This window comes from Astatotilapia calliptera, chromosome 1 (genome assembly GCF_964374335.1).
Source record: "Astatotilapia calliptera chromosome 1, fAstCal68.1, whole genome shotgun sequence".
Classification (NCBI taxonomy): Eukaryota; Metazoa; Chordata; class Actinopteri; order Cichliformes; family Cichlidae; genus Astatotilapia; species Astatotilapia calliptera.
In genome coordinates, this window is record NC_137422.1 from 33,060,241 (window position 1) to 33,172,583 (window position 112,343).

Genomic DNA, 112,343 nt, shown 5'->3' on the forward strand with positions numbered 1-112,343 from the left:
GTTCAGTAAATTTGTCCACCCAAGAGAAGTTAGACTAGCGCTATTACATATAAGAAGCTTGGATTTAATTTACACTTAGCTAAAAGGAAATGACTCTGACTTAAAGTAGAAAATTGGATTCCAGTGTTCGCTTATAAAGAAATATTCATATTGTTTTGTTTTTGTTGTTGTTTGTGGTTGTTTAGATTGTTTTTGCAAAAAATAAAAATGTTCAGTGTAGCAGTAAGAAGATTAGTGTTTAATTCTCACTTTGGCCCTCGGACTGCATTCACCTGTGGTACTGTAACTATCAAACAAAAGCATACATATGTCAGAAGTCTTCAGCCCAAGAATTAAATTACATTCCTTTTTTTGTAAAACACTTTTTTTTTTCTTACCGAATAGAAAAATGATAGAGATGAAACGTCCTTACTTAAGTGCTAACTGCACTTGATCAACATGGTCAAGTCAGCTTGTCTCCAAGAGGATTTACATCTCAAGACGAACAGTGACATGAAAGCTCTGGATCTTCAAGAGGGTGAAGCACTTCATTTAAAGTTAAGAAGATTTAGATCAAAAGGTTAGAGAGAGTGAAAAAAAACACTCAAAGGATGACCCTCACAAAAAAAAAACATCATGGCCCTCGAAAGTGCTAAGCTGTACAAGTTCACAGCCTTGGAAGGACACAGTCCGTTCCTTCACATCCTCAGAGAGATGAAAGGGAAGATTGTCTGCTCCCTTTGATTCAGACTTGGCCAGACAAAGTTTAAGAATGCTTGGCAAAGTTTGTGTTCTGAAACCTCAAAGTTCCTCAGGACATCCACTCCTCTTTCCTCCTTTCCCCCATCCTCCTATTAATATCAAACAAGCAGGGAGAGTTTGTACAATGTTAATTCTTAATTACTTGGCTTGTGCGATGCTTAGTTGTGCACAGTGACTGTTTGGTTCTGCACACATTATGACTTTGCTTTGTTGGAACAAATGGTTGGCAAATTTTAGGATATCTGTAAACATTTGTGTCTCGGAACAGCCAGACCCTGTTACATATCCAAATGAAGAAATGGAAATAGAAAGTCATAAAGGAACAAAGGTTTCTTTATCCAGTCTTTTGAGATGGACAATATAGATGGTGACTGGGTGCCTTAGAGGTTAGAGAGCCCTGGTATGTTAACCGAAGCCACAGAACTTTAATTGTTCCCTCCACTAAATAAGAGTTTAACGCTTCTGTCCTTTCAGCACTGACCTGACAGACACAGATTTATTTGCTACACTTTTTGTTTAAATATAACAGTATGAAACTATGCTCATGACTATAATTGTCGTGGTTCCTCTGTCCTTCATTTTCTGTTTCTGTCTTTCACTCTCCATCTCCTCTTCCTTGTACATGTGTCATTGTTGTGTGTCGGTGTGTGAGAGTTAACCCGCCTTGTTTTTCAGGACGGGATTTATCTCTGGTTCCCACCCTCTGCTCTACGCACTGCTTTTTTGCTCTTTGTTTGATCTGTTTTCCTGCAATTGTATTGACCTTGTCATCTTTTGCGCATATGATTAAATAAAATTGTATTCATATAGCGCCAAATGAAAACAACAGTTGCATCAAGGCTTTTTATATTCTAAGAGGAAGGCTGTACAATAATACAGAGAAAACCTCAACAATCAGATGACCACATATGAGCAAGTACTTGGTGAAAGTGGGAAAGAAAACTCCCATTTAACAGGAAGGGGATCATCTGTGGATTGCTGAACTGAACCTGTATCTGTTGAGGAATCTTTCTGGTGAAAATGAGGAACTGAACTTTCCAACTTTTGCTTTTTGGAACCCTGAACTAAACAAAGGCCCAAGCCTGTATGATTGCTTCCCTGTAATCCTGTTATTAAAATGTTGAGCTTTGAGCTTGGAGTCCTGTGTGGGAGCCCTATCTGCCTGAAAGGTTATGGCAAATACAACCCTAAATTATAAGAGTTAAAATCTAGAGATTTGAAGATTCAAAAAGTCATTCAAATATTTTTATGATAAAAGGTGGTCCACCCATGTTTCCGGAAGATTCTTTACATTTCGGGGCAAGTAAAGTGGCTGAAAAGGGAGATAAAAGGGAGCGAAAACTGCAGTTCCACTAATGGTCACTTAAGGATTTGATCCCCATGTTACAGCACAAATAATCAGTTATGGTCACCTCCTCATTTTTTAGTTTAACAACTGCATGAAAAGGTTGATTTATGCCTTAATTGTTATGAATACTTAAAATTATGGGATGGTTGCTAGGTGCCAAGTTTCATTTTCACTCCTGTGTTAAATGTATGTAAAGCCAAGCATTTATGACAACATTCATATAATACCTCTGCAATTTCACTACCAAAACACTTGGCAGTAGAGATATTATCTTCAAATTCATTCACTGCCTTCCAGTCAATTTCAAAAGTGGTCACAGAAGAAGAAGTGGCTGGAAGAAAGAGGACGAAAGGACAGTATTGAAAGGGATAATCACAGTTTTTGTGGGCTGCGTTGGTGCATATCTAAAGAGTGCTGCAGATATGATATTTGCTATGAGACTTGATGAATTATATAAAAGTGTAGAGAGGTCAAGAGGACTTGTACTGTGTCTTTGTAGAGAAACATATGATAGGGTGCCTGTGGCATGGAAGTGTCAGTGAAGTTTATGAGGGTGGTGCAAGATGTGTAAGAGGACAGCAAGACCGTGGTGAGGTGTGCGGTAGGAGTGACTGATGGGTTGAAGGTGGGGATGGGATTACATCAGGGATCAGCTTTGAGACCCTTCTTGTTTGCAGTGGTGATGGACAGGTTATATGCTACCAAAAGGTAATCTACTAATTATGAAAAGGTTATTTTGTCAGTAATTTTCCCCACCCCTAACAGTCAAACCTAAGTGTCAAACAGTTTCCTTGTGGTAACAAATGAAAATGGATGGGTATTTATTTTTCTATTCTTACTGAGCGTTCAAAGCACTTTAGACTGCAAGCCATACATTGCCCATACAGTCATGGAGTGTTTTATTCTGTGAACTTTAAGCACTTTAACTACCTTGCATGTATGGCCAATTGAGAATCACCAGTTCACCTAATATTTGTGTCTTTGGACCCCAGGAAGAAGCCAGCTTACCCAGAGGTGCTGGCACAAGAAAACCTTGCAGTGAATTCACAGTGCTAATCACTGCACCACTCTTCCACCCCATCAAAAACACAACTGTAAATGGAGTTGTGTAGTGTCTGATTTAATTTTGAGTAGTTCTCTAAATGGAGTGCAGATATATGGGACCTCCAGTAAATAACAATTCAGAGGTGTATTGTAATGTTTAATGAAAAATCAAAAAGTGCACAACAAAATAACATCAATGTTAGATGCACACTGTCCACTCCGGAGATGAATTCTGAGAACGCAACACACAACATGTGTTTGGCTGAACACATGTTGTGGAAAGTTTGAGTTCAGTCTGGTTTGATGGTGGCTCTGGAGAGAATCACACATTTCTGAAATTCCAAAGCTTTAGATCAGCCTGACAAGAGTAACTGTTTGAAATAAATCTCTCAAATAACTTTCCATGAGAAAGCCAAAAAAACCCAAAAGCATTTGATTTCAAGTTCTCCCTCTGATGTGCAGCTCAAAGTGATTCAATGTGAAAGACTTTCTGAATTAACTTCAGAGAAATCTCCAAGTAAACAATAATAGGAAACAATATTTAATCACATGCATTTGCTTGTATTCATGCCTGCACATCAGAGGAACTGTTCTCTCTGTAGTGGTGGATGATGCGGACTTCAAATGCGGATCACTTTAATTGACACAGCGCTTCATCTTCAAACTACTGTTGACAATCCGCAATTCATGAGCATAATAATTACATAAATAGTACATATGAAAGGCCTATGTGAGCTTGCAGAGGGTCTGAAGCAGCATTATCAGAGAGTACGCAGCTAGTTGTGATCAGAGTCTCTCCTGACTCCGGCCTTTTAACGGAGATGCAAGTAAGATTACAGCTCAGTGGCTTTATGCTGCCTCCAGCACTCAGCTACACACTTATATGTATATACAGTATTTCACAGCACTAATTAACTGAGCAATCACTTTTAACAAGTCAGCTTTGTAACAGAGTGGTATTATCACTCTGCCACTCCCAAAGGACTTCAGCAGCACCATCAAACCACTGAGAGAGCTCCAGCATTGTCTCTTTGGTGTTCTAAGCCGAGATACAGTATGCTTATTCTTCTGCAAAATAAAATAGAAACTCCAGAAAGAACCACCACTGAAAACATGAGTAACTGTAGATGGATCTGCCGCTCGTGTATGTGAGCAGGCGAGTGTGTGTGTGTGTGCTGGTGCATACTTAAAGCCTTGCTTTTCTGCCAAAAAAGGATGTCTTGAAAATATGGGAGTGTTCTTTCAATGCACGTAAGAGTTGGGTGTGCACTGTTAATATTTATAATAGCAGAAAACACCCCACCACTCTAGCTTTGGATCGAATTGTGCCAAATTCACATTGCTCTTATATCTCCCTGTAAGCAGACAGAAGGCTACCAAAAAAGGCAAGCAGATCAACAAGCTGCCTGGACGATGATGTTTTAAGATTACCAGCCAACTAATACACTTTACTCCCTTAATTCTCTGAAATATGAGTTCACAACCAACATACTCTATCTTACTGACATGTTTGGGTTGCTGAGCTGTAAACTACTGTGTCCAGTGGTTTGTGTTCAGCAGTGTGAACAGCACACTGACCTAAGAGCTGAAAGAGGCATGGGACTTTACCAACGTGATGGCATTTGGAGTCCTCTGAGCAGCCAAACAGCAGAGCAGATAAGGCAGCACTATCTCCCGCTTCACTCTTAATTGTCACACTAAAACTTTTTCATACTAATAAGACACAATAATATTGGGAGAAATTGTGTTACACATGCAATGCAGTTTGTCAAGATTCAGTTTGTCTCCAATTTTAAACTGCAGCTTTGGTTTTTAGTTTCTCTAAACTCACGATACAATAAAGAAGAAGTGTTTTTCATTCATTCACACAAATACTATATTTGCCAGCCAAACAGAAATAATTACTTTCTGTAGTCTCAATAAACTGTAATTAAATGTCCATAAGTGCTCTGAAATAAACCTCCACAGTTAAGCCTTGGTGGTGCAACATTACCCACAGGCCACAGTCCATAACCCTGTACCGTCATCAGACATGCTGCTGTAGGCAGGCTCTTGTCCTTTGTTTTGACAGGGCCGACAGTACCGCCCTGAGTATGTGCTGTCTGTTCAGGGTGACTGCCCAGTAGGTTCACAGTGGTTGACGCTGTCTTGGCCTCTTCCTCTCTCTGCTCTGCTTTCCTGTTCTGCTCTGTTGGCACTTCACTTTTTAATGCAGTACCTGCATTTAAACTAATGCAGCCTCAGTAATAAAAACCACACTTTTCACACTTACACTTTAAAAATGCATTTTATTAATTCAACCGTGAAGTTTTTCTTCTCTCACTGCTGGACATTTTACAGCCTATAAAACAGCCATTCCCAAGTTATGAATTCCACAGCCAACTTTGGAATCTGAAAATCTTCTGTGGCCCAACCAGATGTTTAATGACTTCTCCAATCAGCAAACAAGACTAATGTGTCTTCTGGTCCCACATTTTAAAGCCCAGCAATAGGAATTCCTTTGAGTATTTTCCATGAGTCCTTGTTTTAGCTTGTTTTGCTCTTCTGACAATTCAATTGCAGATGCTTGCCATTGCTCCACTTCTCAACGACTAATAAGATATTCTGTCATATAGAAATACAATATGTCTAAAGAAATGAAGAGCAGCTTAGAATTTAAACTACATGGTTATGTTAAATCATTTTATTATTTGAACACACATATATATATATATAATCATTTAAATGATCACAGCCTACCTACAGTACCTTCATTGCCTATCAGGAAACCACAGTGTATTTATTTCAGTCTATCCTGACTATAGAAGAATAGATATGAAATAATTTATCTATTAAACTGATACAAACAGACATAAACAAAAATCAAATCAAAATCAGTATTGTCCACCCTCTATTTCAAAAACAACACCAGCTCTTTTGGGTAGACTAGTGCACTTTTTTTACACTTCATGTAATTTCAGACTAACTCCATGAAGTTAAGAGTAGGGTCCGTTGTTTTTGTAGGACTATAGGTCTTTGTGTTTATGTTTGTTATCTTGCTTCCTAATGACTTTTGGACTCACCAGTTACCTCTTTTATAGTGCTGTCTTCATCAAGATGGATTAAAAAAAATTAAAGTTCTCAAAAATATCTGCACAGTACTCGAATAAAATAATTTTTAAGCAGGGAAGGTCCTCGTGGACTCTCTTGAGAGTATGTCACTGACTTTTGCCCATTGCAGGCTTCGCAGCTTGAATCTCCTATCTCACCAATGTACTGAAGCACAATGATTAGAGTTTCTATTGTTTTTGGACAAAGCCGCAATTTAATAAAGGTCTTTTCATCTTTTTTTGAGTGGCCTTGGCTTAAGTTTGTTGAAGTATTATAAATATTTGATCACCACACCAAACAGCACTCTCCCTGTCTCTGCTTTGATTACCTACTGCTGCAGTTAGAGTGCACCCATAGAAGGGTGCTGCATGTACTGTTCTAACATTAACAATCACTGCAATACAGTTTTTGACACAGTACATGAATGCAGACAAAGTCAGCACCACCATGTGATTACAGCTGCCTACACTGAAAGAGGACTGGTGGCATGTTTATCTTCATCAGCTGAGCAGTATATTGTGTTATGAAAGAGTACAAGGAGAACTGTATAAGGAGAAATATCACTGGGGGAGTACTGCAATCCCATATGGAAAACATATTTATAAATCTTATAAAGTTTGTATCTGTCTTGTGTGAAACTTGTATGAAAAGCATACAAGAGTGAAAACACATAAGATCCCTTGAAAAATTATATTATGAAACTTGTATGTTTTGGATACTTCCTAAAACAATATATGAAAGTAATGAGAAAGTGGCCACTTTCATGAGTAAATCATATAAGCCTTATATGATTCACTATATGAAGTAGGCCACATCTTATGCAAGTCTTTTATAAGTTTTTACTATTTCTTTTCCATATGGGATAGCTTTGTGGTGGAATGCAAGAGGGTTTAAGGGAAATATAGAGTGACTAAGCGACACAAGCATAAAGACTAACTTTTTTTTAAAAGAAGCTAATAATCAGCATAATGTTGATATTATTTTTATGTGAATTGTGTTTTTAGTTGTTAAAATTACTTTATGTTGCAGTATGCTACAGAAATATCCAAGTTACTTCTGGGTGTACAGTTGGAGAAAAAATAATGAGAAAACATTCATTTTCCCCATGTTTTCAAGGGTTTTCTAACAGGCTACAGTGTGTGCTGAATCGAGTATTCTGCTTATGTTACACACATAAAAATCTGCTATTACAATACTGCAATTCAGTACTCCAAATACAGTGACAAAAGGTTTGTTTGCACCTGCAGTTTAATCAGTGAATCTCCCAATATTTCTGTTTTTGGTCTTATTTAAAACATGTCTGTGAGTGATTCTGCATATTCCCAAGATATAACAAACTGGGATTTAAAATGTTAAAAACAGTAGACTAAATTATCTGTAGAAATGTGCACATGTCAGAAACCTATAATAAATACAATATTCTTCTTTAATGGTCAATTTGACGCAAATCCTGAAAAAATCTAATTAAAAGGATTTCACTGCATCTTTAAAGCAATCACAATGACACCTTGAAACATAGATATTTCAGTGCTTTATATGAATCCAGCAGCTACTCAGTTGTCCCTGTGGGAAGCGTCATGTATTTTCATTCCTGGTGCACATGTACTTGCTGTGACTGCTCCATACCAAACACATCTGTGGAGCAAAGAGCTGCCAAAACAGTGAAGGGCATTTAATCTTTGCATTCATATCATTGTTCGAAGTCACCAAAAAAGGTGAAAGAAAGAAATGAGCATTTATCAAAAGAGAGGCACTCAATTGATAAACACTAATTAATGATTCAACTATATCATTAATTGGACTGTAGTTCCAGTCACATTTCCCTCTTTGGCAAAAGGCTGATGTATCAATGACTTGCACACTGTGGTCATGCAGGTCGCTGACAGGATTGAAAATGGTCTTCCTCTGTAAAGCTGCTATGGTATTCCCAAGCAAAGCTACATCTCAGCCTGAGGCTATAAACAATATTCAGCAAGTGCTTTACAACATGCAATGTTTAACGGTAGACAATATTAATGGGCTTTCCTCTTTTGCATGGGTAAAGTGATTTAAGCCGTGGCAGGTGCCTGAGAGTGCAAAGAGCTTCTATGCAAAGCGTTACTGCACAAAGGGCACTGCTGTCTGGGCTTTGTAGACAGAATATCCACAGATGTGGAGCCAGACCAGATGGCGTGTACATCTGAGACAGAGGGAGAAGCTGGAGACAGAGGGATAAAGACACACAGAGTCGGAGAGGGACAAGGACAAGGGCCAGACACAGGGCTGCATTAAGCTATGCGAGCGTGGCCATGTGCGCCTGACATTTAGCCGGCCCCCGACTCTCCATTGACTCACTCTGCGTAGCTCCGAACATGCCTGTAGGCCACAGAGGACAATGCCTGCCTTCTCCCTTAACCATCATCAAACACAGAGATGAAAACGGCCACACGATAGAGCGCCCGTCAGAAGTGTAAAATCGCAAATGTAATGAATATAGCTTTGTGGTGTGCCTCATCCTGAAGACCAGCCTTTAAACAAATTGGCCTTGTTCAACCTCGTGCACACCCCCGGCCACTTCATATCTGGAATATAATTTGTCTGGTGAGAATGCAAGATATTTGAAGAGAAGTAATGCGAAAAAATCCTCTCTTTGTACCCTTAGTGTCTTTTACATCTGAGTCCATGTGGTTGCATAACAATGATACAAAGAGAATATGAGATGAAAGTATTAGAACAATTTAAATAACTTTGTCTGCTTATGAAACCCAGATACAGAGAGAAAGAGAGCGGGAGCATGCAGGAAACAGTGTCACCCAATTAAAGGTTCAGCGCAACCTGTGGGAGAGCCAAAGAGAAACTATTAGCCGGCTCGAGTTAAAAAGGGCACAAAGGGCTGTAATCTTTGAAAAAATGATAACATGGCCTGCAATGGCCTGCAGAGGCTAATTATCAACATTTACTTGGGAGTTATTTGTGTGTCAAAGATTAGAATTAGAATTTGGACTTCTTAAATTTTCTCAACCATATAAGAGATGTTTCTGCATTATAAATCCTGAAAATGTTCCCTGTAGATTAAAATTACCTTCATCAGGCTCAGCTTCATCTTGTGATTTACATCAGTGTGTTAGGTGTACGTTCAGCTTAAGGCAGCTATAAATTTACAATAACAATGTAAAAGCAAAATGGGGCACAAACCAAAATAAAATGCAGAAGTATCTATAATGTTTCTGCTGAGGTAGGAAAAAAGAAGTACAGATACAAAATATTCAAGTTAAAAATGAAGTTTTGAATCAACTTCTTTACAAAATTAAAAGTGAAAAAGTACAGGCTCTGAAATGTATTGCAAAGGTAGCTGGACATTGTGGTATATTAATATAATAATTAAATAATATTAGTACATGAGAATACAAATGTTATTTCAAATCTAAATTCTTATTCTAATGAATGTGCTCAGCTTGAACCTATTATGTAGGACACAAGCAATAAAATAAAATAACTGTTTTCTGTTTCCTACATTGCAGATAGACTTTGCCTCCAAACCTGAACAGGAAAATGAGTACAGTCTGGATCATAACTTACCAAAAATTCTCCAGTAGATCTTCTTAGCCTACAGGCTGTGCTCAGCTAACCTGCTGCTCTTTGTAGATTTACAAATATGAATTCAACAAGATGTCTGCAGTTTCACAAGTTATCTTACTTAATTTACATTGCCTACACTAACAGTATATACATTTGGTATAAAGGTGGATTTCAGTCATTTAATATCGCCTTCATCATCTAAATTGCAAATTAGTCTTCTACACTTGATGTAACCCAACATTGATCATGTGTATGGCTATGGAGGACAGAAGTAGGCACAAATAGTCTCCAGTCTGAAAAACTGAAACAAAGTTGAAGTGCCTTACACATGCATCCTTTCTAATGTTGCATCCTTTCTAATGTTGAATGATGCATTGAGTTTTTCCTTTCCAGTCACTTTTCTCACTCACTATGTATTAACAGACCTCTCTGCATTGAATCATATCTGTTATTAACCTCTGTCTCTCTTCCACAGCATGTCTTTTATCCTGTCTTCCTTCTCTCACCCCAACCGGTCGCAGCAGATGGCCGCCCCTCCCTGAGCCTGGTTCTGCCGGAGGTTTCTTCCTGTTAAAATGGAGTTTTTCCTTCCCACTGTTGCCAAAGTGCTTGCTCATAGGGGGTCATATGATTGTTGGGTTTTTCTCTGTATCTATGAAGCGCCTTGAGGCGACTTATGTTGTGATTTGGTGTTACGACCCCCTCTGCTAGGCGTCAGGGAGGGAGTAACATACACGAGCCCCCCAACACAAAACTGAGTAAAGCAAAAGGTTTTAATTCCAAACTTTAAACAGAAAACCGACAGGGCTGTGCAACAGACCACTGGGCAGACAATTATTACATAAAGAAAGAACAGTCACGAGTAAAAGTTAAAGGGTAACTAAGGCAGGCTGGCCGCACACAAAATAAAAGCTAGGGTTTTAACTAAGGCAAGCCAGCTTCACGCAATCCTACTCACAGCCAGCTAGCAGCTCAAAACTCTAATCAGGCTAGGTTTAAAGCATGCACCAAGGTTCGACAAAGGTCAGCAATATGAATAAGTTCAACAAAGATCGACGAGGGAGGCACGAAGGGCAAACTGCATGTTCAGTCCTAAGCAGCCGCCACTGAGTGAAGGACCTCCAGCCTTTTGTAGCCACAGGTGGGTACGATCAGCCACTGATTGCCTCTTGGAGCATCACGGGATCCCGGGGCAGCCAATCGTCCGTGTGGTCTGGCACACTTCATTCTGCATAAGTGAGGGTTGGCACGGGTCTCCCAGTAACCAATCACACACGAGTCCTGGAACACATTGATTTACCTAGAGGAAGGCGGGGCCACCTGAGGCCGGAGGCCGTAACATTTGGCGCTATATAAATAAAATTGAATTGAATTGAATTAATGTCGAATAAGGGGTAACTCATATAGCTGCATGAAGAAGTTGTGCAGAACTTAGCTACGGTTCAGCTCGATATTCACACCTGCTTCTGGACAAAAATCTCCATATTTCATTTTCACAAATACAGTATCTTTACTATATCCAGATTCAAATAAAACAACACCTATATCCTTTAGTTTGTCTCCAAACTAGCACCGAAGCACAGTTATAAACACGGTATTTAGCTTGTGAACACAGGGAAATACTTTGTAGCCCCCAAGAAGACCAATAACAGAGCTAAAAGAACATTTGACTTGTTTGCGGATGCTGGAACTTGATTTGCAACACATTATTTTGCACCATCACTCTGAAAATTCTTAGCATCGACAAAATACTTACTTTGATCTGAAACATTTTTCCAATGATTTCCACACTATCTGAATGCACAATTATTATGTGTTCTAATCTGACTCACTGAGGCCCTACAGCTGTAAATCCACAGTTTTATTGAAGTCATTTGCATATTTTGTTTTTATTGGGTTGCATTAAAATCCTGTGTAACTTAATATTTACGTGTGCCTAGCTCATTCCAAAACAGGCACAAGGATGCCAGCTGAGGACAGAGTGGTCAGCACGGCTGACATCGGCATACCGACGGGTGAGATTACAAGAAACACTGACAGTACTGCACCACACTTGAGTTGCTGTGTCGTATTTACGTAAACCCTGCAAGTCAGTCTAAATGACAGCGTTGGCTAAACAAAGCCATAAGAAGGACGATACCACAAAGACAACAAAGAGACAGTTCAGACAGACATCTGGAAGGCTGAAAGGAAAACAAGGCCAGGCATCCTAAGAGCTGAACAGCACTGTTAACGTGACTGACCATCTCTCTTTTTGACTTTAAACAGAATTCTATTGAAAGGAAGATCCATTAAACATGGAATTTCAGTCCAATTTGTCTTCAAAAGGAGTAAAAGAGCTCATTATGTGGGTTCTGCTTTTTCTTGACTATTAGAAGGAGACGTTAGTCATGCCTGCTTATCTCACAACCTTATGAGCACAGGATTAAAAGATCAAAGGCTGACTTAGGTTCAGTATTATAGAAAATGTAAGCTTCTTTTTCAGATGCGCTTTGGACTGTGCCTTTTATCCCCTCTCAATGCTTAGATCAAAATATTGGAAATTCATATTCATTTCATCCACTGTCCAATGCGAAATTTATGTCCACACCTCTCATATCCAGGGATGCAAGTGCGTACTGATCTATTTCAAAGTGGACCTTTTAAGACCTTCAAGTCAATTCCCTGTTGATTACACAGGCTTCAAGACTGACAGAAATAAAAACAGGGCTAAGTTTCAAGCAAACTTTGAAGTACACTGAGCTGCAGCAGAGACGTGCTGCTTGCCAGAGCTGGACAGCAACTTCTGACTTAATAAAAATATTCTGTAACCACTCAATTATACACTTGAAGGTTTAAGGGTTAGAGAGTGATGCAAACACAATAGCTCACAACAGCAAAAGCTAGGAGCTTTCTGCTCCCAGTAGTTGTGGACCAATCTAACAACAATGTGCGTTTCTGGCACAAACTTCAGACAGTGAAACCAGCTTTGCTGTCTGATCGCCTCATGCTCATTATTCCCAGAGGAGAGTGCTCTACAAAAGAGGATCTGACTTGTAGCAGACAGTTCACTGAAAATAGTGCCCATTGTAAACTGTGTTTTTTTTTCTGTAATATTTAGATGTAATATATTTTAAAGTGTTTAGCAATACATTATGTACCTATTTCTCTCTTTGCTTTAAACTTAGGTTGATAATGATATTGCCGCCAAACCACAACATCATGATATTTAATCGAGTAACTATGCATGAATAAATTGTAATTATCTTACCCTTGTTCACTGTTTTGTGCCATGCAGAGAACATTTTTTGAAGTGTCTGGCTTTGTTTAGTCAGACAGAGTTAGCCTCAAACAGACTGGAAGCAGAACTGCCCCTGAGACTAAAATCCAAAGTCATTTATAGTCTTGGACTTCAAGCAGCATCTTAACAATGTGCTGCAGATGCAGTCTTTTTCTTTTTTCTTAAGCAAGTATATCCAGCCTGGCTTGCATGCCAGCCTGCACATGTATCAAACATATAACTTTGTATGGGCCTGTTTATAGTTCAGAACAGTGCTGGAAATAAACTAATTTCTGTGAACTAATGTTGTATTAGAGGCTTTTTCTACATAGAGAAAAAAATTCTCTCCTCCCACAATTTTATCTGGAGCAAAAGGAAAACATTGCATGGTTTTTAAAGATTTGTTAATTTGGGTTTCATTTATTTAATAACAAAAGACATTTTTATCTATTAAATGGCCCAAAATCATTTAAAAAGTATAGTGTTTAGCCAAATAAGACAGTACACTTGCCTTTAATGTATACAGATTATTCATGCTTGAAAGCATAGTCCCCCAAAGGTGGACTGTGTGAATTAGCCATAATAAAGCCTGTTTTCAGTGTGTAACATCACCTAATTAATCCACACTGTTTGGCTTAGTTCTTTGGCTTGCTTTTTTATTTGCCAGTGTAACAGGGTACGTTAATCAACTACAGATCTGTGCAGACAAGCATCCTAAATCTAGCCGGCTTACCGGAGCTTGTTTGCTCGCTATTTCACGAAACAGAAAGTCTGGTCACTTTGTTTTTTGTGTGTATCTAGTGTTTAACAGTAAACATAATTCATCGTTATCATCTTAATATGAATTTTGATCACTGTGAGCAACAATGAGTCATTGAAAGTGGACGTATTATGGGTTAAAATATTGTGAAACAATGGTATGTGCTTCTGCAGAAACCGCTGTAAGTCACAGAAAAGTACTACTTTATCCACAATCCTGGATTCAAACAGCAGTGTCTCTGATTGGTTAAGGTCCCTGTTGCTTATTGAGCTCGAAACTGCTAAGCGGTGATTGCATTTAGAAAGGAATAATTGCACAACACCAATAACTAGGTTGTACTTTATTATAAACACATTTCAAACCACAAAATATATTCAACACTAAACGAAAAAGATTAGCTCACAAGGTTGGAAGTTGTTGTGTTTTAAACTAAAGTAAGATGGTGTTCACTGCACTGTAGGCAACTGGAAGACTGCCAAAAAATTGGATGATATCATTATGGCTTCCCTGGAGGTTCTCGCAGTGTCTTATAGGCTGAATAGAAATCAGCTCAAAGGTTGTTATGGCAACTAAGAAATCAGGACATTTTCATTTTTAAAGTTACAATTTAGCTCCGTTCACACATTAGCAACTAAAAAATAAAAAAATAAAAACATTGCATACATTTAATGAATTTAATTTATGTAGCAATTCCTTATGCACAAAACTTTTGATGATCTGCTTCCTAAATTAATATTTCAATACACATAATTTTCTTTCATTTTAGATACACTAAACCTAAAATGTATGTTCTTAGAAAATCATTCATAATATTTTAAATATATACATTTTTATCTACTAGCTAACCAAATAGTTATAGTGCAAAAAGAAAAATGCATCTTATATGCAGAAGATGAGAAGACAAATTCCCCATCCAACACCACATCATCCAAGATTTTCTGCCTGCATGTATATTAGATATGCTCTTCTTTATTTTCCCCCGATATATACAATGTTTTATACTTGAACATTCATGGTCCAGCACGGCTAAACAAAATTTTCACTTTCTCAGCAGCATCTAATTAACATTTTCTGGCTCTGTTATCTTTTTTATTTTCTGACATCAGTCTCCCACTTTTTAGTTCTTACCTTTTATTCCCATACTCCAAATCAGGTGCTAATATGTAGGGATAGATATAAAGATTTGTCATTCCCAGCCAAGAATCAGATTTTATGCTAACCTTCTGAACAAAAAGATGGGGCGGTGCACTTTGGCAAGCTTCTGAATGTTGGCCAACAGAAAGCCAGAGTTGAAAGAGACCTAAGATAATATCACCCATTTCCAAGGTTCACCTAAAGGCCTGGAAAAGGATTTTTTTTTTCTCGCTGAATAGTAAATTATACAAAGGTGACATCCTGGAGTGAAAATATAGATGTTAAAATGACTATATATATATATATCACCCACCCATTATACCTACTTTGAAGATACCCCCCCACACACACACACACACACACACACACACACACACACGCACACGCACACGCACACACACACACAAAGCTTAAGATGTGTAAATATCTGTGGTGTGGACCTATTCTTTTAGCATTAGTTAATGACCATAGATCTTAAGATTCACGCAGTTACAACCTGCCCTATTGGCTCCTAGCTGTTTTGTTAGGGAAGAGAAGCGTTTGCACTTCTTCTTTGGTGTTAGATATGCTTGAATCCATCAAGATAAGAAGCAGACAAAAACATGTTTGAAATTATTTTCAACCCTCCAGTGCCTCACATCTGGCCTTTCCTTGGAGAGTATACATGCCAGCAAAACTCAGTAAACCACAGCCAGAACTGAAAAAAAGAATGGCCTCATTGTCATGTTTTTTATCAAACCTTACAATAATTTACCCTTGTGGATGTACCTTTATCAGTGCACATTCTTGGGGACTGCTCCATCCAGTCCTAGCAGAGGCTGTTTGATTAAGATCATAAATTGAACATAGCTGGACAAGTAATGGTGCATGCATGAGGCATGTGCTGCAGGTTGTGTTGTGACTGAGTGGAGGAAGAGAAAAGAGACGGGCCTAGCTGGAGATCATTAGAGCTTGTTAGTGTCCCCACTGGCTGGGGAGAGAGGCCTCTGATTGGGATACCTCTCTTCTGATTCAACTGACAGTGGAGCAGCAATATATATGGGGTACAGGAGACAAGGACAGAGGAACTTGGAAAGGGTACCTGGGGTCTTTCTTTGCCACTTACAGTACAGCAAACCCCAGAGATGTCCCAGCAGATCTGCAGGTCTTACTTTCATCTGCTTCCCCAAAGCCATTAGTTTAGCTAGGAAAAGGCTGCTAAAATATACATCTGTTTTAGTGTCAGCAAATACCAGCTCTCCTCTGTCTGGGTGCTGCCGCTAGTCGATTCAATATTTAAATCATCAGTCTCCATAAGCGTTTGATGTCAGCTCTTAACGAGCTCTGTCTGTAACACTGGCAGGCCCGTGGACGAAGCGTCTGTTTACTGTCAAGAATGGAAAGTGCTGCCTTCCGCTGTTTCGTCATATGTCGATAAGATCCAATGAGACTACTTTGTTTGAATAACTGCATAAAAGGCTAGAAGCAATGTGCACGTCAGCAAGTCTATTTCATTCTTCCAGCAATTCTGATGACACTTTTGCCAATAGTGGATTTCTGTCAGAATCAAAGGCTTGGTGTCGCGCATATCAGTTGATGCAAATCAGCGGGAAGCACTCAGATTATATCACACTGCAAATATTACGTTTATTTGAGACGAGAGGTGATGGCAAGGAATATTCTAGCTTTGCAGAGTGACATTTAGATTAATGTAATTTCATGCATCGTGTGTTGCAGGTACCTGTAGGAGTGATCAAACAGTGTTTTTTTAATTAATTCTGGTGAGATCTTAATGCATTTGAATTTCCCTAAAGCTTAGACAAAATTTTATGTAATGTCTGATTTTATTCGTTCCACAGCGAAACATCAATGCGATTAACTTTTCATATATTCAAACATTTCTCACAAACATTTAATTCAAATTTCTCACAACTTGAAATAAATACAAATGTGTGCTTGTTTTTAACGGGTTTTCCAAAACCAGCTTTTAATATTTGTATTAATGTGGATGTGATTCATTAAACAGCTTTGTAATTGCAGTTAAAGCAGTACATACATAGGGAGGTGGTCAGAAGGGTATTGCTGTAATTACAGAGAAAATCTAAAGTGGAATTTTATGCATGCCTGTGAACTAACCATTAAAATGAATCAACTGGGCTGTGGGTGTACTAAATACATTAATATTATCCCCATAATTTGCCATTCCCTTTTGACCCAAAAGCCTCCCTAATCTTGAACCCACACTGACCCTTTCAAGCGGCCTCACCCTGCATCTGGATGCTGCGCCATTGCTTCCTTTTCAGGATGTCAAAGAAAAAGAAGAAGATGAAGAAACTGGCCCCCGGAGAACAGTTTTGTCCCACCCCCCAGCAGGATCTCTCCCTCTCTGTAGGCCTCCCCTGGGCAAAAGCGAAGATTAAAACAAACGGGACTTTAATCAGTGGGCCCTGCTTCCCTCTGCTCAGCTGCCGACAGAAGGAGCCCTCTCCAGGAAGGCTGCCTCAAATCAAAGCTTCCTGCTCGCCACTTGCTGCTTCGCCGATCCGTATCACAACAACAAAACCAGCAGAAACAATTATTTATTCCTTTTGATGTGGGTTTTGAAGTTACCCCACCTCTTCCACTATGCCACCCCACCACCACCCCCTTCCTTCACCCCTCCTTTTCCTCACCCAGCCCCTCCAGCTCTCTGTATCTTTTACTCCCAAGGAAACAAGGTCATGCCAGCTTCTCCGTAAAGGGGGCTGCTTTGAAGGAGCAGGAGTTCCAGAATCGACGCCTTTTTCTTATTTTACACCGAGGAAAGTGTGTCGCAGTTTGAGGAAAAAGTTCTCAAGTTCTCTCAGCGTCGTTCAACTTATCGCCACCCCGCTGAGTTTATCAGGCTGTAAATGTCACTTTCACAGTGTAATGTTCTACACTACAAAAGAATTTCATCGAATTACTGCAGTTTCATGGCACAATGTGATTATTCACGGTCACTTCTGCATCGTTTTACTTTTAAAAATTCTGCAGCTTATAAAAATGTGGATTGCTTCGCATGGTGCGCAAATCGGCACTTTAGTGACCAGATTTAGATTACCATCAGAATGGCAAAGTCATCGGTATTTGGCCAACAAAAAAAGTGTACTATAATCCTGCTATATACTGCTATTATCTCTTCTTCTGCTGCTTTACAAGCAGGGAAGAAGGGAAGGCTGTTGTAAAGAGGGCAAAGAACAACAGATCTGAACAGTACTGCTGTCACTGTCCCTGATACCACTCACCCTTTTCTTGGATTTGTGGACTGTTTGCAAATTATCCCTCAACAGCCCTGAAAAATGTCTGAGAGCTGCTTTTCAGCTCCAAATACCACAACATCTGCTAAATCTGTTGCATAAGGCTGAGGCTTCATCAAAAGGTTTGGCAGTGAAAGAGCTCCTCAAACGCGTGGATGGTAATCACGTTTTTTATCGTTTACTGAAAGTTTTGATCCTCTAAATTCATTTAATGGGTGGAGGGGCATATAATTCCACCTTAAATGTCTGCCAAGCTGATTTTTGACAAGTCATATGTCATATACTCTGAAACACACCAGGGGAATTGTGGTTTGGGTTTTTTTTAGCTCAATATTGTCGCATTGTGGATGCATATCCCTGTAGCCTATTTTCCATGGCTACATTGTTTCTGCCTCAAATTTTCATTACTTTTTAAAGAGCTGAGAGATTCCTGGTCTTGTACTGACTGAATTATTATTCAGCATTTACATAGTCTTCATTTAACCTGTCAATCACAGGAATTACTTTGTTTTTTTTTCTGGATTTTTGTTTTGTTTTGTTTTTCTCAAAAAATGATTTTTTAAATATTTTGCTCAAAAAATAGCAAATAGGTGCAGTGATTTAGTGAAACATGGCAACATAAAGAGAAATACCCAATTTACACAATACAAGGCAAAACGGAGTTTCGCCTCATATTTTTCAACACAACTCTCTTAGGCACACTTTTCTGTAATTTCTTTGAGGAATAGTTCTCTTGGCTTCTGCGAGGGCATTCAAAGCTCTTCTTTGGAAATGAGCTGCCTTTTGTTCCCTTCTGTGTCAAGACAATCCCACACTGCTTAGATAATGTTGAGGTCTGGGCTCTGGGGAGGCCAATCCATGACTTATAGTGGTCCACTGTGTGCCTTTCAGTCCAGGTATGGTTTTACTACACTGGCTGTGTTTTTTAAGTGATTTTTATGCTGAAAAAAGAAATGTTCTGAGTCAGATCTATTCCAGGCGGTAATGCACGGTGTTCATAATTACATCAGTTTTTACAAGATTCCCAGCACTACTGGATGGAATGCAGCACCTTACCACGACAGACCCACCCTTGTTTTACAGATGGCTGTAGGCAATCACTGTTGCACCTCTTTCCTGACACTCCTCCCTACATGTTCATGATAATTTATACCACCAAGTTCATGACTATATAAGCCCTGTTGCCACTGATTTTTTTAGGTTCAGATGAAAATGACTAAAAAAGCAGCCAATACAAAAAATTTGATCTTCAGAAAGCTCAGAGAATATTGTTCAGAAAGTCTGGCTCCTTGGAACAAAAATATAAAGAACTGAGGGATATACTGTGTATACAGTATAAGTGTAGCTGTGTGAGTTAAACTAAAAAAAGTAATCTTCGGACAATGCTTAACTCATGTGAACTGCATCATAATTTCCACTGACAAAATGCATTAATGAATATTAATTATTTTTGATTTGCTGCACATCATAAAGATCATGAGTATATGGTTAACTTTCATATTTAAATGTGGCGTGAAGAGCAAAGGGCTCCAGTCCTTAGTTTTCATTAGCCTAGAAAACCATTCTTCTATATTTAAAATGTTTAAGGTGGGACACACGCATTGTGAACTTAAAATTATTGCCATGCACTAAGATTTGAGCTGCTGCAAAATGTTTGCCATATTTTAATTACAGAATCTGAGCTTTATAGTAACAGTAACACCGAAGCCACAAAGCTCTAAACACACTCACTGAAAAGGTTTGGCATGTAAATTAGGTCAGTGAATAGCGATGCTGAGCTTGTTAAGCATTTCATTTTCTGTTTTACAAGTGTCTCTAATTTGCCTTTTTGTCTGCCTTTTTCCCCAAATTGGCCTTTAATTAAACTCCAGCCAATTACAGAACTCCTGAATGACTTTTGTATTCCCAGCTGGACGTGGGGAGGAGAGCAATCTGGCAGAGCTAAAAGTAAAACAGCAGCTGACACCCAGACATTTTACTGTAAGCTGCCCTAAAACAAAACCAGAACTTTATGGAAGTGCCTCTCATCTGCAGATGTTCAAAATGGTGCTGGTGGAGTGTTATATGTCGGTAATCTAGGAGCCTAACTTGTTGTGTCAGCTAGATGCTCTTTAAAGTGGTTTATGGGTCTTTTCTTTTATATTTTGTGTCATCTATATTTAAGAAACTAAGAATGAATGGAAATCATTTTACTGAAACCTTTTTAATGTTGAAATGTCCAGCTCAAATGAAGTGAACATGTTTATTTTAAAAAATGGCGTTTTTTTTGCCTAAGTAGCTAATTTCCCCTTTAATGGCAAGCGTATGGGATAATACAGGGTACAGTTAATATAACTCACTCATGTAAGTGTCAACTTAACAACTTTGTGACATCTGGTCTAACTGTGCTGCTTTAAGAGACACACAGAGTCTGTTCAGTTTGAAGTACATTTTGTTATAGATTTTTCTATATATTTTTTACTTTTGGCCTAAATTAGCAACTCAATATATAATAGCACTAGTCGAACAAGACAGCATCTATTAGTTAGCATTCCCGTTGTGAAGCCAGTAGCTTAGCTTTTTAACTCAGTGTTTTATAACTAGATGAGATCAGTGAGGGTAAAAGCTGACCGAAACAAAGAAACAGTACACTGTCCGAGTCAATATCAAAACATGTAATAGACACGCCGCTCCAAAGTGTCCATTTCACATTTTGCATTACCTGCTGGTAATGCAATTTCTGCTTGCAGTAATTGCACGTTTTGGAGAGGCAAAGCGTGAAATGGATGCGGTGGACCGGCGTGTCTATTACACGTTTCGCCGTGATACTTGCTTGCTTGTCATATATCATAGTGATTTGTTAGTCACAAGATAAATCCTGGTGTGGCTAAACCTTTTTCTTGACTATAACAGGAACCATGATTTACAAAATAGCGTTCATGTTGTATTTAGTATAACTAGCGGCTGAGACACTGACCTATCAGGAAAGAGTTTACTGAGGTTGTATACTAAAGGAGTTCGAGAGCCATTTTCCTGTAAACTGAGTGTTTCTTCTTTTCTCACCTCTTTTCACCCACCATGTGTTTATACACCATTCTGCATTTAATTATGATTTGTTATTAATCTCTGTCTTTTGTCTTGTCTCCCTCTCCTAACCTGCCCCTCCCTGAGTCTTGTGCTGCTGAAGGTCTCTTCCTGTTAAAAGGGAGCTTTTCTTTCCCACTGTTGCCAGAGCTTGTTGGAGTTACTCTGTATTTCCCTGTAGGGAAAGTCCCTGTAGTATTTACCTTACAGTTTAACGCATCTTGACATGACTGCGTATAAATAAAATTGAACTGAATTGAATTTCATACATACTATTTCCAGCCAGAGGAGTTGCCCACTACTGGCCAGGAGTCACAATAATCTACATCTCATCTGAAAAATAGTCTCATCCAGTTTAAATCTGGTTGAGTCACTGTAAAGACATTTGATATGAAGTCCATCAGGGCTTTGCTTATTTAGCAGTAAAAACAAACCACAGTTGAAGCTGTTGGAAATGCCATCTACTTTGTAGTGACTGGTTAAAAAAAATGAATTATTTCAATTTGAAGACTCAAAGAGAAGCAATAACTGTTCAAATGAACAAATAATTAGATACTGATAATTGCAGTCTGAACCACTGAAGGCTATTAATTTACAAATTCTCGTGAAAAATGGTAAGGAGCACATTTCAGATTAATTACTGGACACCAGCAGTGTTTTTTTTACAATCTATTCAGTCATCAAACTATTTTAGATGGATGGCTCCGTTTTCCTCACCTCGGGAAATAAAAATACTCTCACGCCAACTCTGGGTGTTGTTTGTAAAATTAAGCAGAGTGAAAGCAGTAATCCAGCACAGATGCACCAGAAAGCTCAAACCCACTCAAATATGCCATTCTAATACGTGAGGCAGCAGAATCCCAAGCAAGTTAAGAGGATTCAGCACTTATCTGCAAATATCAGAGTCGAAAGCCCGTTATTTGCAACAGATAGGTCACCAAGAGAGAGAAAAACAACAACTTAGCAGACCCTCACATACACATGCAGGTCTTTTTGTTCAGGGTTCATCTTATTAATATTTGAGTGATTGGAGTGGTAGCATCTTATCAGCCTATTACACTGCATTCCACACCATAATTATTAGCCAGATAGTTAAACTTTGTATCATTGTTTTTGTTGTTGTAGTTTTCTTTTATATGGTTTCACTCACTGCAAGGCATGGATAACATAAGCTGTGGGTAGTCCCTGAATATATGAGCCAGTTCCAGCTTTGACAGGGCCTTCACAGTTCAAGGGTTTGTCAGGAAAAAACATGCCAATGTGTTGAAATGAAGACTGGGCTGGTTAGCCTGAGACCAGCTAATAAACCCTCTGGCCAGGGGTCTGCACACTATGACTGATTCTAGCTCACTTCACTGAACCTGTCAGTGCTAACCGCAAAACTTATAAATTACTTCAGGGACCTTTTGGCTGTCCAGTTCCACATCACACAATCTGAGGGAGACTGGGAATCAGGCTTTTGTTTTTGTTGTAACTGCTGTAGCGTGGCCAATGCTGGTGACAGTAATTGGTTGACCTTTATACAATAACCCGAGCCTTTTATTAGGTAAATGCTATGTATACTTGGGAGACGACACCTTGATTTCAACCTACAAGTTCCTCTAAAGTAAAGTAAAGCACATATTGTGCTTTTGATATTGGTGCTGTGATGCATCAGTGCTGCATGAAAGGACATGCAAACTTTCTGTGAGCTGAGATGTTGCTAAAAAGAAGAATTGATTAGTCCAAATGAAGGGATGCAGCTGTTTCCTGGGCGATAAATGAATGTGGCACAGGTTGACAAAGAACCAAGTTTCTCTGATTAATGCCGCGTCTGACAGCAAGCGCCAGGCCTGACTGTCACATCAAAGCCACCAAACAAACAAGCCACTAGTGACATTTCCAATCTCCATCATCACTAACTTTACCCCATACTCAGCACTGACCATTTAGTCTGAATTGAGTCATACTCAACGGGGGAGGAGAGCTTTGAAAATATCTCTTTATCTGTGTGTTGCTGTTTTTCTGGGAACACAAAAGCACTGACGAGACCATTTATCTGTGGATTCTTTAAAAGAAAAGGAAAAGCAAAGAAAAAAGGCAAGCCTACCTGATGTTTTCTATCAATTTTTTCTTTTTTCACAAGGCGCTGTCTGTGCCTGCGATCCCTTTATCTGCCTTTCATTAGCGCCTCGCTCGCCCTCTTAGTAGGGCGGGAGTCTGGGAGACAGTCACTTTCTCCCAGCCTGTGATGTTTCTGCAGATTACAGAGGGCCTTTGAAGCCACTGCTCTCCTCATTGCCTGGGCCTCAGACGGGCCCATGCCATCTGTCAGATTGACGGCAAAGTAGCGGAATGGGGCTGAGACACCCTCTGTTGATCCACACTTTTGTCTTTTATGTGTCACATTTGGATGTTGCACGGCAGCCACACCTTTGTAATCTGCTGCTGGCACTCGCCTGAAAAACTGGCCTCCACAGTATACAAACACACACACACGCAGACAGGAGAGAATAATGGCCCTCCGTAATTACTCTTACCTGTGGGCATCAGTCTCTAAATGAGACAATTACCGTCATCCCCTCAGAGTGATCTCGGGTTTCCTCCCACTTTTGCAGGGCCCTGGAAATCACTGTCATGTGGGTCTTTTTATGCCTAACCAGTGGGAAGGATCTGATTGTTCATGAGTTTAGGAGACTGTAAGTTTGTGTGCTGCAACATGAGTAAGACTGCAGAACAACCAGCCCCAAGCAACTGCAGCAAGATTTTCTTTACAAGGAAGTTTCTGAAGTGAATTTTCTTCTAGATCAGCGGTCCCCAACCCCCGGGCCTCGGACCGGTACCGGTCCGTGAGTCGTTTGGTACCGGGCCGCAAGAGTTGAGGCTCAGGTGTGAAATGTATGGTTTTCAGGGTTTTTATCGGTTTTCAGCGTTATTTTGTTATCGTTTTTATCGTTAACTCGGTTTTCCTGGGTCTGTTATGAATAAATCTTCTTTTTTTCGCTACCGGTACTAGTTTTATTTTTGTTGTATTTATCCGCGACACCTTAAAGGCCGGTCCGTGAAAATATTGTCGGGCATAAACCGCACCGCGGCGCAAAAAAGGTTTGGGACCGCTGTTCTGGATATTGCTAAATGCTCAAACAATGACTCGGTGTTAAAGTCAGATTTTGAAGGAGTACCAAGGCAGAAAACTAAACCCAATGCTTCTTCCTTCCTTCTGGTGCACCTGTTCTAGCGTAATAAGTGGTTCACAACAAGCGATTTACCTCTTTTCTTTTTAAACAGCATATAGTTTTAATACAAAATAGCAAATGTGGCTAGCTTTGTCATTAAGCTAACATAAGTTCCATGAAAATGCTGATCATAGCTAACTTTTAAATCCTTCCAGCCAGGGTCAGATAAACCTCCCTTTGAACCATTCACTCTGAACATCAGATTTATTATTGAGCCAAAATAGGTTTGCTCTCCATGGTGTCTTTACATGTAAACGTTGAGTTTTTGCCTCAGTGTAAGTTCTGTCCTGTTTTATTTTGGTGGTCTTTGTCCCTTGTGCTTTGTGCTTCATTTGAGTCCCCTTGTCTCGTTAACCCTGATTTGTTCCCACAGTATTTCCCACCTGTTTTCCCCTAGCCTCATTACCTTGCATATATACTCTTTGAATCTCTATATCATTTCCTTCTAGAATAACCACGTTTGACTGCCTCACTTGTGTATCACAGACACATCAGTGGTAAAAGACTACACAGAAGAATTTCTAGTGATGCACAAGGATTTCTTCTTATTTTTCTTCCTCTCGATAGTATGAAGTCCTCATCTTTGAAGTTGTACCATATTTCTTGCTGCAGTCTCTAACTTCTTTTTCCAGTCTAATATTAGACAATTATTGTTTAGGGAAACAGTTTAATGACCTGTTCATGCAGACAACAACAATTAATGGACACAAATAACTCATTAGGAGTTTAATTAAATGCACAAATAATGAATAATGAGGTACTCGGATAACTGTGCTTTTAACGGGTCTTTTTCTTAAAGAGAAAACCATAAATTGTGTTACCGTCAGCAGGTCATAAACGGAGCTGTGTTGTTTAGTATGAATGACAGCTCTTGTTCTGAGATACCTTGTTTATAAGGACCCAGGTTTACTCACTTTTTGAGGAAGGAGCGGCCCCTGATAAACCTCTGAAGGAGAATAAGATTACAGGCAGCGCGCTTCCACCTCAAACAGTGCCTCTCCCTGTGTTGAGATGATAAACTCTCATTGAGTTTGCAAAGACCATTTCCCAGCGGCTGTCTTTCAGTTTATATGAACTTTTCAAACAGCTAAGGATCTGACGAGGATCGTCACCAAGCTCGCAGGCTTTGAACACGACTCCCCTGTGTGTTTTACCCACCCCAGGACCACTGTCTTCAGAGGCTTGGGGAGAATAAAGACTCAGATCGACAGAAATCATCCCCCCACTCCCACCCTATCCTTTACCCACCTTGTTTGTCCTATCACATGTGCTCACACTCACACACTTCCAAATTTATGATGCATGTAAGCATTTTTTTGATGCGTGTGCGCTATGCATTTACACACAGATAACTCCCAAGAATCCCCTGTAGAGTCACACATCAGATCAGCCTCCCTTAAGAGAATCTCGCATTATAATGGAGTTTTCAAAAGCAGAATAATACATTAAGTACCTTCAAGCAAAGAGTGATATTATACTAAAAAATAAATAAATAAATATTAAGCAAGGCCAGTGAAATATACATAGGAGTAACTAGATCAGAGAATACTGTGGCTAAAAACTGAAGATGTCAAACGTTAATAAGAACACATTCAGTAACTAAAGCAGCATCCGAGGTCATGATGTTAAATCCAGGAGGTAACCTTTGGGGCAGAAATAAAAAAGTGAATACATAGGTGCTAAAACTGCACTTGAGCTGCAAAATGCCTGACTTCTTCAGGTTTACCAAAAGGTAACTTCTGTAATCACCTTCTCCAAAATATACAACTTTTATCACCAGGGGCAGCATTTTATCAGTGGGTGTGTTGAAACATTTTCCCTGCTGTTCTTTCAGTTTTTGATATTTCTTTGTAGTTCTGCCCTCATTTCTTCAGGAGTTTTTGTATTTTGCCAGAGTTAGCGTTAAGATAGTCTTTGTTAACATTATGTTGATACATTTAGCTTACATTTTAAGGTTTTTGAAGCTATTTTAAAACACAGGCTTAAAGTCAGGGCACAGACGCGTGTTTGCCAATGTGCAGACCATCAAATCAGTGAAATTACTGCAGCGTTGGTGCCTCTTGCAGCATTTAAATTAAAAGATCTTGTAAATAATATTACCCTTTTTGTGACGCAGATTGTCCAGATGTTTGTGCTTTGGTTTTAAGGACTGGTTTTCTAGCATTTTATTTGATTACTTTTAAGTGATATTCACAAAATGATCTGTGCGCCTTCTATCCACGCACCATGCTGGTAAATCTCACTACCTTAGTCCATCTACACTACCTTGGTGTGACATCTTTGCGGCTATGTCCATCTTTTATAAACAATCTGAAATGTCTATCATATTTCATAACACTTTTCTGCCCTGGAAAAGGTTATATTGACCATTGTTTTGCACTTAACAAGCTTTTTGCAGTCTCTACATCACAAGAAGTGATTGTTAGAGCACAAAAAAGAGCGCATACTTTCATCTACAGACTTGGGTAGAATGTTAGAGGACTACAGGACAACAACACGGCGACAATGGCGAGCTGTAAAAACTGACAATCAAACCCACGTGCATGAAGTGTTCTGATTTCAGATAAAAATAGAGTCACCATACACATAGCGCTTTGACGGGGATGAGTGATTGATGCTCAAAGATGTTGCCATGACAGACTGGCATACGGGAGAAAAACACTGAGGCAGAATGATTGGCTTCTCCTCTTTGATGTTTCTGTCTGACTTATTTGTGATGGCTGGTTACATCTTCAAACCCGTTCTGCGTTGACAGTTGTAATGACCCCAAACATTTCATCTGTCATAACTGAGTAGCGCGCTCACAACTTCTAGTGAAAAGACTTCTATGACCGAACTTCATCAAATATTCTCACATCCAGCCAAAAGGGCAGACGTTATTCATTTCCATTTGCCATAGGCTTTAGGTTTGATGTAATTAGCAAGAAAAGAAGCTATAACTTTAATATCCAAGATTGAAAACAGAGGTAGGAACAAAAAGTTGCAAAATCAGAGAAAATACACGAAAACACCAAGAGTGAAAATAAAGGGGAAGTTGTTTTTTAAATTATTTTTAAGAGATGGTTTTTAACTACAGGACTGTCACCGGGATGACATTTTACAGCCCAACTCAAACCAGATTGTCCCAACACCATAAAAAGGGGGGGGGGGGGGGGAGACTGTGGTGCTCTGGCTCAGGCAGTCCAAACAGCACATTTTATCTCCAAAGCTGGTTCAGTCAAACCATGTGCAAAACAGATAAACCGTTCAAAGCCTGCATTTGTATCCCTGTTTGTATTTTTGTTGTGTATATGTGCAGACCAAAACATGCCAGTTCCATCCCGTCTGCAGGGCGGGAAGCGGTTTCCCATGGTTCTGTTGGGAAGCAGCTTTCATGTGGAAATGGTCTCCGGGTCCCTTTAGCCCCTCTGTTGTGACAGAGGATAATGAATTTCACAACATCTGCCATTTGTTAACCCTGTTTGGTGTAACTGATCTCCTTTTAATCCATGGACTTCCAATGTGTGCGCAGCTCTGCAGCTGGACTCAAGCAGATGGATCCCACGGCCTCTCTGGGGCTGCAGAGTAGTACTGGACTAGCAAATCTGTAGAGAACACAGACATCTATCTTTGACTGCTGTACTCATTACATTGCATGGACAGTAAATGAAGAACATTTTGAAAGGAGGTTTGTTCTCATGTTGTAGCTATCTAAAATGTTCATTAGAAAGGCTCAAAAAGGCCAAAATGTATTTGATATTAGGGATTTTATAATCACTTTGTTCAAAGATACTATCCAGGATTGTGATACACAATAACATACACCGTACAACACACGTAAATGACTCCAAACTTTTTTTTCTGGAAAGAAAATGTGTATGTTCATGAGTGACTATAAAGCTGTACCAATCATTCCTGGTCTGTAAACAATCCAAAATGAAACTAAGCTCCTCAACTTTGTGGAACATTTTGGTGTCTTTCAGCTTATTATTTTGGTTTTAGGGCCTGAAACAATTTCCTCAATTTCCTAACAGCATTTACTATGTAGACAAATCCAATCTCCAACTCATATTTGCTGGAAGTGTAAACAGGCTAAAAATTTGTTTCTGCTGCCTTCAGAGGTTTAAGGGAGGATGAAAATCCATTGTTTTTTGGGGCCCACAAATGATCCTTTATTTGTTTGTTTAATTTTAGTCAAGGAGGAAAGAAAACACAATTACCCCTCAGAGAATTGTGGGCATATTGCTAGGAAACACTTTCCCTGACCGTTCTATTTCATAAGGAACTCAGTGGCTTTTCATCACAGGGAGGGTCTAAATCAAGTTCCAAGTGAATTACAGCTGTATGTGCATTTTCATTTGCACAAGTGACACCTAAGAAAACCACCAGTCTCTGAATTACTACACTAAATTTTCTGGTTATTTTAATTTTAAATATGGCCATGGATAACATGCAACTGATTTTTTCCCCAACACAATAACAGCGAATATGTAAAGAATGTAATATAGTAATTTGCTGGGGATGAGTTTGCTAAGATAGGAGACTCAAACGATAACAGAGTATAAATATCACGTCTTCATCTATGACCAGGAATGGCTCAAATAGTGGATTCTGTCAATCTTCATTCCTTTCGAGTTTTCCACTTCATCTTTTGCCCTTTTCATAAAACCTGGAATGTGCATCAAAGAATGTAGACTATCTTTCCGCCATGAATAAAACATCTGTCATTCATCAGACAGTACAATATGTCCCAATTTAACCGAGTATAACAGCTCCAAAACGGACAGGGAAGCTCCTGCAGCTACAGAGTCCTGCGAAGTCAACATTCAACCAAATATCATCTCTCTTTTCTTTACAGAGGTGTCTGCTTTTTTAACAAATTTTAAATTTAAGTTTTAAGAAAGACCTCAATATTAACCGCTGTGTTTTAGAGACACTTTACTTCACCCGTGTTGAAGATGGCAATATATTCTGCCAACTCATTACACAAACCATTCAGGGTAATTTGTGGAGGGTTCTGCTCCAGTTTACTACATTGCTGTAGGATAAGAAAAAATAAAAGTCTACTAAAGTCTGCATCCAGAGGCTGGAGAGCTGACAAGTGGCATAATTGCACAATTTCCAAGTAAACTACCATATTTATACTATTCATTTATTTTGTCTTTGTTTTGTATTTGATACTTTTATTTCTCTGCCACAGTTTGTTTATAAGCAGGCAAAGAATACGGTGAGTAAAATTCCTGCAGGTGATAGCACAAATATACTTTTTAATGTTTGTGACTTCAGAAATATTGTTTTTCTTTTTGTGATGTCTTGCACAACCCAAATAACTTTTTACATTTAGAAAAATATTATAGTTTATGGCTAAAAATGTCTCTGCATAAAACATCTCCCGAATTTCCTTGGCTTATCATGGTTAGCTGCATATAGAAGACATGTAGAGGACATGTGTCTGGGTCTTAAGACACTGATTTCAATCACTGAAATAATGTTATGGAAAAAAGTGCAATAAAAGTATACCCAGTGCATTAAAATTAATATATATGGATCATTTAACCACACCAGTATGCAACACTCTAGGTGTATTAAAGGGTTGCTGATGAATACAGTCAACAGTTGTCTGATGTCAGCTCTAAAAACTAATCTTGATGTAATCCGAGTGTTACACCCCGGCCTAGGCAACCGGGGTGCAACGTAGAAAAACAAAGATAAGGAAAATAAAACCACGAAGGCCCTCCACCAAAATCCCAAAACGAAGGTGTCTCAAACGAAAATATTAACAAACCCATTCACAACTATTTACAACAGACTATTTATTTACAACAAACACACCAAACTATTTACAACACGGGGGAGATCGCGACCATGACATACTGAAACACAAGGCTTAAATACATAGAAGGAGCAATCAGGGAATGGACCACAGGAGGGAAACACAGCTGGGGCAAATTAGAACTGACGAGACAGGGAAAACGTAAACTGAACACACTAAAATAACACAGACCTTCAAAGTAAAGCAGGAAACACATGACAGTCACGCAAAAACAAAACACTGACAACACCGAAACGTAACATTTCCCCCCACCCAAAAATCAAACATGTAACCCCAAGTGAAATGTTTGATCAAAAGCGGATGAAGGCTGGTGGAGGCTGGAGCGGTCCCACGGACCCTCCAGCGAAGACGGATGAAGTCTGGAGCGGTCCCACGGACCCTCCAGCGAAGGCAGACGAAGGCTGGAGCGGTGCCTCGGACCCTCCAGCGAAGGCAAACGAAGACTGAAGCGGTGCCTCGGACCCTCCAGCAAAGGCAGACGAAGGCTGGAGCGGTGCCTCGGACCCCCCAGCGAAGGCGGACGAAGGCTGAAGCGGTCCCTCCAACGGACCCTCCAGCGAAGACGGACGAAGGCTGATGAAGGCTGGAGCGGTCCCACTGACCCTCCAGCAGACGACGAAGGCTGGAGCGGTCCCTCGGACCCTCCAGCGAAGACAAACGAAGGCTGACGAAGGCTGGAGCGGTCCCACTGACCCTCCAGCAGACGAAGGCCGGAGCGGTCCCTCGGACTCTCCAGCGAAGGCAGATGAAGGCTGGAGCGGTCCCACGGACCCTCCAGCGAAGGCGGATGAAGTGTGGAGCGGTCCCACGGACCCTCCAGCGAAGACGGATGAAGTCTGGAGCGGTCCCACGGACCCTCCAGCAAAGACAAACGAAGGCTGGAGCGGTCCCTCGGATCCTCCAGCGAAGACAAACGAAGGCTGGAGCGGTCCCTCGGACCCTCCAGCGAAGGCGGATGAAGGCTGGACCGGCCCTCGGACCCTCCAGCGAAGACAGACGGCTGAAGCGGTCCCTCCCTCGGACCCTCCAGCGACGGCGGACGGCTGAAGCGGTCCCCGGGCCCTCCAGCGATTGGACGAGCCCCCATATGTTACACCCCGGCCTAGGCAACCGGGGTGCAACGTAGAAAAACAAAGATAAGGAAAATAAAACCACGAAGGCCCTCCACCAAAATCCCAAAACGAAGGTGTCTCAAACGAAAATATTAACAAACCCATTCACAACTATTTACAACAGACTATTTATTTACAACAAACACACCAAACTATTTACAACACGGGGGAGATCGCGACCATGACATACTGAAACACAAGGCTTAAATACATAGAAGGAGCAATCAGGGAATGGACCACAGGAGGGAAACACAGCTGGGGCAAATTAGAACTGACGAGACAGGGAAAACGTAAACTGAACACACTAAAATAACACAGACTTTCAAAGTAAAGCAGGAAACACATGACAGTCACGCAAAAACAAAACACTGACAACACCGAAACGTAACACGAGTAAAACTGAAAACCTTTGTTTTAAATTTAGCATTGAGTTTGACCAACTTTGGTTGTAGGAAAGAAAAGCTCAGCATGTTTACTGTGTGACATTTATAGTGGACTAAAAAAAAAGGAAAAAACAAGCTGTTACTTCAGGTTTTTTCTAATATTGCACCACTTGCAAATTTCCTGGCTTCATAAAGGTGCAATACTACATTTTTTCTTTTCATCATGAACTTTCCCTTGTTGTATGTGTTTATACTCACAGTACTGGAGTTGGACATATCTTCTAAGCATCTCGATTTTTTATTTTATTTTATTTTTTACTTATCCATATATTAAAGGAAAATGAACATTCTGTATATGATTCAGGCGTGCTGAATTATCAATACATAACGAGTGTGGTTAACATGTGCTCCCTGTATTTGTATGTGGCTTAAGATTGATTGAATGATTTCTCCAGGTGAACGATTATTATCATATGTTATTTTAAAGGGGGGTCATGGCAAATGGCAGTTATGCAGGCCTGGGTCCGTGATTGAAGTTTATTTCAAAGGTTATGTCGCCTCCTTCCGGCTGGAAGGGCGGCCGTACCCATAGACATGGGTATTACCACCGCCGCACCGACAGGTGACGCTGCAAGTGTATCTACCTCTGGTGAAATTTTACTTCAGCTACCACAGTGCTCAGCCACAGCAGTTGGCCGCCGGTGCAGACCAAAATATAGACAATGGGCAAGAAGCACAAAAAGCATAAGTCCGAGAAGCATGGATATGAAGGTATTTCATCCCATACAGTTTAACTGCTTATCAGAATAAACCGTTTTTACATTTTAAACTAACTCGTAGACCCTGTGTTTTTGTATTGTAGCACTGTTAGCACGACAATAGAGCTAGTTGGTAAACTAGCTTATTGCTAAACTACCTTCCCGACTTAGTTATATGGATATCTACACGTTTCCATCATTTTTTAAAATGAAAAATAATAATATTGAGGTGGTGATGTGTGAATACAATACATTGTTCGCTAGACGTGCAGCGTAAGTTAAATGACTTCGAGTTAGTTGTTAGCGGCTATTGTTTCTAGCTTTCCTAAGCTGCCGTATGTTCTCACTGTAGTCACACACCATTATTTTGATTATTAATCGATATTTGTTTGTACAGAATATGGAGACAGACCACTGAAGCTGGTGCTGAAAGTGTCCGGAAATGAAGTGACGGCAGGAAGCTCGAGCCTTGACACTTTTTATGACGAACAGCCGGCTGACTTTGACAAACCCAAAGACAAGAAAAAGAAGAAGAAAAAGGATAAAGAGAAAAGCTTTGGGTCACCAGAGGAGGAAAAGGGGAAGAAGAAGGTAAACATCATATCTGTTGGTATAGATAATTTAGCATATAATGTTAAATATTTTAAAAGGGTAGTGTGTGTGTGAATTTAATGTATGCTTGTTTGTTTGTTTGTTTATTTTAGGTAACTAAAAAGAAGAAAGGGCAGGAGGCAGATGGAGATGATGACCGGGAGCAGAGCAGGACTCCTATACGTTCAGAGATTGATAAACAGGAAGGTAATGTTAAATATTTCCCAAATTAATACTAACACTTATTCTGAAGGTTGTTGAAAGAATCTTAAGTTATTTTGCTCCTTTCCACAGAAAAAGAACAGACTCCTCTGCAGGAAGCTTTGAATCAGCTCATCAGGCAGCTCCAAAGGTGCAGCAGCATTTATCACCTATTGATCAGGGATAATTGTGCATTTACATTTTTATTTGACATTTAGTAATATCTATAAATAATGAGGTGAGCAACTCACCGCATTAGGTAATGATATTTCTGCAACTAAAAACTGTTTTTGTCTCCTCTGCAGGAAAGACCCGAACGCATTCTTTTCATTTCCAGTGACAGACCTCATTGCTCCTGGTTACTCTGCAGTCATCAAGCGTCCCATGGACTTCAGTACAATGAAGGACAAAGTAAAGAAAGAGTGCTACCAGTCACTGGATGAACTCAAGGTACATGTCTGTGTACTATTGCATTCGGTTAGAAGAAATAAATAAAACCGTTCTTTCAAGTTTAAAGACACAGCTCTTGTAATTGCTGATACTCTAGCTTACTGTAGGACACACTGACGTGGTGCTTATGGAGGACTCCCAGGTCCTTTACATCCACTAATGATACTTGTTTTGGGTGAAAAAATTAGTATTTTTTCCCTTCTTAATGTATGTTCTGATACTTGATGTTTTTTGCCTGTCTTTGATGACAAGTAGCTTCAGTGCAATTTACAGATTATACTTCTTTGTTTGATCAAACTGCTAAAACTTTGTCAATGATGTCTTCACCTTATTCAAAAAAAATTTAAATCATGTTAAAAATGTTAAGTATATTTGTTTTCCCTAAAGGCCACATTTGAACACATTTTTAGTGTGTTTTAACTAACAGAAGCTGTTGTATTTGTCATGCTTTAAAATGTTACGCATGTCATTGATGCAGGTTGATTTCAGGATTATGTGTGAAAATGCCATGATTTACAACAAACCTGAGACAATCTACCACAAAGCAGCACGGAAACTGTTACATTCAGGAATGAAGATCTTGAGCCAGGTATCGTGACCTTGGACCGTCATTTTCTTTGACCTCTTTTACTTGGGGGTAATTTGGGTTCATCAAGTTTTTAAAAAATTAAAAATTAAGGAGCTTTATTTTAAAACAGTGTACATGATAACAGAAAACTTCTGTTTGAAAGCCCCCAAAAATATATTATTTCAAATTATTTCAAATAATTTTTTGTGCATCTAAATTTTTATAAAGCCTAATGTATGACAAACTTTGCAGTAATTTTAAAGTTGTAAAGACGATTTGTGTCTACATTAGCTGTTGTACTTTCTTTGTAGACATCTGTCAGCAATAAAACCTGCACACAAACATACTGCATTCATATGCACCAATTTTTCTTTTATAATTATATAACCATAACATTATTTGAATGGCACTTTTTAAAACACATAGTTCCATAGTAATAGTACAGACAGAAAATGAAACATACAGTCTTACACTCGTTCTTACATACGATGGGTAAACATTTTAAGAAAAGTTAACATATAAAAATTTGCTGTCATCAGTCTTTTAAAACAAGGAAGCTTGTATCAAAGTTAGTGAGCTGCAACCTCAAAAGCTTGGTCGTCTCTGGATTTAAAATAGAAGAGTGTGGAATAGTTCACAGTAGGGCTGCTCGATTATGGCAAAAATGATAATCACGATTATTTTCACTGAAATTGAGATCTCGATTATTTGACGATATTTATTTAACCCTTTAAGACCTACTATAGAACCAAGTCCACCAGAGCTTATATTATTTTTTTACATGCTGTAGTGCCATTTGTGGGAGCATTTCAAGTTGCTATACATCAATACAACTGTTATAGCCCATATTTTAATAATATGTATGCATTAAGTCCATAGTAATTACATAAATTGCAAAAAAGTGCAATAAACTACAAAAAAAATTGAAAATCGCTTTTGTTTTGTTTACATATATTTCTACTTGGAGAAATTTAAGAGGTTTATCCCTCAAAACTTTAAATACAATAAAGTTGCAAAAAATAGTTTCCCACCACAGGAAATTTATTTTGAGTGTTTTCATAGTTTTATTTTGGAGATACAGCAATTTTTATATACTGCAGGAAAAACAAAAAACAATCCTATGATGCAAATTTGCAAAGAAAACAGCATGTGCATCATTTCACTGTGGGAAGTGTTACGAACAGCTGATAGGAACGGCAAAGCGTGTTTCTGGAATATTATGTTTTTGTTCCTGCAAGCGCTTTTTATGCAGTTTTTGCAAAGCTATATATGGAACGAAACCGTGACCGAGGACAAGCTGATGGCATAAGATGTAAGTACAACTCCTCCGGTTTCATATGCAAAACAAATTATTGCGCTAGCTTACACGGTTCAGGTTCTACAGGGATTTAAAAATAGTTACGCAAAACGGAGCTTGCTGCTCTGACGGCTTTAAAGGGTTAACAATGACTTTAAAAAAATAATATAAAATAGTGTGCAACACCACTGAAGTTTTTTTTTTAAACTCTCTTTTCAACCAACGGCAGTCACTCTCCAAATAACTTCTGCTTAGCTTTCCGAGCTTCCCTCGGGTCCTCTTAATCAGCGGTCTCCAACCTTTTTTGCGCCACGGACCGGTTTATGCCCGACATTATTTTCACGGACCGGCCTTTAAGGTGTCGCGGATAAATGAGGGAGGGGCTAATAATCGGCTCAGTCATTTTTAATGATCGTTGAAAGCCCAGATCGTAATCGTGATTAAAATTCGATTAATTGAGCAGCCCTAGTTCACAGACTGTAATCAGATGACTGGAGAGGCCAGTTGTTGGAATGTGGTGTCACTAGCACTGTTATATAGACAGGAGCCTGGCCATGTAGGGCTTTATGTGTTATTAATAACATTTTAAAATTAACTAAAATGTTTTGTTTTTGTGAGCAGCAGAGCTGCTGCATTCTGAACAATTTGAAAACAGGCTCATAGTAATCTAAAGATTGTGGCTCAAGAGTTGGCAGTTCATCTTGTAATCGGAAGGTTGCCAGTTCGAGCCCCGGCTCAGACAGTCTGGGTCGTTGTGTCCTTGGGCAAGACACTTCACCACTACTGGTGGTGGTGGTCAGAGGGCCCGGTGTCGCCAGTGTCCGGCAGCCTCGCCTCTGTCAGTGTACCCCAGGGCAGCTGTGGCTACAATGTAGCTTGCCATCACCAGTGTGTGAATGGGTGAATGAATGTAGTGTAAAGCGCTTTGGGATCCTTAGGGACTAAGTGAAGCACTATACAAATACAGGCCATTTACATAAAAAGTGAGTTACAATAATTAAGACAGGAGAAAAGTGAATTATGTACTAAAAGTTCCAAAATAGCACTCAAATAAGGACCCAGGTGTTCTCTACTGATAAATAGCCTGCTGTAAAATAATCTGTAAGTCAGGCTGCTGTAACCTTGCTTTAGGAACAAAGCAACAGTTGGGGGCAGCAGATGCTCACAAACTCAGCACCACAGTTTTCTTCTCCTTGGTTATTTTTTTTCTCTTTCTTAAACCCAAGTAAAAAGCATGTTTTTCACCTTCCCTAATAGGAAAGGCTGGACAGCCTGAAGCAAAGCATAGATTTTATGGCTGGTCTTGACCCTTCTGCCAAACAACCTTTGAAATCTGAGGAACAAACGAGCACCTTTCTGGACCAGAACAAGGAGGGACCTGCGACTACAGACAGCAGCGAGAGGTCACAGACACCCAGCACTCCCAGGTCCTTTCACATGTTGACTTTGCACACGTGTCCTTAAGCCTTGATGCCACATTTAAGTGTAGCTTGGAGAGCCCAGACTGCAAGAGGGATTTTAATAATACTCCTGACCATACTGTCAATATTTTAACCCCTTAAAATTACAGTTGGCCTGACACAATTACATATTTGTAAAATTAAAAGAGTAGAAGGTTTCACATTTGTATCAGCAGAACTGAGAAATATGAAGAGATGCAGCATATGAGTGGAAACAGTTTCCCATAAGTGCACCGTGTTGATTCCTGTGAGCTTGTTTTCCACTGTGGAGCTGGAGGCTGAGAATGTGGGGAATGCCTGATGACATGCTGGGGCTTGTTTTCTCTTGGCTATCATCTTTTACAGCTGTGTTTTAACTTGGTGATGTAACAGAACCCGTATGCTGACATTATGCATTTTATTATGACTCGCTATAAGAGGACGAGCCCCAGAAAGCCACGTAGTAGGCTGTTTTTCATTCAGTTACCTTTTATCTCGTAAAATATGCTGTCTCAAAATCTGTTCGTTGACGTCAGCAAACGCTTACAGGTAAATTATCTGAGGAATGAACACAGATTGTGGGCATACAATGAACAGAAAAACTCCTGCAAATTTCCTCTGCTGTGTGTATACTTTTTGTTGTTGCCACAAAGTACATTCACGGTCACAGTGTCTCATCATCTGGCATCTTTCAATTTGTTTTTCATTTGCAGACAGGACAAAGACTCTAAGGACGAAGCAGCAAAAGCAGAGAAAGAGCTTCAGGAAATACGCAAGGTCATTGAGAAGTCTGGAGGAAAGCTGTCAAACAGAGTGCTGCAGTCTGATGTGAGAAAACAGGGTTAAACACAAGAACACGCTTTCAAACTGATATATCTGATCTTTTAGATCATAATGTTTCAGATGGCATTGTGGTATTACAGGTCCCATTCTCTTAAGAATGTTCTAAATAACTTTGTGGAATGACTTGCTCATAAATCTTAAGCAGTTTTTACTGATTTAGACAAAATTTCCAACACTAAATACATTATCACACAGTATAATGCAGTATTTTGCACCATGGTTATCTTATGAATCAAAATAGTAACCATGGAAAGGAGAAGTTAAACTCATGTATAGCGGAAATGTAATTTCTTAAGCATAAATCCCAATTGTTTACACTTAAGAGCGGATGCAATTTAACTCGCTTTAGAGTACGTAGCCAGCAAGAGCTTGTTGAAAGTTGAAAGCAGTAATTGAATGAAATGATCTGAAGGGTAGATGAAAAAAAAGACATGAGAAGAAGCAGGATTAAGAAAAGTCATTGCAGATTAGATAAGGAAAATCTAATATGAGACATATATTAATCCTTTCAGATTTCCATTACATATAAATTGTAAATATTTACTTATGTTTTCTTTTTTTCTTCTCAGTGAGGGGAAAAAAGTAAGACAAAGCGAACCAACTAACCCCGGCAGATCCTCGTTTAACCCCATAGGGCCAGATTTACTAATATGTTGCACCAGAAAAAAAAGTTCTCTCAATATTTACAAATGGACAAAATTGTAAGAGTTGTTAACCTTTTGAACTTTAGCGCTATTTGGCGATTGCACTCACGCGCTATTTTGCCCCATTTAGGAATTTTGGCCCATAAAGTTGAATCAAGATATACTGATGTTTCCTTTTATTAATAAACAGATCATAGTGGAAGAATAGTTTGTTTTTTTACTTCACATTTTTGTAATTTCTTTAGAATTACAGAACAGCTGCTTAAGGTTGAAAAGACTTGAGTTACATGTTCTGGACACTGTGTTTTTAGTTTTGTGATGTAATCAGTGCTCACTGTTATTATTTTTACAGGCTGTGTGTGCAGTCTGTGACCACAGAGATTTAGAGCATGAATAAAAATGCTTTGCCGCTTTTGTTTTGCCAAAAGAGCTTTGGCGCTCTACTTTAAAAATTAGGCTTTGTGTTTAAAAACCAGTAAGGGCCCCAGTTTAAAATATATCCACACCTTCTTTTTTGTTTTAGACTCTGGAGACGATGTTGTAGAGTCAGTGCTGGTTATTTATCTGATGTCCATTGTGTCTTATCTAATTAACTACAATCCAATAATGTAATATTTTCTCATTATTTTTATTCCTCTTTCACTATCACTGTTTGTTTTGTAGTTGGAGTTTGCAAGGCGGAAGTCAGATGGCTCCACCACTCTGGCTATCCTCAACCCAGCAGATCCCTCAGCAGGAGGTGAGACCATTTTGGAACTATAAAAGAGCTCAATTAGACCAATTATTACAATTTGCCACAGCGGTGGATGTTCATATTGAATATGGCTTTAATGTAAAAAGATCAGCACATATACCATTAATCCCTTTAGGCCAAAAGTGCAGGCTTGAATTTTGAGTCAAAGGGGTTTATGTAGGACAACCAATCAGAAGGAAACAGCTTAAAGAAAGAGGAGCTAAAACAGTCTGTTTTCAGTTGGAGTTATACTTCTGTGTTAAATCTACATCACAGAGACATTATAAGCGCAAAATGTTCTGAAACGCTAGAAATGTAACTACACGACTCCATCACTGCAGCCCACACAGTTATAAATGAAAACACCATCAGCTTCTGTTGTAAGCTCTGGCCGTGGATGAACTGAAAGGCTGCACCACTCTTGAAGTCCAAAAATACAAATATAGAAGCATAATATATCCACTTTACACAACAACATCTTATACACAAAAAAGCGAAATATAAGTTTCCTTTGGCTTCTTTGATTTTAATTTCTGTAAACTATGACTGGGAAATTTTAATGGTTGATTAGTATTTCCAGACCTATAAAAGAAATGATGATGCAGCCAGAGACTTGAGGGGAAAAAACTGTGTTTGCTGTTGCAGATGTGGGTTATTGTCCTGTGAAACTCGGCATGATGTCCAACCGGCTGCAGAGCGGTGTGAACACCTTGCAGGGTTTCAGGGAGGACAAGAGGAACAGGATCACCCCAGGTACGGCTCTACCTTTATGTTTCTCCATATTGTTGATATCAGAGTCTCAAAGGAAAGACAATAAATTATCTGTGTGCGGCACTTTCCACAGTGTCCTACATGAACTATGGGCCATTCACCTCCTACGCGCCAACCTACGACTCCAGCTTCGCCAACATCAGCAAGGAAGATTCTGACCTTATCTACTCTCTCTATGGAGACGAGTCCAGCCTGCAGGGCTCAGACAGGTATGAACAGCGTGTCTGTATAAGGACCCGAGCTCTGTGTCTTTTAAGCAGCGAGGCATTCCTCACTGATTACTTTCCAGATGTTCCTCTTTTTCCACTGGATTTTCTGTATCAGGAGGAGGTAAACTGTAAGCGGAGCCTCACCCTGACTCAAACCCTTCATCTCTTCGTAAACTTCAGTTTCATCTTGTTTCTGTTTTATTCTCTCATGATGTTCATGCTCATAACAGGTTGGTACATCTTGTGGAACTCCAAAGTGTTCAGAATGAAAAAGATCTAGGGAATATAAAAGCCATAAAAAGGTTTGAGTAGGTGAAGCTACATGGGCTCGTTCTATGATGACGGCTGCAGCCAGTGGGGACCATTAGTTATCCATGACAGAATTTTAATTTCAATTTTATTTTTCTACATAATTTTTAGGATAATTTTAAGGAAATACATATATATATATATATGGTTGATCCTTAAATCATTCAACTGAAAAGTTCAGTAAATGCAAGGTGATTTTAAAAAAAAAAGAGGGGGGGGGGGGGGTAAGCAATCAATTTTTCCAAGGGGCTATGGGAAACTGGGACTACTACATATTACTATATGTATTTAGCTTATTGTTACCACATGCTCGTCTCTTGTGTCTGTTTTTTCCTCTAAACGGAAAAGCACAGTATGATTTTTGTTTACAAATTAATGAAAATCTTTAATTACCATTAGTAGCACGTCCTTATTTGACTGGTTGTGTAGGCGGTGCAGTTATTTTTCCACCAATTTGCAGGAGTGTCAATATCAACTACTTGTCATTATTCTCAGTCAACAAAATGATTCAGACTTTTACACCGCTGCTGCATAGGAAATAACTAGTAAATAACTAGTAAAGTGTCATTTGGTTGGTTGTTTGGCAGCTTGTCAGAGTTCTTGGCCAAATCAGAAGAGTATGTGTACAAACTGGCAGACAACCTCCTGGATGCAGTGACAAACGGAGAGCATTCAAGAATCTTGAAGGACACCGAGCAAGTAAGCTTTTCTCTGACGTCATTTGTTGTTTTTTGTTTCAGGACAGGAAAGTCTTCCAGTTGACTAAATAAATGTTTTTGTTTTGCTTTGGGGGGGGGGGTGTTTTTGTCATTTTTTTTCCTCCAGCAAGTAGAGCAGCTGTCAAATATACAAGAGGACAAGGATACCGTGGAGGTGAGAGAATCTGGAGCTGAAACCCTGATCAAAAAATGTGCAGCATGTAATAGAAATGTGCGTGAGGTGAGTCGAGTGACGAGTGCCAGCATTCGCTATGTAATACAAAACCGGAGCCACTCATCCTCATCAGCACTGCTTTTGAAGCTGCTGCTGTTCAGTGCAAAGCATATCACGTGCTCCTCCATTATACCCCATGGATTTAATTTGTGTTCTAGATGGCCTCAGCTGATGACTGCTGCATCCACCAGCTGTGTCAACATAGCAGGGGCCTGGTGTAAAGATGGAAAGAACATTTCCTTTTAAAACACAGCAGTACTACATGCTCAAGGCCTGCTGTTGGAGAATTTTGAGAGGACTGTTTTCCTCTACTGCCCACTGACTGTGAAGCTGAATCGCTCCTCAGAGCAGTAGAGGAAACCAGAGCAGGGGCCCACCGTCAGACAAACAGCGGCCCTTTGTGCTAGCTTCTTGCTGTTTTTGGCCGCCCTCCAGTTTACTCTCATCCCCTGCTCGGGTGTTGCAGCTTTTGATTAGGCCTGATTTTATTGTAGTGAAGAAGTAGCATGACAAAAGAAGCTTCAAAAGATTGTGATGTTCCCTTTTATGTCCAGTGTGGAATGCATTTTTCTAATCTAACTAACCATGTTGTTTCCCCTCTGTCTTTGGTAGGTAGCTGACCCCCAAACATGTGACAGACTGGATTTCCTGCGCTCTGCTGCAGGCCTGCAGATGACTGAGGAGCTTTCTGAGGGTAAAACGTCTGACTTTTTTTTTTCTGTATTTAAAGTGGCAGCTAATTACACTTTTAGGAATGATCAGAACATCTTTAAAATGTTTAATTTGGTTCCTTTAGAAAGCACTATAAACACATGTCATTAATACTTTTCATCTTTCCATGATGAAAACAAGCTAATCAAGATAAAATGCTTATTGTGCCGAATTCTGTTTCGCAATCATGCTCGTTTTGTCATTCAGGCACCTCCACGTTTTTTTTTCCACCCAAAAGCCCAAATTACATTGATGGACTCATTCAGTTCATCTTTTGTCACTGCCCGGTCCTCAGCCCTGGATCTGTGTTAATTACATGATCAAAAACTTGTGACCTTAGTAATTGTGATGAATTTTTTTGCCAAAATCAAGCACCTAATGTTCTACATCTACATACACATGTAGATCTACATCCACAGGAAACTTTCAGTCACTACAGCCCTGACCCTAACAATTCTTAAGTGGTTCAATTCATACCTGGGTTTTGGTTGTTGTTTTTTGGGGAGTTTTTTGTTGTTGTTGTTGTTTTTTAGGGAAATGGGCAGTAGGGAAAACAGCCCTTTTTTTTTTTTTTTTTTACCACAGGGAATGTCACTTAATCATAAACATGATCATCAAAATACTGAAATTTACCTGGAGAAAAAAAACATCTTTAAATATCACAGCACTCACCAGACTACCAGGATCTACCTGAGCATTAACATCCTACAATGGATATTGTGATAGAGCATGATGGAATTATGATACAAGTTTGCAGACCTTCAGTTCTCGTGTCATAATTCTTAATTCTTCCCAATTTTTTGCAGGATCTTTATCTTTAAGATTAAAAGTACCTTTGGATGAATGCTGTTGCTATTTAAATAAAACTGAGATGACAAAGCCAACATGGGAATGTATCTTTTCAATTATTCTGCATGAATGCACTGTTACTGTCCCCACTGGCTTCCCATCGTTCTTTGATGGTATGACAATCAAAAAGGGATTTATTTTCCTTCTTAGTGGTATTAATTTTTAACTCAGCAGAAATATTTTTAATGCCTTTTCTTGATGGCAGGAAATAAGAATTGTGGCACTACAGGCAGTTTAAGGACCTGCCTCATGCTGATGAGAAGAGAAATGAGAATCAGAAAACTACAAGTTCACATAGTATTGGGGATATGATGAAAAATCTGTCATGGTACTTTTTAAAATTCATGGCCATTATTTATTATAATATTTGTTCTCCCTATGTATATACATAAGTGTACCGTGGCTCATTGTTCTGTCAAGATAGTACATAATGTAAACATTTTAATGTCTAAAACTGTTTGAGCGACATATTAGCTGTCCATCGTCCTATTATGTTTCCTTTGAGATCTTTCTAGAGTTCTTCTGTCATCAGCTTTCGGCACCTTCGAGTATTAATGTAACACGAGAACCCAGGGGTCTGTGTCAGGGCTCAGAAACAGTGGCTATATTGTGTTAGAAAGAAATGATTTGCGGGGGGGGTTACCAGAAGGTAACTGGAGGAACTCAGAGGAAGTATTTACTTGCTGCGTGTTCTCCTTCCCTCACACAGAAGCCCTGAACATCCAGCAGAAATTGGACGAGACTACAAAGCTCCTGCGCAACTTGCAGGAAGTTCAGAGGGAACGTCTGAGTGCCAAGCAGCCACCAAACATGATCTGCTTGCTGGCCCCGACTGCCAAGGAGCTGGAGCTGGGTAAGAGCCTCATAGTGCATGGGCGTCTTTGTTCTTCCACTAAAGTCAGCTGTAGACCTCGAACAACACTTCATTTACCTCTGTAGCCTGCATCCTTCACAGGTGTGGTAGACATTGGCCTGATTCAGATCACTGGGACCCCCTTTCCAGAATATTTTTCTTTCAATCAATCAATCTTTATTTATAAAGCACTTTTCATACAGAAATGTAGCACAAAGTGCTTTACATGGTTAAAAGCAGCCCACCCCACCCTCCAACTCACTCCCCACACTCTCATTAACATAAACGATCATGGATACATACATACATACACACACATCCCCCCTCAGGGTCTGCGAGGGTTCATATGGTAAAAGCAAATGTGAGAGATAAGAAGGCCCAAGACCATTAAGACATTTAAAAACCAATAAAAGAACTTCAAAATCGATCCTGAAACACACGGGGAGCCAATGCAGCGTTTCTAAAACCGGTGTAATGTGGACCCGCCCTCTGGTCTTCGTCAGCACACGAGCTGCAGAGTTTTGTAAAAGTTGTAAAGGTGAAATATTATTTTTGGGGGGACCAGAGAGCAGGGCATTACAGTAATCAATGGACTGGTAATAAAAGCATGCGTCAACATCTCCGTGTTGGCCCGAGAGAGAATAGGGCAGACTCTGGTTATATTTTTTAGATGATAAAATCCAATTTTGGTTACATGTTTAATATGTGGGATAAAACCAAGCTCGGAGTCAAAAATAACACCCAGGTTTTTCACTTGTAGCGAAGGACACAGTGAAAATGCCTCTAATTTAGGCAAGAGTTTCTCTCTCTGAGGCTCAGGACCGATGATTAAAACTTCAGTCTTGTCCTGGTTAAGCTGTAAAACATTTTTTGCCATCCAAGATCTTATATCTAAATTACAGTTAAAAAGGGCATCCATTGGTCTGCTGTCTTTAAAAGAGTGAACCCAGCGGGGAAAAAACACATTTTGATGTAACCTGTGCCAAAATTTCTTTTTTAACCACTTAAACCCCACCCCCCGGTACCGGGGGCAAAAAGGAGGAGATCACGTTTAATCGATTATAACGCTGGTTGAGAAATATAAGTCCAGACATGTGTGGTATCCACAGAAACCTCAGAATCTCAGCCAAAATGTCATATAAACCATTTCTACAACCACCAAACGCACTGGTTAGCTTCCAGGGCTATCACTGACTCCACACACCAAGTTTCACCACGATCAGACCAAAATTCACTGAATGAGCCGCAAAAGAAGACCACAAAAACACACAGTGGCGCAAATGCGCTAAGACAGAAATTGGCTTACCGTCCCAATTTCCTCCGTTATTTTTCGCTGGTAGCCACGTGATTATCAGTAGTTACCATGCCTACCTAGCCACATCAGAGCCGTTTTCCGTCAACAACCTCCATTTTAGACCCACCTACAGACACGTGACTGGACAGATGCAACATGTAGTAAATTTGGGCCCACGTAGGTTTTGGCATTACAACGTCTAAATGGTTGAAGTGACGTGAACTTGGCATCGTTACAGTGAATCTATTGGCTCAAACGATTAAAAAGGTGTCAATCACGCAAATTGACCAAAAGAAACCAAAGTTACAGCCCCTCGGAGTTTAAAGGGCCAGAGGCCAATCAAACGCTCTATGCGCACTGCAGAAAAGGGCCATTACCATGTAAATGTGTGGTTAATTCTTCAAAAATATATTTTTAAAAAAAGCATTTTTAGGCCTTATTAATTTCTGCTCTTTAATACCTAAAAAATCAACTGGCATGGTGTACAATTGTGCCAAAATTGGACATTTTTGTACAACATCTGGATATTCATGTATTGACAGGGCTGTAATTTTTTCACCGTTTCATTTTAGAAACAAATCTTTGCACAGATGATGTTTATATGTTGGTTACTGAATTTCTGGAACCAAATGTGATCTGAGACATATTTTTAAAAGGGTTATAAGCTTAAAAAAAAAAAAAAAAAAAATAGGCGAGGATAAAATCTAGTTACTTTTTCTGTGTTCCAGTCTCAGTAACTTTGACACAGTAATATCTGCTTCAATATTTACACCTCTGATGAAATTTCCCAAGTGTTAGCTTTATTTTGATACCAAGATTGTAAGGACAGAGTTTGTAATTGCAGAGAAATAATCAATTAAATTTGGGCATTACATTTTTGAGCAGGAAGCTCAGAAACCCCCTTGGGGCTTAAGAGGCTAAGAGACACATTTTGTGGAAAAGAACTTTTATGCTGAATGGCAATACGTAGCTCTCTATTTCAGATGACTTTATAAAATTAAAAAGCGACCTCTAATTTCATAGGCTATATTTACAATTAATAGGGTTTTCAGATAAACTGTTGTCCTTGATCACCATTTAATACTTTTGTGTTTAAAATAACCTCTTTACTCGGTAAATTGTTACTTAGGATGGTGTGACTTCATGCAGTGCTGAACTGAATTGTTACATGCTGTAACAAGTATTTTTCTGATAACTTAAGAGATAGCCTTGTGGAATGCCAGCACAGGCACCAGCCAATCAAATTAAGCCGAGGGAGCTAGTTCCTTATTCAGTTCAGCATCAAAATGTAGGAGACTTTAAACAAGAAACGTCAATTACTGTAAGTACAGTCAGCCACACTAGGCTGATTGTCTTACAATAGGACAAGAATGAAATGAATTTCTTTTTGTTTAAATACAATTTCGCAAACCTGCCCATCAGTTTACTCACTGATTTAGGATGATTCATTGATTGCTTCCTTTCCATGGTAGAGCATTTAAACCATATATTTAAGCCACTTCCAGCTATCAACATGTATCAACATATCAGCTTGTTTTTCCTGAGGTCACTTCCTGTAAAGTCACATTTTGTAATGGATGTAACAGTTCTTATCAGTTTTCTTTCTTTCTCTCGCTCGCCGTTTGTACTGATAACTTAATAGTTAGTCATGTAGAATGCCAATACAGGCACCAGCCAATCAAATCATGTTAAGTGTAAAGGCAGGAAGCTATTTCTTTATTCAGTTCACCATTAAAATGTAGGATAATTTAATTAATATAATATAATAACAAGGTTAATAGCAGTTCCGTTATCTTGCCTCAAGTGTTGTCACCATGATAAACATGTCAGCAGCATGCTCCTGCCATCACATTTAACATTATTAGCAGTTTGTTGATACGTCTGTATCTGTGTATTCAACAGTTAATAAATGAAAATTTAAGTAAAGGAGAGATGTGAGAAACACCCTTCAAATATGAGTGTTGCCTGTTTTGCCCACCAGAGGACACTGTTTTTGCAGCTCCAAACACGTTGGCAACAAACAGCAGCTGATCCAAGTCAGAGTATCAATAGATATATAGATTAAAACAAACAAAAAATAACCAGATGTAGGCCTGGTAAATACAACCAGTCATACATCTGGTTTTTTTTTTGGTTTTTTTTAAATCTGCTTTTTCTTAATATCTTAATTTCCTGCTGTCTTCACGTTCATCCTCCTACCTTTACAGCTGAGAAGGTGACATCAAACTTGGCTGAGCTGACTAGTCAGGTGGCCCCATGTGATGTCAGCAGTATCTACGGCATCAGGAAGGCCATGGGCATTGCTGCCCCTCCAGACCCACCTGAGCTCTTCATAGACCTCACTACAGGTAAAAGGCAGTTTCTCTTAAGTTGTGTCAAATGCAGTATGTAACCTTACAAAAAACAGAAAATTGCAGACGAGAACTTTTCCACGTTTTCAGTGCAGGACACGGCTGAAGCCATGGAGACCAGTTGTCCAGATGTGGTTCCAGTTATCGCTGTGTAATGAAATTCCAAACACTCTCATTCAGTGTAATAACTTAAGTTTTGTACAAAAAGTGCTTTTTGTGTTACATTTGTATGCTTTTCGGCCAATAAACTTTTTTTAATAAAAACCAACAACCTTGGCTCTTGTGTAACGCTGCGTGACAAACTGCAGACTTAAAACATTTATTACATTCTGTAACTGTACAAAAGTCAATGTCACATTTGTTCACAGAAAGGCCAGTACATTATTATTATTGTTGTTAATATTATGTAACCACAATTACAGACAAAATGTTGGTCTCAGAAGATAAGGCCACAAGACAAGTTTCAGAGGCACAGAAAGTGATCCAGATCAGTTTAAGTGGTCTCTGAGCTGGGGCCAGAAAAAACATTCACAGCAGGCAGGTTGTTAGATCACACAGATCGGGGACATCGAAGAGAGCGTCACAGATACCCTTCATCGCAGCATATATGGAGACAGGCAGGCAAAGATGCTGAAAATGGATTTCTTATCTGAGCAGATTAAACACTTACACAGATGGCATACATAAAGAAAATGTATTTCCTCCTGAAATACAGTACGTACCTTAATATTAAATTATTGTTCCTAAGGCCAAACAGCACAGCTGGAATTCCTAAAAGGTCACATAAAGACCACAAAGTGATGGAAACCTAATCTTAATCTGCTTCAGGATTTGCAGTTTAGCCACAAAGTAAAGCTTCCTAGATTTACTTCTATAGATGGGAGCAAGAGAAGTTTCCCTGTCTTCTGCACAGCTGGTTTCTGACATTGAAACAGCTTAACACATTTATGTCTGGCTCATTACACAGTAACAGCAACAGTGTCCATCGCCTCTCAAAACGAAACCCATACAACTTTCAGATTCAAACAGAATCCACTGGAGATTTTTCCCCCTCTTATTTTTTGTTTTAAAAGACCAAAATGGACATCCAAAATCTCAACTGCATTTGGCTTTAGTACAATACACATTTTTTTTTCTATCACATAAAATTACAGACATGGAAAATAGTACAAAAGTGACCGATCACTTGTGTCAATGTGTTTGTGACTAGAAAAAGATGGTGATTGTACATACTGACCATCTCCTCAGTCATCTCCTGATCCAACCATGAGATGCTGGGTGTTGAATGCAATATCCACCACACAGCAAATAAGCAGTTCCTTTAAAAATCCTTAATTCAGTAACATCACAGGAACGCAGCTAGCAGGTGCGCATGTGTGACCAGCAGAAGTCTGTAAACTAGTTTGTCCCCAGTTCTTTTTGCAGCATTGACCTGGCCTCAGCTCAGACCCATACCTTGCTGCTTGCTCATATCGGTGCACACAAAGAAAGTTTTGAGCTCCCCTTTCCCCTTCACATTGATTAGTCCTCGACACTCGCATGAGTAGCCCAGGTCCTGCAACACGACAGACGTTTCCTCTGTTACCTGAAAGCAGGCAAAGCAAACGGAAAGGAAATTGGATTAGCCCAAATTCAATGAGAGACCTTCCTTGCAGCAAAATCGTTTTCCCGTGACTACATTAAACAATACGCATCTCAGGTGGCACTTTGTCTCTGCTAATGGCTTTGATTCCAAAGTAATTTACATATTTTATCAAGTTAAAGCATGAATAGCTTTTGATCTGCCAATAAATGTGATACAGAGCATAAAGTGCAATTGGAAGAGAAAGAAACAATGTAACGGTTTTCTCAGAGGTGGTTCTCGTGGCTGGTTAAGGACAGGAGGAGTTTATTTTTGCAGCAGTTGAGATAGGTAAGGAAAATAAAACCCAAGTCCAGTTCGAAATTGGATCTTTTGTAAATGTTGAGATATGCTGTGTGAGAAGTGACCATTTGACCTTAAAGAACATACCTGGATTTTTCCCAGCTCTCCAGTGCTCTCCATTCTGCTGGCTACATTGACTGTGTTGCCCCAGATGTCATACTGAGGTTTCCTTGCTCCGATTACTCCGGCTATCACTGGGCCATGATTAATTCCTGTGGAAGAAAAACAAGCCCCCAATATGTTAAAGTTTAATGCTGTATTTTATAATAAAGTCTGTAAAGTTCATGTGCAGTGTTTATAGAGGTAAAATGGAATGAAAATGTAAGGCTGCGGTGACAGAGGATCAGGGGTACTAGAAAAGGTGAAATATTAGGAAGAAATAAAAGAAACATTTTAATGCATTAATACAGTGCTGCTAGTTTGCAACCAGTTTATAATCAAGGCCATTAGACCACAAGAGAAATTTTCTGAGTGGCCCATAAATTTTTAAAAGAAAAGCTTTTGTGCAGCAGATGCTGAAGTACCTGACTAAAAGACACAGACAATACTGTAACTGCTCTTAAAGACATGGTGAGTCTAAAACAGAGTAGGATTTGCTTTGAAAACATGATAGAAATGTAAAAGTTCACAGTAATTATTAAGATGTTTCAGTGCAAAGACTTCACAACTGATCACGCTACTGAAATGAAACAAATTGAGAAATTCTGTGTATTTTAAACCAATATAAAACGGTACCTCTACTGTCTAACTCTGATAAATGCAAGACTATGGGCACCGGCAGAAACACAAGCTTCAAATCAGCATACGCAGGTATTCTGAATCAGATGGATTCAAAATATAATATGAACTGTTTGAAAAACACGCCTACTGGGTTTGAATTTTATTCAAGTGTTAACAATATTTCTGAAATGCCTGCACTTGTTATTCTGATCTTTCTGACCATCTCCTTCCTTTCATTTTTGTTCTGCTTACCCAATCCAGGGTCAGGGGGTGGCTGGAATCTACTCCAGTTTTCTTGCCATGTATTCTTTTCGTTTTTAATGGCAAAGATAATGAATGCACGTGAGGCATACACTCACATACAAAAGACTGAAGCAAAACAGTGAAGCTACGATTCTCGCTAAAATTTGGTAGAAAGACTGGAAAAACGTTCTGTGGCCTGATGAGTCTTGATTCCTGCTGCAACGATCAGATGGGTCAGAATTTGGTGTAAACAGCATAACAGCAGGGATCCGTCCTGCCTCGTATCAACAGTACAGGCTGTTGGTGGAGGCATATTGGCATGGAGTAAATTTTCTTGGCACGCTTTGAGTCTCTTAGTACCAACTCATCTTTTGATCCCATCTTTTGACAAATGCTTCCAGCAGGATAGTGTACCATGTCGCAAAGCTCGAAGCATCTCAAACTGGTTTCTCGAACATGACAAGAATTTCACTGTACTCCACAACTGGCCTCTACAGTCACCAGATCTCAACAAAACAGAGCACCTTAGGAATGTGTTGAAACAGGAGATTTATGTCAACAAATCTGTAGCAACCGTGTGATGTTATCATGTCTATATAGACCAAAATACTCTGGAATATTTCCAGCAGCTTGTTGAAGGAGTCCAATCCAGCACTAGCGACATGAAACTCATAAAATGTGTGGTGAGTCGATACTGGAAGCGAGGCTCGCAGCAGGCATCAAGCCTCATTCTGGCTTGTCGTCAGTCGTTTTAAACTATTGTTTTAACTGGTAGTGCAAAGCTGTTCACAACATTAGGTGACTAACGGGAAACAAATCTTCTAATCAATGAATGTACTCAGGCTCTGAGTGCATTAAAGAGAATGTATATCTTTTTAATAAACACACAAAGGAGGTTTTAAGGTGGTTGCACACAGCCACTGATGAAGAAAAATGATGCCACTCAATTAAAAATTTCACTGTTTGTACTATGTGCATTTTTAACTCCAAAAATGTAAATGTTTTGATTGTTTTTATCATAGATGTCAGGACTGTAGACACAAAAAGCGGAGGATGATGTTTGTCAGACTCTAAAAGGTTCTGGCTCTATATTTGAGTAAAACATTCGCTTCCTGCTATTTGATGGACTAAAGTGGCTCATAGTAACTGATCCGTATTGGTAAAAAGAACCACATAGAATGCAGTAAAAATAAAAGGAAAAGATGTATCTGAAATGATGGGCTCTGTTTCACAAAGCTGAATATGAGAGCTACTGATAGTACTGGACCCAGTACATCCTGAGGTGAATCTGTAACATTTTGCATGTTTGCCTACACGTCTTACCTCTCCTGTTTAACTGCACAGGAAGATCCTTGTACAGCCTAAGGCTTCTGCTTGAAATTGGCTGCACACAAAAACTGAACTTCCCTTTACAGCACGATCACTTTGAAATTAGACTTAAAGGAACATTTTGTTGTAACAGTTTTCAGTTTTGTGACCTTCTGAAGCTGTGCTGTTACTCCACAGCTCTGCTGCTGTGTCAAAGTTATGTTTTTAAACCAGAACGTCAGTGAGGTAGTAGCTTCAGGATCCATCATAATCAACAAGTTATTGCCGATAAGAAAACAAATGTGACCTTAAGGTTTCAGTACAGTTCGGATGAAAACCCATTAGGTTATCACAAGTCACTAAATTCCAGTTTCCTTGGCATGGTAAATGGCCTGTTTTTGTATAGCGCTTTACTAGTCCCTAAGGACCCCAAAGCGCTTTACACAACCAGTCATCCACCCATTCACACACTGGTGATGGCACGCTACATTGTAGCCACAGCCACCCTGGGGCGCACTGACAGAGGCGAGGCTGCTGGACACTGGCGCCACCGGGCCCTCTGACCACCACCAGGACCCAACAACCGAGACTGTCCAAGCCGGGGCTCGAACCAATAGAATAGAAGCATTATTGCTTCATTAAGTCCCAGATTGTCACTAAGAAAAGAGGGTCTGCAGGAGAACTTACTATGGCCAGTGACATTTCTCATATACCGTTCTTCTGTGAGATCTGTTTTTTTTATTTTAAGGTAACTAGGAAAAATACTCCACCACATTACAGTGGAGTAATTTATGCATGGCTCAACCTGATATAAAGTGGGAACTGCTTTAACACGAAGAAAATGCCTCAACTCCAGAAATTCTGTGACTATTTTTATAGGCATGAGCTTTTAACAACCTGTGTCAGTGAATGCTAGTACTCTCACTGCAAGAACAGTACATGAATGCCAATCATGTACTGAGTAACCAAGGAAACCTGTGCCAGCCTTAACAGAGATGGAGGCTGCACAATGCAGTATTTACTGAATTAAAGGTTTATGCACACTCACCCACACGAAGCCTGAAGCTATTGAAGGAATGTCTGTTGATGCCATCTAGCTTGCCTATCAGAGCGATGGCAAACTCTACCATGATCCCTATCTGGGCGTGCTGCCGTTCTCTGTCCTAAAACAACACAGAGTGATGTCAGTCCACAGAGGTTTGGTCATGGCTTGCTTTCAAACAGTTAAAGTTAAAGCCCGACCCTGATCTGAAGTAGTAACTACCTCACCCGATTATTCTCCTGACCAGGTGACCCACTAAGCCCCGCAGCAGCCATGTAACTGCTGCCGATTGTCTTGATCTTCTCCACACCGCTGAACTTTGGTTTGGACAACAGCTGTTGAGTTAGAGGCAAACAAACAAACAAATGAGGGGTGCGCGCATTTATCATTCCAACCATGCCAGGGTCTTCATGATTAGCCCCTGACATTTGTATTTCAGACAAATATTCGGTAAGACTTTGACTTCCTGACCTCATCAAAGTCAGCGATGATCTCATTGAGAAGTCTCAAGCATTCCAGACCTTCTTTGTTGATATCGCACTCGGTGTAAAATTCTTTGAAATCCGGCACCGAAGCGAACATCACGCACACACAGTCATAGGACTGGTAGTAGAGGTCCTGTTGGGAAAAGCACAAAACCAACAGATAAAGCTTGTACAGGAAACATGTTACTTTTATGTTGTATGGAGCCACGCTATCTGGAAGTTATGATTATTTGTAGAGTTATAGTATAGAGTTCTGCTTATATAGTTTGTAGTTTTTCTTTTTGAATAATTACTGCCATGCTGTACTCAAGAAGCTTGCTTCCGTTACTTGCCACTCCTGATTTTCTGTGATAGCTGCAGAGTCATATCACTGATAGTAGGGCTGGGTATCCGTGTACCTGCTCTCATTTACTGTTTTAGCTGTTTGGTGGTTGTTGAAATTTTGTGAGGTTTCACCTGAGATTCTGGCATTTCGGGCAAAAAAAAAAAATAGATTCAGGATTTTAATGAATCGATATCACGTTATCCAAGCCAGAATCGATTTTAATCGATAAATCGATTATCAAAACCCACCCCTAGCTGACAGTAGCATGCCAGCCAGTTATCTACATTCTTCACTTCGTCACAATTATGGCTCTAAAAAGGGTTCTGTTGTGTGGTTATATCAAACTCAAGCAGTAAATGATTGAAATGCACCTCTATATACCCACACTCCTCTGGCACATTGAGGCTTAAGGAGCTGGCCGTTTCCCCCGCGCCATGTTTTTACATTTTCGCATTGTTTCACCAAGGAAATATGAAGATTATTGGGATTGCTACATTTAGATACTTAAACCTTCCTGTTACTTCTACTAACTGTGATAACACTGAAAGGGCAATTCATGCTCAGTGTAACAATGAAGCAGCAAGACACTGAAAGGCATCTCCGCTTGTAGCCACTCCTGATGAACTTTGTACTTTAACCTCCTAAGACCCGAGCTCTTTCATGGCATGCATGTTTAATTTTTCCTTGCTGTTTGGGCTGATTGGGACCTAAAGAATGTAAAAACAAAGAATTACCAGATTTTTATTTTACCTAATTTTTGTTTTTGAGAAAAATTAGATCCACATATGAGGACATTTGTTTCAAATTTTGATAGAACAGTGGCAGTATAATCGCAAGTGGATATCAGGCCCTTGTAGAGAAAAATTAAGTATTTTGGTTTAGATGTCCCAAAACGTGATGTCCACATATGTTTACGCCAGGTTCTAGGAGGTTAAAATATGTCCAGCACAACTTTCTGTGTCCTGTTCTCGGTGTCAGTGAAAACCTGATGAGTAAGCAGCTGGCACCCTGATTGTGTACAGTATTATGTTTCAAAGGTCCCTCTCTTTGAGTCTTTTAAAACCCAAAATCCACATGCTGGAAATAACAATTATTTATTTATTTTTTTAAGATGACCTCAGATAACTGGTCACATTATTGCCGCCTGGTTCATGTTCACTTTCAGTATGTAATGATGGGGGGTTATCTCACGGGAATGATTTGTTTTTAACTCTCTTCACCAGTCCTTCATAGCATCCAGGGGACTAGAATCAACTTTGGAAATCTCACCTCGTTCTTCTTATTCTCCCCAACAAACAGCGCTGCTACGTGGGCCGGCAGCACATTTTCCAGCAGCAGGCGGTTCAAGTTCTCTCTCGTCTCGATCTCATCCTGCTCTGTGTGGTTCTTGTTCTTTAGCAGGAAGTCCTGGCGGAAGCAGTACTCGTTCTGTAATCCACAGGAATGGCAAGTTTAGAGGAAAATCAGCACAAGAGATAATTTTTTTGTTTTTTAAAATAATTCAGCAAACAAAAAACTGTCATTTACCTGCAGTGAGATGATGAACATGGTGACCAGGAAAAGCGTGATGTACATGCAACTCATATACTGGGGATGTTTTACCAGCCCTAAACATTTCAGGATTTCTACACTGCAAGACAAGCAAGAACATGACCAATCACAGACTCCACTTTTACTTGGAAAATAATAACTTGCAGTGGTTATGACTTTGACCACTAGTGATTAAAAGTACAAGGTGGCATAACAGTAAACTAAAATTCTCTGCTATAATTCTCTGATTAAGAATCCAATTCATTCATGTATTCAGAAAGAAGTATGCAGATATTGGTGCCTTAGATCATTTTTATTGACTTGTCTGATTAAGATTATGGTATGATGTGTGATAGACCACCCCAGAAGTAGCAATCTAACCTCTGATAAGATTTAAAAAAAAACAACAACACACAAACACAACATAAAACACTAAAGTTTCGAAATGAGTCCAAACTCCTTGGTAAGATCACTATGGTTACATCCATCTTTTAAAGACTACAATCAGAACAGTTTCCACTGAGCCACTTTCTCATCACCTGATATTTGCTGTGCCTTTTCTTTTGTCATACTCACTAAGCTTGTTTTATTGGATTTTATTTTGCATTATGAAATTACAGTTAATTTGCTTTAGAGAGGATTGTTATAATATTTTAGACTCTTGTCATATTCTTTCTCACTGAACTACTCGATTTAAGCCATTTGCTCGTTGATAATGTTTTGGCTGCTCTGACGCAGGTCTTGACTATTAGGCTGAAGTAGATCTGATGTTATATGATAAATATTACTGCACTGCAGCCATACACTGATTCAGATAAAGAAAACATGATGCCAGCAGATGCAATCTAAAATGCAACCTTTGCATGTTTGCATTAAGGCTGTCACCATATCCAGGATAATATCACAATCTAAACAAAAAGATTATTCCACCAATCAAAATCCTGCTTTTTTTACTTTCAACTTTATTAATTCACTAGTCTCCCTACTGAGGCAAATAGTGGGGGAAACTACTTGGCTAGATAGTGAGAACAAATGTCCCTGATGCAGCACACAGTTTGTACACAAAACAGGATTATAAAGCTAAAATTGAACGCCCAACTGCAGCAACTCAGTCAAACCAGAAACAAACAAACAAACTCCTGTGAGACAACCACAGAGATCAGTAGCTGGAGAGCTGGAGCTCAGAAAGCTGAGAGTAAATAAAGTAAGAATTAAGTCCTCCAAAGTTCATGGTCTCCAGTGCTTCACTCAGCCAATAAACAACAGCCTAACCTATGTGAGTTGTGGCATAAAGTGAATCTGACAGAGATAGTTAAAGCAACACAAAAGTGATTGCTGTCGGTGCGGTAACTTCACTGGTCACAAGCCACAGGTACGTAGATACATTTGCAGGTCATCAGCTTGAAAACAGGAAATAATACATTTCCCGAAAAGCTGTGGGATTCACCCTTTTCCTTCAGTCTCACCTGCAGTTCAAATTTGTGAAGATTTCAAGGTCCTTCTTGGTGCTGAGGTTTTTGCTGTATTCATAAAAGGATGTATGCGTGTTTCTGATAATGATGACGTAATATGCCGTAGAGGCCACAGTCAGAAAGAGCACTTTAAGCTCAAAGCTCATCCGAAGGAAAACTCCACAGGCAATGAGTGATAGGATGCAGCAGTAGACAGAGTACTGAGGGACAGAAAAGGGGATAAAATGGAATTAGACTTGTAGCAAATCTAAATAAATTTATAAGCAGCATGCAAACAAGTAAAACACTACACTCTTTTTTACTGTTAGGAAAACTACAATTAATACACACTACTTTACACTAAAATGTAATACTGCTATTTATACACCATCGTGTCTGGGATTAAATCTATCACTCACGGGAAGGCAAGAGTAGTCATCTTTATCTGCCTGGTCAAAGCACTGCAGGGAGTGGAAAAACAAATAAATAAACAACTGACAAGCAACGACCTGACAACATGCTTTGAAGCTTGGCATGACATTTATGAACAGCACAGCTAGAAATACCAGAGTACTAAATGGATCTGTCTTAGCCTTCAACATGTGAGCAGAGTCTCACCAGGTTGAACACAGCCATGATAATGATGACCGCTGTGGTGATGGTTGCCAGAGGGAGGCGCACAAACGGCCGTTTAACCACTGCCTCTGACACAGCTGGCAGCCACTGGCAACCTGACAGCTTCTCCGGAAACAGGCGCTGCAGTGAAGTGAGGAGAAAAAAAGACAAAATGCAATCAAACAGGTACGAGCAACGTGACTTTTTTACAGTCAGCTATCTGCAGACAGCATGCACGAGTGATTCACAGCTAGCTCTTTCAAGGAAAGGAATCTGTCCGAGTTGAAAACCAAAAAACTGCATGTCCAGAACAGAATGTCAGATGTCATCTGCAGAGTCAGAAGGGCGTCTATAGTAAGCTGTAGCCCAGTGAATGCAGGAGATAGTTTTCATGCCATGTTTCCATTCTCAGATCATCTAATTCTGGCACAGTGTGCACAAAAACACAAGTCCTTTTCACTCATGCTTTTATTACTTGTGCCAATAGGGTGGGTGGGGGCTGGTGGCAGGGTAACTAAAGGGTACTAAAATCAATTCTTGCGTTTCTGTAATGGTTGATCCACCAGTATGTGCAAGGTCTTTAATCAAAATAATATTTTTAATGCCAATATATAATTACCGCTATTCATGATTTTTCAAATTTATAAGATAAAAAAAAGACAGGGGAAAAAAAGGGAAAACACATTATTTTTTGGTTCAGATGCCAATTTTGAAATTGTTACTTCAATGATTGTTACGCTTGATTAATTTCTGACTTCTAAGAGAAGTCCAGTGTGCCGAATTTAGGTATAGAAGCATGAATTCAGTTTGACATTTGCCTAATACATTGTTTCATTTTCATTTTTTTAAACATATTTTTAAAATCTTTGTGTTTTCTTGTTTGTTTGTTTTTCTAATTAATTAATTAAGCACTGCATTTGCACTGGACTTGAATTTAGGAGTGATCCACGCAGGAATTTTGTATTATATCTTGACAAGTTAAGAAATGTGAAAAGTTGTGACATTTTTGTCCCATCCCCTTGGTATTTTCTTAAAAACGCTGCGAATATAAAACATTAAAAATAGAAATTTGATTTGATTTGATTATATTTATGTACTTACTGGATAATTAAACTTTTTTTTTTTTTACAAAGTAATAACAATAATAATTATCCTTATCATCATCATCATCATCATCATGTGTTGAAAAAAAGTCTATAAAGAATTTAACATTAAACTTCTACTTCCCATGCACAAGGAAATTAAATTGAATGTCTTCAGCAAACCACCTGTGTGTTAAGAATATGCAATATTAAAATGTGTTTCTAGATAAACGAGAAACTATTTATCACTGATGCTTGACCAGCATCCAGCTTGGCTTTAGATGTTACTGTAAAGATGCATGAAAGAGTTGTTGTGTCATTAAGGCTTTTTCTCCTGGTTTCTACAAACGGGGCCTGAAAAGAATCTTGTACCAAATCACTCAAATAACCAGATACTGAATGTGAATCAATGGACAAACCTGTAAGTGACCTGCGTAACAGATCGCCAGGACCAGGAGCAGCACACAAAACAGCCCTCCAAATAACACCGCCAGTCTCTGTTGCCTTAGGAAGACACGAATGAAAAAACAAAATAACATCAATCTCCAGCTCATCTTCTAAATATAAAAACGTCTTCGTCGTGCGCTTTAAAACCTTTTTCAAATGCTCAAAAAACTGTTCCTCCGAGTTTGTACTCATGAGAAGAACAGATATTCAAATATCCGAAAAACTAAAAACATACTCACTTCCTTGCAACAAACATCTGAATGATGAAGATACAGAGGAAGATGAAGGTGGCACAGCTGGCGTAGTGTTTGAACATCGGCAAATCCAGGGCTCGATACTAAGAAAGGCGGAAGACACTTATTATGTTTCTTTTTCAGTATTAAAATGACTAAAATGTAAAAGTATGATGAAGCAGTCATTTATATTGAACATTAAATCTCACCAACCTGTTTTGCCAGATCTTTCTTCAGAAACCACAGAGCTAAGCCGCTCTCTTCAAACTTGTACCACTGCCTGCAACACATGAAGGGAGGTAAGTGGGCATGGAAGAAGAAAAGCAGGGAATGAAGTCTCCTTCTATGAGATTTACATTTCAGGTGCTCTGTATTGTGACTGTTTTTAAGGTGAACACTGGGCACATACTGCACTGCTCTGTGTTGGATCACACCTGATGCAACAACTTGATGCAACGGCAAAGAAAAAAAATCTCAAAACATGAAAAAACACTGAGGTCATAATTTCTGTTCATTATAAACAAATAATTTTACTGAACACCACAGATCATTATGGGGGCTCTTAACTTAATCTGCATGTTTTAACCTCTAAGATTAACAAAGACATTGCACACAGCTTTAAGTGGAGTTCAGTGAAATGGCAAATAAATGCTACAACATTAATAGTTATCTCTTAAGTATTAAGTGCTCACTTATCATTAAGGCTCCAATTCAAAGGAGGGCAGAACAATTCTTATACAATTTTCTTTATTTCTTTGTGTGCTGAACAGAGAAGGCAAATTAAATTTGCTCTTAAATCTACTTAGATAACCTTTTGTATCCTCATGGTTGTGCATATACAAAAACATCTCGGATAACAAAAAAAAAAAAAAATACACATAATTATAAATTACAGTAGAAAACACACACACACACACAAAAAACTGTATCACCTTTTTCGTTTTGCTCTTATTATTATTATTATTTTTAAATTGGTGCATCATTTCCATTCAGTTTCATGAAATGAAATCATTGCGCAACAGCTGGAACAATATGCATGTTTTAGCTGCAGCCTCCGATTTCAGAGAAGCTTTATTTTTAATCTGTAATATCTGAAGCTGTAAAGCAGCAACTTCACTAATTATCTAAAACATCTGCACAGTCAGTCAAGGTCTAAAAGTTCAGTCACAGTTAGATTACTAATGTGACATTTCGAATAACAGTTAAATCATTGTCTGTAATCTATTGCTCCATCAGATCCATGCATGCACTTTTAATGTACCAGAGTATAAATTCAGTGACAAAATGTTTCTCTTACGGTCACCATGAGCTTTTTGTTTTGTGCAAATATTTTTGTCACAGACCAGTTAAGCAAAACTGTGGTATCTATACCACAAAAGCACAAACCAAATGAGCCAAACGCGAACAAATTTGTCATCTGTGCTCACTTCTGATCAGCACCTGACATGAGAGGATGCAGGTAAACCAACACAGGGCCTCAGCTGCTGCTGGTTTCAAGTAAAAGCTTGTGACACAGGCTGGTGTCAGATCGCTGAATTTTAAATTGGGTTAATGGATTTTAATATTTTGTTGGTTGTATCAACAACCAGCATTACCAACAACCAAGCAATAGTAGCTGAATAAAAATAAACTGCAACATCTTGGCATATAGAAACGGTCACACAGCCGATCCAGAATTTCAGGGAAACAACAGAGTAAACAATTAGTCAGGCTTATCATCAAGGATCAAGATGTAACCTCAATCAGAAACAATTCAGCAGAGGATTTCCTCCACTGTGCAATTCCTTTAAACCTGTTAAATACAACACATTACAATATTTTATCAAATATGCTACAAATATTGCATAAATTGTGATTCGACCGAAATCGACCTACTTGTTGCTGAGCTCGTCTATGGTAATGGTCATCTCATTGTGCAGCTCCTCATCAAACCGAGTCTTCTGGGATTTCCTGGACCAGAAAACAGAGACAATAAGGAAGTGGCATGCAAACAAACGCAGAGACATGTAGAGTGACTGGAACAGATGCTGGAAAACCAGATCAAGCATGTGGGTCACTCTGGTCCAGTGTAGCTGTGGTTGGAGGCCACTTGGTTAATGCCATTCTGAGCATTAGTGAGAAAAGGGAAACGTAGGTTGTGCCTGCAAGAGTGTTACTGTACGAAAAGGGAGTGTGCCGGTAATGCTGCAGAGATCTGTGTGTTAGATGATCTCAGTGGGATTTGGTTGGTGTGTTTCTGTCGTGCTCCTGCTCGGAAACCCCCTGCTACATCAGGAAGGAAACATTCACACAGATGCAGAAACCCTGATTACCACACAAGCCCCAGTAGGTGATCAGCGTTAATAGGATCATGTCAGTCCACTAACAAAGGTTAGGGGCTTCCGAGATCGCATGTTGCCCTGTTACAAAGAGGCAGCAGTTAGAAAAGGTCAGAAAATACGTATTACACCACTGCACGGGTTAGTGTTAGAACAGCAAGGTTCTCTGCTAAGACAGTAGTTCTCAACCTGGAGGTCTAGTTTTTAACATTTCATTGCTTTTAATTATTACATTCAAACTTAGAGTAATCATCTTTTAAAAATTATTATAAAAATGCATATAAAATATTTGAAGGGGACCTATTCTGCTCACTTCCGGGTCCAAATTTTTACTCTTACACTCGAGTTGCTGTGCATGAGTTCAAAAGATTTTTTAATTATCTTATATTGGGACTTGATGCCACCCCTCAGGTTATTCTCTGTTTGGTACACACCGTTTTACGTTCCTACCATCTCCAGCCGTCTTTCTTCTCATAAACAGAAGGCTTGAATGGCAGGTGGGTGAAGCTTCTATGCTTGTACTCACAACTGTCAAGTATTCTAACTGAATTATACACTCAAGATTTTGAAAAACTTGCACACTTAATTATGAAACTGAGTAACAAATCAACGCTGCTGGCTTCTCTCCCAAGTGGCACAGAATGTATGATATCAGATATGTCACATATGTCATTTCCAGTACAACAAGAAAGACACAGAGAGAGCACAAATGGTTACGATTTAGCCTACTGTTACTACTGAACATAAGTGGGTGAGCTGAGCAAAAGAAGAAAAAAAAACCCAATATAATTGTTAAATAATTCTTATTTTGTTCCTCGTGTTTGAAGTTTAGTCATACGGAATTTTAAAGGCTGTTTTTATATGTGTAAATAACATACATGAGTAAAAAGTGACAGCTTTAATAAAAAAATATATATAAAAACACATAATAGGTCCCCTTTAAAACTTTTCTTTCGTTATCTGCATAAAGCGAACTGATTGCAGGGGACTGGGAAAACAAAACAAAACATGGCAAGTGCATAATTTAAAGTAAAACTCAGCTCGCTGTAGTCTGCATTTACGCAAGCGCACGTGAGGCATTTGTTGGGGAGAATAAGCTGAAAGGCTGAGAACTACTGCACTGAAAGGACTGAGGACCTTGCGGGCCGTGAAGGCTCCACTCACTTAGGGTTGCCGAGCGGCGGGGCGGGTAAGGAGAATGCCTCTTCTAGAGACTCATCAAAGCTGTCGGGGTCCAACAGTAAAACACAAATATACATCGATCACAACAGAGCAGCGCAGAGCCAAAAAAAAAAAACAAAACAAAAACAAACCACAGGATTTATAATCATTTTAAGATAAAAATTGAGCGTAGTGCAATAACAACTGTCAGTTTTAATCAGAGATCGGTATAATCTACCATGTTGTGTCATTAAAACCGTGTAGATCATTTCACTGTGACAGCCTAGGCCTTATTGGACTGTGAATACATGAATGAAATTGACAGTTTCCGCGATACAGCAAACCTACACACTCTCAGGAAGGAATGCTTGTGCACTTGGATCACACTTATCTCTTCTAATCACATTACTTCAGCCCACACTGTTTTGTGTAGGCTTGTCCTGCCCACTGATCAGTAGCTTTGCTGTTTTGATTCTGCCTTCACCAGATGGGGAGAGAGAATTAACCATTAAAAGCTATGACCACAATCAATTTGGTTATGCATTATTTAAAGCTAGTGGAAGGGCTACTCATATTGCTCAGAACTCCTACCCCTCTGCAGGAATAACTACCACTGCAGCACAGCTTTAAAAAAAAAAAAAAAAATCTATTTGTTAGTCAAATCGAATCCTCGAGCACTACTTTTGCTTCCATGAAACAGAATCATTGTGAGTCTCAGAAATATTAAATCTGTACCAATCAACAAACACTAATCGTGTAGTTACGCTTGCAAGAGCTGTGACCTAATCAGAGCGCTATAAACGTTTATATTCGCTTTTGAAGCACACTTAACGCACTGCAGTTTTCTCCTAAATAATAAGTGTTGGTGCTGAGAAAAAAGGGGAAGCTCCCCAAAAAACTGCTTCACCACGCTAACAGGAGATGATGGCAGTTGTAGTCAAAGCTGGCATGAACTTTGGTGTTAGCAAAGCACCATAAACATTTGTACTCATGCTTGACACAATGGAGTTTTCTCCTAAATGATAAAAACATTCAGCAATTTCTCGCTACTGATTTCCAAGATGGAAACTCTACACTTCAAGACTGATGTATTCTTGAAATTCTTGTAGAGACCAACCTGCCTTCAGACTGACTGTGCATCAGAGCAAAAACTGGTAACAAAGAGTGCAAGACAGGGCAAAAAATAAAAACAACACCATTTGCAAGCATTAATTAGATCATTTTTGGCAAGGCATGACAACAGTGAGCATAAACTGCCCGTCAGACATCTGTGTTACATATTAAGTGACCTACTAATGCTACTACATCTGCTATTTACAACACCGTTCCAAAAGAGCCGTGATGCTTTGTAAAATATATGTAAAAAGAGAATGCAGTCATTTACAGATCTCAGTTTATCCACAATAAGAACGAAATCCCAAAGTAATCATATCATGTGTCCAAACTGAGAAGGTGTTCCATCTTAGGAAAAATATTAGCTCATTTTGAATGTGATGGCAGTAACACGAATCAAAACTGTTTGGATGGGGCAACAAAAGGCTGAAAAAGTAACTGGTACATTTTGCAAGCAATTAGGTTCATTGACAACAGGTCAGTAACATGATTGGGTATAAAAATAGCATCTTAAACAGGGGATGTTTCTCAGAGGTAAAGATGGGCAATTGCAGAATAACCTAAAATTGTGAAATGCTGACTGTCAAATAATTTACAGTACATAATATCATAAAAGTATGCCAAGAATTGGGAGAAATCTCTGTGCGCAAGGCACAAGGCTGAAAATCAATATTAGATGTCTTAGGACTTCAGGGCTGCTGAGCAGCTAGAATAACAAACAAGAATGGTACCATATTCCTCTTCCAAAAGCCCAGCACACACAGAAGAACATATTCAGCACGCTGCTTGTACGCTCACCGCAAGTTACTCTAGAGGATAACAAGCTAGATGCTATTTGGTGTTTTAGATATCATCTAAAATGACTCTGAAATCTCAGATCTTTCAGAAATGCATACATTTAGGGTATTATGTTAATCTCCATAAGTATAGCTGAATATAGTCATTGATGTAACATCTGCAAGATGTTAAACTATAATATGCTTCTAACTGCTTCAATATAGTCTTACATAATACAGTATTAATAAAGACATTGCAAAGACTTCAGAGTTTATGGACTGATAAGAATGTCCTGGCTGGAAAATTTGCTGGCCAGAAACTCTTTTCTTTTAAGGCAGTTGTCATAATGATGCTACTGAGTAGGTTGGTTGTAAAAGCCAGCGTGCATATGTGTGAAAAAGCTTTTTGTCGATGTCAACTTTCATGTTGTGTTTGAGTCATGTGTGAATTAATTTTGTAGCTACTGGAGCAGCTGAAGATTTGTCTTACCTCTCAGGGTTCTTGGAGCTCGGTCGCAAAGGAATATCCTGAAAAAGATGAGGATAATACTGTAGTTATATAGCATTTTGGTTTGGAAATGTTCTCACAAGACAATGATTCCTTAGTTTTGATGAAAGACATGTAAAATCAATTTTTAAATCTCTTGATTTCTTAAAGCTTTTTAAAAAATTCAATGCTTTGAAAGTAAAAATAAGCTTTTCTGACTTCTGATATGTTTGATTTCCTTTACTTATCACATTCAGAAATAACATTAAAATCCCCTTCTGCTAAATCACGTAATACACACTCATTGCCTTTGCTGCATGCTGACCAAGCATGTATGTGTGCATGGTCAACCTCACGATAATCCCATTCTAAGCCACAAAGAAAACAACAACTTTATTCTCTTTCATTGTCATCTTGATAATAATGTAAATAAACCATGGTGTACAATCCAGCGACCTTACCTTGAAACGTGGTTTGCCATTGACAATCGTGTCTGGTGTGAAGCCGTCTCGGTTCTGCAGGTGGGCGAAAGGTTTGACAGCCCCCCAGGATTCAAGGTAGCGGGTCATACGCACAGATGCTCGCATCTTCAGACCATCATTCACCCGAGGTTTGGGGGGCTTTTGGTTGTTCTGGGAGGACTTAAGATGTAGATGACTTAAGACTTAAGATGTAGATGAACATGCAAAGATTTGATAGTGAATATCATGTACTAATAGCTCAAAGAATCCATCCCATTGGCTCAAAAAGAGATGAAAATTGCAACAAAAAATACATTTATGCAGTATTCTTTATAGTGACAAATCTGACCTAAGATGAGACAGCAAGGAGAAAAAAGGAAAAACGTTTGCTGAGGTCGTGAGAAACAAACACCCAAAAGTATAGTGGGAAGGGGAAAAAAGATTTAAAATATCAACACATATTGTTCTTTGACATATGGCAAGCAACATCCAATTTTAAAAAACCCCACAGTGTGCAAAATACAAAGTGAAATATATAAAAATGATTTACAAGATTAACATGATTGTTTTATTAGTAAAATTCAAAATCCTAACAGCAGTTATCTGTATGAGGAGACATTTGAAATGCTAAAGATTTCTCTCCATCCTTCACAAACTGTGTTTTTTAGGAATATGGACTTAAAGCTTACCCGTGGATCAATGACTAGGTAGGTCTGCACGTTGAGCTCTTTTAAGTAGGTGTCCCTGAGGTGACCGTTTCCTTCTTCTACTTCATACGCCTTGTTTAGGTGCTTCAGAGTCGCCTCTGTTATGTGGACACGTCTGGTCAAATGTAAAAAATAAATAAATGAATCTGGTAACTTCAACTTTAAGAGTCGATATTAAATGTGAAACAAGAAAAGGTAAAAAGGGTAGTGCTCCTTACCCTGGAAGGCCTCCTGACTCCATATGATTGGCTAGAGTGACATCATGTGACCATACATCAAACTGCCACTTACGAAGTCCAATCACACCACAGAGCACGTTGCCCGAGTGAACCCCAACTCTCATGTTGATATCCACTCCTGTGGCCTCTCGTACCTGCCTGAAGGAGTTTTGCAGAAATACAAAAACTTGTTTTCATTCTTTAATATTATTTCTATATTTTCAGTAATTCCAAACACAATAACACTGCAAGGATGTATGTGTGTGTGTGTCTCAGTGCATCTCTACCATACGTTTCTGTGTTTTAATCTGTATGGTAAAAATGTTCCCCTTAGATCTTCCACGCAGTTTAATATACCTTCCACTGACACTCTTCATAAATAATTAATGCATAAATCCTGGTTATTTAAACATTACACAATCTATCTTGAAAATAACTGTACGTTAAAAACAGCTAAAAGTGACTGTTATAAGAAAAACTTACTTGATGGCTTCACACATGTCCAGACCCATTTTGACACAGTTCTTTGCATGTTTAGGCAGTGACACCGGCAGCCCAGACACACAGTAGTAGCAATCTCCGAGGATCTTGATTCTCATGCATTCGTTTTCCTTTAAAGAATGAGAAAAACGGATAAGTCATTCACAAAATAAATCAATCAATCAATCAATGTGCCACTTTGCACAAAACAGCTTTGCCTATTAGGGCTTAAGTGCCTCAGTCAGACCTTAATTAGTGAGTGTTTCCTTTTTCAGCTGTCAGACCCTGATTTTCTGAGATGAAGATTATTTCACTATAGTGCCAACAGTGCTTTAAGAGGCAAATACTGAAGTGAAAGTTGAATATAAATGGGCCCAGAAATGCCCCTGTGGTCAAGCTTATACTGGAGAAAGCACAAAAACAACATATTTCAGAACATAAAACAGCCATTTGTACTGGAAATGTGGAGTATGGTATAGCCAAACACTATTATGAGGTTAAACATGGCTCCCCTAGCATCTTCATTTAATTGGTCTTGAGCATGTAACTCTTCCTGCCAGAGGGGGCGATCTTTCTAAGCTTTGTCAGAGAGGAGTTCAATCTTAAACTTCCATTTGTGAACAAGCACCAATGCAAACAATGATATATACAAAGATACAGAATGTTTATGATGAAACTTGTAGCCTCAGTTGTAAAGGCACTACTCTGTTTTAAGAATTATACTTACTGTTGCAAATTTTTAAGAGGGTGATATGAGATTAGAAAGTGATTTACTATGTGATTGTTTTAAGCCAATCATCTGACAGATTGCAGCATGTACAGCAGCTTTCCCCACCCTTTTTTGCGCCACTGACCGGTTTATGTCCGACAATATTTTCACGGCCTTTAAGGTGTCGCGGATAAATACAACAAAATAAAACCAGTACCAGTACCAAAAAAAGAAGATTTATTCATAACAAACGGGAAAAGACCCAGGGAAACTGAGTTAATGATTAAAAGTAGTAAAAAAAATAATAACTCTAAAAACCAATAAAAACCCTGAAAACCATAAATTTCACACCCGAGCCTCAACTCTCGCGGCCCGGCACCAAGAGACTCACGGACCGGTACTGGTCCGTGGCCTGGGGGTCGGGGACCGCTGATGTACAGTATATGATCTCTATTTTGTTTCCACAAGGCTGAAATGTTAGCATGTTTGCTAGCATGGCTAAATAAATTGGTGTGTTTGAGATTTGTCAACAATGGAAGTTTTGTGTTTGTGCAACCTTTGGGCATTCGACACTTGGATATAAAAGCTATTTTTATTTAATGTCTTAACTCACCTTGGCAATTTGGTCAAACTTGCCAAACAGTTCATTGAGCATAATGACCAGCTCCTTGGGAGAACAGTCACTGGCCAGTCGGGTGAAACCGACAATGTCTGCATACAGAATGCTGAAAGATATTAAGTGAACGAACATTTAACACAGAAATATTCACATGTAATGAAAGAATACCCATTCAACATGTGCAACAAGCATTTATCAAACAAAATAGGTTTTAGAGCTGGCAAAGTTTACATGCATACATGCTTCTGACTTTATCAATGACACATCTGATGTCAAACTTTTTTTTTTTTTTAATACTACAGTGGTCCTGACTGAATAACTCAAAATTCAAATTGTTTGGTGATGTTTTGATTGTAGAAACTACAAGAATCCCACTAATTAAGCCAGACCTTCCCAAAGGGTGGGGCCCCTCCATGGCAGGGAACATTTTTCTTGTAAAACAAAGGGGGGCCTAGCAAAAAAAGTTTGGGAACCACTGAATTAAGCCATCCTTTAAATTCTAAAAGAGGAGATTCCTAAAGAAAACCACCAGGCTTAGCTTACTTTGGGCCAAACCCATGTGATTGCGATTCACATGCCCAGGCTGATAAAAAGAACAAATACTGGCAGAACAACAAATCCTGTCTTTCATCATTGGCTTTCGTCACTCAACCAATTAACAATAGATGCTGACAAGGACTTCATGAAGGTTCTGTTAACAATCAACCAATGTGCAGTGGACTGGAGGATACTAATGGCCATAAAGCTCAAACAGTTTTAGTCCTTCAAATTTGGCCCCAAAACAGCAGCTTTTCTCAGCACAGCCCATTATGATCCATTGTGACCATTATGGGCTGTGCTGATCGGGATTGATCGGGCAAAAATATCTGTACTATCACCCATTAAACTTCAGTAGACCTGATTTAAAGGCATGTTTGGTTCAAATGCTGAAACACAGACCAGGCATTATTAAAACTACCCATCAGCAAACCACAAAGGAACACTGATATCTTATCTGACCTATTAAAGACCCTGACACCACCAAAATAAAGACTAGAAGCTTGGCATGAATTCAAACAAAAAGAGAGCAATGGATTCATTGTCTTAACGTATCTGTATTCACACCAGCTAAGTGAATACAATCACCTGACCATATTAGAGGTTATGTCAACAGTCGTGATTAATCCTGCACGAAGCATGAAGTGATTTGTTTTATCTGGCTTAGAAAAGACTACTGAAGGGAACTATTAAAGAAGCCATCAACTATGTCCAAGAATACCCATGGTTCAGTTTATTTGGAACTGTTAAACTCTATTAAAAACAACCACAAATATTCATAGCTTGTGTACATATAGGCAAATGCACCGAGTGGAGCTGATTACTGACACCGTTGAAGCCTGGCCTGAGTAACACTGGCCGTAAGTGACCAGCGGATGAACACAGATACTGCACCTGCTTCCACTACGTGACTGAAGTGAGCCAGGTGTTTCAGGAGACTGAGAACACAGCTAATTACTGGACTGACTCAGGTAATTATAGAGACTTGTATATGACACGGCCTATCATTTAACACCTTTTTGCAGTGGCCTTAAATGAACACGGAAGCAAAGATGATGCCACAATGGACCTTTGATTGCAAAATTCAAAACCTCTATAGATCTTCAAGCATTTCTTCAAACATCTTAAAAAGAAAATAGTTTAGTTTTGTTGTGTTTAATGCCATTACGGTTTCATTTTGCGTCCACGTGCAGAATATTGTTAAAAAACAACTGCCTTTACAGAGTATTGAGTTTGCTCTTAGGAAAACCTGCAATGCTTTTAGTGACGTGAGATGAGAACGGCGTCCTGTTTCCGCATCAGAAAAATCATTTCGCTTTCAGCTGTCCTGATATCAGTCAGCACTTGCTAAATTAATGAAAACCTCATAAAGCAGAGCTATATTTGGGTCACTGCTCGGAAAACAGACATAGTAATCTCCAGTATTTAGAGAATTTGTCTCGAATTGCTTTTTCCCCCCTGCTTTTTTCTTGCCTTGTTTGTTTTAAGATGTGATGCCTGAGGATTTACATTTAGATTAAAAATACAATACATTTCTTTTAATTACTTAAAAAAGTCCTTTCTAATTCAAAGTCAACGTGATAAATACAATAAAATACTGTTTAAAACGCGGGTCTTTTACAAGACACGCACACTAGATGTGAGTCACAATCCATCTGAAGTGATTCATTTTAAGCTTACACAAATGTAGTCTTTTATTTAGTCTGGAAATCTGTCAGTGTTAATAATTATAAGCAGAGCAAATTCAGGCCACAGACACTTATTTCCAAAATGTCAGATTGGACAGCCAATATCTGCTGCCAGAACAATGAATGCATTTTTTGACTAAAATGAGGCTTCTACAACGAGGTTATTATTTAAAATAATATTGCGATCCCAAAGATGGTTGCGGTTGTACCTGACATTTTCATGCCTCTTGACATAGAGGCTTTTGAAGTTGTTATCTTTGACGAGCCGTTGTTGCTCTTCTTTGTCTTTACAGTCTTGCAAGCGCTCCATTATTGCCAGTTTCATCTTCATGGAGATGTAGACTGGCAACACAGACTGCAGCAGGTTCTCCTGCAAATACAAACAGACACACACACACACACACACAATTAGTTACATAAGTGCAATTTAGGAGAGTCAGGAAATTAAGCTTATTTGACTGCTGCACTCAGTATACAGCCATGAGTGGTCAGGTCCTGTAGTGAACAAAGGTCTACCAGAAACAGAAAGGGTAGAACAGAAGACATCCACAAATATGATGACCAGAACACAGGAAGCAAAAGCTCCAATTAAAACATTTTTTTTCCTGTGACCATCTTTAATTCTGTCTGTAATCACATCATACTTTGAGTCCCAGTCTGTATCAGTCCTATTATTTCCTCAGCACTGTCCCCACACCTGTGAACCTTTACTTAGCATTCAGAGCAGGAGTGGTTTATATAGAGACCAGAATATTCACACTGGGTTAAAAATGGTGCAATGGCACCAAACACATACAAATCATGCTGCTATTGCATCTAGTCCATGATTAACATGAGACAGCAGAAGAAATATGTGTATAGCATGAGCCATAATACCCTGAGGCCTGAGAAATGTTCAAAGTTCGACTGCTTCATTAAGACACAAATCTGACTTCCAAAGAAATGATTAATCCCTTCTCACATCATATGAAGGGCGGCAGATTACATCATCTGACTACGCTGGCTGAGACGAGGCTTGTTATATTTTAATTCAACAAGTCACTGCAAAGTGCTTCAAATATATTTCCTTTAGTCAGCGAGGTAAACGTATCATTGGCATTTTAAAAATCCTTCAAAACACTAGAGCAAGAGTACTTAGTCTTTTTTGCTAATTGACTTAGGGGACAAACATTTGTAATTGTGATGACAATAATCATGAGATCTGAGTAAGATATTTGTACAGAAAGCATTAAAATGAAAAGTTGATGTGCAGTTCTTTGTGCATGAATAAATTAGTTGACCTATTTATACATTTTTATGCCATATACATAGGCATACTATTACAGTGATGGATGCTCATGTTAAACCTTTTTGCAACTGACAGCGAATCAGAAGAAATTTTACGAGAAAGGGGAGGAGCGCAAACAACTTCGTCATTGTATTGCTACAACACTGATTGTCTTCATAAGCTACAACAGGGGGTGCCCAATCCCAGTCCTCGAGAGCTACCATCCTGCAGCTTTTAGATGCATCCTTGTTCCCACACACCTGAATCAAATGAATGGCTTGTTATCAGGCCTTTGCCAAACATGATGGCATGCTGAAGAGGTAATCAAACCATTTGATTCAGCTGTGTTGGAGTAGGGATGCATCTAAAAGCTGCAGGATAGTAGCTCTCGAGGACCGGGATTGGGCAGCCCTGATCTACAATATTGCTCTATTTTGGGACCCTTTTATTTACTTCAGCTAATCAGGACCTGGCAAACCTCCACTCGCTTGGCACAGAGATACCACTACCACACTTCATGGCATGCAAGGTATGTTATATACCAGCTGATTTGTGTCTAAATTTAGTGCTTTAGTAGTTTACATGTGAGAAATGTCTCTGACTTTTTGGAAAAGCCAAGTGTGTTGTCACAAGACTTATTTCCCTGGAGGGTTTGTGGACACTCTCCAAGCTGTCAAAACATATCAAGGACCTGAGAGAATGAAAATTAATTTTGAGTCTCATTTTTTTTAGTCCAAATACTCACGCTTTTTCTTTTTTTTTTTTCTTCAAATTGATTTAAAGGGAAATTAAGAAGTAAGAACACACACATCCATTTAAATGAGTGTAAACAGTAGACAACATACAGTTGTGTCTTCTTAATTACTCAAAAAGCTTACACATAAAGATTACGGTCACCCATTTACACAAACTCTCATGATAATTATACTTGTGCTGCTACACACAAATATATGGGAAGTTTTTTATTTGTTTGTTTGTTTCAGTATCTGGATTGCGGACACCTCGACATGTAGAAAGGAGAAGCCGGAGCAGTAACAACAGATCGTCTGATTAGTGGATCTCTGATGTACCTCCTGAGTCACTACCACTCCGAAGTAAGAACAAATAATCCACATGTAGTAATATTTAAACACAAACAATGTGGGAGAGATCATGGGGGTTAAGAACTCACCTAAGGCAAAGCATTTTATGTGTTAGTCCTTACAGATGCGCGCGCGTGTGTGTGTGTGTGTGTGTGCGCGCTCATGCTTCCTCCTCTCTGCAACAATATCACCTGCTTTTTAGTCACAATGGAAAATATTTATCAGAAGAAAAAAAAAAAAGAAAGAAAAACCTCTCATAAAGGGACCTTTGCACAGAGGACAGTATGTAAAGTGCTTCTGGAAATGTCATTCTTTATATAATGTGTACATGTGAATGAAAATGTATATGAACGATCCCTAGTATGATACTTATTTTAACATGTATAAACATTGTTATTAAACCAATTTTATTAATGTTGGTTTCACATGGGAGCATAAACAAACAGTTTGAATATCATTTAGATGTCCTTCACACCCTGCCAAGAAGCATTTCGGGGGAACATACTGGGCTTTTCCCAGTGGAATTGACACAGTGTGCGATTGTCATTGGTTCCTCTTTTTCTCTCGCTCCCTCCCTTCCCCTCTCCTCCCAGCCACAGTTCAAAACAAGAAGAGAAGGTTTGAATGTTAACGACTATATCATTCCTTTTTTTTTCCTGCTAGGCAACACTGAAGCCTCCCTGTCAGCATGTTTTATGTCCTCTACTAAGCAACAGTCAAAACAAATGATAAAAGGGGGAAATTGTTGCAAAAAGGCTCCTGAAGTAGAAGAAGTCAGCACAGATGCGTGTAATTTAAAAGGCATCACAGGAAAATCTAATTTGAGAAGGATTTGGTAGTCCCATTGAAAACATTCATGGAAGAGTCAACGTAAGGGCAGCCAAAGGCAAAGCTCAGAAATTAAATGCAATAAAATAATAAGAGTACGGCAATAACGATTATGATGAGCTATTTTCATTTGTCTGTAATGTTTGTTTACATTCTGTGAGGGTTCAAAATATAGACAAAAACTGTGAAATATCATGATAAAGCACCACGTTACCCAAGCCACTCTTTATCCGGTCATTGCACTGCAGACCTATTTGCAGAAACAAATTTTCATACAACACACATTAAAGCATGCATGCCACACAATGAAAGCCACTGTATTACCTGTTGTCTCTTTTCTATCTCGAGCTTCATCCGCATTCCCAGGGACCTCAGGGTGTCCTGGAAAGTCTGCCTCAGGGTTTTCTCCATTAGGACTTTATGAAAGGCTCCCACCACACTGCCGCACAGAAACACCACTAGGTTGGACAGGAGCTAGAGAAAGAGGCACAGCAGCAGATGTTAGAGCTCAAGTTGAAACACTTGCTATGCACGAACACACACACGCAGGCATGAATCTGAACCTCTGTGTGCCTGCTGGAACGGGACATTACAAATTAATGATACTCAAGTTCCTACGTCAATGGCTTTGGCTTTCTACTGGTCCATTTTTTTGTGTTTAACTTGGCCAGTAATAAACACAATATTTTGACACCATCACATCACACACTGAGATTCACATCTGTAAGTTTTCAGTGTTTTCTGAAGGATTCCTATGTTCTTGTAATTATGAACTGCAACTTGCCATTTTCCTACAAATTATATTGACCTGAAGTGCTGAACACATTCTTCACACTAAAGCAACAATCACAGACTGATTAACATCACAGAAGCAGTAAGAACTAGAATTACTAGAACAATTCGAATGGTTTTACCTGGTTGGCAAGGTAACTGGTCTCTGTGCTGTAAACTTTGAGGTGTATCGTGATGGCCAAAATGTGGGACAGAGAGGAAATGATGCTCAGCACTACAGCATCCTTCATCTGGAATGGCAGCATTGTGTATACAGAGAAGATGATGAAGAGGAATAAAGGCACCTGGGAACATATAGGAAAGGACTGAGTCATTTCAAATCATTCCTAGTTTTTGGAACAATTACATCATCTGGTGTTTAGTCACAGATCCAAAGCTAAAAGACATTTCACAGCTAAGCTGTAGAAGATTTATGAGAAGAAAAAAAATCCGTTTTACGCAACCAAACCAGCAACTTGGTGAGAATTAGAAAGTATAAATATTCATCATTTTTTTCTTCTAAATGGAAATATACTACATGCAGAAACAAAAAAAACAAAAGCTAATATTGAATGTCCATGATGTTCTTGATCTCACATAGCACTGCACAGTCCCTGCAACCACTAATGGAGATTCAAAATCAGTTATGCAAAGAATAACTCTCTAAACAAACACCAGTAAAGTCAACCTAGGCATAAGTTCACTTAAGATGGATGGAGGCAAAGTGAAAACCTGCCCTGTGGTCTGAAATTTACTTTTGGAAAGCATCAGTGACGCACACCGGTCTAAAGAGGACAGGGACCATATGGGTTGTTAACAGTACACAAGTAAGAGAGCACCATTAATGCACAACAATATAAAAGATGCCAGGAAAAGGTTGTTAAACTTATGACATTTTCAAGAAAAAGACTGTCAAAAAATTTCCATATATTTCTTAACAGCCTTGGTTTGTAGCAGAGAGTCAGATATAAAACCGATGCCTGCAGTCCAGGCCTGTTACCCACTGATAATGTTTGGGACATTACAAAACCCAGCAACAGAAGGGAGGGCTTCAGGTGTTGAGGAGCCGACCACCTCAATGAAAAAAATAAATAAAGGAGAAGGACAAATCCAACACAGTGGGAAACATACCTCGTCCCTGAAATTTAAAATAAGCGTAAGGTCCTGGGTTTGAATCCAATGTGTACTTCTGTGTAGGTGCCTCTGGGGGTTCTCTAAAACTACTCTGGCTTCCTTTCACAGTCGAAAGATAGTTAAAGTGGCAATTCTATATTGGTCGCAGGTAAAATGTAAGTCTGAATGGTGCCTGTGCTAAGCTGCAGCCCTCGATTGGACAAGCAGGAAAAAGTGGATAAGTGGAAAAATTGATTTTTAAATTTTTATTTCTACCATTCAGTGTATTGTGTTTGTAGTTTTTCTAGCAAATATATGGTTTTCAGGACTAAATGATTTAAGTATTTGTGTACATTTTACACAGCTTCCCAAGATTTTTGCCTCTGGAAAAGGCTTGCATTACTTCAGTTTAAACTCTGCTGTAAAGTGAAGTTACCTGGTCCCAAGGTAAGACAATAGGTCCACTGAAGATGAAGGTGTAGCCCAAGGTGAGGTGTGTTGCCCATACAATCAGGCCTAGCAGACGCCTCCATCGCTGTGCGAGTACGTCTGTACACACCAGCACAAACACAGCTAGGAACACACACAGGCTGGCGCTCACCACACTCACAAAGACATAATGTTTGTCGGCTCCCTATAACAGAAGCCAGGGAGAGAAAAATAAAAACACAATTTGTTAAACTCTTACAGGGTTGCTCAGTGTCTTTCAAGCCTGGTTGAAGATGATCAACACCTTATCCTCAACCAGGTTTCCAAGGTTTAAATTACAACATATTGTTTAGATAACATCTTGGAAGTTTGCTCAACTGAAGCAGAGGTTTTTCCACAGAGGACTGCTGTATAACATAAGTTATATCACAAGTATTTACAGTCAGATTTAACAAGAGACAGCTGCTAGTATTTAAACACATTATAAGGCAAGTTTCAGGTCAGTAGCTGTCAGTAGCTACATTTGTGCATGGGCCACAGGTGTATCAGTGGCAGAAGAACTATGTTAGCCATCTAGTATGAAGAAGCGCAACTAATAATAGCACTTCCTGCAATAACCACCTTTATTTCCCACAAGATGAAAAGCAAACATTATGGATTTTGCCAATAATGTGAAGTATTTGTAAATTTTGTGTGAAAAATCTATATTTTCACCTGCTTGCATGTACTGTAGAGTCTACTTATATACTTTTTAAAAAATATTTTAACGAGCAGCTCAATAATTTTTGTATTGTTGGTGAACTCGTACACTGCAGTTGAAGCTGAAGGTAAAAAAATAAAATAAAAAAATCAACATAAAATGCTCCTGAGAACAAAGGCCTATGTGAGATTACTGCGTGTTTTTATTCACAGTTGTCTCTGCTTCATGTGCTGTTGCCTCCAGGTCAACATCTTCCTAATTGAGTTACTGCACAGTGAGAAGCTGGCACAAAAGGGGGGGAAAAAAAGAATGCATTTGTGAAAAGAAGAGCGTTTTTGTGTGTGTGTTTGTGTATCAAAAGCGTAGGTAATTACATGCATGAGAACAGCAGTTCGTCGATGTGTGCACATGATGTGTGATTGCCTTGGCGTTAACTGGGAGAGAGAGTAGGTGTTGGAGGGAGGACACAAGAGAAAGTAAGGGGTTAAAAGAGCGCTCAGGAGTGAGACAGACGCACAAAGTCAGAGTCAATAGATCTCTGAGCGGAGAAGGCCATCTCTGCATTGTATGTTGATCTTTCTGGTTACCATGGCAGCACTGGAAAAGGCCAGATCTCAACTAAAGCATTTTCCGCTCCCCGTGTAGATGCGAGTCTTGACAAAACCTTTCTGACGGCAGCAAAAGCACAATTACTTCGTTTCAGCTGCGGAGAAATCCACGTGAGCAGATACGGCTTTAATGTTTAACATGTGGCACACCAAGGGGGGGGGGGGGGGAATCACACAAAACTAGCCAGGGTGTTTAAAGTTCTGTGAGACTTTGCACTGATCATTCTGACTTTTATTTCTGTGATTCAGCATCATCACTAACATTCGAAAAAGGGGCGTTTTGCAGTAAGTTTAATAAAAATGAAAGCAACTATATGGAGACAGCAAAAGCAGGTTTCAAGGCCACAGTGAATGCATTTATAGGAGTTACATATTTAGGTCTAAGAGTGTTATTATACATGCTATAGCCATTGTATTTGGATAAAATTTAAAGAACCTTCCAGGCAATCAGGACCAGAGACAGGTGTTAGAAGACACACTTTTAATGCCAGTTTTCTCTAGTTTTTCCTTCATTTATCATCCAATATCCACGACTAAAGAAGAGTTACATAAGTCGAAAGTGACTGCCTGACATTGATGGCCACCCCCTAAGCGACACTGTGCCCCTCCTTTGCATTTAATAAGTGTTATACAAGCTCCAACCCAACATTTTCTCTTAACTCCTCTGTACCCCTGGCAACTGCATGCGCAGAAGAGAGGACAGAAAAAAAAGGAGTGTGTAATGGTATGCCAGGGGATTGCTGAAGGTGTGAATAGATTTTACATATTTTGAAATCCAAATGAGAAGCTACATGTTACCAACATGGACGTGCGAGCGTGAATGTGTGTAAAGTGGATACAAGAGTGATGGAACCAATGTTTGAGAGAGACATGAAAAAAAGGAGTGTGCCAAAAAGACTGCAGCAACACAATATAAGGAAGGTTAAAATGATTTTTCCAGCAGGAGAAAGTAATATAAGCTACGGTGACAGAAGCTGTAGCAGCTGCCTGCCATCATGCCAAAAATCAACAGCATGCCGCTGAACAGCAGAACTCAATGAATACATGTCTTTTCTTGTCACGGTAGGAAGCACAATTGCAGTCGCTGTGCTCTGACAGCTGCATTGTTTTAAACATTTTACTGCATGTCTTAGTTTTCTCTTGATTTGTTTTATTCTATTCAAATCTCCAACAAAGTTGATGCAAGTTTTAACTGCTGGGTAAAACAATTAACAGAGAGAACGTGCCTCAGAGGAAAAAAGGAACTAAACGCAATTTTTTCTGAGCCCTCTCTAGCCAACCTTGACCTCACATCTCTCTGTGGATAAACGAGACACTGAGACAACATACACTTCACGTCGTTTCCTGCACAAAAACATTATAACCTTATATAATCTTGAAACTGAAATTTGCATTCCCCATATTCATGCCTACTTCAGATACATCCTCCTTCACATCAAAACAGTTACACAATCACTCACTCATTCACACTCCTCTACATCTGTACCCACAGTGCTTTATTCAAGCAGCTATCAAAATAGAGGAGTGTTGTTTTTTTCTCCCACATTTTCACTGGTGACCTAAGGTTTCAAACTGAACATCCAGCCACATCCTGCTTCATAACACAGCACGCTACTGCTGCTGTCCTAATGTGCCAAATCTCTCCCCCAAACACCAATCGACTAACTAAAACTTATCATCGTTAAAGCAGGATGTGACAGGTCTGTAGGTCTTTAAAATAACTCTCAAAGAAACATAAATGATGTTTCATCGTTGGTGCACGTCAATACTTGCAACAGCAATTTGTGTCACCTAGCAATAAAAACTAACAGTGATGCAAAAAGCAGGAAAACTGCAGGTGTGTTTGTATGTTGGCTCAGCAGGTTCTTTCCTTGACTAAATAATAAACATCTTCTAAGACGTGCCTTAAAACAACACTTGAACCAAGCTGAATCTAGAGCATCTTAATTATTAACTGCATACTGTCTTGGATGAGTGATTTCTTTAATTTGCTTTTCTAACATATTTTCATCAATTAAAAGGAAAATGCCAGGTAGAAAAACTGAGTTTATGACTACAAGAGCTGCTGTTTATGTGTAGCATCTTGGTGCCATTGTCATAAGAAACCATGCTGTGAAAGTCAGGTTGTGCATTTTGCATTTTTTTTTTTCAATTTAATTGTTATACAACAGTTTATGGAGGCTACCAATTTTCAGAAATTCAGTTATTCCTTACACTCACTGCATTATTCCTAGATAGGCAAATCAGTAAGGCTGATTTAAAAAAACAACAACAATCTGAGTTCCAGTAAGTTTATAGCATATTTGGTGATTTAATCTAATCTAGTCAAGCTACTTTGCAAGAATTACTTGAACTGGAACTTGCACTGGATTCCACTTTCTTGATTCCTACTGTGCCACACCGGAAACACTTTGCACACAAAATGCACCACGTGTGGCTGAAAACCTGCATGCTGGATTCAGCTGTTGGGTAAAATCTTGGCAAAGGAGCCAATTTTCATGACTCAACAGTGCAACCTAGCAATCATATTTTGGAGGATTTAAATTATAATGTCAAGTACAATTAATAAAACCCAGGTGCCCATATCTTAGTATATGAAAAACTGACTTAAGACATTTTAATACCAATTAATACCTTTTATGCAGTTGAAGCCCAAAGATTAGTCACATGAAGGAATTCAAAAGAACTATTGATCATTTCCAATGACTCCCCTCCTCTGCCTCAGAGGTCATGAATATAATCACTGTATTGTTAAAAATCACAGACTGGGATTCATATTTAAAAGGTATAATGCTTTCCAGTGTTTGCAGTCAGTGTAACTTTTAAACAAATGTGTATGTTAAAACTCACCAATCGGAGGGCAAAGAACAGAATAAGGAGAATTACACAGCAGAGCATGGAGAGGCCCAGCAGGAGTACCAGCGGCTGATACTGGCTGATGCAGGAGTATTTGCGGTAGAGTGCCTCATTTCTGAGCTCCTGGTCATTCAACAGGTACTTTCCCTTGGCTGGCATGGCTAACACTTTTTACAGAGGCATAGCAGGTGTTAACAAGGACTCCAGAGGGTAGGAGCATCTGTCTCCACAACTTATTTTTGTGTGTGCAGGTTAGAAGTTTGTTTAAAAAAATGTTCAGAGTTATAGATCTGCTAGTGGCACCTTCCTAGCTGATGAAACTTCTGTCTTTCCGGCGAGGCATCTTGATTGTTGTTGCTTCTCACACTTTCGTTGTGGTTCTCTCTGATAGATTTCTTCTCAGTCTCTCTTCCTCTTGGCCTCTCTTGCCCCCCTTGCTAGTCCTTTTGTGGCTTCTATCCTCTGTCTGGTGTTGGCAGGCAGACCCGCTTCATCCTTTGCCAGCTACTGTGCTGCTCCCTTCAGTGAGTAATAAGCCCGGGAACGACAGACACAGAGGAGGAGGGGAACAGAGTTTAAGAAAGGGGAGGAGAGAAGTTTGGAGGAAGAGCGGGAGGGAAACAGGAGCCGATGACGGAGCAACAAAGGTCAGTCGTGATCCCACCAGGATTTAGGATTTAACTCAGCACAGAGGTCGGGAACTCCAGTCCTGCAAGGCACCTGAAGGATGGAAGAAGGCAAGACAAAGGAAAGAGAAAAAAGAAAATGATAAAGATTTTCAAAATCACACACACAAAATCACAAAACGAACACAGGTTTCATATAAAACATGGCAAAAAAATTAAGGCTCAATTGATTTTAAGGGCTTTTTCATATGCTTTACACTACACACAAGGGAACAAATAGTCAGGCACTTTATGGGCTCATAAAGAGATATCCAAATCAGTCACAGAGCACAGGTTTACTCACACCTGAACTCTCATACTTGTGTAAAATCTATGCATAAAAAACCCTGTCTGCTATGTGCAGGATCCTGGCTCTCTTCTGATCAACTTTCTGTTAGATCTGAATCAAAGATCCAGATGGTTTTAAATATTTTTCATTTTTCATTCTAGGAGAAATTAACCTTTGACAACTGGGACAGTCGCTGTGTGACAGGTGGGGAGGCTCCAACTCCACTGGGACCCAGAACTGGATAAGCCAAAAATTATGGACGGATGGCTGAATGGATTCTAAGGGAAGGTTCGATATTATTTCTTTTCTTCAAGTAAGCAACGTTTGGTCTCTGTTTTTTTATTTTTTGCAAAACACTGCTTTTAGCTTCTCAGAGCTCATAAGTGTCGGGTTTATTAATTTTTTTTTCTCAATTTTTTATAATTGCATTATTCTGGATACGAACCAAACGTCCTCACGTGTCACTCTGACCTCTTCCCAAAACATTTTCTACTCTGCCAAATGCAGCATGTCTAGCATATTTTTATTTTAACAACTTCTTGTGGAGGTCTACTACATGAATTGTTGAGCTGCTTTTACAACACCTAAAATAACGTTTTCAATACGGATCAAATTTACGCCTGATCTCTTTAGAATTTGTGATTACACCAGTGTTTCTAAGTTTTACAGGAAGCAGCCATATGGATGACCACAGTGGTCACATTAACTGAATAATACAAGCTTCTGAGCTCCTGTACAGTTATGCAAATTATTTCTCTCGCATGCCTGCTCAACAAACAAACTAAAGAGCCAGACAGCTACAGCTCAGCTTCCAGTAACAAAAGCAGACAAAGCACAAATTTATGCTTCCTATAACTGTCCGCATGTAAACCAGAACATGGCCTAAATACCTGCTCTACTTTTGAAGAAAACATTTGAGCTGAGGTCCTCACAACCATATGCTAAAAACCAAAGAGAGCAACTGACCATCGTTTTGACAAAATTTAACATAATACTTCTAAAAGCTGACATTTGAAATTAAATTCCTCAAAAAATAATACAAAAAAAAAAAAATCAAAAAAATGAAATAAAATACAAAGGGGAGAATTTGCACGTTGTTGTCCATTTCTAAGCAACAGAACGAGAAGGTGCTGTCCTGAAGCTCAATAGAAGCAGTTTGAACTTCACACCACTGTTAATAGAAACCTCATTTCCTCCACTTGCTTATATCATTGCCCCAGTGTGCAGTGTGTGGAAGACACCACTTCATACTTGTCTCTCGCATAGCAACTGAAGCGGATGCCATGTGCCATAAAAAGAGCTGAGGGAAGAGTAAGGCAGAGAGAAAAAAAAAAAAAGACAGGACACCTATAACACTGCGTGTAGGTGAAGAGTCAGCCGCAATCCTTCAGCGTTGTAGTAATAAAATGCACTGCCACAATAAGTACTGTGAGAACTGGTCCAATGGAAGTTTACAGCCACTTTGAACTCTCCCTTTCACCCCTGCTGCTGGACACAACATCTTCTAGCTGGCTCTCCCCAGCCTCAAATAACACTCAGCCGACACTGAGGGCGGTAAAAGCAACAGGGTGAGCAGGGAGGTAAAATAAAGTGCATAGTGGGGGCTCAAGACCTCCAATTGCATCAGTAGGAACCAGCTGGCCTGCAAGAAGGGAACCCTGAGTAGATGTTTAGTGGCTGTTGACCCTGTAGGATTAATTTACTCCACATAACCACTAAATACCATGTCTAGACCTTAAACACGGGAACAACTGTAAGCACATCCTATAAACATAAATGTCTATAAATGGGGAATGAGCATGTCAGTTATATATACCTTTATGATCACATGCATGGAAACTTGACATGCGTGGGTAAAAACACTGAACCGATGGTGCAAAACATCAAATAAACTTGTGATAACACCTGATGAAAAGATAGGGAATTCAAGAGGAGTCCAATTTAGCGCATTATGGGATAATTTAACACATGAAGCAGTTTAAAGTGAAGTGAAACAGTCCAGACAGTGTGTCTACGAGGGAACAAGGGAGCTATTATACCTACACTAGATCTCAAGGACACTACCTATCAATGGACTCGCAGTCCTTCTATTTGCCATCTGGCAATATATCTTCCTATATAACAAACTATACAGTGAAGTGGAAAAAAAATAACATTCAGCAGTTTTTCTTTTTAAACTGTACTAAAGACACAGGAAAGTAGACCTGTTTTTGGCTTATCCATAAGATTTGTTCATGGGACTGGTGGAGTGAGAAGAGATGTTCGTGTTGGCTTCCTGGACTAAGCTGTAAAAGAAGCCATAATTGTCTAGTAAAAGTATAATTTGTGGGGAAAGAGGCTTTTTAAAACTTATTTTTAGATTTACCAATAGAGGAGATTAGAAGGAATTTAGTTTAAACCTGTTAAGAGATGATTTTATTGGCTCTTAGAATTTAAGTGGAAAATCTAAACACAAGCAGAGAAAAGCCTGAAGTGCAAATGGAGAACAAAGCCAATAAGCTCCATTTTTCCCCCTCAATGACCGCACACAAGGAAAGAAATTTAAAAAACAAAAACAAAACTTCAATCACTGATGAAAGGATGACCCATTGTCTTATGTATTTAATGGGTTTGTCTAGTCTTTAGGTAACCAATCCACACTGCAAAGACTCTCATTGACCACATGTCAAAGCTCTAGGGCCTGACTCTTACACTGCTTTTTATACTTCAACTCTAAAGTAACCATAGCAAAAAAGCAGAACCATCAAACCTGTGGCTGCTCTGTGGCATGGAGCTGGGACAACACACAGGGCTGTATGCCTCAATAGAGCGGAGTCTCTCAGCAAGTAGGATTGAAACTGCTGCACTGACTGCCAGGCCTTTCACTATAAAAGCCTGACAAATGAAAGGATCACATAGCACCCTTGTAAATTGGCGTCACTGAATCCTCGAACAGCAGCCATACAAAACCAACCAACGTCACTGTGTGCTTGCTTCTGAGCAGTAGGAAGTATAGGTCCTGGAGTCAAGGAAAAGGGAGGGTGAGATGACTGGGAGCTCTCAAAACGGATAGTTCCAGAAGAAAAGACAATGACTATGAGAAGTGTGGTAACCATCATATGTGTATGTGACTAAAATGAAGAAGTTACACTAACATACACCTGCCTTTGCAAAAAAATAAATAAAAACCCTTAAACTTGATTCTCATTTTCATTTTCTGGACAAACCCACTGTAAGGCAAATCCAGAGGATGGCACAAGGCAATGAGCAAAGATTATGTTGATGTGTCACACATAAAACTGAGTGCTTATGCATGATTCCAGGCTAACATCCAGGTAGCTCTCGAATGATTGAGGAAGTTCCAGCAGACCTCTGTATTAACAGCCTGAGGACATATTCACAGAGCACAGTCCAATGAATGTAAAGAATATAAGCCACTACAGGTGATCTGTCATGTTCTCATATTTAATGAGTGATTCATTTACAAAACAGACGACAAACAAACTGAGATGCTTAAGAACAATAAGTGATATTTAGTAATACCTGTCAGCTGTCCCACATTCTGAGTCTACTGTTATTATTTATCATGCTGACGACCCTTCACCTGTACAGTTTTAAATTACTATTGCTTAGTTACAAAATCTTAATGACTTGTCCGGATCTAAAATACAAAAAAATAAAAAAATCACTACTGTCTTAGCTCTGCATCACCAAACCAGGGACAGGAAAGCTAGCTGGGGCTGCGAGACCACTTGTTTGACATCCTTTCTCCATATTGACTCACGGATACTTTTCGTATGTTGTGTACCAGCAGTCTGTTAAGCAGCAGAATGACATCTTCAGCCTCTCGGGAAACAAAGCAGGAGTAAGTATCTGCTGGGTAGCCAAAAACACCAGGAGCCTAACAGGAAGCAACTAGGCTGTCCTGTCAAGCGACTAGATACAGTGCAGCGCCTGGATTTTTAGACCTTGACACAATCTGTTTTGGCTCTGTGCTTTAGCCCATTAAATTCTTACTTTCAGAGTCTGACTGAAAGGGCGTGAATTCTTCATTGATGATTTCAAATTGTATGCTTGAGCGCTGCCCAGAAATGGTCAATCTATTCTATTTATGCTAAGTAATCACCTCATTGGAAATAAGCCAATGTTATCTGATCTAGTTGAATCATCACCAAGCATAAGCCCATTCGAATCCTTTTTATGGAGAGCAAACAGGCAGGCCTCATTCCAAAAGAAAACTACTCTGCTTTTATGGTCGCCTTTGTGTTGGTATTCAATAAGCTTGGACAAAAAAGGGACAAAGAGTGACCTCCGTTAAAGACAGACAACCGCATTTTTCAACCCATGCTCTACAGAGTCAGGGTTAAAGGTGATGTGGGTAAAGGGCATATCAACCCGAGGCACCTGACAGAGCTCGCTTAGTATTACCAAGAATTTAAGTCACACATATCTAAACATGACCCTCTAATTTGCAAATCTCAATGCTGCACTTTACTTTTGTACACTTCTGCACAAAAATTAACTAAAAGCAAATTTATATATTTAGGAACTATCGCTGATTTCATTTTCAGCCATATATATACACACACATACACATATACATACACACATATACACACACACACACACACACACACACACACACACACACACACACACACACACGATGCTCCTTATGGGGACCTGATATGTTTAATATGCTGCTGAGAATATAGCCCAGAAGAAGCGTATAGTATAGCTTTTATTTTGGAAAGATCCATTTCTCTGTAATAAACTGTCTTTTCCAAAGATGAGTGATTTCTCGATCAGATAGATTTTTTTTTTAAATTATTTTGTTGTTTCAGCAACATTAAATTTAAAAACTGTACTTCTGAGTTAAAATATATATTTATAATTTTAATAAATGACAAATTAAAAAGGCATGAACATTTTTTTGTATCGAAAAAAATATCGAACCGTGGCACCAAAGTATCGAACCGAACCGTGAATTTTGTGTATCGTTGCACCAGATAGATAGATAAATCTACTCTGTCAGTTAATATAAATGATTGCTCTGTCTGTAGCTAGAAATCTAATGTAAACTGTGCCTGAATCCTGAATTTAAACCAGATGTTACCAAACCTAAACAGAGAGTAACAGTGTGTAGTAACATGAAGTGCTTGAATGTCCTGAATGACTTGCTCCGAGCGCCATAATCAAGGCATAATCAATTATGATTAATACTATCATATTTCAGTCAGTACATGGAACAAGGTTTATCCCAGTCAGGACAGGGGTAGGTTAGGGGTGGGCTACCTTTGTAATTGTGGAGGACATTGCCTGTACACCTTTACATAAACTGATGACTTATGTATGTACAAAAATGCAACCAGCATATTAGATTAGGTTTTGTCCTTTTCCATATCTCCAACTCTCCTCCCAGTACTGTCTACTGGTATTAAATTAACCATGTTGACCAGAGGGAGCTGCTGACCCTTAACAATATTAGCAGGATGCTATTTCAGCAATGATTTAAGCTTTAAATGCTGTTGCTGATAATAAATACAGGAAGTGCAAGCGAAAACACCACGTGCTCGGAAGCTGGCTGCTGCTGCTCGACTGTTTCACATTTGCTTCCACAAACTGAGCCCAAGTCACCAATTTTTCTGCTTGACACAAAGAGCACTCCAACGAGGAGCTTATTGATTTAAAGAAGCATAGAATTTACATCTAAACATATCAACCATCGTCCAAATCCAATCCTGGGAAAGCACTGATTGAATTTGTCTAAGCCATTTCCTTCTCATATGCATTATGGATTGGGAAAACACCTGTAGACCCAACGAAAGGGAGAAATCTTTAGAAAACTTCACAGCTCTTCATATTTAATAAAAAATATCTACCTATCTGAACTATACATGTTGTGAGGCTGTTTGTTGATTACAAATGTTACTGTAGCCATTTGACCCCGTTCAATATTTGTACTTGTGCTTTCAACATATATAAGATTGATGACGCACAATGTGAGATGACCTTTGTGGAAGGTTTTGTTTCCCAAAAACATGTAATTTGTAGAGAAAGTTTAGTAAGAAAGAGTGGAAAGAATGCTATACGGTGAGAGAGACCATTGTTTCCAGCTGGTATAGCCAGCCACATCCCCATGTCACGTTTCATAACCAGACAGGCTCCATCCTGTAAATCTGTAGCAGAAGGAACCCTCTGTATGCACCAGCCCATTTCCCCACCACCACCGCTGCCGCCACCAATAAGAAAACCATAATTATCCCTTAGTACGCCAGCCAGCTTACTACCGGCATTACCACTCAAAGAGAAATCTCAACATCTGCATCTAGCAGAGAGGAGAGCTGTTTACACAGCGAAACAAAACCTACCGTGGATATCATGCAGAGCTACTCCAACAGAAATGGGAGACAGCTTCAGATCAACACGGTGATGGTAATTTTCCAGGCTACCATAAAGCTCTGTCTGCTGACAGGGCCATCTGGTGCATGTTTTCTACAATCTACTAATCTACTGTTGTAACTAGTCTTGTTTTAACTGTGTTCATAATTTATAATGTGCATTCATACATGAATGCGCTGGTTTTCTTTCATTTTACCAGCAAGCCACTGAGGAGTCTGAACGTCCTTTAACTATGAGTGGATAACGAGTAAAACATTACTAAAGCTTTCACATGGGTATACATGAGTAAACCCAGCCTACAACGCTCTTCTGTGTGGCCACAGAAGCAAAGATTTCCGGGCATTTGGGGAAAATGTACTGGATGACATCTTCTATTATCTCTGGGAAGTACAGACAATGGAGGTCAATCCTGAAACTGCCAGAAATGCAAGGCCTTTGGTTATAATCAAATTCTTGGAGTGCTCTAATAAAAACGACACTCTGCTGGTGTGCATGTGTGAGATGTGCCACACCACACCCTCATCTGTCATCGGTCATGTCTGGCCAGGATCCTGAGACAGGGTCACCAAAAGATGGAAAAACATCAGAGACATGTCTTCTGCGATTCGTTCATATTGGATAAAACTTGCTAACAGATACACTAGATGTAAAACATTTACATTTATGCAGAGGTTTCAGTGGAACTGCACTATATGCATCCATACTGTGTGCATGAAAATATTTTAGATTCTCAATATTTGCTTGTGAATGTTTGTTTAGTGGGTTGATGTCTTGTTCCACATTGAAAACAAGTTGTGGTAAATGGGTCTCAACACAACACAAACAAACAGTACAATTACATAGTATCCATTACACAATAGTAGCAGAAAGAAGACGGGTAAATGTTTGCTTCAGCTGAGCCGTACATGCATGTGTTTGTTTTTCTTTGGGCACACCCCAGACTGATGACAATCTTTGTTTTGAAAGAGTCTGTCAGTAGTCCCAGGAAATTTTTTTCTATAAACACACTAATCTTTCTATATTGTACTTATCACATTCCTGCAGTGGTGGAGTTTCTGCATCAAAATATGATATACAGTACCTACACATGCACTCACCAGCCACTTCATTATGTACACTTTTCCAGTGCCAGGCTGGAACTCGTTCAGCCTTAATTATACATGACAGATTCAACAAGGTGCTGGAAACATTCCTTGGAGGTTTTGGTTCGTATTGATATGATGACAAAGTTTGTCAGCTGCACATCCAATATGTGAATCTCCACCTCATGAGTGTGGAGTCATTTGAATACAATGAACTCATGTTCCAAAAATACATTCGAGATAATTTTGCCTATGTGACATGGCACATTCTCCAGCTGGATATCCAGCAGCCATTAGAAGAGGGGTACACTGTGGTCATAAAGACATGGTGAGCAACAGCTGCTATTAAGCGTGTCAAGAAAATATCTCCACACCATTACACCAGCAGCAGCAGCAGTAGCAGCAGCAGCGTGAATTGTTGACACAAGTCACGATGGATTTGTGCTTTCATGTTCTATACACCAAACTGTGACAAAGTTTTTCCAATCTTCTGTTATTCAACTTTAGCGCGCCCGTGTGAAATGCATCAGTTTCCTGCTCTTAACTGACATGAGGGGCACCTAGTGTGCTCTTCTGTTGCTGTAGCCAATCTGCCTGAAGGTTTGACATGTAGTGTGTTCAGCAATGCCGTTCTTCATACTGTTTGTAATTAGTACGTTTTAAGTTACCATTTCCTTCCTATTTGCTCAAAGGAGTCTGACCATTCTCCTTTGACCTCTAGCATGAAGACGGCAGAACTGCTGCTCATTTCCCTTTTTTTGGACCGGTCTCTGCAAATCATCGCAGACATGGCTGTGCGGGAAAAATCCCAGTAGATCAGCAGTTTCTGAAATACTCAGACCAGCCTGTCAGTCACCAACAACAATGACACATTCAGAGTCACCTCATCACCATTTTCCCCAGATCCTTAGTTTGAACTTCAGCAGGTTATTTTGACCATTTCTACATGTCTAAATGCACCGAGTTGCTAACATGTGACTGGCTAATCAGACACGTGTTAACATGCAGCTGAACATGACTATTTGTTACTTTACAGTAGCACATTTGAGTTACATGCTCTGACTAAGCTAATCTACCAATAGAGAGATATTGTAGATATGAAAACCATAGCTAGCTAAACAAATATGTACTGTAAGTGTCATGGCTCGCTGTGTGGCAGGCAGGATGAGGACCCAAAATGCAAACCCACGGACTCAGGGGATAAACTCAAAATCACAGCTTTATTGCTGGAAAGGCAGATCACGGGTAATACAAAACTAAACTGGGAAAACTAAATATAAAGCTCACCAAGAAACACAGGGAGAATCACACACAGCATGAGGGAGAACGCGACACAGAACTGAGAGAGACGCAGACATAAATACACAGAGGGTTAACGAGGGAAGTGGGAGCACATGGGGAACACAGGTGACACTGATAATTATAACGAGACAGGGCGGGGTGAACATAACATGTCGTATACAGGTGCGGGAGTCCCAAAGTAAAACAGGAAGTACAGAGGTTCAAACAGGAGGGGAGAGAGCACGGGGAGGACACAGACATAACGGGCTGGGGAAAACATAGAATAAAACACAAGGAGAGACGAGGGCTCACAGATACACAGGGGCACACAGGAGGTAACCAAATAAGGATCATCATAACTAAATAATCCTAGGAACCAAGGCATGACTAGGGAATGAAATACAAAACATACAAAAACTGAGAATACTGGGCCCACATGGCCTGAGACCATGACAGTAAGCCTTTGATATGTACCCATCACCTTTAAACTAAAGCAACACACACCTATGAGAAACTGTCTGATTTTGTTTGTTTTTTTATTGAAAAGGTCTCGTTCTAGATCGGTTCTACATTAGTCTGTAGTTGGTTCTATTCACACACAGAAATCACATTACTGCAAAGTACAAGGAAAGGTAAGAGCCACAGCTGTGGTGCTATGTACAGTACAGATTTAATGTCTATCTGAAGGCAAGTTCAAAGGGATAATAACAATGAAAGTGAATGCACATGTGACCTGAAAGCTGAAGGTCTAAAATCCCACACAAAGCCTGCTGATATAAAAAGAGACTTCTAGACTCATATGACTAAAGTTTGCATATAGCATACACCTCAAAAACGTAGCATGCTAATACAGCTGCTATTTCTTGCTGGTTGTTTTTGGCAGGAGCTTTGACAGGAAGTACTGTCAGCTGTGAAGCTAGTAGGCAAAGAAATTATTAGGTCAAAATGATGTTCCCCAAACAGGTGCTGATGGATCACTATGAGAAAGATGAAAAGGAGTGAGGTAAAAAGGAAATATAAATATGCAATGGCTTTAATAAAGAATATAGGACTGACATAAACAGTAGCCCAATGGTAAACGCCAAATCATGTCTGACAGGTTAACTGGGAGCTGTCCCATTCAGTCCACAGGGTGAATCAGCCAATCACAATTTATTAACAAATAAAAAAGGTTGAACAAACAATGTAACTAAAGCTTGACAGACACACACACACACACACACACACACACACACACACACACACACACAACCTTGAAGCCAAATCAAGTAAAAGAGTTAAATTGGCATCATCTACTGCTCTTGCTATAACCACCAGTACATTTACAGTACAATTTTAAATTACAACTTGGAAGGGGCCAGCTTATACTTGCATTATGTGCTGCACTAGAATCGTTTTACAGTTTTGTTTACCATTTTGTAGGTTTTGATATTAATGCAATTCTACTGGCAAATAATACCCATTTTTACAGATCATTCTAGCTAGAAGTTCATGATTTAACTAATTATAGTCAACTTCTTTCTAGACTGAAAAAACTCTTGTGGAAACATGTTTCATTGGACACTCGTACAGTACTACTGAGATCAACTTAAACCACAATCATGCAGTGCATGCACAACAAACCAAGAATATGTCAGCACAGTGTTTAGAGATGTGTGGAAAGAAATTTCAAAAGCAAGAAGACACCTCTTAGTTAGTAACAATTTCCACCATGGAAACTGTTACTTGGTATGACAGAGAGCTCCCAATCTCTGACCAAGGTTTCCGAGTAATCAGAACCATCTTAAATTCTGCAAACTGAAAAAGTAGCCTTTTTATCAGAGGCAGCATATCGGCAGTTTCATACATGTGAACTGAATAAACTTGTTCCCGGTATCTCTGGTCAACATCAGGCTTCCTGAACTTAGCCACTGTGCTCCTCCTCCTCACGTTGCTGTGCAATGGCTGATGCAGGTATTTTCCAAAAGTTCAAAATGTATATTTTTAAATGCATAATTGAGATGGTAAAAAAAAAAAAAAAACAAGTAGAGAATAAGAGGCTTACAAAATGCTTTTGCCCTGTAGAAAAATTATTTATGCAATGCTTGTGGGTGGGAGGCCAGGAAGCAAGCACGAACTCGTTGTTATTCAAAACATCTGTGTACAGTGGTGGGATTTAGGCGGAGTAGGTGTTAGTGTTAACCTCCTAAAAATTGATATTAAAAAAAATTATTTGGAATATGGAGTAGTCACGGCTCTGATCTATGCAGTCACTGCACGAATCTTTGTCGACTTTAAGAACAAATTTTATCTTAAAATGAATCTTAGCAGCTATTTGTAAAATATTTTCCTTTTTTTGTTTTATTTCTACAAATCTGATGTAAGAATATAAACAGGGTGTATTAAAACAGCTTCAGGAATTCAACTCATGATTGGAGATTTTATATGACACTTTGCTTACATGCAGGGAGTAGCCAGTCTGTCTGCAAAGGCTCCAAGAGCTGCCTGGCTCTGGCCCAAAATTAAGAGGACCAACGACTGTTGTCAAACACACCCTGTCTCTGGACGCTCGCACCCAGCACACTAGGAACACTGATCCCAAGAGCATGGAATAAGCAAAAGTTATGCAAGTGGCCAACAGTGCTATTACACGACTGGTGAGTTGACAGTGTCTTGGTGTTTACATGCACCGCCCATTTAATCAGAATAGCTGTGGGACTTTGGCTACAGTTATGAAATCATTATACATTTGTCTTCCTCAATGGCCATCTTATCTCTTTAGCGAATGTTTGATGAGCTCCCTGAAGATGGATATTTATCATCTCTTCAGAGTAGTTGTTGCCAGCACTGTGCTGCTCTTATTTCTTCAAGTGTTTACATGAAATACAAATGCTATGCAAGGGATCAATTCACTTTGAAAAGTCTTTTTTTTAAAGAGGAAAAACACACAACCTGCTGCAATTTATTCCAATGGTGTCAAACTCACTCACATCAAGGGCCAGAAACCTACATACAGTTTAGAGTTGATAAAGTTTCACATAGCTTTCTCATGTATAACTGGGTCCACATAAAGCTACTTCTGAATAGTATACAATTTAGTTAAACAAAATAATATTACACCAGAAGCTTTTTCACAAAGCTAAATATTATAACTGGTGATAATACAGAGCAATCGCTTAAACTATATCCTCAGGTATCCTACAAGCTTGACATCGCCTATTTCACAAGTGTGAACATGACAACTCGGTGGTTGTTCGACAAGCTTCAGTAAAAATAATGAGAGGAATAATATTAATAAAGATTCTGGGCTGCACAGCTCTGCTGTGAGTCCAAACTCTCATGAAATGGTCTGTTTTATGGATCAGCTTTTCCAACCTTTTCCATGCTAATGTGTGTTAGCATATTTGTTAGTGAGGTAAGGGTATGATCGCCAGTTTAGTTTGACATGTGTCCTGCACTGGGTGCAGGCCTCGAGTCTGACACCAGATTAAAGTCAAGCAGGCATGCATGCAAGTCAACGGGTAACCCTACTGTAATCAGCTGAAATATGAAGTATTATGGGTCTGTCAGCACTTGAATATTAGGCTCCAGGTAAATGTACCTTTTGTATTGAGCGATACTCTCCCAACCCACAGAACATGAGTGACAAATTCCCCTTCAGGAAAGGATTTTAAATTCTAAAATACCCCAGCAGTGGAAAAGAGGAAAATTTGATTCCTTCTATAGTTGCATGGTAATTATCATTGTTGCATCACCGCATTTGCAAGTTTCTCTTTTCCTCCCACACCATAAGATTGACACGTTAGGCAGGAATAATCCTGCCATTACACTTACACAAGGCGCACGCTTGTGTACTGGCGCAGATCCACAAGCTTTGCTCTGTGATTGCTGTATGATTGTGGTTAGGACAGGTCAAATAGATGAGACATTTCCCCATGGAGACAAGTACAATATTATTAACTATTGGAGTAAGCCAAACACTTGTCAAAAGTCTCAGCACCAGACTGATTGAGTGACTCCCTGCTGTACATGTGTGGGACAAATAGCCATGCAGTGGAAAATAATACACGTGTAATGAGCAAAAGAAATGCTGACAGCATGTGCTATAAGTGCAGCATGGCACGGCGCATTCTGCTAAGCCTTCAATTACAGCTGTCCAGCAACAGAGAGGTCAGACAGTGGGAGTGACGCAGAAAGAGCACAGAGGGATCTCATTACCTCAAATGCCTCCTGGGAGCTATGGATGACTGGAGTAAATGAGGGCTGACTAATAGCATCCTTGTCTCTTTGCTGAGTGTCTTCATTAGCACTCTTAAAATGTTTGTTCCTGTATCAGCCTCCTCATATGACTGGCCTCCGAATTGTGTTTAGTCTGTGTTCCACTTCATTGTAGGCTTTACATTGGCTCACACTTTCTTTCCGATTCTGAATGGAGGCCTTGTTGTTGGCAGTCTGAAAGTATGCGGCAGGGTTACAGTTACACATTTTGCAAAAACCTCCCCTTATGTTTTGCCACTGTAAGCCAAGAAATGTGCATAAAAGCATTGCTGATGAACAGCTACACAGTCAGGAATGTCTTCAGGCAGCAGTACCAATTCTGAGGTTTCTGTGGTTGAGTGGGAAGAAGAGTTTTTGGCTGTATTGGGTGAAAGCAAGGTTACTCCTACTGAGCATCTGTCTGTGCAGGATCTCTCAAAGGAACGGACATGAGTTGCTTCAGTTTCACTGCAGTCCCTCCCAAATATGAGTCACAGTCTCACACTGTGCAGCATAAAGACAAGCTCATCCAGGTGTGAAGAACTCACCCTGTTTAGTGCATGACTCCAGTTATCCTATAATGACATCCAACTCCATCAAGAAAGGGCGATTTTGTATGCATGCTTAAACAGGGGCAATATAAAGTTACTGTTCAACCCAAGAAAGAGTTAACAAATGGATAGTTTCTATAAGTAGCCTGTGGAAAGAAGGAAAACATCCTTCAGTAAGAAGGCTGATTAAATCTGAAACTAACCTTGAACTAATTTTAGTATTTTTGGAGTTATTAGTTCCACATGTTTAATTACTTTTATTTCGTTAAATATTTAGTAAGCGTGCACTTGGCATATTAGAAGAACAACTTCTAACAGCTATTTAATCTGATAAATCGAACTTTTCTTGAGCTACCAGGCAAAATACTGGAAGCGCTGGTTTAAAAATGACTCACTGATCAGTTTAAATTACTACTGATGTAAGAACAAAAGTTTGACTGCTCCTGGGACAGACATGATGTGATCAGCTAGAGAATAAAATATTTAAATGGGCTTTAAACTTCCGTGTTAAATAATCTGATGTGCACCTTCTTAGAAAAGCAACTACATATCGACTCACTGCAGCCCACAGCTGTGGGTACTGAAGAGTGGGGAGCCAGCACGGAAAAAACGTCCCAGCATTTTCTTTGTTTCTACCATGCACACTAATTAATGCACAATGCACCATGCACCAGGCATGAATGCTCTTGCATAGGTTACATTATAGGACCTACAAAGATTCACCACAGAATAAATCAATCTTTAGAGTTTTAGGTGTGATGGTTCTTTTGATTATTTTACTTCCTCAGATCATCCAGGGACAGAAAGAAAATATCTATATAGAACAAAACAAACAAAAAACCTCAAGAAGCAACAGTACTAAGACGAAAAAGTGAAAATGACTCAAAATAAAACCTCAGTGCACATCTTCATAGTATAGAAGGAACATGTCAGCAGTGCAGCAGTGATAGACAAGTTATTAGCTGCCCAAGATGGTGGAATTAGTCAAAGGTCTCTCTGTGGATGCTAACACATGAAGGGTTCCCAGTGAGCCAGCCAGGGGTTAAACATAGAAAAGGAATTAACTAGCTGGTTAATTTCCAAAATAAGAGTAACTCCAATGTGCAAAATTAATTTGACTGCAGATGATATATATGAGTCTTGTACAGAGAAAATGTTTTGGGGTTTTTTTTTTAAATGTAAGAAGTAAAGTCTATGTGTCGGAAACAGTTTGATTTTACTGCATATGTAGAAAAAGTGCAAATGTATAAACTTACAACTATCACAATCAAGTAACTTAATCAAATCCAGTGAAAGGCATCGCTTTTGGTCCAAGTTCAGTGTCTGCTAGCTTTTTCTTCACTTGAACTGAATGAAGAAGCAGCTTTTACAGTCTGCAAGTGAGTTTTATAAACACTATAATTTCCCAATTTCTTAAAACCATCAAAATACTTGTTCATAGTGATACAAAGATTAACTAAAAACATTGTGTTGTGTTGAGAGATGGTGCACACACACACACTATTGGTATTTGACACACTCTTGCATCACCCAGGAGTCAAAAGAGGAACACAGTGAGCTTTTTGTTCAGTATGCTGTCAGCTGTCACCAATCATTGCTTTGATCACACTTACCACACAACGCAGAGTAACTGACTGCGGATGTTGCTGCCATGAGTTTTGGATTGCTCTATCACACTAAAACCAATTAAGATATACATAAACATAAGCTGTACAATCACATTGCTACATTGTTCCCATATTTTCTCTTTATTTCCAAATGTGAAAGAAGATCTGCAGAGCTCAAACATCGAACACCTGCAGAGGTTTTGAGTGCTCTGAGAGCTCTCAGATGAAGGCCAGTCATACCCTGCGACATACAGTCGACCGCACACCATTTCACTTCCTTAACAACCGTGACTCATTTCCCTAACAACTGTGCAAGGACAGTTTCGTAAAAAAAAAAAAATCCTGCAGCCACTGCATAATTAGTCACAGATGGATGCTGTTATGAAAGGAATGACAGATTTTAAGTCCTGTCAAGACAAACAGTGAATCTATTTGGGATAGATAAGCACAGATGCAGATAAGAACCAAGCATTTATTATTCATTTATGGACACACGGTTCCTGTCATCAAGAGGAGCAGTAATGATCCTTAAAAGGCTCTAAAACTGAAATCCATTCCATGATTACTGACAAATGAGAGATGCAGCCACAAAAGCATAACACAAATCTTTATTGCTACAACAACTATCAACTAGAAGACAGATCACCAAGCCAGAATAGATGAGCTTACAATGCATTAACAGAACACCAGTCTTTTGACCGTGTGACACCTGAGCCTGAAGCTTTGGGCTGCTCCACTGGACCACTGCCTCCCAAATGGCATTGGCAGTGACCCATGTGACAGCCCCACAAAGGAGGAAGTGAGTGTGGCGTATGCGAAAGAAATGATATTTTAAAGACTGTGGCTTTCTTTTTCTACACAACAAAACAGAAGCATTCAATGAAACTATATATGTGCAGAGGCTAATAAGAAGGCCCTTTATATCATAATGAAAAGATCCTGCAATATTAAAGAGAGAATGTAAACAATCAGAAGATAAACTATGGTGCGACGGTGGGGAAGTAGATCGCTGTTTCTAAAGAAGGAAGCGTCTGACAGAACCGTATTAAAGAAGAGAGAAAAGGAGGATATCAAATCATAATTTGCCCATTACGTGTACAGGGTGTTCCCTCGAGACCTTTGGGGAATCCCCAATTACATGAGGTTTGTGATGCTACCAGATTGTAACGTTATTATTTATGACAGTGATATTACAGTAGGATGTGTCAATAAACAGTAAAAATAATAACTTTTTTTTAAACACTCCGAATTTATATAAATTGTAAAAAATAAAGTATATCAATACTGCTTTGTTTGACAAAAATCAATGCATTTTCCTGTTATTTCTAATACTTTGAGAAATGCCTATATTATGCCCGACAATAAAACTCAAATTAACAAAACTAGTTAAAAATACTGGCTAAGACATCCTAATGCATACTCAATCTTCCAGGTAAGGAATTCCCAAAACATTGATTCTGTTCATCTGGCCATTGCGTTTTCAGTGGAAGAGCCGTTTCGTCACTCAACCAAGTCATTTCTTCAGTCCTGGCTAACTGAAGGTTTCCTCAACCTTATAGACAGTACATGTGAATAAAACATCTCCAGTCAACTGAGACTGAAGTTACTTGGATAAGTAATGAAATGTTTCTTCCACTGAAAACGCAACATCCAGATGAACAGAATCAACTTTTTGGGATACTGGCCAAGACCTTTCTTCTCTACCCTGGTGTAAATGTCACTTACTCGTCTGTCATCTTCCTACACTGCAGGCTGGCCTACATAGCTATGCTAATACTGCACGAAAGAGAGCACTATTTTGTTGCCCTACAGCAGGGGTCCCCAATCCCAGTCCACGAGGGCCGGTGTCCCTGCAGGTTTTAGATGTGTCCTTGATCCATCACAGCTGATTTAAATGGATAAATTACCTTCTCAACATGTCTTGAAGTTCTCCATAGGCCTGGTAATGACCTAATCATGTGATTCAGGTGTGTTGACCCAGGGTGAGATCTTAAACCTTCAGGGACACCGGCCCTCATGGACTGGGATTGGGGACCCTGCCCTACAGCATCTGATGATTACATAGCATTATTCAAAATCCTTTTGGCAAATGAGTTATCTTTCTACTGTGTCACCACTACCACAGATTCTCATCAACCACATGGACACCCTCTTTTATTTGTGTATTTGTCTCCTTCTGTCTAGTGCAGTTGCAATGCAACAGGTGGACCAGTGTTTGTTGAAATAAATTACGTTATGGCTGTAAACTCCACCCATGCTTTAGAGTAAACCCAAAAGAGAACATAGCCAAGTAACTTTGGTTAAGTCAACAGACCAATGATGAGGCGCTCCCTTAAGCCAGAGCTGATGCTTTGCTCCTAAGTCCTGACATGTTGCAGGCAGTTTACGCTTGCTGAGAGAGGTTGGAAGCAGGTCATTCTCTACAGGCAACTCTATGACAAGCAGGAGCATTGGGACTTCTAAAAGGAACAGAGCCAGATTGATGCAGCAGTCGGGCATTGTACAGATAACTCTTTAGTTGTATTTTTTCCCGTTTCAAATTCTGTTGTTCATATGTTGACAAGCACTGACGTATGCGTCAGCCAAAAATGATGACTTTACCAAGTGAGAACTGATATTTCTAAAAATCCACCCCAGTTCAGTTTTGGTACATATATTTTTGCTGTCTCTGGGTGAATAAAGACTAAACCACATGAGAAAAAAACAAAAAAAAACAAAAATAAAATAAAAAAATGTATGCCACCATCGCACAAACAACTCAAAAACTCAAAGCATACTACTCTATGAAACAATCTGATAACGTTTTCTGTTCCATTGCCAAAATTGGATAAATCTTCGTTACAGTTCATGATCACCGCTTTGGCTAGTGTTGATATATGCTGTAGCTTTATACAGACCCAAACTGCAAAAGTACATGTCAACATTTTATCTGGAAACCAAATATAAAAATACTTGAATAACCCTTGAATAACCCTAGTTGACCAGATAAGGCACATCTATGACATCTACATAAAGGCATGTGCTTTTCAGTTTACCCGAAACATAACCTTATCTATTCCAATTTAAATTGTGCACCCCAAGACCCATCTGACATTTTTCCAACAGCATTCCCAGCTTTTATCTTAGTCTCTGCACTATTCATTCGATAGGTCACCTACCAGCTCTTCTTCCCAAACAGAGAGCCAATCCTGGCTAATCACTCATTAACCAGCCAAGCACAATGAGCAGCTTGTTGGAGCAGGAAAGTGCCGCAAGCCTCCCTGTGGCATGCAAACACCACATATTTCTGAAAATGTGAATGCACAAACACAAAACAGCACCCACCAAGAGCAGCGCTGTGTACCAACTAAATGACTACAAGCTTGAGGCTAAAAAGCTCTATAGGAAAAAATATAAACACCGAGCAAATTAACTGTAAGAACAGTAATATTTGCATTATATCGTTGAATATTGCATCGCTCCCTAAATATCCTTCAAAAATTGGTAAAAATAAAGACTTTCCTTGTCTTAGAGTTATTCACCTGCTGAATTCCTTTTCGGTTCAGTGTCCTTAGTTACTAATGTCTTTCACAGGCAAGTTTTCATTTCTAAAATGAGTTCTGCAAACTCTGTGTCTCAATGGCACTTCTCCAGATGAGGTGCTCTTATAAGCATTACATAATGTCCTTGAACCACAGCAAGCACAATACTCTGAAAATGAAATTGGGAGGAAAAAAAAAAAAGTAAGAGAGAAAGAGCAGGACACCCACACATCTGCACCATCCAAACTCAAACGAGCATTCAGAGGAGGCAGGCATCGCCTCATGCCAGCTGCAGGGCATTTCAATGTTCAATATGGCTTTCGATCAAGAAGTAAGAGACAAAAAGGTCATCTCATATGTATCCATGGGACGCGAAAACATTTTACAGCCAACAAATCTCTTGCCAGTACATCACAGGCGCATTAGACAAGATTCATAAATCTGAATATAGTATCGATTGGCTCTTTTTGGCAAATGTTTTGCTTTGACTGTGTACATACATCAAAATGTATCTTATCACCCAACTGCTGAAGGCAGATTAGAATGAGTGTTGACACAAAAGCGCTGTGGGCGAGGAGGGTGTCCAGGAAATGGAACAATTTAACAAATGGGGTGAAGAGGCATTTCTCTAATGGCACTCCAAAGCATCCCATCTCAGCAGCACTGATCCTCTCCAAACAGCAAAACTAAGAGGGCATGGCCTTTTATGGCCCCTAGAGAGCTTTCCTGGCAAGATACATTAGTAGTCTTGAACAAGTGTGATTGAAACTGGACACTAGAGGATGACAAGAGAGCAAACAGTAACGGTAGTTACTGTCCTAGCATTTATTTCCCTAAAAACCTACTTCAAAAGTTGAAAAACAGCACAAAAAACCCCACCAGCAAAACCTAAAGGGGTTTCTCCATAACCTTAGAAAGCAAACACTCTCATGCAGTCGTCATTTTGTTGCTTGTATTTGGGCACAGAATTCACAGTATTGGACCACTCTCCTTAATCTTTGAATTAAAGTGTTTTCAGTCCCACTGCTACAACTGTATAAAAATAAAAAATCACACATTTTCACACAGTCTGTCTTTACACACATTTGTGAAAGCAAAGAGCTCACTGAATTTGAGTCTGGCACTGTAATAAGATTCCAACACTGCAACAAGTCTGCAAATTTCTTCCCTCATAAATATTCCATGATCAGTTGTAAGTGGCAATACTGCAAAGTGGAAGCATTTAAGAACTACAGCAGCTCAGCCACAAAGTGGCAGACCGTGGAAGGTTTCACAGCGGGTTGTCAAGTGTTGAAGTGCATAGTGCGCAAAACAGCTGGGAGACTAACATAAATACTCCATGAGATCAGTATCCCTGATCCCCCGATCTGATATTTGACTCAAAAAGCCAGATCTGACATTGGTGACAAGTAGACGCTCTATGGGCAAATCCATTTATTTTAGTTATAGGTTGTGTTGCGTACACCACACATCAACGGCAGTGCACAAGCTGCAGGAGAGCCAAAACAGGTTGGAAGAAGCAACAGTTGGCAGGAATTTCATCCCTGTGGTGTCAACAGTTTTTCTTTTGTATGTTTGCAGAAATCTTTATACTGTAAACTGCGGTCAAGTGAGCTGAGTGATGGTGCATTCCCTCTATTCTTAGGTTTGGTTTAAAACTTGCAGTAACTTGCAGTAAAGCTTTTACTGCATTTCATCACTAGGGAAACAGCGTTTAAGTGAAGCCTGATTATAGTCAGGCTGATCAAGTTAGTCTGGATCAAGTGGAACCTATCCCATTTTATTTTGGGTGAGAGGCAGGGACTTCCTGAACAGGTGTGGAAGTTAACTAACACTGAAAAAAAACATTTTCAGAAATACATAGATTTTTTGCCACCCATAAGTCACAATTGCAAATTAATGACATACTTATTTTCTCACTTTTGAGTCATTTTCTCAGAATTTTCAGTTAGTAAGTCATAACTTGGATATATGCAACTCAAACTTTGTAATCATAAACCAAGAGTTTGACTTATCGATAGCAAATTCTGTTTTCATTATTCAGTGTTTGAAACAAGCTTCCACAGACAGCTCACCGGCCCATCACAGGGTAAAACAAGATAAGTTAAGAAGAAAATAAGTGGCACTTGTAGAAAGAAACATGTTTTAAGGTAGATCAGACTAAATCTCACTATATGAGAATCTTTGAAATAAATCTTGGAGATCTTATCATGTGCATTAACAGAACAGAGTTTTTCAGGATTAATAGTTAGTTCATTTTGATAGAGGGCAAGTTCTGTCATGCATACCACATTTTTGCGGTGACAGTCATGAAATGGGCAGCAAGGGCAAGGAATGGAAACAGAGTGGGACTAGAAACAAGTGGGTGTAATAATGATGACTAAAAAGCAAAGACAACCATATTAGGATTTCTCATCCTCTTGCTCTTCAAACAGCCAGCTGTTGCTCTAGCTATACTTAAGAGGTAAAGTCATAGTTTGTCTAAAACATTTCTTTGGTCACAGAGTCGAAAGAACTGCAGGATAAAATGCAATCACATCGAGCAATAACTGATTAAATCAGATGTGGACGTTGCCCTGAAATAAGATTTTGAAAAAAAAAAAATTCATACCAGAAGTTAAACTTTTACCACCATTTCTGCTGTTGCAAAAGTCTCAGAGTTAAATTCAGGATCCTTTGTGTGCCATGTCTCTCTCTTATAATGTATGCAGTAAAGTCTGAAGAAGTTTCTTAAGTGACAAACCTGTCCTGGATGTTTCTTCCTAAAAATACACGGCTCCAAATATCACGGGCTCCTTCTTTTAACTTGAGTATGTGGAAAGCCACAGGTTATCGGGTTTTGTGCTTCGCAGGTCGTCTTAACATTTCTTTCCCTAAGTGATTATGAAGATTTCTTTTACTTAACCTTAATAGCACTGATTTGAAACCGTGATTGTATGTCTGCGTGAATTGAAAGTTCCTGTAATGACCCTGTTTACCATCTTCAAGTAATTTTTCAAACCACAAATTATTATTTCTGCTTCACACTATGATGAAATTCAAAACACACACAGTAGCACTCTACTACCCTACCATGAAATGTAATTCAGAGACGCCACAGATCAAAATTTAGTGCAATTAAAAAGGCACCTCAACATTTTTTGAACATACGAAAGATTGAATTTCCTTTGTGTCCAAACTGACAGAAAATTAGAAAAAGTGACATGTAAACATGCCTCTAATGTACCCTGAATGTCACACCGCCAGACAAAATTTTACAAAGAGCTTGGTAGAATTGTGAAATATTTCTGACCACTTTGACAGCAACTATTTTCTACAAAAGTGCCGCATAAACAGAGCTTAAAATTCTTGACTGTCAGTTGTTTTCTATCTTGAGCTGTTCTTGATGCCCAGGAATATTTCTATTAACTTTAATTACACTCCTCCGCCTTCCACCACTACCGTGCGCCACCTTCAAAATGAGTTCCTACTAATCAAGCAATGCAGAAGCCCCCCAAATCCTGTTCCTTGAATTGTCATTTCAGGTTGGCTCCAAAGAAAAGTCAAGGATTAGTTATAGTTTGCATGATTTTGGAGCTTAGCACTTAGTACAGAATGCATAATCATTTGGACTCTTGTCTTTCAATCTACTAAAGTTTATAGTCTAAACTGTCACAGGAGTTGGGCAATAAAACCAAGTATTAGCCCAATGTTCTGTGAGCCATGATTCTGGTGACGTCAATGACATCAGCCTTTGAACCTTGGTTGACTTTAGAGACCCTGTCCCAGTGGCATCCTCATCCTTTTCATCCTATAGTTTCACAACATCTTGTTGGGAAAAGATTCTGGGAGAAACTGATTCAGAGACATCGCCAAACCAGACGTCATCTTCACCCTACTCTCCACGGACTCGTGTTTTTTTTAAGACCAAGATGAGATTAGGTTGACTTTAAATATATGGAACAAGTGCAAGCAGTGTGAAAACAATCCGGAGAGCTTGGTGGTTCTGGCGCTCGACAGTAAGTGGCCTGATTCACTGACCGATGTTTTTGCTCTGTTTTTATAGCTGTGTTTACATCCATGCTTTAAACACTGAGCTGTCACGTGTCACTGAAAGCTTATTATCAAGGCACCATGTCAGAAGTATAGTTGAAATGATGTTTAAAGCTAAGATCAGACCACAGGGTACCCTTCTGTAGCAATGGTTTTTGTTAAATTAAAAAAAAAAAAATAGCTGTCTCTATTATTATGCAAGAAATAAAATCGCACAAGAGAGGATAAAGCAAACGAGCATTTACAGCATGCACGATGAAGACTGTGCCGAAAAAGGATTAGCTGTGATCCCTGGGTGAAAGCACTAGAGTCGAGAGTTAATGAGTCCGATTAGTCCCCACTGTGTGTTCGAGGATTAGCACACTGTCCACCTAGAGGAACCCTTCTCCTTTCGAGCCTGAAGGGGAGAGACAGCAGAGCGAGAGAGCCTGCTCCGAAGCAGATGAGAGAAAGCGAGATTGAAAAATGAGCGACGAAGAGAGAAAAGACAGGAAAGAGGGGAGAAATTGGAGAAATTATCAGTGCTGTAAGTGGCTAGAAGCATTTTAAGAACATGATGAGGTCTAATAACAACAGAAAATGCCTATTAGTAAGAAACACTGCCTGTGTGTGTGCGTGCGTGCTTAATGAGGACAAATCTGGATGGAATTTCTCTACTGAGACTGATAGGAAGGAAGTACTCAACAGTAAAGAGGGAAAATAGCTTTATCCTGACACACAACCCCATCTCAATACACTCAAAGAGATCAGACATGTACTTTAAAATGATTGTTCAAAAATGATGCTTCCTGAGATTTGGTGAGGGTTTTAATGTATTAGTATTTAAAAACTTTAAATATGTTCTTGTGCCATTCTGTGTTGCCAGCTCCCACTCTTGTTGGGAAAAAAAATGTGCTTTTTAAAAAAAAACAACAACAATATAGCCAAAAAGAGAAATAAGCATGCTGCCAAGCAAGAACGATACTGAAAGCAGCACAAAGAGACAGCTTGTGTTCCTCTCAGCTTCACAGATGGTGTCAACTCTAGTTCTTAAGAAAAACCTGTGAGAAGTCACATTGTGCATCCGGTGAAGGTTCCCCACATTTCCTGTCAAGGTCATTATCTTTGTCAAGCACAAACCAAGAGTATATGTTGCACATAGGTGTTAGCTCATTTATATATATATATATATATATATATATATATATAAAAAAAAAAACACCCAGCACGCCCCTGCGGGCGGTTTATCCTTCAAGCTCGGGTCCTCTACCAGAGGCCTGGGAGCTTGAGGGTCCTGCGCAGTATCTTAGCTGTTCCCAGGACTGCGCTCTTCTGGACAGAGATCTCCGATGTTGTTCCCGGGATCTGCTGGAGCCACTCGCCTAGCTTGGGAGTCACCGCACCTAGTGCTCCGATTACCACGGGGACCACCGTTACCTTCACCCTCCACATCCTCTCGAGCTCTTCTCTGAGCCCTTGGTATTTCTCCAGCTTCTCGTGTTCCTTCTTCCTGATATTGCTGTCATTCGGAACCGCTACATCGATCACTACGGCCGTCTTCTTCTGTTTGTCTACCACCACTATGTCCGGTTGGTTAGCCACCACCATTTTGTCCGTCTGTATCTGGAAGTCCCACAGGATCTTAGCTCGGTCATTCTCCACCACCCTTGGGGGCATCTCCCATTTTGACCTCGGGACTTCCAGGTTATACTCGGCACAGATGTTCCTGTACACTATGCCGGCCACTTGGTTATGGCGTTCCATGTATGCCTTGCCTGCTAGCATCTTGCACCCCGCTGTTATGTGCTGGATTGTTTCTGGGGCATCTTTACACAGCCTGCACCTGGGGTCTTGCCTGGTGTGATAGACCCCAGCCTCTATGGATCTTGTACTCAGAGCTTGTTCTTGTGCTGCCATGATTAGTGCCTCTGTGCTGTCTTTCAGTCCAGCTTTGTCCAGCCACTGGTAGGATTTCTGGATATCAGCCACCTCCTCTATCTGCCGGTGGTACATACCGTGCAGGGGCCTGTCCTTCCATGATGGTTCCTCGTCTCCCTCCTCTTTCTTGGGTTTCTGCTGCCTGAGGTATTCACTGAGCACTCGGTCAGTTGGGGCCATCTTCCCAATGTATTCTTGGATGTTCCTTGTCTCATCCTGGACTGTGGTGCTGACACTCACCAGTCCCCGGCCCCCTTCCTTCCGCTTAGCGTACAGCCTCAGGGTGCTGGACTTGGGGTGAAACCCTCCATGCATGGTCAGGAGCTTTCTTGTCTTTATGTCAGTGGCTTCTATCTCCTCCTTTGGCCAGCTTATTACCCCAGCAGGGTACCTGATCACGGGCAGGGCGTACGTGTTGATGGCCCGGATCTTGTTCTTACCATTCAGCTGACTCCTCAGGACTTGCCTGACCCTCTGCAGGTACTTGGTGGTTGCAGCCTTTCTAGCGGCCTCTTCATGGTTCCCATTTGCCTGCGGGATCCCCAGGTACTTGTAACTGTCCTCTATGTCTGCAATGTTGCCTTCTGGTAGTTCAATCCCCTCAGTTCTGACTACCTTCCCTCTCTTTGTTACCATCCGACTACACTTCTCCAGTCCGAACGACATTCCAATGTCATTGCTGTATAGCCTGGTAGTGTGGATCAGTGAATCGATGTCTCGTTCACTCTTGGCATACAGCTTGATGTCATCCATGTACAGGAGGTGGCTGACAACTGCTCCGTTCCGTAGTCGGTATCCGTAGCCAGTCTTGTTAATGATCTCACTGAGGGGGTTCAGGCCTATGCAGAACAGCAGTGGGGACAGAGCATCTCCTTGGTAGATCCCGCACTTGATGGTAACTTGTGCTATGGGCTTGGAGTTGGCCTCTAGTGTTGTACGCCACATCCCCATTGAGTTCCTGATGAAGGCTCTTAGGGTCCCATTGATCTTGTACAATTCTAGGCATTCCAGTATCCAGTATATATATATATATATATATATATATATATATATATATATATGCGTGCGTTTAGGTAAGCGACGCACAACTCAGCAAGATTCTCTTCAGCGCTGATGATAACGCTGTGTACCCGTTTCAAAACACAGGAGCGGTCAAATTAAACAGGGCACACTCATCTTCTTTCATTTGCTTAGAAGAGAAAGGCACCATTTACACTGCAAATGCCCATTTACATTTGCATTTAACATAAGTTTACATACCTATATTGAGTTATCTGTACTTTTTTTTTTCCTTCACAAACTGAGGCGTGTAGGTGTCCATACTGCTGCAGAACACTTATGCAATTTAATTCGGTGGTTTCCAATGTTTGCAGCAAAAAAAACCAAACAGGTCATCTGACTGAAGTTATATTTACACCAAAGGTGAAGTGAAACTCACACAAATATAGCCTGAGAAGTGTTTTTGGAAACCAACACAGAAGGGTTATAATGGATAGCTGGAATGAAGTTACAGTAACGTATTTTATCAAGCCCTAAAATTACTCTTCTCCCCAAGCCCTCTGCTTTATTACTCTGTCCATATAGGCCGTCATTCAGCTCAAATGACAAAAACAAGATTCTGTAGCTGTTGTTAACGTCTGGAGTAGGGCTATGCCATGTCATATTGTCTGCAATTAAACATTATTAATAAATGTCAAATCGAAACATCACTGCTACCGTGAAACCACGTGTTTAAATTCCACAGTGTGCTCAACAATGACACAAGCCTGGGCAAGTTTGAAGGCAAGAGCCGTGCGTCAGCCTCCGAGGACGATTTAGCAAAACCCGAGCTACTTCAACAGCTTCCAACAAAACAAAATACTTTACATAATATACAGGAAAACTGTTTCCACTAAAGATTGAACACAGCTGGTGATGTGCGAAACAAATATAAACAAATGACTCCACCAGGTGTCGCTGGCTGCTCTCCATTATGACAGGAAGAGCAAAGGTGGATAGAAATTAAGGATGTGGTTACATGGTGGAAAAGCTACCTCGGCCCAGGTGGTTAAAAAGCTCGATCCTAAATGTAACATTTCAGGTAGAAAATATTTTTTGATAACAGTGTTGAAGCTTGCTACCGCTCTCTGTAAGCTACAAGGATCAATGAAAAGATACTGTCAGTAATATCATTATCGCAAATTTTCTTGAAATCTTGTGATATCATTTTGCGGCTATACTGCCCATCCTTTGCTTGGAGACCAGACAGACTCAGGTATCCGCTAACCAGGGTTGTCACGATACTTGAATTTCAAAACTCGATACTGATACCGAGGAAAATACTTGATACCCGATACCATCTTTGATATCCATGGGGACATAGTGTGTTTTGGACACATAACTGTGTTTTCCTGTCAAATGGACACTGTCTGGTGACATTTGTTGCCTACCTTCTATATTAATGTTATAGCTTTATTACTCAACCATAGCTGCAAGCCACTACCTTACTGATAACAGACAGACAGTGTGGCTAACGGATAATTGCTAATAGTGTTTCATAGTATTATCATCAAATTTTACAGTGGAGTTAGTAATTGGCCATAGCTTAATGAGATAAACACCAAACCAAAGGATGCAAATTTGAATAAATTTGATTACGTTAGCCTACAAAATGACCTGATTCATTTTACTCCAATGCATTAACATTTTTACTAAGGATGCATGACAGTGCAGACTATGAATACATAACATGAAAAATAATGGTTGTCAACAAACCCCACTGATGAAGACATGCTAGCACTGAAACCACACACTGGGAACTGCTGTCTTATACTAGCGACATGGTCAGCTGAGGCTCCACGCGAGAGGGCGAAGAAACACAAAACAACTGAACTACCAGTTATTATCATCACAAAGCAGACCCTGGTGTCATTCCCCACAATCTGTTTTGTTATAGTTTGGGATTTTTTTGTGCGCACTCACAGCTAAACCCTGTTTGGGTGCATCAAACTGTAAAATCAATCTGCAAAATTACAACACAGTTTTCATCGTGTCAAAATTACATACATCATACCATCACAAAGGATAACTGCACACCAGTGGCCAATGCTAATGTATAGGTTACGATTTAGATTACAGCTTTTCTGTCAACGGGTTAGGGTTATTTAGGGAATTGCAGTAACGCATTCACCTGCTGAGCCATGACCAAGAATTTAACACCACTGCCACTGCATAGACTAACCCCTCCATTACATTAAAACACATGAGCTCCATACGTCAAAGCAATGATTTCTCTTGCTTGCAGATATTTTACACTGACCATTATACATGGTAGTCTCACCATTTTAGGCTTCAATGTTTTTCACTGCCTAGATTAAATTAAAACAAAGTGATGTCATTAAAAATAACAGCAAGTGGTCAATCCATAAGCCGCCTGTACTTATGAGAATTGGAAAAGGGATCAGATTAGTAATCAAGCAAGTGATACACAGCCGCCCCACAGAAGCTATGTCTCTTATCCCGATGGAGTCAGTAACAGTGAGTAGGCTCAAACAAGCAGAAACATGAGAATTAGCCTATCCATGTACCCAGAATATGATAGCAGGAATGCACATGTCATTCGGTTCTTGGGTTTACACATCATCACAGCGTAAACAAAAAAAAAGCTTTTAAGCCATGTAAAGAGTTTATCACCAGAACAGCTTTGTAGAGAAGAAACACAAAGCCAATTGGTGTTTTCAGAAGTCACTTGTACAGCTACACAATCTCTTCCTGGCTCTTAGGAGAAGTAATATGGCCTTCATCCACAGTTTAAACTACCTGCCGATGCCAAGAAATGACTTCGCTGCAGCTTCACTTTACGGAAAGTAACAGCTGAGGAAGTGCAACATTAAATACTCAGATGTGATGGAGTTTACATATCATTTCTCAAACTATTTGCAATAAATTATCACAAAGACCGATTTCAAGTGAAGCCATATATTGCGAGTTGTGTATGTAAGCTGTTCAGCTGATGTCTAATCTTCTATTCAGACCAAAGCAAGCGAGTGGACTGTGTGCACATAAACAGATTTGCCTGAAAAGCTATACATCAGCCGACCATTATAATCCCTTAAAACTATGTCCTGTATGTTCTGCTTTCAGAGATCACATCACCTATGCTGTAACATTACATTCAGGCAAAATTATGCACACTGCTGGCTCAATAAATACATGGGCTGACAATGTGCGGTTGCTTTCTATTTAGGAAACAGACTGAACTTCACAACAACAAAAATAGCTCTTAATATGTCTAACTTTAAGATAATAATAAAACTACCTCACACTCACTGTGATGCACCCAAATAATACACGGACCATTTCCTGCAAAAATAAAGAAGCCCCCGGGAAAACTGTTGTCAGTGAGATATAGGAATCAACGTTTTTCTGTATTGTGAATATATTATTAAAATCAATTTAAGGTCATTTTAAATCCACTTAAATGAAATCTGAGCTCATAGATGGATATCTAAAAAAATGGACAAACACTGTGTGAGAAGTTAAAATATTATTAAAATCGGATGGTTAGTTATTTTGATTTCATTAAAAATGACTCATGCTGCTTTCTCTGGGATCTCGCAGCACAGCTCCACAACTGTTGTTTTAATGACCACTAATTAAAAAGTGCAGATAACGTCATTTAATATTAGATCATTTTAAACTGATTTGTAAATAAATCAAATTCAATTTCGATTTTAAACTCAAACAGTAAAGCGCCTTCTGAAGCACGCACTGTGTTGTGCTCCAGTTACTAAAGGACTAAAGCCAGTTTCACTCTGAAATGAGTATACAGGCACTGACGGGGGCACTATTCGTGGTAGAAACGGGGACCATATGTTGTAGGAAGAGATTTGAAGAGATAAAACTATTTTAAATCAGCAACATCCAGCCTGCCAAAAAGCAACTTACTTATTAAAAACAATTTTACCTTCCCTAAAATGCCCTTGTTGGTTTGAAGAACACCAGAGCACGGAGAAAAGACATCACAGGATCACTGGTAGAGTTTAATCCATGCCGAAGTAAATAAACTGGTTATATTTGGATGGGTGCGCTCAATAAATGAGTGAGAAACACTACCAGTCATTACCCGGTGACATACAAGGAGATACACATTTGACACAAACGCATGGCAGACCGAAAGCCCGTTTAGAACAAGGGATAAATCCACTTTCTGATTTCTCACAGTTTCAGACAGTTTCTCCACCTACAACTCGAACAAACTCGCACTAAATATGTGACAAAGAGGATTTCAATATTAACATTTGAAGCTCTAACTCTCAAAGGCAGGTCGCTTAGATCGAGTCAGGAGTGAGTAGCTTCATTTCCGAAACACACCAATTCAACTTCTTGCAGTCTGGATGACAAGAGCAGGCAGGTAAAAATGCGTCAAGGAAAATCGATGCGGAGATCAAGAAAAGTGTCATTTTATTTAACTTTAGACTTCGACAAATTTACACACACACATATATATATATATAAACCTCGACTTAAATGAAAAGGTGTTGCCAGAGATGGAAAGTTTTCCGCTGAGACATCCTTGTGTTAACCGTTTTCCCCCCGTGCAACCAGTTACCCTTCTCTTGAGCATGCAGGTGTTAATGTGTCAGGAAGGGTCGTTTTTGTTTTGTTTAGTTTTTTAAATCAAACAAGAGTTTAGCATCTTACCTGAGAGACTTAAAGGTCTTCCGGGAAATAAATCGTACATAAACGAACCGGTAAGTGCTCATTGAGTGCGTGGTCCCCGTGCGCCTCTTCTCTACTCTTCAATTGCCCGTGCGCGCGTTGCGCCAAGCGAGCACGCCCCTCCTCCATCACTGTCACACACCAGGGGCGTTAACCAGACTTTTTTCAACATTGGGCAAAGATGGGAGCCCGGTTAAATATAGTATAGAAAGCATTGGCTACTATTTTGAGGCTCATGCAGGAGAGTCCTATGAACTAAGAGAGATGTATTGTGTGAAGAGTAGTTTTGCACAAGAGTTTAAAACTATTTTTGCTTACGGTGGCTGCAATTATCTTTGATGTTAACTTAATATCTGTACTGCATTTATATTTCTGTCATCGTACTTATTGAGAACACTAGAAACGTCTGTGCAGTTTTGTTAAAACCACCATAAAAACGTCTTTCAAGACTGTAATTTCAAACTTGCACAGAATGCAATGCTGGTTAGCGTAGTTGCCTACAATAAAACCTTTTGGTAAGATGCTGCCACCTTGTGGTTTAAGTTTTCAATACATTTTTAGTAGGGTTTATACATTTTAAAGCTTTAATCACTGAAACAATGTGGAGTATGAGTTACATACAATATTTGCATGCAAAATAAAAGAATTTCAGTCAAATACAGGAGTATTTGCACCACTGGTTCATTTCATGCTCTTGGAGACTTTCAGATGAGCTCCCCTCTGGAGATGTCCCTCTCACACCCCAACACAATGCTGCTTTTCATTTTAAGTGACCTTACAATTATTTAATTTAGTCAACAAAGAGACAGACAATTCAAAATAAAAGTCAAAGGCAGACCAGAAACTTGTCTCAACATATGGTTTAATGATATGGTTTTTATTGCATGGATTGTAATAGCTGCAGAAAAACATTTCAAATGAGTACAGTTGGGGTCAAAGCTTTCCTGCTGTGAAGAAACATGGTCAGTGGACATTCAGATGGCACAACTTGATTCACCTTTCTCCTTGTCTGTCGACCACAAGACCAGCGCTGTTATACTGCATTTTTTTAAACCTCAGCTGTAGTACTTGAGGATGAGTGAGGTGTTGGAAGGGTAGTGGAACTAGGTTTTTTTTGTGGGTTTTTTTGTGTGTTTTTTTTTTTTAATAATTCAACACCAAATAACAG

At 39.5% G+C, this 112,343-nt stretch overlaps 2 protein-coding genes across 7 annotated transcripts; one reads left to right on the top strand and one right to left on the bottom strand.

The window, feature by feature from the left end:
- Positions 1 to 32,379: 32,379 nt before the first annotated feature.
- brd7 (bromodomain containing 7) lies at positions 32,380 to 47,848 on the top strand. 5 transcript variants are annotated; one of them, XM_080299968.1, is made up of 18 exons: positions 32,380 to 32,547; positions 32,932 to 33,125; positions 33,239 to 33,332; positions 33,420 to 33,477; positions 33,632 to 33,776; positions 34,255 to 34,365; positions 36,899 to 37,068; positions 37,794 to 37,908; positions 39,231 to 39,306; positions 39,946 to 40,053; positions 40,145 to 40,280; positions 41,177 to 41,288; positions 41,415 to 41,462; positions 42,135 to 42,216; positions 43,792 to 43,935; positions 47,437 to 47,577; positions 47,671 to 47,729; positions 47,760 to 47,848. In XM_080299968.1, exons 1-18 carry the CDS (start codon positions 32,499 to 32,501, stop codon positions 47,763 to 47,765), a joined length of 1,848 nt encoding a protein of 615 aa, XP_080156094.1. In that variant the 5' UTR covers positions 32,380 to 32,498; the 3' UTR covers positions 47,766 to 47,848. The 5 variants fall into 5 exon arrangements, with proteins under 5 accessions (XP_080156094.1, XP_080156097.1, XP_026029708.1 ...); XM_080299971.1 differs by having other exon boundaries at positions 47,676 to 47,729; XM_026173923.2 differs by having other exon boundaries at positions 47,671 to 47,848.
- Positions 47,849 to 47,858: 10 nt separating this feature from the next.
- On the bottom strand, positions 47,859 to 111,296 carry adcy7 (adenylate cyclase 7). Of its 2 annotated transcripts, XM_026173890.2 has the most exons (27): positions 111,158 to 111,296; positions 79,908 to 80,633; positions 75,757 to 75,954; positions 74,351 to 74,512; positions 73,761 to 73,910; positions 70,469 to 70,629; positions 68,029 to 68,140; positions 66,710 to 66,837; positions 66,227 to 66,385; positions 65,991 to 66,123; positions 65,302 to 65,481; positions 64,844 to 64,881; positions 62,468 to 62,527; positions 60,861 to 60,935; positions 59,199 to 59,265; positions 58,992 to 59,089; positions 58,725 to 58,809; positions 57,227 to 57,364; positions 57,028 to 57,069; positions 56,624 to 56,829; positions 55,155 to 55,257; positions 54,897 to 55,055; positions 53,289 to 53,435; positions 53,045 to 53,152; positions 52,824 to 52,938; positions 49,592 to 49,716; positions 47,859 to 49,165 (listed from the first exon to the last, which is right to left on the bottom strand). In XM_026173890.2, the coding sequence occupies exons 2-27, from the start codon at positions 80,070 to 80,072 to the stop codon at positions 49,019 to 49,021; spliced, it is 3,261 nt and encodes a 1,086-aa protein (XP_026029675.1). In that variant the 5' UTR covers positions 80,073 to 80,633; positions 111,158 to 111,296; the 3' UTR covers positions 47,859 to 49,018. The 2 variants fall into 2 exon arrangements, with proteins under 2 accessions (XP_026029675.1, XP_026029695.1); XM_026173910.2 differs by lacking the exon at positions 62,468 to 62,527.
- Between the last annotated feature and the right edge of the window lie 1,047 nt (positions 111,297 to 112,343).

Bases quoted from the DNA above. Each gene is read 5' to 3' on its own strand.
- adcy7 (XM_026173890.2), bottom strand. From the start codon at position 80,072: ATGCCAGCCAAGGGAAAGTACCTGTTGAATGACCAGGAGCTCAGAAAT. The intron at 68,141-70,468 runs GTACAACCGCAA...AATATCTTTCAG, and splicing joins AAGAGGCATGAAAATGTCAG to CATTCTGTATGCAGACATTG. The intron at 52,939-53,044 runs GTGAGGTAGTTA...GTGTTGTTTTAG, and splicing joins CTGGTCAGGAGAATAATCGG to GACAGAGAACGGCAGCACGC.
- brd7 (XM_026173923.2), top strand. From the start codon at position 32,499: ATGGGCAAGAAGCACAAAAAGCATAAGTCCGAGAAGCATGGATATGAA. The intron at 42,217-43,791 runs GTAAAACGTCTG...TCCCTCACACAG, and splicing joins GACTGAGGAGCTTTCTGAGG to AAGCCCTGAACATCCAGCAG. The intron at 47,578-47,670 runs GTAAAAGGCAGT...CCACGTTTTCAG, and splicing joins CTTCATAGACCTCACTACAG to TGCAGGACACGGCTGAAGCC.